Source organism: Trachurus japonicus, chromosome 5 (genome assembly GCF_045865225.1).
Source record: "Trachurus japonicus isolate A0001 chromosome 5, Traja_1.0".
Classification (NCBI taxonomy): domain Eukaryota; kingdom Metazoa; phylum Chordata; class Actinopteri; order Carangiformes; family Carangidae; genus Trachurus; species Trachurus japonicus.
The window spans coordinates 32,959,096-33,103,274 of NC_140911.1; the positions used below are offsets into that span (position 1 = coordinate 32,959,096).

Consider the following 144,179-nt stretch of genomic DNA (forward strand, 5'->3'; position numbering starts at 1 on the left):
GTTCACCTAATGGTCTTTGTATATCTTCAGTGAATAGATAGTGTAATACATGTTCAAGGAAAAGAGAGCCTTATGAGGAGCCTTTTCAATTTGTATCTTTTTGCATTTTTTGTTGGTCTGCCAGTCAGATATATTTTACATCCTTAGTTGATCGCCTGGGTGAACTTGAATAACAAAAAAAAAAAAAACACAGTACAGCCTATCATAGCAATGACTGTAGCACTGTTGTCGCATTGGAAACCAAATGTGTCAGGAGAGTGGAGCAATATTTGGAGTGAGGCCATTGATTTTTCAATGGACGTCCTGGCTGATAAGGAAAGTCATTTCCCCAGGGTACACAACTGTCAAGTCTGAAATCAAACGTCGCTGTCAAAGAAAACCCAACACAATAAATGACTGAATATATATGACACATTGAAATCATGAGGTTTTCAAGAGACACACTTTTTTTTTTTTACTGAGATGTATAAATGTTTCACCAGGAGGCACTATGACATTTGTACGTACATAGCTGTTTTCAAATTGTTTAGCTGAAATATATCCATCTGCTAGTCACCCTGTTCCTGGTAACTCTAGTTTAACAGTCAGGGCTAAGATTGTACTTCATCGTAGTACTGACATTTCTAATTGCATACAAGTGCCTTATGGTGAAAGGGGCAGATTGTGAGCTACTGGCAAGGAACACAAGGCTACTGCAAATTAGATCATGTTGCCCTGAGGCATCTGCTGGGACACCTGTGTGGACAGACAAACATCCCTCCGATACAATATGGAGTGGAGATTTCTGGAAGAGCAGAATTCATTGGAACTAGACAAACTTTCTCTGGATCTAATCTGGGTCATTGAAGCATGAAGAGTCGGCTTGTTTTTAAGGTATTGCTGGACAATCTTGTATTAGCTGCATGGAGCTCTTGTTGCTGTTCTGACGTTCCCCCATTTTTTAATTTTTTCTTTCTTTCTTTTGTCTGTGTCATGACTTGGTGTTTTATTTATTTTTTGTTTGGCTGCACTGTTTTAACGTCATAAATGAGGTAAAAGGAAACAAAATAAACCCATCGGACAACAAAAGCTGTGTGGTTGTCATTGGATTTTCAGCCACATGAACAGTTTGAGAAAGCTGCAGGTCACCCGTTGAACACTAGATGGCGCCAAAACTCTGAAACAATTTTGAAAAAACAGAACTCCTCTTGAGATGCAAAATATGTTGATTTTGCACATTAATTCTTCAATTTTAGGTTTAAACATGATTACAAGATATGCAGCACTTTGATTTTTAAAGGTTTATCTTAAATATTACAAAATAAAAGTTACATGATTTCATTTCAGTGGAATAGCCTACCATTTGTGAATGTGTCTGCTTAGCTAACATGAGAAAATGGTTGTATTGGGGACATCAGCCATTGCTCATCGTTGTAGCAGTAAAAACATCCATTATCCTCATAATGTCACAGTCACAGAGCTCAGCCTGTGCTCTGGCTCATAAAGAGCACTATAAGGTCCACCAGATAAAGCTGTGGGGTCAGGCCGACCTGAGTTTTACATCGTTAGCTCATTTCCTGTTCTGACTGGCTGGCAACACATCGATGATTAAAGTGTTCGCACATCATCTCGTCCTTTAGATCCATTTAAATCCCAGCAGCAGCCATCCACAGATGAGATGTTTCACAAGTGTTGCAGCAGAATTATATAAATAAATTAAAAAAATTGGAATGGAATTGGAAATTGGATATGAGTATATAGTAGGTGACCTCCAGGTATGATGAAGCTCATTACTTGTTTTTTTTTATATGTTTCTGTAATGTAATGTAAGAATATGAAGCTCCACATCACCTGTGTATTAGACTGATATGGTGATATTATCAGATCTAAATCAGTACCTATCAACCATTTTTATTACATGATTCTGTTTAAAAATACACATGTTAAATAGCACAGACTAAACACAAACATTACCTTGTATTATCATGTCAGAGTAAGTGAATTAGATTTTTCCCTAATCCAAAAGCTTATGTTCTTATTATAGTCATGAAAACTAATTCCCCCCAGAATCCTTCAGATGTCATCTTGGTTACCATGGTAGTTAAGCAGGGACAGTTAGACTGTGTGTGTTTGTGTGTGTGTCTGTCTGTCTGTCAAGACGGATTGTCACCCATTAGGCTCTTGGGTGAGCCAAATCTGTTGACGTCTCATCCAGTATTGGACAGGTGACTAATCATGATGCGCGCACACACACACACACGGCAATAATGAAGCCAGTGTCACAAATCAAGCCTAAAGTATTTGTTTAAAATGAACAAAATGAAAGAACCTGACATTTAACAAATGAAGGGTTTATTCTAAGACACATTTTCCATAGGGAGAAGCTTCTTCTTCAACAATACATTACAAAAAACTCATAAAATGCTTCCTTCTACTGTGTAAGCTAAATCCTTTGATGACCTGTCACTCCTGACCTTTACAAGTCATTTTTGAGACAGTGCATGTGCATTGCATATGGTCCTGATGATGTTCAAATAATTACACCATGAAACAAAATAACCCTTTACTTGAAAATTAAATCTACAGCATGGTCTGGCCAATTCAGCTTCTATTTTCAAAATCATGACCTCACATACCCTCTAGTTGAGAAACATTAGCTCTACGGTAAGATAATTAAGAAAAAGAAAAAAAAAAGCTCGTAAATGTTTTATTGCCATTTTTATGTCTTTTACTGCTTCAAGAGCTGTTGTTTTTTAGGTTCATTAGTTTCTTTCCTAAGATCACTGAAGTTGTGTGAGCTTATCTGTTTCATATTGACACCTGATTAAAGGGTAATGACTGTTTATACATATTGTGTGTCTGTACTTGCACTGTGGACCAATGGATAAAAGGGACTGGTGGCTCAGAGTCCATTTGCAGGGATTTATCTGTTTAATAACTGGGAGAGTTGTGTTGCATGACCCTAAGGGCCACATAATAAACGCAATCTGGTGCTCAGTCATCACTAATGCCCTGATCCTGCTAAATGGACCTGTTTAACTCTCATATTAGCGGCTGGTTCTTCCTGCATCCTGTCCCCTGTTCCCCTTTGTACAGTAGCATCTTTCTCCAGCTCTCCTGGGGTTTTCCAGCCAGAGACCGTGTGGTGTATATAAGCCCCGGCCAAGATGCTGCCACCACTGACGTTAGCCAGGACACCACACGAGGAGGACGCTTTAAAACTCTGACCAGGAGCCTTTGAAGTCAACAGGTGAAAACCGAAAATCTTCGTCTTCTTCTTCTTCTGCCTTCATCATCAGCTTTCATCTGACCCCCCCACCCTCCAGACTGAGACCATGGACACAGCTGCGGTGGTGACTCTTCTGGCTCTGCTTGTGGCGATGGCTGGCATCAGCCAGGCTCTTCTCATCCAAAGTGGTCTGGACAAAAACGACGTCCTGCCAGGCAGCTCAGAGGAAAACATGGCTGACCGCCTGCTGGGGCTGGTGAGAGAAAAAAAAAAAACACTCACAAACTTGTATCTCAAAATTTAGTTTTTTTATTGTGGTACCTCTGATCACTGACTTGTCTGTAGTCAGGGGCACAAAATACATATTAGACTGTCACCATTTATGCATGTGTGAGTCAATTTACTAAAATAATATTGGCATCTGAAAATAAAAGTCAAATTCTGGGGCGTATCTCAGACACACGTTTATGTGACAAAAAACACTGTCTGTAGGGAGGATTTAAATATGGACTGTCAGCTGTGCCACTTTAGACAGAGTCAAAAATCTCTGTGCACAACCTGAAGTCATGCCAACGTTTTTTAGGAGAATCTGTCACAGTCACACATTCATTTACATACTGTGTCACACAGTATGTAAATGGGATTTCAGCTGTCTTATAAAGTGAGAGAAGCTGAATCACACAGCCAACCTAGATGTCTGATAGCATTCCTCCTCGTGTGTGAAATACACTGATGTATTCTGTGACCAACAGGCAGTCAGAGCAGGAAAGCTAGTTTGATAAAGCACGAGGAATCACATCATCAGTGACAATGTAAGGTTTTCTGTTTGTGTGACAGATATGTCTGGGGTTTTATTTTGCGCGCTGATAAAGCACAAAAATATTATGAGACACATTCTTGCATCTGTAGACTTCTATTTACATTTCAAGGTTCCTCGTCACAGCAGGACAGAGTTTCTAGAGATGCAACCCCTGGGGTGTGTGTTGCAACACAAAACCGGATCGGTTATTGCGCTTGATGTTCCCAACATGTGTTTGTGGGCTTTCTATTCAAAAGCAAAAGGAAGATTTTTGATACTAAGCTTTGTATTTCTGTGTGTGTGTATGTGTGTGTGTGCTGCAGGAGAGCGAAAACACAGATAACAGCATTGATGATCGCCTGCTGACCTCAGTGCTGAGGGCTCTGCTGCTCGGATCTCAGAGAGAAACCAGGAACTCTGTCCTCCATCAGCCACAGAGGTCAGTGACATGACCGAGCCTGTATCGATCACACACATCAACACACATGTGGAGAAAACATGCAGGATATCAGAACATAAGACGACAGTACCAGCACAATAGAGTACTGTGTCTTGATCATTTCAAAGAAATTTCTGTCCGGCTCTGTCCAAAGAACAGGTGAAAAGGCAAAAATATATATTAAAAAAAAAATCTGTTAGCTGTAATGGAAAAGAAGAAAAAGCTGCATAATGTGGAATTTAAAAGCTGCAGCTAGAGACTTTTTGGTATTTAGCCTTGGTGACTAATAAATGACTAATCAAATATCAAAATAGTTAGTCTGCAGAACATTTTTCTGTTTGACTAATCAACATCTAATTGTTGCTGCTGTGCTTGCAGATGGAATAATAATAAAAAGGACATTCACTAATTTGCATCATATCTAAATTATAAAATGTCACTGCATACCATATGCTCGGTTTTTGAACATTATGTGCTTGACATGTCTATTAGTTTTGAGTTTCTGGAGCCATCTGCCTCTCTTGTGGCAAAGATTAGATCTTATTTTTTAACCTGAAAGTTTGGTCTCAAGGGTTTAAATGTTTTAAACTGTTGCCTGTAATGTTCTTTTACCTTTGACCTACTTCCTATGTCATATTATATCCCTGCTCTGATGAGTTAAATACATTCAATATTTAACAGAACAAGAACATATTAGGTATCTTTTGTATTTGCAGCTTGTGACTGTGCAGTTTTTCCCCCATCAAATGCAGTATTTTCTTTTTATACAGTAGGTCTGTGAAATAAAAATGTCTCTTACATCACTTCGTGCTCCTGTTTCTCCTCCTTTACAGATTCGGACGTGGCTCCAGAGGGCAGGTAGAGTCAGAGGATCAGATGCATTCCCGTAACTGGGAGGGAGCCCCCGGTCAGATCTGGAGTATGGCCGTGCCTCAGAGATTTGGCAAGAAATAGTCTGGCTGGCAGATTCACACACATCACTGTCCTGGTTCAGGGCCAAGCGGCGGGTGAATGTGGAGAGAGTAAATTTGAATGCATAAACATGAATTATATTAAAAACTCTCCTGCTCTTTTCAACATCATCCCAGCCCATATAGGCCTGACTTGAAATTTGGCATTTAGTTAAAAGATGACAGGCACTTCATTATATCGTTTTCTGAAAACCAAAAAGCATGTTAACTGGTGTCTATCTAGTCTTCTGAGCAGGCTGCATCTGCCCTGACTTGAATGTTATTAATAAGAACCAAAACATATTTTTTGCTGTAAATTGATTGCTGCATTTTCTGTTATTATTTTGTTCTCTAGTCAAATAAAAGAGCTTTGAACTTGGAGCTAAATTTACGCATATGTGTGCTCATTGAATAATGCGCAGAGGTCAGAACCATGGGCGTAACCATGCATTCTTTGGGGGGGACATGCCCACTGATATTGGGGGTAATATCCATCTGCCTCCCCCCCAATAATATATAAAAATATGTGACATATTATATTCACCTTTTAAAAACCCCCAGCTGTCACCGCGTCTATCTCCTGTTATTCCGATTTATTTTCCATTTAATTTCCATTTTAATTCCCCCAGTTGTGTGTTAAAATACATAAGTGCTGTGACTAATAATTATTTTCATCATCAGTTTGACAGTTAAGTCTGAGAACGCTCTAACCAGAGAATATTTTAACTAATCAACCTATAGTATAATTTAGTCATTGCTTTCAGAAATTCGAGTAATATCAAAATAATCTTAGATATCAGGAGATTTTTGAGGTGGTAAACATCTAAATATTTTCTGATCTTGACTCAGTGTTTTGTCTTGTCCTTCATTTGCAGTCGGTTGCTGGACAGTTTCACTTGTTGGATACATACAGTATAAACATGAAAACACTCTGATGGGAAATTGTTTTATAATCTTAACACTAATTGCAAACAATTTGTACAGCACCAGCATGCAGTGAGGAACATCTGCTGGACCACACACAAGCACATAATTACCCCGGTCATTTTTCCACTACATTAAATTTGTCTGTGACAGCTCCCTCACGTCAGAGCAGTGCAAATTAAGTAAAGGACACACAAACATGCACATCTGAAATTTGATATCTTGTGTGTTGAAATATAGCACCGGTAAATATGTTACTTTACTTGTGTCTCTACACACAATAGTGTGGAGGATTCAATTACATGGAGCCTGGATGGAAATGGTTTTTATCCTGCTATCATCTATTTAATGTAAAGAGGCCGACTATCTTCTAGCTGTTTGGTGTTCTTGCGTGGTGGTTGCGGTGGCGGTGGATTTACAGGCCACCTGGGGAAGCAGCATGCAATAAGCTTCAGTGCTAATTAAAACACAGAAACATGCAATTACTCTACACTTTCACGGTTTCCGCAGCCAATTACTGGGAAGGGCAGTGCGTCAATCCCTCTTAGGAGCCTTTTATTATCCCGACCTCCAATTTCTCTTTGGGCCAAGAAGACAAAATGAAGAATAACTAGTGTTGATTGGAGCCTGGTGGTGACCTCTTGCTGTTTTTACTGTAGTCACTGCTAACCAACATGTCCGTTTGGTTTAATGTCACCCAATTTCGGCCTTCTTTTCTGGCTCTTTTGCAGGTAAGCCTCACTCAGTGTCTTTACTGGAAACACACTTAAATGTAACACTGAACAGGCCGAATGTTGCTGTGATCCCAAAACTGCAAACCTCATTTCAAAGGAAATCAGAAAATCATACTACAAAAGGTGATGTATATTAAGTTCCAGATATTTTCAATATTAGATAATAATAGAAAACCACAAAGATGTTAAGTGCCACAATAAATTAGGGTCTCAGTTTAAGTAATTTAGATGCTGTATTATTTAAATGTGACAAACATTTAAAGAAAGAGGAATATCTGCCTGTGTGGCTGAAACGCTGACCAAAACAAACATTTCCTCAAAATCAAAGTGTTTCAAAAAAGGGTTTGCGCTAGAAAAACAATTGGAAAAATCAAGATGAGCCAACCCTCCATCACAAAAAAACCTGTCATCACGAAGCTATGTCGTCTTGCAGGACATTTTAGACAAGCCCGGCCAAATCTAACTGCGCAGCAATCATCCAGAAAACTCACTGATGTGAAGCAACACACAAACACACTAAGAACACCACAACATCCTCACAGGTTGTTGTGAAGATTACTGTTAAAAACAATTGAAAAAGGGATGTCCCTCCAAGATTTCAAAGTGTACATTAGGCCTAAAGCAATAATGATGTCTGATCAGAAACTGAGCTAACAAAAAGCATGTTGAGACAAAAAAACACACACAACGAGAATGATCTGGGTGTGGGTGCTGCTGCACGCAGCTGAAGCCTCTGATCTGCACAGCCAAGTTAAAGAAAAGACTGGACTCATCTGAATTTCATGAGTCTGCAGGGGGGCTCGGGCAAAAACGTCTGTGGGTGCAGCCATTATAAAAGAGACAGACGGGAGGAGATAAGACGAAGAAAGAGATATGCTGATACCGTATTGTTGCTGTCACCATACTGTATACATTAACTTTACATACTGCACTTACCCTTCTGGTGAATAACCTGTCCTTCTCTATCTAAGGCTTGCTGTTCGTTCATCAGCCGCCCTTCTCTCCACTTTCCCTCATGGTCATCTTCTTGGAAAGCAGCCATGTCAAAAGTGGAGAGGGAGGTCTCAGACGTTACCGGGCGGCCATGGACATGACGCAGCACAATTTGTCGCACACAACAGGCTTTAATGGCTACAGTGAGTGAATGATATGGTTTAAAAAAAATGCAATAGCAATGTCAAGGGCAGACTGCAGAGGGTTGCTCCTCTGCATGATTGGATGCACAAAGTAAGGGATTGTGTTATCTCATAAAGTGCACGAAAGAAAGCACAGATTCTTCATTGTGCACTCAGCATGTGATTATGTTGAAACTATTGGGTCAATATAGGTTACTCCCCTGTTTTTTAAATTTCACCTCAGTCTAAAAGGAGCTAGGCTATTTGTACATTTTGCAGGCTTTGGCACTGAGCAGAGATGTACAGACAAATCCCAACCCCACCACCCCACAGGAGTTTACTAAACATCAGGACCAGTCTGAAACATACTTTTTCATGACAGTAAGAGTATTTCTTTTTCCATAAATTTGTAGCCTTCCCTTTCTCCTGATTAGGCAACCTGTCTTTCCTGTGCTGTAAGACCCTCACCATGTTATTTTCCCATAAAATTATTGACAGCCTTTAAAATAGAGGGAGCACTAAAATACCATACAGGATAGTGTGTCTAATTCATCTACAGTAGTAAGATTTTGAGTTTAGGGTTGTTATGTCATTAACCAGAGTTATTTTAAAGATTTAACCTTAACCAATACTTTTTACCCCTTGAAAAATAAGTAAGGGCAATGCAAAATTGGTTCCAGCTCCTGGTGTTGCAGTGAAAGGGTTTTTCTGACCCAAAATGACTTTATGTCACTCACCAGAGTTTTATTTAGAAGATTTTCCTTAACCAGTAGGCTACTTTTTACCACTTGAAAAATTAGTAAAGCGCCAATGCAACACATAATTTGGAGTTTTACACCTGCCAAAAATTGATTCCTGCTCCTGATCTTCTAAATATAACTCTGGTGAATGACATAAAGTTGTTTTGAGGCAGAAATCCCCTCTCTGTGCAACATCAGGAGCTGGAATCAATTCTTGGAATTTTGGATAATGTTTGTAAAGCGATAAAAAGGACTGCGGTCCATAAGGCTATGTGACTCTGGTGAGTGAGTCTTTATAAGGCCTAAGCCTCATATCAATCATGTTAAGTCTACAAAGACATAAAAATTACATTTGACAAAAAAAAGATTAGACATCATGGCCGCGAAATCTGTTTGCGCGTTATTATCGTCTCACAGCAATGTAAACTTAGTCTCAAACTTACAGACTTAAAGCAGATATCAGTGGAATGTTTTTGTTAATATAAGTCCTAAATAGTCCTATTTTCCGTCAGCAATCACTTACATGAAGTATTTCAGCCTAAACACAAGTCTCTCCGTCACTCTGCTCTGCTGTAACCCGAGGAGAAAATTTTCCTTGTGGGATACAAGTGTTATCCAATGAGGGGAGAGAACGGCATGAAGGGCTGTGTGTGCAGCCAAGGGATGCGCGTGAATGTGGTGACGTAGCACGAGGACCAATTGATGCCTGACAAGGGCGGGGGCTGCTAACTCATGGTGCGTTCAAGGAAACTCGTACTTTGTGTTTTTCCTTCCTGTGAAGTCATACCAGTTCGATCTGGTACGAGTTCACGGGTCGGAAGTTACGAGTGGCCGTTATAGGGAACTTTCACAGACAACAGGACGGTAAAAACACGAGCTACGGGTTACCTGGAACGCTACCAAGTCGTAGTTGTGACTTGAAGCTGTAACTTACGGTTTCAAAAGCCTGCCTTGAACACAGCATTAGCCGAAACGGCCGTGCCACTGATATCTGCTTTAACATGGATAATAAATCCCATAGATCCATGATACGGTAAATCCTGAGATAAATCAGTGTAGTTGCTTGTCTTGTCTTCTTCCTCTTCTTGTTTTTTCTTCTTAGGTGGTTATTATGTTGCTCATGCTGCATTGTTTCAGGTGGAACAACAGCTGGAAGTGAAACCAAAGTCCTTCTCTGGTTAAACCATAGGTTAAACTAGCAGACACGGTACCCTGCTGCCACGAACAGGCGGTGAGTTATTTAAGCTTTACCACTACGAAGCAGGTTCAACATACTCAGGGTATCTTTCAGTTATACGGCTTCACTTAACTGGACAATCGCGATCGCGCTAAGCGGTCACACGACGGTGGTTATCAACTCGGTAAGTCAACCCAGGGTTTCCCAGAGCGCGTTCACATGAAACGGGCGGAGTTAGCGAGTGTTTCACTAACGAGAAGCAGACAATAATTCTGCAGCAACATGAAGAGATGAAAGAAACACAGTCGCTACAGCAAAGAGCAGAAAGTGCTACAGAGAATTACTGACTGTGACAATGATGGGATTAAAATTAAATAAAATCACTGCTCAATCATTATGGGATGGCTGATGGCTCTATAGGAATCACATTATATTCCTCTAAACTGGCCTGTTGCTCACATTTAATCTTGTGGTGTGTATTTGATGCAGAGAGTTAGGTGTGTGAATATTGCACATACACTAATGTAAAAAAAACAAAAACAAAAAAACTGGGAGCGCTGATCGTGAGAGGATCAGACCCCCGTATTTTTAGTTTTTAGATGAACATTTCTAAGAGAGATGCGTTTTATGCCTATCTATAAGTTTCATAACTAGTGTCATAGTGTCATAAGTTTTATTGTAAGTTTTCATCTGAGGGACTGACAAACCTCTGTCAGCTGATCGAGCTGTGTTGTGCGCTCACTGTCCCACTACGGTGATGTCATTTTCCAAGACAGTGATTGGTCAGGAGGCGGAGCTTTTCTACCTGGTGATCTCAATCTGGAACATTACCTGCTCCCGACCAGGTTAGCCGTTCTGCATAAATTGCCGCGGAGATGTATCCCGGTAAGAAGTGAACAAACTTCATAGTACGGAAAACCCAGGGTTAACCCTGAAGTTGCCTCACTAAGCTCAAATCCTGCTTCGTAGTACAGGCCCGGGCAGGCGCTAGCTACTCACCAAGTTTGCCTTGGCAGCACGTTACTGGTAGGCCTAGCTTTAACAACACAACCTCATTCCTTTAGCTCGTTACACTTCAGACTCTACAACCATCCCAGTCAATGTAATGATGTCTGAATCTCTCACAGCACCAGTACAGTAAGTTTACAGCAGCTGCTCTTAGCAAAACTTACAAGCTCCAAAAGACATGCTAGTTTTTGTATGGTGGCACTAATAGCCTACAAAACACATGAAGAAAATAGAACGACAACAGAAATACAAAAAAAAAGAAAAAAGAATACACATATTGGTTCAATAAGAAAGTCTATTTGCAGGCTCATTAGTATCAATAGATAATCAGATGTGTGCTCTTTTCCATTCAATTGATTTTGCAGGAGGTCAGTGGATTTAAAAAGGAGACCACAGTTTGACACAACTGATGGACCTGCAGTGGGTGAGTTAAACAACAAAACTCTTGCTTTTTTTTTTATTATGGTTTACAGCGATGACTGAAAACACTGGAGAAACTGATCCTGACCCTCATCTTGCCCATGTGTAATGTATATTATTGTATCCATGACAACAAACTCTAATCCAAGAGCTGAATTGTGTCAGGGGGTCAGGGGAAAAAACCTTTATGACCATTTAGGTTGGAGGACATGTATTCAACACACCCATCTATTGTGAGAGCTAATTGGCTGGACAGATGAAGGCAGAAGGGACTGAAGCAGTGTTGGTGGATTGCTTTGATTATTACCAGCAGTAGTTGTGGCTTTTTATTGTTTTCTCTTTATGACTTGCATATAACATAATACAACATAATGATGCAGAAAAAGACAGATCACAGTTTGTGCAATCCTATCCAAAAATCTCACTACGTCATGTGAGATAATAATCAAAACTAATCGCATGGACCTGTCAAAACATAAAATAATAAGACTCTACCATTTAATTAGTCATCAACAGGCCTTTTTTTTTTTTTTTTTACCAGAAGACTATGTGCATAGCTGTGGGTTTTTCTCTTTGAAGCTCCCTCAGTCAGAGACACAGACACTGTGCTGGTCTTTAGAGATAAAATGAATGTACAGTTTGGCAAGTGCTTTCTTTGCATTTACTGTATAGGAGAATATGCAGGCAGCTGATGTCAGCTCTGGCTCCCTCTCAAACACACACACAAGCACACACTCAAACACAATTACACAGAGCGTGTTGCCTCTTATTAAGACACTTCTCTGCTTTGATGACAAAAGACATCATTTAGGAAAAGCTGACAGTGGCTGCTTTCTGTCATCACTCCAGTCTTTCATTCTCTGCTACAAGAAAAAGAAAATGTGTGTTTTGTGTGGAGGATTTGTGTGCAGCTCTAGCAGGGCAACACAATCACGGGGTAAAAAAGGATTCTGATGCTGTTTTCATTTATTTAGAGGAGGGTTTCCTGAGGTTAGATGCTTTACTGTGTCTTGATTCAGCTTCCTCTAAATCTTTCCAACCCATGCGGGGGCTATTAAATGTTGAGGTCGAGGCAAAATAAAGACTGCTTGTCAGTTTACTGTAAAAGCTGCAAATGTAGGTCTGTGGCTCGTCAGGGGGTGTGTGGCTTATGGTCGATTCGTCCCTGGTTCAAGTCTGTGTTGGGGACACTTACTGCATCCACCCTCTACATTACTCTTTCCTATTTCCTGTCCCTTTCTTAAAATCTGGGGGTGTAGAGTTACCAAGAAGTGAGTTAACCAGGCTATGTATCCCAATCCCTCATCTGAGCTGAGCAGAACATACCTCACCTAAATCTTTGAATGAGGAGGGTGTGGTGGTTGAAGTATAGTAGATCTCAGCTTTTGACAATTGACAAAGGATGCGTGGAACAAACAAGACAGGGGCAAAACCCAATATGTCGCTGGACTGTGTACGGTCCCAGTGTGTGAAATTGAAGACACATTGATAAACAGCTTATTTCAACAGAGAATTGCTAAAGCCTGATGGAAAAGTTGATGCTACTTACCATATTCATGAAGTCGGTGCATCATACAGAATTTGCATTTTGCCATCGGCCAGTTTCTGTTCGACTGTCTCCTACTCGAGAACTTCACGTATTTCAGTACAGCCAAATACCTTTTCTTTTTAGTTTTCCGGTCTCTGTTGGCAGACAGTTATATCTTATTTTATCTCAGCTGTCCGTTGTTTGACAAAATCACCATGCACACTTGATAAAAACAACAGATGTGCTTAGGGTATATATATTGGTGAAATTATCTCTCAAGAGTGGAAGTTATTGTCTCATTCATGTCTATGTGATTCGTGTCTGTCGAAAGTAGTTGAAGTCCCAGTATGTAACTTATTTGGATTTTTATTAGCACAAATCAAATATTGCTTTCATTAATACGTATTTCACTGAAGTCGAATCACACCCGCTTACAAATGAAAGTTTTCTCGTACCTTAGAATGAGTTGTTACAAGTCGTTACAAATACATAAGTGGGCGACGCACCGAACCGATGCTGCCATGTTGCATCGCCATTTTTTCCGTTCAGTGGCAGCGTGACCATACGTAACCACGGAAACTCAGCGGAGCTGTCGGCTCGGGGAGAAAGTTTTCCAGGTAGCGCCTGTTAAAACTATCACCACTGTGTAGTGTGAGAAAAGACGGAGGCACTGATGTTGCATTCAGGTGCAGTCAGGCAGACGGCCGCCGGCAAACCAACCGGATGTCATTTTACTGGACGAGAGAAAGATGGTAAAACGTGGGTCAGGTAAACAATACGACATCACCATGACAACATATAGTCACACCTGTATTGTTTTCCCTCGTGCTGGCGGACCACTTGTTTACATAGACGCTTGTTTATCCTGTTACATGCAGTGTCTGTTGTCTGTCTGACGTCTGCCCGATTTCACGTGAATGCATAGAATAGAATACGTTCCGATGTGCAACCGCACAGCTAGATGGGGGGAATGGGCTGTGTGTCTGACCTCACAACAATGGTCAGACACACCTGGATTAATCAGTTTGTCCAATAATGTAAAACAGGAAATAAAGGAGCTGGCTTATTTCAGGAAGTAGTTGAGCTGTGCATAAAGCCCATTCCTACATATTATACCTTTAAGATTAATCCGAAAACACGATTTAGATTTCTCACTAAAGTCATGGGATCTGGTAAATGTATTGATGAAGGCGCTAAGATGACATCACCAACTGCAAATGTCTCCTGATGATGTAAACAAACATTTTGCACCATTACATTTTGAAATAGCAATGGCCAATAGGGAAACACCAACATTACATCACTCAGTCAGCAAAATTTGTTTTTATTGGGCAAATCCTGCTGTTGAAGGACAGACAAAAAAATGATGAATCTTTTTTTTTTCTTTCTTTTTTAATTCACCATCCACATTAAAACTGCTGTCATAATATTATCAGTGAATTGATAAAGTATTTACTGGTAGTGATATGTATGTCCAAGAAACTGTAATATTTATGAGAATGCTATGAAGAACAACCCCCACCCCATCACCACCACTGACCCCCTCAAAAAAGAAAAAAAGTAGGCTATTGCTAATCTGGCACAAAACACCCACTGAATACGTCTTGGCTGGTGTCAGGTATCAGGTCCCAGTAGGTGTGTGTGTGTGTGTGTGTGTGTGTGTGTGTGTGTGTGTGTAGGGGACACTCAAGCTAGAGACGATCAATAAAGATTGTGCTGGCCAGGCGGTAGTAAGCACAAGCTGTGTCAGATACGAACAAAGCCAAGATTAGGATTTCACAACTCTGTCTTAAATTTCAGGCGAAGTTTTTCTCTCTAATTTTTGTTTCATGGAGAGAGAGACATAGTAGAGAGCTGATTGTGGGAGTGTTAATTCATCTAAATATATTCTAACATATGTAGAGAGATTAGTTGTGCCATTGTATTGAATTTTGTCAGAATATTTAGATATAACTTCGGCGTGAGAGAGAGTTACTCTGTATATGACTCATCCATGAGACTCTTTTTATATTGAAGCATGTGTAGGACGGTGATATTAAAAATACTTTCTCTTCAAGCAGAAGCCAGATGATGCATCTTTCCTACCCATCCAAGATAGAGAGAGAGAGAGAGAGAACATGTCTTTGTTATCCTCTCTCTCCCATCTGTGCAGGCAATGCTGCAGAACAGCCCTGATCTCAGACATCCAATACAGACGGAAAGAAATGTGAAGAGTGGGTGGGACTTTGTGTGAAAGGGAGTCAGGCTCAGCGAATGAGAGCAAAGGAGAGGTGTTCCTAGCCCAGAATGCCCTTGCCTCCGCGCTATGAGCCGGGAGAGACAGAGAAGAAGGAGAGTGAAGCCACAATAGAGACCAGCAGGTGCAGGCAGAAAAAAAAACAGGGTTAAATAGAAACAGAGTGCCAAAAAGCAGGGTTATCTGGGAAAAGTGTGTCAAAAGATTTAGGCAGAGAGCAGGAAATAGTCAGAGAGGTATAGCATAAAACAATCTGCTCATTTAGCAGCTGGATCCTACTTATATTTTTGTTTCAGGAACATTAACTCAGCTCTTCACTCTTCTTCTCTTCGGATTCTCCTTCTTCGGATCATCCCCTCCTTCTCCTCCTCCTCCTCTTCATCCTGACCTCCTCTCTGACAGACAGTGCCACCATGGAAACTGGAAGCCCCAGGAAGATACAGTTCACCGTCCCCCTGCTGGACACCCACCTGGACCCGGAGGCAGCTGAGCAGGTAAGGAGAAGAGGGGTGAAAGATGATGATGATGATGATGATGATAATGGCACTTTCAGGCTTGTAGCAATTTCTTCATTCATCCATCGGTGACTTCTTCTGATGTTCAGCTATAAATATATATAGGAAATCACACTTTATACTTGTAACTATGAAGAAGTTGGAAATATTTTTTCCAGTCATTAAATCTGACAAACTCTGGAATGAAAAAGCTTGACAATAGCCCGATAATGATAATAAATTGCTGCTTTAAAAAAAATCGCATCATTACCAGTGTCGTATTACTCCCCTGCACCTGCTTTAGCAAGCTGTGGCTTTTGAATGCAGCTCTTAAGTGAACATGATGAATTTAAGATTGATTTTTCCACCTGCAGCCACAGAGCAGCAGTAGTTGTTAGAGGCACACAGGGCTTCAGCTGTGTTGAACAGGGATGTTGCAGTGTATACAGACGTGTCTCAGGGGGGTCTGAGGTTGTTTTTGTTTAAGTAACTGACTGCATGTACTGCACAGCCGTGACATACTGATAAAACTTAGTGTGGCATAACAAGAAAAGACTTGGATCCTATCAATCTGCTATCATGCAATGTGATGATTTCTTTAATTCAGGCTCAAATATATCAATAGGTTGCTCGACATAGCTAAGGGATAGTTCAACATGTTGGCAAATTGGCCCATTGCCATAATCCCTATAGTTTTAAGAGTAGTTTCGTTACCTTTAATTTTTGGTGCAAGCTATTTTTAGAGCGGCGGAGCAGAGCCGCGAGCTGCTCAGAGCTACGCTACGGAGGCTGATGGGATTTCTTGGTTTCCCTCATCAAACTCATCAAATACACAATCCAACAACTCCAAAAAGCTCTTGTGGACAAATTGTGACCTGCACATTCACCACGCTATGAGATAATAACGGAACGTTACCAGACATAGTTGTTTTCGAGGCAAATGCAGAGACTGCTTGCTGAAAAACTGTCCCTGAAGGCAACGCGCATCAGCGGTTTTGCATGAATTTACCTCGAAAACAACTCAACAATCCAACAATAGCGTAGTGAATGTGCAGGTCACAACTTGTCCACCAGAGCGTTTTGGAGTTATTGGATTGTGTATTTGATGAGTTTGATGAGGGAAACCAAAAAATCCCATGAGCCTCCGTAGTGTAGCTCTGAGCAGCTCACGGCTCTGCTCCGCTGTTCTAAAAATAGCTTGCAACAAGGTAACAAACCTACTGCTAAGACGATAGAGATTATGGCAATGGGCCAGTTTACCAAAATGTTGAACTATCCCTTTAAAGGCAAGGCTGAATTGATTAAAACATGCAAAAGTGAGTAAGTACTGTAGGGTGCAGTAAAGTGCCTGTAGAATATAGTGGAAAACTGTGTCCCAGTTTCTCATTTATATAAATATAATATGAACAGGACTCATCATTCATATTGAATGAGCCTCGAGTAAATTCAGCCAAGATTTATGAGTCTGACTACGACCCATCTCTATGTCTCTCTTTCTGCTGTTCACTCTTGTCTATGTGTGTGAGTCCTTGCCAGGACATTTTTTGGGGGATAATTTGAGAGAGTGGTCAAGGTTAGAGCTACTGGTTAAGAATTATAAAGTGTCTAAAAGGCGAGAAGAACAAACAGCTGAACATTGTTGATGTGTTTGAGTGAGAGCTGGGTTGGGTATGACATGACTTCACAGTGGTGATATACAGCAAACAAGACAAATGACACAAAGCCTGCAGCCGTTTCACGTCCAGAGCTGCCTGCAACTATTTCAGTCACGAGTGTCCACCTCTGCATATAAGGAGAAAATTGCCTGCACTTCTGTGAAATAACTTCCATCGGCACAGGAAGGAGCTGTAGCCTCAGCACACAAACGTTTCTTCTTCTGCATTCTTCATCATGGTTTGTAATGGTAAACTACCCAGAACCTGATGTAATACCAACATTTTTCTTGGGTTTTTTTTTTTATCATAGCCCCATTGCCCCTCAGCCTGTCGTGACTGCAACTCACAGTCCACACTGCAGAATCTGTAAAAAAAAAAAAAAAATACTCACCCCTGGTTTTTGTGCATCATACAGTGTGAAAGCAGATACCTACAACCTTAGATCACCCTGGTGCAGCTACAGCAGCACACGTCTTGACCCATCTTATAAGAGGAAAACCACAGGTGAAACTAATTTCATTAACCGTGGCTCAGTTCCATTTATTGTCCCAGTATGCCAGTGACAGTGAGACAGATAGGGAAACAAAGCCTGGCTCGCTCTCTGAATCATAATGCAGCCATTGTTAATATTGTTTTCTGTGTTTTCTGCTGTGACGTAGAAAGTTGTGTAAGAGAAGGAAACATGGTGAATGTATTCAAGGAGCTTCTTCTCTATTAAACATTCCCTAAATGTCAGCCAACCTCAGCTTGTCTCCTCCATCTGTTGTTGCTACAGTTTGGAGGGATATGCACTGCACTGCAACTACATGTGCATGTTTCTGTTTTACTACATATAAGTTTCTTTTAAGAGGTTTGCTCCACGGAGAGAAGAGGCAACACTATACAGTACAGTACAGCACATTCTAGCTGACAAAAACTTGATATATTTTTTACAGATAAAACAATCAAAACTATGCATAAAATATAAATAGAAACAAGAATCAGAATCAGATTTATTTGCCAAGTATGCACAGACATACAAGGAATTTGACTCCAGTTTATGCACTCACTTGTACACACACAAGTATATAAAAAGACGTAAAGAATGAGGGCAGCAACAACTGAGCAATAACATAACAATAATAATATAGCAATAATATAACAGAGAAGACGCACAAGTACAAACATAGTTAAGTAAAGTGAGATAAATAATACATACTGGATAATTATATACTGTATATATGTATGTTTGTGTTATTTACAGAAGGGTTGTGTTGCAATATATCTACAGTAAAAAATGAAATTATTAATGAATAAATAGAACAAAAGAATAGAAGAAAAAATGAATCATTTAATGATGTAACTGCACTTCAAATTATTGCTCCACATTGTAACCTTTATTGTCGCGCATTTGTCACTATGGTTACCATCAATGGCAACATAATGCATCAAAAATACGTCCACAAAACAAGGTCATTTTAGTTTTAGATGTAGCAGCATGACATGAAAGCAGGGTTGTTGGTGCATGTGTGAGCTTGTTTGGCTGCACTGTAAACAGACAGTAGGAGCACTTCTGCTGTATTTCTGCTACAGGAGCTGCTTAATGAGTGTTTGCTATAGTATCAGACTGCACTTTCTGCTACAGTACCAAACGCGAGTATCACCCAATCAACTAGGACTGAGATCATCGGGGTTATAACTTTGATACATGGCTGCCAGCCAACGAGCATAAAGTGTGGCATGATTTTCAGGCAACTAAACTCATTAGTTTGTGTTTTGTGTGGGGCTAATTCTGTTGGTGTGTCATTTTACATTAGGAGCACAATCTGTAAATTGGTGCCTGTGGTACATTGTACATACAACACACTGTATTTGTCTGGTTGTGCCCGTGTGTGCGTCTTTACCTCCCTGATCAAGTCTCTCTGTCTTGTTTGTGCCTGGGTGTCAGGGACTTGGTATTCACTGTCTGTATTTATTTGGTTCCGTGTCAAGGCAGAGGATCTGTTGATTCAGTACAGGAACACATCCAGCATAGTGGTTACCTGCTCCTCTTGCCCAGCAGACCGATCTCCTTGTAGCTGTATACAAGTCAAGTTCAGTTTAGTTCTTCTGCAAAACTCAAGAGAGTTCTCAGCTCCCAGCCTCAACAAGCATGACCAAAAGCCTGGCTGATTGCCACTGGGACTTGACCCTCTTAGGATACATTTTCAATTTATTCTGAGACCACTATGAGTGGTCACTGAGACTGCTGGGTATTAAAGTGTATGGTTTTATTGATGAAGCTGGATGAGACAGACAGTCCAAAACAAAAAAAAGAAGTAAAAAATAAATGAATAAGAAATAAAGGAATTGTGTGTTTGCGAGCGCACTTATAGATGTCGCACCAGGGGACTTCACCCATGGTTCAGTAATCTCTGCAACCTGACACCACCCAGCATGGTGAATCAGCCTCCGTGGAGAACTGCACGTCAGGCAGGACGGCCTCCCCGAGGTCAGACGCTCACAACAACAGCACACACTCATCCTCTTATCCACACACAGATACTGTGTGTCCCACAGTTGTCGTAACCTTATCGAGCTCACTGTGTCCCCACGAGCACAGACTGACTGTACCAGAGGCAGAGACCCAAGATGGTGTAGATATTCTTCTAACTATTAATACAGTATTTGTCAAGGTGGTTGTTGTGTGTGTGTGTATTGTAGTATGGGTGCATCTCTTTAGCATTGTTCAACTTTACCTTCTTTTCTGGATGTGTTCAATGTTTAATTTTCATTTTATCTTTATTTGAAAGGGACAGTGCAAGTTAATGGACATCACTTGTATACGATAATGTAAACATGCCAGATTGTAGCCATTGGCTAATTTCCATCTGTTGTCCCTATAGCAGATGCTCCCTGGGTGAAGTAGAGACACAAATAAAAACAGGTAATCACATTCTTAAAACAAAGGAACAGTTCATTCAGTAGAGACGTCTGGTAAAGTGCGGACATGCCTCAAGTGCAATTAATAACAAAGTGCAATCAGTCTTAATAAAGTGCATGTAGCAGTACATTACCGTATAAAGTGCAACAGTCTGGATAACAGTAAAGTGCAGTAGTCATGAAATAAACATGTTTCAATCAGTCAAATATAAAACATTAAGATGCATTTGATGTCATTTGTATGTTTTTTTTTTTAATGAAAACTGGTCATATCAGTTTCTAATACGTTATATCATTATAATATAATGGAAAACATAGGCTATAATGTATTTTATTACAAGTTGACTGGGCGTTTCAAGAGATCGTTTGGCACATTAGATGCTTACTCATATCTTTCTGAGTGTTAGATGAGAAGATCAATATCCCCCTCATAAAGCTGTAATATGGCACTTTATCATTTTATTATTTGCCTGGACTCAACAAATGAAATCTCTTGTGTTAATCAGTGAGCTTCAGCAGAGATTCAGACCTGCATCAAGTTCAGTTTGTAGCTATTACACAGTTGAATATGTTGAATTAAAAAAAACAAACAGTTTTCTCCTTTGTTGAGAGATAAACAATACACCATTACACTTTACAATTTAGTATATCTGCAGTGTGTTCTTGCAAGTATTTCCTTGGGTTGTTCCAGACTGGCTCATTAAAACCAAAGAGAGCGCTGTTTTATTTCATGCGTGGGTTTGAATGCAGCCTTATAGGCACCTGTGGCCATATTTCCTTTTATTAGATTGGGTCAGACTACCTGCTTTGAGTCATTATACTAAGTCAAGATACCATCCTGCCTCCAGTTTAATAGCATTTACCATGAGGTTGGGTTAATTTAACCTGATAAAGACTTGACGGTGGCCTCCTGCTGAGAGGATGACGGTGTTCCAAGGGTTTTGAGGGACTGTACATTTTGAGCAGTGGAGCGTATTCTTCCTGTTTACAGTCTTTGTTCTAATCTAAGCTAATGGGCTGCTAGCTACAGTATAGCCTCAAACACAGATGGTGAATATCCCACCATGTGAAACTATTGCTCTAAGTACGCCTCATGTCCTTGTTAATTAGTTTAGTGCACTAGTCGTGAACACTGGGTTATTTTCTCACATTAACGTTTTAATGGCAGCACACATAAAACACCACCAGCATTGCTTTACCTCTAAATTAAACTCACATAACCTCACGTTTATTTTTTTTCCGTTTACAGTACTGAGTGACAGTGTTGCCCACAGAAAAAATAAACACTTCATCCTCTCCCATACCAACGGGCAGCTGATGTTGAACTCATTACATCATGGGGAGCACTTGCTCAGGCGATATCGTCCATGTTGAGATGATGAATCGTGACATTTTGAGGTAATTGTCTTTTATCAGAGACATTTGGTGGTTGAAACAACGTCCTTCCTAATATCCCCTCTGCTGACGTGTCCCAGTGTCTCTCTCCTTCCTTGAGAACTTAACTTAATGACTCCTCATAGCCTCAGGACGGCTATTTCCCAAGAAGTGCAGTAGATTTTTATTATTCTCACAAGATCAGTATTTCTTGCACATGAAGGCAATTGAAACCTGTTAAAATATGTAGTTTTAACCTGGAGATAAACCCAATACTTTGAAAACTGAGAAACAGCACATTTTTATTTGCGATACAGTTATCACTTTCTTTTTCTTTTAGATTTTTAGCCTGTAATGAGCTGCCTCATTAATGGTTAAAATTAAATCAATTTTTTCACAACCTCTTAACTCATAATTTGTTCTTTTTAATGGATTATGATTGAGATTTAAAGAATGATTGTACAGTATGATCTATTAATCAGTATAGCATTAGAAAAAGTGCTGCAGTTCGTTTTGGTTCAGCTGACCCTTCATAAAACTCTGTAACTGGCATGATAAGCCTGTCAAGCCAACTATATGTTATTATCTGCTGTTTGAGGATGTGAGGTGCTTGTGAATAGTTACAAGTGCAGCTACGGAGCACACCGTATTATCCCGCTTTCTGATTCACTCAGCTGACCTATGGCTGCAGTGTAATACAGTGTGTCCGGGCCAATGATTCATCAGATTACGTTCCATTTGCTAAACATGTTGTAGTTGGCAATATAAGCTACCGAATATGCACCACAGTCTGAACTATGTCCTTTCAGCCAAAACTGATGGTTGGAAATCAGGAGCCTCCAGTCTTAAATCTGTCTTAAATCAGGACTTCTTTGTTTCAGAACTCATTCATTTGTTGGTAAATTTGCCTTTGTTATCATTTTTAATGGATCATGTAATGTACAAGAGCCAAAAGCTTGGTACATGTTTCAGTAGTCCTAACTTCAAAACTGTCAATTTGCAATTCCTACACAGTTGGTCCTGTTTTTTTTTAGTTAAAGCACAAGTACATGCAGGCACCTGCACAGTTTCACAGCTGCTGCAATAACAGGCCCAAGCAGACAAGTTGCAAGTTATAATACATCAGTTGTATTTAGTTTTTGCTAAACAGCTGGTATCTACTTTTATTATTCCCAGCAAAACTTTCCTTGGTTCTATTACAGAGACAAAATTACAGCCTCCCCCCTCTGCTTCCCATCTGCAGCAGCAGGTTGAGAGAAATGAGAGAGGAGATGATTTGTATCTCGCATGATTGAAAGTGAGATGGAGGACTGAGGACTGAAGGAACTGAGATAACAGAAAGTATAAGTCAATGGCTGGGTTTTTCAAAGTTCCTTGAATACAGTAATTATTTCTATTCAGGGCCGAATGAGACCACAGTCTGTGAGGATTTGTAATGGCTCAGCATTGATTTCACTCTGAACAAATACCACGATCATATTTCAAATGGCTGCATGACGGATGAAGAAACACATGAACCCTCTCAGCCTGTACTGGCCGGTGGACTGTGCTGAATTCCTACAATTCCTTGACAGCTCAGCAGCGCTGTGGACACTGAATGAAAGGTTTCAGAAAAGTTTTCTTTAACCTTTATTTTCTGCAGCAATTTCCTGGCAATAAATGCTCTTTTTTTCCTGAATCGTGGTGCTGAGTGGCTGAGTGGTTGCAAACACATTGTTCTGCAGAAGGTCAAGGGGGAAGCTCTGATAGCGCAGCGGTTACAAAACTTCTGCTGATTTTCCCAAAGCCGAGTCACAGTTAGAAGGTCAGGTCTTTTAACCTCAGGATTTCCCAAAGTAGATTTTAATTATAAGACCTTTTGCCACGTCTGTCACACTAATTAGTCATTAATGTGATAATTGTATGATAAGAACCGTTTCCAAAGCCAAGTCTCTTTGACCAGTGACCAATAGCTGTAGGTTCTCTAACTCATATCATGCTCTTTTCATGTAAGAACACATTGGTCATATATGATACATGAACTAAAATTCCCCAAAAATGATTTGAATATGAACCTTTGACATGTATCAGCAGTCGCATTTAGACAATGTATGTAAGGTAAATACAATGGATTTTTATATATTCCTTGTCTGTGCTTGGTTATGTCAGTGTTAACATTTCCACTTGCATTCATAAACAGGTTTGCACTTTTGTCTCAGCAAACAAAAGGAATATATTATTTATGCATAACCTTGGTTTGTAATTATTTTCCCTCTTATTGGATACACAGCATGGAGGTCTGCTGGGAGAATGTGTCTCTGACTCGGCGTGACCTGTATTTTCCAGGCCAAGGGTATTTTGTCTGCGAGGCCCCAGCACAACAAGAATATCAGGCATGCACGGCCTTTCCTGCCCACCCATCACTTCGACGGCTGTTTTTGTTCATTGTTGTGAGGCCTGACAGAACTGCATTTCAGACGCACTGTGGGTTGAAAAGCAGGCGTAGCGGTTTGAAGGGCTAAGTCCATCCAGTATAAGCAGTGGCATTTGTGTGAGTGGAGAATCAGGGAGTTGGCTTGGCTGCCAGCTGAGGAGAATAACAATGACTCTGAGTTTAACTAGTCATACGCGGGCATGGCTCATTGTGCTTGGGTGTGAGACAGCAGGGCGCACTATTTCTGATATGGCAACAAAATGAGACACAAGGCTAAAATAATAGTAAACAGATTTGTAGTAGACACAAGAGTGCTGCTGAGTAAAACTATTTCATCCTGGTCTTTAAATCCTTGGCTCTAAAGCTATTTGCAAACACACAGGACAAATGAGTTCATAAAAATAAAATGTAGGGATGAAAAAATGAGTGAAGTAGCTATGAAAAAAAAAACACTTAGCACTTATATTACAGTCTGATGTGATTTAAATAATTGCTGACCTGACCCACAGGGGGAGACTGTTCATTAACCTGGGATCCAGGAGTGCAGACGCATGATCATCTGCAGCTTTGACTGATACAGTTACACAAGAGACCTTGCTGAGGGGACTGTACAGAGCCTGATGAATTATCATTTAAAATGGTTTTGTTTCAAAGTCAAACTTCCCCAGAGACTAACGAAGTGTGACCATTGTAATTTTAAAGCAGGTTGAGACACTTTGTTTAATTGTACTAGGACAGGAGGGCTTAAATAATTCACTTTTTTAAGGAATACTTCACCCAAAATTAATAACGTCATGCCAAGGAAGGGTTCGGAGAACGTTCAGAGTTATCAAAACACTTTTGGAGTTCACCCCCCCCCCCCCCCCCCAACAATGATCAATAATGATCATAACGATAACATAGCAGTGTATCTCTATGTCCCCTCTGACCCTGAGATACACAACTTGCACAACAATCAGTAAAATTTCATTGAGTAAATCCTGGGTGAAGACATTAAAAAAAATTAGTCTCTCTACAGTCATGAGAATAACCTGTTGTGCTGCTTGAAATGGGTATACGAAAGTCTTCCCAGTGGCTCTGTTGATGTTTGTGCACATGCGCGAGATTTGCTGCAAGATGTTCGTTCATCATTGGATGTATGATGTAAGCACAGAACATCTTGCAGCAAATCTTGCGCATCTCTCGCAGCCACTGGGAGCTACTGCTACAACAAGGATAAAAACAGAGATCAAATTAATTTTTTCCGAACAACTTTTTCAAGTCGCGGCTTCGAGACACTTGGGTCAGTACAGACGAGCAGTACGGTACGGAGGTATCTGGATGTTTCATAGTGTGTGTTTTGGACGATTCAAAAGTGAGCTCTATCCGCCGCCATTATGTGAAAATCCGTTGCCAGCCGGACCCTCCCTGGAATTTCAAAAGTGTTTTGATAACTCCGGAAGTTCTCGGTGAGTAGAAAATTGGTGAATTTTTTGATTTTGGGTGAAGTATCCCTTTAAGTTTTCAAAGTCTAAAAACAAGTATGTCCACAACAAACCTACTGTACACATAAACACAGCAAAAGTTGAGTTGGCTGATGTTTCTGGCAGACTGATGTCACGCCTTCTGATCCATTCTCCAGGTGAAATGAACATGAATTACTGTCTGCTCACGCTGGGTAACTCATGTTCATGTACATTTTGAACCTTCCTTTTAAATTCGATTCTGTAACTTGGTTGTTGCCTGCTGCTGCTGGCAGCTTAAAGATGTAGGCGTGAGGTTGCATGAAAGTCCATGGATCCTCCACAATGGAACTGATTCAGGTTGCACTGAAATTTAGCTTTGAGTCAGAACTAATTTGTATTTCACCACCCATGGAGCATGTGGGCCATAGTGTGAGGGTGGGTAATTTCTCAAGTGAGATCCCTGGCAGTGACGAGGTTTTTGAGTGAATTACTCAGTGATTTCAGCAAAGTGTTTATTCGAAAGTAACAAGATTTGCAAGATCACCATCCTTCAAAGACGCTTTAAGCTCTAAGTATCGTCAAGATGAGAACAGACCATAGTCCCAAACCAGTGTGTTGTGTTGTAGCCTATATCGATGCTGTGTCTAAATCAGTTGGCTGCAGTTCACACACCTGGCATCTCACCATAACTCAAAGGCAGCTCCGGTGATTACTTGTTATTGGATTTTGCCTCCCGTGTAAGGTTTTAGTTTCCCTGTGGAAGAAGTGTGACTTCTTCGTTGCAGAGAAAAGGTGCATGTAAGTTCCAGCATGTAGACAGAGAGAGGGATAGTCATCGCTATTTCTGTTTCTGGACTCGAAAAGCTTGTCCAAGATGTAACCGTGAGTGGGAGAATCTGTTTTGTGCCCCATTCGACCCTGTCTCCAAGAAACTATATTTATATTCTACTAATTATCACAAGAACACACGTTTTGAAGGAGGAGTTATTGCAACCAGATTACTTGTTCTTTTTCTTTTTTTTAAGTATATTTTTTGGCTTTCTTTTTGCCTTTATTATTGTTCTTGTAATGTTGGTAAATTACGTAAGTAGGCCTATCTAACAAGCTACAAAAATGGTGACTTACAGACACAACCTGTTTCCTTATGTTTAGGGCCCCTGGTCTTTGCATGTACTCATTCACCCCAACCACATAGACCAGAGTGACATCTTTAGGCAAATGAGAATGACTGAGGCATCCTGGGTAATTTAGGGACAGCGCCCGGCATTTTTGAATTCCCTCAGGTCTACACTCAGTGGCTATTTGTGTTTTGATGGAGCGTAGACTAACTCACTAACAATCAATTATTTTATGTTTTGTTTCTTTTGTAGCACTATGTCTCGTAATTATTTTGACGCCCTCCTTGAAACCGACCGTTCACGCTATCTTGAAAAATTACAATGAATTAATCTACCGGTATGCTCATTTAGCCTCCCACAATCTAACTGGAACAATGACCCCACACAGTGGCCAGAAATGTCTTACCCGGACATCTACACGTATTTGTCCGAATCACCAGGTAGGTTTTGGCTAAGTGTTGTCTGTAAATAGCCTGTCAATAGTCAACTTTTTGTTAGTTAGTTTGTCAAGCCAGTTAGGCTGAACTTTTCAATGGAGGGATGCCGGGCGCTGCCCCTAAATTACCCAGGATGCCTCAGTCACTTAGTCTGACAAGCCAGACTATATCATTAAAATGTCTAGTCTGGCAACGACCGGTAGATCTTGGCTCAATCCAGGGGGCGGGATGAAGGCTGTCTTTCAAACTGCCTCTGCACGCAATATAGTCCAGTAATTTTAGGCCAAAAAAGGGGTCAACGTTAAACAAATTGCAACAGAAGCAAACTCAACTGATTTTGTATCCTCAACATGTCCTGAGTGAGGGAAAAAAAGCCCCGAAGAATCCCATTAGGGGAAAGTTTCGAAAAACACCCTAACATATCCCATTTATACGCATATAAAAAAATTTTTTCACATGAATAGGGTAAAATTTTTAACCTTTAGATATCTCCATGAAAATGACTGAGTTGATTACTTACATTAAGACAAACAAAAAATGTATTACAAGTTTTTTGAAATTCTTTGTTAACATGAGCAAATTTGCATAAATCTGCATAAATTTGCATAAATTGCACCGTTTTGACGGCACATGTATATATGAAGTTGCTGTGGTGGTACCGGCATGAAAATTGGAATGAGTTGACTCCATTGGTCAACCAACACGAAACCACTTTAAATTTCAAGATGACTGCAATTTTTCAAGACAGCCACATCCTTAGTAGAGCAGGTATGACATGCTCCGTCTCTATTAATGCTCATGGGCCTAAATTGGTTCCATTCCTTAAGTTTTTTAACTGTAATATTAACAAGATTGAACAAGACATTTTCATCTGCTCTACCCAATGTTTAGATCAGGTGCTGTATGTATGCAAATTAGCCATACGTAATTGGATTATGCACTGTTGGCTCATGTCATACCTGCTCTACTAAGGATGTGGCTGTCTTGAAAAATCAACCAAAACCCGGCCATAGCAGCGTATTTCAGTTTGTGCGAATCAGGGGATTTTACAGTCATCTTGAAATTTAAATTGGTCAACTTGTCGGTTGACCGATGGAGTCAACTCACTCCAATTTTCATGCCGGTACCACCACAGCAACTTCATATATACATGTGCCGTTAAAACGGTGCGATTTATGAAAATTTATGCAGATTTATGCAAATTTGCTCATGTTAACAAAGAATTTCAAAAAACTTGTAATACATTTTTTGTTTGTCTTAATGTAAGTAATCAACTCAGTAATTTTCATGGAGATATCTAAAGGTTAAAAATTTTACCCTACTCATGTGAAAAAAATTTTTTATATGCGTATAAATAGGATATGTTTGGGTGTTTTTCAAAACTTTCCCCTAATGGGATTCTTCGGGGCTTTTTTTCCCTCAATCAGGACATGCTGAGGATACAAACTCAGTTGAGTTTGCTTCTGTTGCAATTTGTTTAACCTTTTCTCATAAAATGACTGGACTAATAGGGTAGCGCTACGACTAATCAGAGCAAAGAGCAGGATGACGTCGGTAGATTAAACTTTTCCCATATCCTGTCGGCAAAACACCAAATACATCCTTCTTTGAAATGAATGACTTCAGTGCAGTTTCTTGCTCAACTTTTTAAAAAAATGACAAGTTTAATTCTTTCAAAGTTGATGCCAACGGCGATTCAAGCGATTCCTTCGCCAAAGCCATCTTGTCATGTTTTTCACCGTCGCAAGTATGTCGTCATCGCGTTAAGCCCGCCCAACGACTCTCTAAACAGATAGAGCGCTGTGATTGGTGAACACAAACGGTGTTTAAGATTCAAAAAGTTCCTATGGCTCGTTTCTAGACTGACCTGTGGAGCAAATATATTTGCTGCCGCTAGGGTGCGTCTAGATTTTTATCAGTCACTCTCTTTTGCATAAATGCTGCTCTGGTCTATAGGAATATTCACAAATAAAAAATATATATATTTTTTTTTTCTGTAATTCATCCAGCAATTATATTACCACCACAAAATAACTAATGAAACAGTTAAGTTGTATAAATATCTGAATATGACTGAAGATACATTTCCATTCACACAACACCACATACTGTGCTGTATGTGGGCGCAGGCAGGTGCAAAGCTTCAGCATATGTATGTGTGTGTTTTGCCTACTGGCTCGCTCACTGCATCGTGGGTGTACCTGATTTTATTTGTGGTTTTCATGTGACTCGACTGCGGATTCTCTCGGAAACAAAAATCTGTCTCTACCCGTGTGAGGATATTACCACCAGAGACACAAAGGGAAATCAGCAGGAGGCAGGGAACACAATAGCTGACTCTCATCTCAGGATATGAGGTCAGCGCTTTTCTTGGAAGAAAAGGGTAAAAAGCAGTTAAGACACCTGTGCCTGCATGTTGAAGGAAAGAAAGGGCACCTTCTTGTTCACAGCCTTCCTGTTTAGCTTCCTGTTGACTATGATTTTAAAGGTAATGGAGATTTAAAAGGATAGTTCAACATTTTGGCAAATTGGCCCATTGCCACATAATCTCTATAGTCATAGCAGTAGGTTTGTTACCTTTAATTGTCAGTGCAAGCTATTTTTAGAACAGTGGAGCAGAGCCGCAAGCTGCTCAGAGCTATGCTATGGAGGCAAATGGGATTTCTTGGTTTCCCTCAAAGTCATCAAATACACAATCCAACAACTCCAAAACGCTCTGGTGGACAAGTTGTGACCTGCACATTCACCACACTATGAGATAATAACGGAGCGTTACGAGACAGAGTTGTTTTTGAGGTAAATTCATGCAAAACCGCTGATGTGCATTCCCGTTGGGAGCAGTTTTTTGGCAAGCAGTCTCTGAATTTGCCTTGAAAACAATGGACCTACTCCCAAGACTATAGGGATTATGGCAATGGGCCAATTTTCCAAAATGGTGAACTATCACTTTAATGACTAATTAGACCACAGCACCAAGATTCTGCTGACTGCTAATTTTCATTACTGCACATTATTCCTCAAGTTACATCTGTATGTACTGTTGTTATAGCTAATGTAAAGCATGCGTTTAGGTTTCACATCAAGCATCTCAAATGTGTATATGTGTGTATATGTCTATCTCAGGTGACTGTTGTATAGTTACAGAGGCCACATTTTTAAATTAAAAAGCCTTATTCACCCTTCTTACTTACTAAGGAAAGAGCTTTAATGTGAAAAAACTAATTTACTGTAATAACATAACTCCAATCAGTCTAATGGATCTCTGATCTCTATTAAAAGAACAGGACAACAACCGAGTTTGAATAAAGTAATTTACTAATACAGGATAAACACAATGTCAACAACCACTGTGATGAAAATGGAGAAAAATAGCTAGGTTAAAAGCTGATTTAATTAACTGTGTAATAAATTGGGCAATCAATGGAGAGAATATGTTTTAGATGTGTATGGCTGTAAATGATACAGAGATGTCTACAGGTAGTATTTATTTATCTCTTATCTCAACATAAACCCTGCCATAAGTAGAAGAGTTCGATTCACTGTAGTTAGAGATTTTCTCGGTCAAAACTTAGAGCAGTAGATGTTGATGAGGTCTTCTGTGCAACATTTTCTGGAGCAGTTTCCCTGGAGACAACCTGTAGCCATCAGCAACTGGCCCCACCCACTCTCTCAGCTGATTGGTGCTCCACAGTCTGTCAACAGGCTTTTCTCTTGGCATCACAGTGGATTTCTCTACAGGCTTCAGATGGTATCAACTACTGTACCGTCCTCTCGTGAGTTCAGGAGCTCTAATTACAGCTTTTCGCAAATTACTTTAGACGAGATTTGCGTTGTACAGGTTCCACGAAACCTTTCAGGACTCATCTAAATGATGACAGGTTAGAAAAACATCCAGAGCAACCTCTGTCCTGATTCAGTTGTTTCTGAGCTGGCTTGTAACATTACAGTAAAAGGTTGTCTATAAATGAAAAGCTATTTGGATGCTGTGGCAAAAGAAAGGACAAAAAACAGGCAGACAAACAACAGCAGAAAGGTTAAATTGAGTGAAAAATGGCAGAATGGTACAAGCCCAAAAAAACAATGTGGAAGGTGATTTCAGTAGTTGTATTCCCTTGGGGCTGGGGCATGTTTCAGAGGTGGTTCCTGTTTTCTCCTTTGGTTTCAACTGGAGAAGAGAGGATTATTGTACTGAACTGTACTGACATCAAAGCACAAAATGTTATTGTTACAATACTTAAATTATGGTTGTTTATGCCGATCTACTGATCATGGACTAGTTGTACATCTGATGAGAGACATAGATAGATAGATAGATAGATAGATAGATAGATAGATAGATAGATAGATAGATAGATAGATAGATAGATAGATAGATAGATAGATAGATAGATAGATAGATAGATAGATAGATACATACATACATACATACATACATACATACATACATACATACATACATACATACATACATACATACATACATACAGTACACCTTTCACTCTTGCTCAAACCTTTAAACGCCTTCTCTTTTTTTTTAAACCAAGTGGGAACATTTTGTAAAACGGCTGTGATGTTGTATTGTGTCAACCAAAGGAAAACTGCTTTTTATGTGCACCAGCAACATTTAGAAAAGATGTATGGAGGACTGGAGCTCACATGACTTTCAGTCTTCGTCAGCAACCTGTCAACCATGCGCAAGGAGAGAGTGTGTTTGTGTGTTATCATGAATAATGGGCCGTCTATTTAAACTCCTACGTTTTAGGCTCTTAGGTTTAGGCAGCACTATAGCAGAAATGTAATCACTTGATCCTGGAGGCAACTGAAAATTAATCTCTGTTAATCACTTTCCCTCAAAAATACATAGATGCCGTTCTGAATTTAATTTGAAAGCTGCAGACCCAGGCGGCTCTTGTTTGCCTCTGAAAGCGTCCCTCAGCTCATGGGATGAAAATAATATTTTAGACCATTCTATTTGTTTCATGTGTCAGTTTATAATCTTTGTTATCGTCTTTCCCTGTGTATCAAAATGCATGTTGTGTGTGGGCTGAAATATCCTGGCGTAGAGCCCTAGATCTAAATTGCATCATTTTACCAACTAGCAGCCACACATTTGTGGAAAATACATATTAATGGACCACAGACTATAAATATACAGTGATGTTTGGGGAGTTTGGGAAAAAGAGCCTAACCTGTTTTATATTGCAAACATGTATCCCTATTTTAATTATAATACAGTAAAATGAATTGTAAAGTTTTTCTTTTTAGTATTTCTCAAACACCTTATGGCATTTTCAACCTGTTTGTAACACATTCAATACATTTTGTGTCAGACCTTCAGTTTTCATACCCACTGGCTCGGCTTTCTAACAGCTAGGCTATACGTTTGAATAGTGCTGATGCGGCTCAGTGAAATGTGCATATCTTTTCATATACTATCCCAGAATGCCTCATGGCTGCTGCCACACTCTACTAGTCGCGAGCCAAGCAGGGAGTAGTAGGTGATGGCAGGCTGCCCTGCTGATCTCCCTGCGCAGCCAGCACTCAGACTGTAAGACACCCAAACATGGATCACACAGGCTGCAGTACGGCTGCAGGCATCATGAGGGACAGAGAGTGATGCTGGTCTGGGTAATGACTGCCATAATCCAGGTCATGAGGGAACGGTGCCAGACTCACCCAGACTGCTTCAGAAATAAGAGAATGCAAATTTCAGTGCACTGCTTAGCATTTTGATTGGTGGATTGGATATAACCTATATAGTGCATTAGTGGGTAAATTAGAGCCTGAAATGTGCTTGAAATTTATCGCTCAATGTTTAAAAAATGTTTGAACAAAGGGTCTTGATATTCTTGGTTTCAAAAGCATCTTAACTTTACTGTCATGGAGCCTGTGTTTTTTTTTTTTTCCACCTGAGGGATAAACGTCATGAAACTGTTCTACTTTTTCAGATCAGAAGACGCAGACCCACTCCTGCCACTTTAGTGGCATCCAGTGATCAATCATCACCTGGTAAGACACTTCATTACAAACACAAACATACTCACACGCATACACACACACACAAGATATCAGCTGTCCAGGCGTGAAATCCCAGAACAGAATGACATGTGGAGAGATTTTCTAGACTGCTGGTACTCTGCTAATCTTTCAGAGGAGCTCCACGGTGTCAGAAACACACACAAGGTCAGTTAATAGTTAAATCCTGTTTGAAGATATGAATAATGAATGAGGGCATCCAGCTGTGTGTAATACTCTGCACAGTTTTGGAGAGGTGGGATGAATGCCTGTGCCACCGAGCAAGAGAAGAGACAAGAGGAAATAATTTACTGGAACCAGGTGGAGAGCCTCTCTGTGCAGAATCTGCACCTGTCTCTGTGTCTGTATTTATTTATTTCATTTATATGTGAGATGTATGTAGCTTAATGTAGTCTTTGCCCAAGCAGCTCAGCAGCAGTCAGAGCACATTTGACTGTATTGGCCCACAGGTCAGGTCAGGGGTCACTGATTAACCCTCCTGGGTCAAGGAAGAAAGGGAGGAAGGGAGGACGAAGGAAAGAAGGAAGGACAAAGGGAAAGATGGGAGGAAAGAAGGAAGGGAAAAAGAAAGGAAAGATAGAAGGAGGGAGGGAACAGATTGGGTCAAAAAGGAAGGAAGAAGTAAGGACAAAGGGAAGGAAGGAAGGGAGGGAAAACGGATTGTGGAAAGAAGGAAGGGAAAAGGAAAGAAAGATGGAGGGGGGAACAGATTGGGACAATTGGGTCAAAAAGGGAGGAAGTAGTAAGGACGAAGGGAAGGAAGGAAGGAAGGACAAAGGGAAAGATGGGAGAAAAGAAGGAAGGGGAAAAGAAAGGAAAGATAGAAGGAGGGAGGGAACAAATTGGTTCAAAAAGGAAGGAAGAAGTAAGGACGAAGGAAGGAAGGAAGGAAGGAAGGAAGGAAGGAAGGAAGGAATGGAAAAAGGAAGGAAAGAAAGATGGAGGTATAGGGAACAGATCGGGTCAATTGGATCAAAAGAGGAAGGAAGAAGAAGTAAGGACGAAGGGAAGGAAGGAAGGATTGTGAAAAGAAGGAAGAAGGAAGGAAAGAAGGGAGGATGGAGGAAGGGAACAGATTGGGTCAATTTGACCCAGAAGGACAACAGGAGGGTTAAGATGTAACTGCAAGAGTCAAAGGTGCTGTGGAGTATTTCACACACTACTGTATGAGTGACCTCAGTCCCCTCAGTGTTGCACTGTTGTTATTTTGACAGGGTTGTCTGTAGTTTTCTATGCAGATCTTTAGTCAATCTGATCTCAGTCGGACATACAGTACAGTACAGTATTTGGGAAAGAGAGGCAGCTGCAAACAGACTGTATCCCTGATTCATCTGTTCCCAACATCATCACCAACCAAAACCAATTCTGAACATAAAAATAATTGTTTAACCTCGGGGGATTAGGTTTTTGTATCCAGGCGGGAAATGAATCTCTAAAATGTGTCATTGTGAGGTTATTTTTTTCTCCCCGCTGTGTTAATAATGCAGGTGTATGGACCCACACACTGACAGCTGACAATAGTCACAATATGTCTCTCACACATTATTACCATATTTCTTGTTTTGAATCTTGCGGTGTTACATCTTGGTGTTATTATGCAGCAGATGAACCTTCCTGCTGCATTAGAGCCAGAGAAACAGTACTGTGTGTTTCTGTGTGTGTGTGTGTGTGTGTGTGTGTGTGTGTGTGTGTGTGTGTGTGTGTGTGTGTGTGTGTGTGTGTGTGTGTGTGTGTGTGTGTCCTCTCCTGGGATCTTAATGATCAAACACAACAGCGCTCCTCTAGAGTGTTATCCTGTTCTATGAGTCATCCATTGGCTCCCTGCTTCTCTCCCTGCGTCTGTTGTACTGTTGTTTGTAAGTGTGTGACCTGCTGCAGAATTAAGAGATGATCAGATGGGAATTCAGGGCAGGGAGAGTAAATTTTCTCGAGGTGAGAAAACACAGGATGATATTGTGTTTGAATGGATAAATTAAAAAAAGCTGATATGTCACTGTGGATACCAGCAGAGACTGCCATTGTCATATTTATCACAGAGGTTTGACATAATTGGTGTTTTCATCTTGAAAACGACAGTCTTCCTAATTGGATATGATTTTAAAAATGTTCTTCTTTGCCTGTGATCAGTGTGGTTAATCTATGTCTATGTGCGCCTGTGATCACATGTGCTCGTCTCCATGTTTGAATCAGTAATTGGGCACTGAGCACGTGGAGCTTCTCAGAATTAACTTTGATCAGATTTGAGTGAAAGTGTAGAGAAACCCTCCACGATCTTGAAGATTAGAGACAAGAGGAGAAAAAAAAACACAAAGTATAAACTTAAGAGGCTTGAGTGGTGTAGAAAAGGAGTTATTTGTGATGTGAACGAATGAAAATGCAAAAACAAGAACAAAGGGAGAGAAAGCACAAAAGATCACAGGAAAAGAGCAAAGCATGGCATATGAAAGGTTTGGTATTGTTGTGCTGCACTGGTATTTTAAAAGCATACTATGTTGAGATGTTTCAAAAGATGAAGAGGTTGAAGAGGATTTTTAGTAAAATGAACAAATACTTTTGAAAGACAAGTCCCAGGACCCTCCTGCAGTATGTTTTAGGTTTGGGTAAGGTTTCAATTTAAAGCCCCTGTACAGTACAGACTTTTCATTAGTGTTGATTTTGGCGGAATGAAGACTGCATTTCCCACCGTCATGAAGACGTTTGTCTGGCCGGTGCGTGTAGATTTGTTTTGGAAACGTCGGAAAGAAGACAGGACTTGTTTTGTCTTTTTTTTAGCAGCATAATGTATCTATTCGTATCGTTTCGTCAGTGGTCCGACCCGACCATGCCTTCCAGAGGTATACTGTAGAATTAGACTACTTAGAAATAGCGTATCTTCACACTGATGGGCTCATTTGCTGTTGTAGGTAACAGAGACACATCAGCAGAAACCAGAGACTTTTGCGTATCCAGTTCAAAGCTCCATACAGGGGTTTTGAAGGGGACATATCATGGAAATATCACTTTGCCTTTCCGGCCCCCAAAATGTGAGAATTGACAATTTTGTCAATTGTCAATTCAGACATTACAGATTTTTAAATCTGTATGTGCAGGCTCCCTTGGTTGAAATCCAGGTGGTTTTACGAGCTGATCCCTCAGTTGTCTTTCAGTGATGTAACTAGAACCACAGCTGAGCAGAGAACAACTCATCAGTCACAGATCCTGTTGCTGTTTCTGTCAGTGACAGTGATGAAATCATGAAGACAGCGCATCTAAAAAGTCAATTCATTAGCACATTTTCTGAACATGTCTAGCTAAGAGATGGTAAATTAAGATGGACGTAACCTCTGTGATGTCACCTACTGATTTCCAAGGAGTGGTTTTGAAACAGAGTGAGCTGCTCTGCTGTGCTGTCGACATCCTGCCAGTGCCCAACTCTGCCAAACTCCAACGCTAATCCAAAAATGGGCAAAGAATTGTGTGTGTGTGGCGCTGAGACTTCAGTACACGCCGGCTTGTGGCAGGTTTACGCTCACGCACCTGTCACTCAAAGCGGCACACCCTCAATTATGCAGAACTTTAAGCCTTAATACAATTTGAAAGAGTGAGTTACATAAACATTCACCCTCCCTACAGTTGTCCTAAAGGAGGAACCTGACTGTTTTTATAGCAGGCTGTAAAACTGCTTTCAAGTTGGGCATTTTAAAACTCGAGTCCTTGGGGATTGACTGGCTTTTGGAGCCTGCCTTATGCAGCCATCCAGAGAACCTACTGTACTAACACTCAGGGGAGATCTGTACAGATCTCAGCTCTCATCTTGTGATACAGCAGCACAGGAGAAAATAATTTGGGAAATATCATTTTTCTGTTTTGGAATTTGCTTCACAAGCATGAAATTGTCTTAGATATTATTATCTCCTCACCCAGTTTGCTGCTGGATGTATCACTGCTGGTGCAGGAGGCAAACATGGGATTCTATGAATTAGATTTTGGAGCAATTGCTTTTGAAATTAGTTTCTGTCAGATTCACATTGTTGTTAAACTTAAGCCTTCTTCAACAGGTGCTGCTGTGTGTGCAGGCTCCTGACACCTGTCTCTTTTGTTGCATGTTTTACTGCAACTAATTAATGACAAATATAAAATCGTATCTAATCTATTTCTTGAGAATGTTTGCCATCAGCAGGGTGCTAGTTAGTGTAATCAGGCTGATATAGCAAGGAATATTTGGGGAATAAGGCATCACATATTGGAGAAAAGCTGTGTATTTACATTTTTCATGTGCTTGCATTTGATCTCACACTGGTTTTTGTACCTTGCTGTGTGTGTGGCTGTGTGTGTCTGTAAAATGAGAAACTCAGAGACAGACAGACAGCCATGTCATGGAAAGATTCACTCGAGATAAAAAAAAAAGAAAAAAAAAAGACCAAATTAAAGCCAGAGACGAAGGGAACGTCACAGACTAACAGAGGCAAAGACAGACATCAAGTCAGACACAGGGATACAATCAGAGAGTGAGACCGCTCCAGTTGTGTGTATGTGTGTGTGAGAATGAGGATGTGCCAGATCGGAGGGGGATGGGGAGGAATAGATATGATGATGAGGGAGAGGAGCTGTGCTGGTGCAGTAATGGTGTGCCCCACATCAGACAGAGCTCTGCATTATTTAATGCTCTGCAGATTGCTCTGCCCCGTGCACCATGAACCCCAATAGCACATCAGAAGAGCAACCACAGATGTACATACAATAGGGACACAGTTTGAGGGCGAAATAATGAGGAAGTGGGAATTGTGTTAATAGAGTGTCTGATTTGAATCTCCTCTGAAGAAGAAGCCGGCTTATTAGGGGATACATGTCTTTACTGATTCCTGGAGAGAGACAAAGAGACAACTTGACTGGGATAAAACAAAGCAAGTAAAAGACTGAATATCCAACTTTCCGACAGCACATAAAAGTTGCTTTACTCTTTGCCTCTGAATATTTCAGCGACCCTCAGCTACGCTATATATGTGCTTTTAAAAGGGAAGATACAACCACAGGCCCACATCAAACGATCACTTGTCGTGTAGTGCCCTTTACAGTAAGTGAGACACTTCATCTACAAGCACCAGCAGCAGCTCGTCTCTGAGGTTGTAGTGGGGTGTGCACTACTACCATCTGAATGTGGATATACATTAGGCTACATAGAACTCTATAAGAAAATAAAAAATATACAAAATATGAGGTGAATGTTTAAATCAAACCTTCATTGTATATTATTAGAAAAAGGCCATTTAAACCAGAGGTGTTGTAATCACTTGGTTAGCCTCTTTATTCACTGATATCACCATGTATATCAGTTTATTGAGGGAGGAAAAGACAGGGAATTCACATGTTCACCCTCAATCTGGAGCTGAATGAGAAGACTGATATAATCAGTACCAAGCTTAACTGATTACTGACTGACTGGAAAGCAAATAATTATCTGATTATCAAATTATCTAATCATTATCTAATTATGGTGATATATATGATCCAGGAGTGGCTTTTTAATTATTGATAAGTCATGATAATATATATGATAATAAACAATTATTGATTTTTTGGTAACACTTTGTTTTACACCTATTTCTATAACGCATTATAACCATACTTATGAGTAATGCACTTATAGCACTGTATAACTATAGTTATGAACACTCATAAATGATAATAATTCTTTATAACAATAATCATAACACACTATAAAGCATTTTATCATGACTTATAAGGTCAATTATTATTATTATTATTATTAGGTCAAGTATTATAAAACGTTATAATTGTTAGTAACTCACTGACAATGCCCACATCGATAATGCATTATAATATAGTTATAATGTGTTATAATTGGCTTATAAATGTGTATTACTATCATTATAAACACTCATAAATTATCATAAGGCTTCATAACAATAAGCATAACACACATCATAGCGCATTTTATAATGGCTTCAGGGCAAGTGTTATAATAGAGTTATAATGCTCTATAGTGTGTTATGCTTGTTGTTATAAAGCATTATGATCATTTATGAGTGTTTATAACTATAGCTATACAGTGCTATAACTGCATTATAACTCATTATACGTTCCTAAGTAGTTATAATGCGTTATATATATATATATATATTTTTTTTTTTTACATTTCATTATAATGCTTTTACTCAGTAATAGCATGTTATCATGATATCACCATTGCTTTTGGATAAAACAAAAATATCTGGTCTTCTGCAATAATTCTCAGTCCTTATTTCCCTCATGGAAGTAAGAAATCGTAACACAATTTATTTTTTTTTGTGATCAAATGTTTTTTATTTATTTTATATTTTCTTTTTCATTTGCAGTAGTGACATCAACAGTTATGTCAAATAAGCATTACAACACATACTTACATATACCCCCCACCCACCCTTCGGACCTTAACCATTTAATGGACAGAAATCATAACGGAAAGAAGACAATAAGAATAACAGTAGTGATTAGAGATAAACAAATAACTAAATAAACAATCGTAAATAAACAAAAATTCAGGCAGGATTAATAAGAATAAGAACTGGACAGGGAAAGCTGCAATACATGGTGTTCGTTTTAAGTACTTCTTGCAAGTCTGGATTTGATTTGATCTGCTGCCATGTGCCAAGATGAGATATTTTGTTGCTTTGCATTATTGACTCGGGCTGTAGATATTTCCAAATAAATAATATCAAGAAAAGTCAAATACCAATGAGAGATGTTAAGCGTGTGCGGTGGTTTCCATCTCATTGCAATGATCTTTTTTGCTGCTGTTAAGCCAGCAAGTAATATTCTTTTTTGACACTGTGATAAATTAATTGTGGATAAGTTATTTAATAAAAGTGTTTGAGGGTTTGCTGTTATATTTTGAGCTGTCAAAGAAGACAATGCAGCTGCAACCTGCCGCCAAAATTCGATGACAGGTTTGCATTCCCAGACCATATGTATGAAAGTTCCTGGCTTATTCTGTGAGCATAAAGTACATAAAGAGCTGTCCAGGATCTTCATACGGTGGAGCTTGCAGGGTGTAAGATAAGTTCTATGTACAAATTGATAATGAATAGCTTGGTGATCTGGATTCCTGGAAGATGAGAGAACGTTAGTCCATACATCATTCCAGTCAAAGTTTGGATCCCAATCTGATATGTCCCTACCCCATACTGCATCTAAACTTAGAGGCTTATATGATTTCTTTAAAATATATTGATATATAGCAGAGACTACACCCCTTGTTTTTAATTTATCTATTAGCTCAGTCAAGGGATGTTCAAATAACTTGGCATCACTTGGTAATCCTTGTGCCTTAAGTGTAGCTCTAATCTGTAAGTAAAAAAAGAAAGATGTGTTCTGTAAATTAAAACTAGATTTAATATGTTGAAATGTGCACAGGCCATTTCCATCATAGATATCACTAAGGAGATGAATCCCCCGATCTCCCCATTGTGGGAATTGGATGGGTTTACCCCCAATCCGTAGATTAAAATTATTAAAAATTGGGGTGTTTGAATGCCATTGTGTTGTAATGTTACATAGCTTTTCCACACAACGCCAGGTTGAGATCAAGTGAAATATAATCGGGCCGAATTTTGACTTGCACATTTTGGTTGGTAAGTTACATAAAAGGACATCTCTGAGAGACCAAGGATGCACTATATTTTCTTCTAATGGGCGCCACGAGCTAGTAGCTGTGGGATTAAACCAAACAGTAAGTGAACGAAGGGTAAAAGCCCAAGAGTAAAATTTAAAGTTGGGCAAAGATAACCCTCCGTCCCGTCTATTTCGCTGGATGGTTGGAGTTTTCAGACGAGGCCTCTTGCCCCTCCAGATAAATCTATTGACATCTTTGTGTAATTTTTCCCAGCTTCCTGCTGGGGGAGCAAGCGGTATCATAGAACTTACAAAATTAATTCTCGGTAGCACATTCATCTTGATAATAGCTATACGAGCCTGCAATGAATTTGGTAGAGTCTTCCATCTGTCCAAATCATACGTGATTTTCTTAAAGACACCCATGAAGTTGTTCTTTACAATAGATTCGAGAGAAGCATATATTTCTATCCCAAGGTATGTAAAGTGCTGGACTACCGGTAATGGGAAAGGTATATTGGTCAGTACACCAGCATTATTTGGTGATAGTGGTAGCAGCGCTGATTTCTGCCAATTGATCTGAAAACCAGATATACTACCAAAATAATCAAATATAGAAATCAATGGAGGGATGGAATTAGTTATATCCTCCAAAAACAATAATATATCGTCAGCATATAAAGATAAAGAATGTTGGGTATCGTGAATCGAGATTGGACGGATATTATCTGCTTGGCGCACTGCTTGGGCCAGTGGCTCAAGTGACAGAGCAAACAAAAGTGGACTCAGTGGACAGCCCTGTCTTGATGACCTGGAAACATCAAATAAAGACGAGCAATTTTTCCCTGTCAGAACCATTGCAGATGGATTAGTATACAATACTTTGATCATTGATATAAAGCCCTCACCTACTCCCATTTTCTCTAGTGCAGACCATAGGTAGGACCACTCTAAGCGGTCAAATGCTTTCATTGCATCCAGAGACAACACTGCTGAGTTACTATTCTTCACTGAATCCACAATATGTAGTAGTCGTCTAACATTGTCACTAGCCAGGCGGGATTTAATAAAACCTGTTTGATCGCAGTGAACAAGTGTAGTCATATAAGCCTGTAGTCTGCGGGCAAGTACCTTGGCGTATATCTTCACATCACTGTTCAGTAACGAAAGAGGTCTATAGTTGCTGCATTCCGTTGGGTCCTTGTCTTTTTTTAATAATAGGGATATTAAAGCAATATTGATATTCTTTGAAAATGAGCTCTTTTCTATAGAATAATGTATCATATCTAAAAGTAAAGGACCAAGAATATCCCAGAATGTTAAAATAAATTCAGGAGGTATCCCGTCTATTCCCGGTGACTTTCCTACCTGCATCTCTTTCACAGCTTGTTCTAATTCTTCTAATGATATAGGTTCTGCCAGTCTCTTTGCTTCTTTTTCAGACAAGCAGGGTAGTTCTAGATTATTAAGGAAAGCATCACATGTGGATTTATTATACACTACTTCGGATTTATAGAGTTCGGCATAAAATGATTGAAATACCAAGTTTATTTGCTTGGGTTCTGTTACCAACATCCCATCTTTAGATTTAATGGTTGGAATATCAGCAAACTGATCACTAGATCGAATTTTCATAGCTAACAGATGACTAGGTCTTGATCCATGAAAGTAATATTTCTGTCTTACTCTGTGCATAAGAAATTCTGACTGAGCTCTATTTAAGGAATTTATTTCTTTTTTAACTGTCTCTCGTTGTATGGCTATGCTATCTAAATAACTATTTTGTAATATATGATCCAACTCTGCATATTTAGATTCGAGTTGCTGCAATTTCTGAAGACTATCCTTTTTTTGATTGGAAGAAAATAAAATAACATTATTCCGGACAAATCCCTTCGTGGCATCCCAGAGAATCCGAGGGTCACTCACTGATCCCCTGTTGAGCTGTATAAATTCTGTACATTTTTCCTCAAATTGTCTCCTAAAGGACTCGTTCTTCAGTAAGGTTGTGTTAAGCCGCCATCTGGCTGCACGAGCTGGAATGTTGTCAATGGCTACTGTGCAGAAAACCGCCTTATGATCTGTAATAGTCATAGGCAATAGAGAACAATCTATAATGTTAGAAAAGACGTTTTTAGTAGCAAAGATGTAATCAATTCTAGAAAAGGATTTGTGCCTAGCAGAAAGATGGGAAAAATCACATTTGGTTGGGTTGACCATGCGCCAGATGTCTATAACCCCCAAATCTGACGCCCATTGACGCAGGGCTACTGATGCAGACTTTTGTTCTCTGCTTTCATATATGCCGGTCCTATCTTTTTCATGATTCCACACAGCATTAAAATCTGCTCCTATTATGAGAGAGTAACACAATTTATTTTTCTCTTTGTGTTTGAATACAGTTCCTGTGCCACTTGCTTAGCAGCAGCTTCAAAAAAAGAAGAAAGATAAATTACCCTTTTTAGATGCATGACTGACTTCTATTTCTTTTTTGTTTGGTTCAAGAGTTTTCTTTATCTTTCCCATTTTTCTTCAACTGCGGCGCAGCAGCTCTAACCTGACACCAGCTACAGTAGACAGCTAAATTAGACTCGGAGCCTCTCTCTGTTCTCATCCTACTGTGTGTCAGACAGTCAGTCAGCTGGGAGTCACACTGATGGACTCGGCACCGCTGGAATGGCTGTTCTGTTATTGCCCCTCTCTCTCATCATCTGGCTTCAGCACGCAGACGACACAATCTGAATATCAGGCACGTGAAAGCCATATGTTGTGTTTCATCATGACCCAAATGATTCAGCCACGTGTGCTACTGATGTGAAACCAATAGTCATCATTGTGTTCGCTGAAATGAAGCCACAGCTGCTCACTGTTTTTGTCTTCTGCTACAGTGTATTTATCTTGTGCATTATTTCAAAACACATAATAAAAAAAATTAGAACACACACCTGATACATCTGAAGCTGTAGCCATCCCATCTGCATGAAAGCATGTCCAAATATCACATCTGTAACAGCAGAATATTCTTGGCACATTAGGACACACTTTTATGGTCAAGAGGTGTTTGTTCTCTTTTATTACAGAATCTATTTTGACTCTTTGCATCATAGTAGGTGTAAAAATGTTTGAGCTATTTCACTTGAAATGTAAGTAAATGAAAAGTTGTTTATCTTAGTTAGTTAGTTAGTTTATCTTTATCTTCCTTATTGATCTTGAGTTTGATTTTTACAGTACAATAATTCATAATATAAATAACCATGAACAAAACTGCTACACAATGATAAGAAGGTGTCACAAACAGATTGTAGACTGAAGCCATCTTATTCCACCTCAAAACAAAAGGGTCCATGTGTACTACACACTGTGTGTACAGAACACCGGATGTTTTCAAGTCCCTAGAAATGCCTTCATATCTTACTCTGTGTCAGTTTGTGTCAACACATGTGCATGCACCTGTACTGTTACACATGAGACTGTCCTGTCAAGAAAAACAACAGATGTTTCAGCAAATACCCCAGAATAACATGTTCACCTTAAAGTGACAGAGCCTTGTAGTGGCTGTAGTTGTTATGATGGGAGCAAAGGAGGAAGTCAGGAGATGCTACTGGAGGACACTAAAGTCCATGTTGGGAGGACACTGGGGTGGATGACAGGTCTGTTCCTGTTTCAAACTGAAAGTCAACATGTTTATTCTACAGAGGACAGCGCTCATTCTCCCAACCTATGCAATCATGACAGATGTCCTTGAACCTTTACCGAAATTATCACTTTTTGTGAATTTGTCCTCATGATTTGAATGTGTAGACGTGCACTCTGTTACAACATTGATCTTTTTTTCCTTTCTTCTTTGTGTTGTTGCTGCTGTCTGTGCCAAATGCCCCATGCACCGTTGGGATGAAATTCTAATTTCAGACTTCAGTCGTGGTTCAATACCTGTCCGTCAAAAACCTGTTTATACAGTAAAGTGTAAACTCTGTGTGACTTGAAGGACAGGCCTCAGCCTATTTCCTGGGATCGATTTGTAACAAAAATCCATATTGGTTGTATGAACCTTCTCACAATCCTGGGAGTTCCTATAAATAGGTATCAGTTTCAAGCATCACTGTAAACCACGCACAGCAGAAAGATGAACGTTTCCTGAAATGAATTTGAATGATTTTTGTGTCAGGTTTTTTTTTATAACCACTACTGGGTTTGTGTTGGTGCAGAGTAAAAGAGCAAGAGAGTGATGAATAAAGAAGCACATCACTGGCATTTTGAACAGCCTAGTGCATACTTTTAAGTAGGAATAATATATGCACACACACACACAACCATACACACTCATAGTGCCTCCCTAGTTGCCTAGGGATGTGTAGGTTGCCAGGCAACAAGATGGTGTCCTAGAAAAAAGTTCCAAGGCAGTAAAACACAGGAGTTGGATGTGGGTTCAACACAATCACTATTGATCATCCTTAATGGTTGGACTGTGGTCCACTCAGCTGATGTTTGATTTCTATTTCAGTCCTTTCCAGCAGTGACCAGAGAGTCTTGTTTCACATGTTGATGTTAAAGCTTCTCTTTGTCCTGTGGGACTCATATGATCTTCATCTGTGCAGTATCATGTGCTTACTGTAGTAGGCTACTCTACTATAATACATCTGAGGTACTTGTAGGCTACTCCACGTGTAGTGATTTGTTTTCATATCCCTTTTTACTTTTTGGTACTCATATTGTAGCTACTTTTTTATTACCACATTACAATGATCTAACACATTTAATTTCTTGCTGCACAAATGAAGATTTAAAGATTAATTTGCAACTATTGTTTCAGTTATTTTTCATGAGCAAATGTGAATCATTTCATGGGTCCAGCTGCACTCATGCCAGGATTTGCTGATTTTGCTCTTAATCATCTTGATATGTTTAGTTTAGCATTAGAAAAACTAAAGTAGTTCTTAATGGAGAAAACAGCTTGGACACTGGATAATAGGCAGTTTCACCATGTATTTTTTATTTTACAAATAAATTATTACAATAATACTAGAAATACACTTTAGGTTCCAATATGAAAGAGTTGCCTTGCCTGAGTAAATAAACCTGGATAGCACTAAAATAGAATAATAACATGCTTCATCAGTCCTTAAGTGAAAATGTCACTCGGTAAAGTGTGAAGCTTTTATTGGGAAGATCTACTTAAAGTAGAAAAATAAATGACCGTCACTCTCTTTGTTACATTTTACTGTTGGATTGTTTTGATGGAGGTCGTGGAGTATAAGTATAAAGTAGCATAAAATTAACATACTCAAGCTTTTATAAATAATCTCAGCTGCAGAGAACACTTCATTTTGCTCCTCACTCACTTCTCTCCTGGGGGTTTGTATAAACAGGGCCTCACTGTTTATCCATCATCAGCGCTTGGCTGTACGTGGGGGTTTATTAGGAAGTTGATGAGAGTGGATTAGCATCCACTTTGTTAGCGAAAATTATCCAGAGAGTCTGTTTTTATTCATACGTGATGGTGTTGAATAGAAGATAAAGTAATTCCGCCCACAATGGTGAGTTAAAAACACTCACTGTGATGCTTGTAGTGTGTCCGATAACCATCTAGCTGGAGGTCAGTCCATATCCACTGTCTGAACAACACAGCAGCACTCCAGCTACACTGTGCTATTAAAAACATTATTGGGACTGTGCATGGAATAAGCTGGACCAATGAGTTTAGTGCACCACATGTTTGCCTCCTTTAAATCTTATATTATGAATTACAACTGATTATTTTCTCTATCACAGAAATAGATGAAGATCGTTTGCCGAACCAGCTGTACAAGGTAATTTCATTCTGTATTTCAGAAATACAATTATGTGAATTCAGTTTTTCCTTTTTCCTTTTTATAATTAGCTCTGTCTCTAAAGTCAAACAATTGTCTCTGTCTTGCTGCGTCCAGGCAGCCTTGTTGAACTCCCCTCGACAACGACGAAAAGGACAAAAGGGAACTCCTACAATGAAAGGTAGAGTTGGTCATCAGTCTTATATGTGACATTGACATTTCTTACACAAGTTCACACTGTTGGTTTATCTGAATTTAAGATGTCAATGTTTTTTTGTTTTTTTTTTGCTGCTGCTCCCACAAAGGCCTGTCTAAAATAACTGCTTAGTCTAGCAAAATTACAAAAGTTGTTGGTGTCCATGACGAAGCTGAAAACAAAGATTGTTCACATTTCAAGTCTTACTTGTAACATCAGCTACGCACGATTACACTGAAACTGTTTGTGGTCTGGTCACTTTAATCAGGCTTTTATACTTTTCATGTTTCAATCCCTCCATCACTCCTCAAGCAAAAGCTGTCCCGGCAATGTTGTCTTCCATCACTCATACTGGATTCATGTAAGAGAGGGATCTTCTCACAGATATGAACAGGAGTCATCACAGAAACCTTCAGTTGTATCGATATGAACAAAGGATTTTTGAAAATGTCCACCAATCCTTAAATATGAAGCTTCATATCCAATTTCCAGTCTTGGATGTCAAGTGTCACCTTACTTGAATTTACTTTAGCTAAGCTAATGATGGAGGTTTACTCTACCCGCATTGACACGTGTCAACCGCAGAGCCAATCGGGGCTGCGCTTGTCACAGCGACGACTCATTATCTCATATTTTCTGACCAGAATTCCTCCAAGTTTCAATTTTTTTTAGCTAAAAGAAGGATCCATGTGAGGTCTGTTAATGCACCGCCTAAAGAAAAGCCTGCAGAACAAAATGCACACAGGACCTGTGAAGTGTTCCACCTGATCTGTGGGTTGTTTTTGTCACAGCAATTCAACCTCCACTTTTTTTGTGTGTTAATGTGAACAATTCTCTGTAGAGTCTGGTCAGAGCAGAACAAACAGAGAAACTGAAGCAAGATAACAAGTGAGAAGAAAGGAGAGTGAAATGCGGAGCTCGAGGATGTTTATTCTTCAATTTGTTTTACAGAGTGATGAGTCACTACTTAGAGGAAACCCAGGCAATAATCAGTGTGCTTTAGTTTCCCACTACAGGGGGATTCAAAGTAATAAAGTCATGGATGAAGGAAGGCGAAAAAGGCGATTAAACTAATCATCTTCGAGCTCTGATGCATCTTTACCTGCCCCCTCAGTCCAAACAGTGCAGGCCGTTAATTCAATCTTGCCAATTTATTTTTAAAAAATGTTTAACTTACACTAAAGTGATGGATTTCAAGTTGAATCTCCACCTACACACTCACCTTCCCTCCATCTCTTTCCTCTGTACTGTTTATAACCCTTCCTCTCTCCCATTGGTTCCCTTCATCTCACACCACTTTCCTTTTCTTTTCTTTTTTTTTGCTTGTCCTCCTTCTCCCTCCATCTCCCCAATGAGTTCACGCTTTTTACTCTCCACTTCAACTCCACCGTTCCATTCCTACCCATCCACTCCCCTCCCTCTCGTCTTTTCTCTCTCCCTCTCTGTTACAGTAACTAATTTCTCTGCTTCTCCCTTTGTATCTGCCTCTTCCCTGTTTCTCTTACACCCTTCCCACCTCCACCTTCCTCCTCTCAGAGCTGCAGTTCATGGTAGAGCACCATCTGTACAGGCAGCAGCAGGGAGCTGGGGACGAGTGTTCCTCAGAGAGCTGCCTGTCGGACCGGCCCAGCCCCGACTCTGTTCCCACCGGGGAGGAGCTCCCACACGACGACGAGGCCACAGCGGAGGCCTTTGAGAAACTGCGCTGCCAAATGGAGGGTATGTTTGGAGCGTGAGACCGTGAAAAAGTGGATTTCATTTGCAGATGGATTATGTTGTTTTGTTTTGACAGTTCAGTACAAAAGGTCTCACAACACACCATTTCAGTTAAAAGCCTACCTTATTATATGAAAGGGAGAAAATAAAAATTGAGGAAAAGTTATCTCTGGAGGAGACTCTGTGACTTCAGGTGAATAGTCAAAATTTCAAAAGCTCCACTGTGGTTTGGTTGGTTCTCTTCGTGATAGTTATACTCAGTCTCTCAGTGGACAGACTTGTCATACACCCTTAAGCCTGAGAGGTACAGTATGAGGCCCAGTCCTGAACATCAGGCAGCAGCTCATTAAGGCTACTTTGGACCTGTATACAGAGGAGACCGAGAGTGGACGAAAGACTCAAGTACAAAAAGAAAACAACAGGACACAGGGCCGTTTATGTAATAATCCATTAACTGTCAGTCACACACACAGAAGAGCACAAGTAAGCTATTTTTTAGGCCTACTGTAGATGTGTGTGAATGAGAAACTGCAGTGTTTGCTGGGAGGTGGGAGGCACACTCACACAATTCTGTATTCAATCAGCGCATCTGACTGCAAAAAAAAAGAAACCACTTCAACATACACATACCAACACCACTCCAAATCAGTGCCCATAAATAAATGAGTAAGTGAAGGTGGCAATAAAGCTTTATGCTTACAGTGTTTTAGCTGCCCGCTCAGCTGCACTAAGCTCCTTTAACTTCTACTTGGGACTTTGGCACTTAAGAAATCGGGTCACGATTTTCCTCCAGACGAGTCTTAACTGATCGTAGATGTGGGAGTGAGGAGCTGTCAGTCTGAACTTCGGTCTGTCAAATAACATCTCAGCCGTGGTGGGATAGGAACTTGTGTCCGTAACTGAAGAAAAAGCGCCAACACAACAGTGTGAAAGTGCATTGCAAATAAAAGTTATACATTCAGATTCCTCCTGAAGTAAATGCATCTAAGGGCCTCTTCCTAACCAAGGGTAAGGATACTGTTCTACAAGTTTCAGTCATATAAAGAAATGAAGAGTCAACCAAAAAGTTGAAGGCAGGTAGTTATACTGTAAAAAAAAACAAAAAAAAAAAAAAATGCTGCACTTCACCGACTGGTGATAAAAAAGCATTTATGTTTAATCTTAATCTAAAATGTAACCATGAGAATAGAGAGCAGATCAGAGTATTAGGTAGAGTATTTAAGTAACAAAGGAAACTCTGTGTTGGGCTAGTTCTGTAGTTCTGTGTAGTGGAGTAAAACATAATCAATATTTCCCAACCCCAGCATTAAAAGGAAATCCGCAGCAGTACCTCAGCACCGTGCAAAGGCATATTAACAGTCATTGTAAGCTGGTAATAGGTACAGTACAAAGTACAGACATTAATGTGTGAAGAGGACCAGGATGGAGTGAATGGAAACATGTCTGATGACGAAAATGTGCAAAAGAAGATTGAATGGATGAACATTAGAGGGTATGACAGTGGTGAAGTGAAGGAAGGACAAATGGAGGTCTCTAAAAAATGGATGATGCAGTACCACAAGAAGCAGAGCGCAGATGGAACGCTGAGGAGAGAGGAGAAAGAAGATAGCTATGTGTATTAAGAGGAGAGAAGCCAAAAAAAAAACAGCCCACTGACATGAAGGGTGTAGTAGAATTAAGAGAAAGGGGGATGAAAGTAGAATGAGGGAGGAAGCATGAAAATGGCTGGAAGGGATGTATGCGAACACTCAATAGGACAAAGAGGGGGAAGAGGATAAGTGACACAAAAGGAGTGGAGGAGGGCACAGGAAGGAATGCTGAAAGACATTTGTTAAATATTTTAGGAAATACATTGTTGTTTCTTGAAGACTGGAAACAGCTAGCTTAGCCACCATAAACTGTTAGCCTACATGAATATTTTACCTCAGTTTTTGCACCGATATGTTGCTTATTGGAAAGAGCACCCCTCAGTCTCCAGTCTTCATGGTAAGCTAAGCTAACCTGCTGCTGAAAGGTATTGATCTAAAAAGTAGGCATATTTCCCAAAATGTAGCCTAGAACATAACTTTAATGAAAACACTATAAAAGTGCATTAGCAGATACTCTCTCTTCTCTTTGCCAAATACTTTACATCTAATAACAAAAAACAGTGGTCAGCGCTTCAGCCCATAATTCACTTTAATAGCAGGAATAGAGACAGGCCCAGAGTTCAGCACATAATGTTCACATTGCCCAGGACTAATGCATCATGAGTGGACAGTGCTGTTTTTCTGAAGCAGTAGCACCAGAGTGTCAAAATTATATTTCTTGTGAATGTTATACATTTTCACTTTACCATTTTATCCTGTGGTGTTGGCAGGCGAGAAGCAAATTAAGTCCTCAGTTCAGATGAAAGAGCAAAGATGAAGCTGTGGGAAACAAATCAATGACCATTAACACCAGTCCAGCCGAGTGTGGCTTCACTGAAAGATCAGCTCTTTGAATTCACTCAGCATGAGTAAATAACGTAGCTGTAAATGTCAGGTGGCACTGATTGATGATTTGTGGTGGACAACGCCCGTCGTCTAATATAACTCAACAATAATTGAACCAGAGCATTCCACGTTCAGCAATGGAGGATGAGGAGCTTTGCTTCATCTCTCTGGTTTGTTACTGTATATCGGTCACTGTTCACCTCCACTTCATCCTTGGTTTGTCTCCCTGCCCTCTGCAGAGTTCTCCAGGGAGAGTCTATTAGAGGCTGCGGGTGGACTCGAGCACCCCCTCTCCAAGGAGAAAGAGGATTGTTCCAACGCATCACAACAAAACAACGCACAAGCAGGTAGCTACATGATATCCAAAAGCTACACAGGAACGCTTTCCCTCTCACATCTCCCTCGGGGGTCCCTCAGGGGACTCCTCATTACCCGCACATCAGGCAGAGTTTATTTAGATATGTTAAAGAGTTCATCTGGCTCAGCTTGGTGTCATGTAATCATGCCTCATAAACAAACATCTGCGAAGTGGCTTTGATCCACACTTCACAGAGCTGGCTGGAAAAACCACTAGAAGGCAGCTACATGTGAAAGTGGGAAAATTTGTGTGTGGATGGAGGTTGGAGGCGTTTACTGTCGATTTTTCTTCCTTCATTACTTTCTTTCTTTCCTTATATCCCAACAAAAACAGTAAGAAACTACTGTTCAAGTGTATGATATATGTATGCAGTGTGTCCTGAAAGTGTTCAGATCCATTCAGTATAGTTTCACTTTTTTTTGCAGTCTTATGCTAAAATTAATACAACAGATGACAACACAATTCTTCTGCAAATGTGACGTCATATTTTTAAAAATTTTTTTAGCCTTTATTTAACCAGGTCGGTCCCTTTGAGATACAATGACCTGTTTTTCCAAGGAAAGCCTGGCCAAGACAGCAGCATATGAAAGTTGCAACAATTAAGAACACACAGAAATCACACAACAACACAGATAAAATACATGCAAGATAGAAGCAACAGGACTAATGCTCCGGATTTACATTAAAACAAGAACAAGTGCGATATGAAGCCGCTCCAATTTCTCTCACACAGGGTTTCAAAGTTGCAAGGTTGATGAGCTCCTTTAACTTTAAAGTTTTCTGCAGTGCATTCCAAGCAGCAGGTGCAACGTACTTAAAGTTTCGAAATGAACTTTAGGCAGTATTCAGACCCTTTGCTCCAGTACGCCTCATTCCTCCTGATCACCTGTGAGATGTTTCTACACCTTGATTGGAGCCCATCTGTGTTCAATTGGACTGATCAGATGTGATTTAGAAAAGCATACGCCTGTTTATATAAAGTCTCAAAGCTGACAAAACATGTTAGAGCAGAAAGGAGGAAGAGGAAGGAAATAGGACCGCGTGGAGACAGATCAGGAGAATGCTACAAAACAAAGTGCTGTGTTCAAGGTTGGCAGGAGCACAGTGTCCTCTGTAATTCTTAGAAGGAAGGAACAACCAGACAGGGCCGTAGATCCTGTGTGGAGACGACAACTGTCGCAGCAGCACTCAACCACTCAACCAATCTGGTCTTTATGGCAGAGTGGGCAGACAGAAACATGAAAGCCGCCTGGTGTTTGCAAAAAAAAGCACCAAGAAGACTTCCAGACTGTGATTATGATGAAAGCAAAATTGAACTGTTCAGCCTCAGTTCTAAGCATCATGTCTGGAGGAAACCAGACACCACTCAACACCTGCCCAAAACGGCTCCTAATGCTGAAACATTGTGATGACAGGGGTGTGTCTCAGTGGGACAGGGTTCAGGGATGAGACAAAACTGTATCCAGAGTTCAGGAGTAGACATGGACTGGGCCATTGGTTCAACATCCAGCAGCAGGACGACGACCTTAGGGACAACTCCTAATCTCCCTGTGGCCCAGCCTTGATTTAAACCCAGTCCAACATTAATAGAGAGATCTGAAGATCACCGTCCACTCTAACTGAGCTTGACACGATCTGCAGGAATGGAAAATTCTGTTTTCACTTTCATGTGAAGACGAAATGTAGATCAATGTGCTCCCTCCAAAATTCAAATCAGATATCGAACATCAGATTGTGCTTAGGTTGAATTTCCAGCTTTCCGATGTAAATGAAACGCAACGTGAGATCAGTCAGAGGCTGAGTGAAAGGTTTTGTGGCGAATAAACAAACCAGTCTTCAAATTTGGACCCATAAAGCACTCACATAAACTTTCATCTTTTATTGATCTGGCAGAAGATCTTTGCCTTCAGAGACTTTAAGCCTTTCCTTCTGTATGGGATTGCTGAGTCTTGCAGGCTGTATCTTGTGCTAAAGTAAACACTTTACCATATGCCAGTATGATTATGACCTAAATGATCAGCTATTCAGATATGACATGAGATTTATGGAAACCACAAGAGGCACCTGAAACACTAGGTTGAATCAGTGCCCATATCACTTCAATTAATGTCAACAACAACACAACATAAAACCAACATATTTAAACAACAAAAGCTTTGTCAAAAATGTTCCCCTACCAGAGAAGACAGTGTGAACAACAGAAGTTATACATAGCTTCCTGTCTCTCAGCTTCTGACAATATGGAGCCAAATGACCTTTCTCTTGTCTATTTCTATTTATCTAAACAAAAAAAAAACACAGCAATTTTCTCCCTCATTTGCAGAAACAGCCATTCTTTTGTTGGTTACTAAATATTTTTGGCTGTGAAAGACTATTTAAAAAAAAAAAAAAAACCTCATCTGATGCCAGCCTCTTCTCTCTCGATGTCTCTCACTCTTTTATGCCTCTTGTTTATATTTTGCAGACACAAAAGCTGCAGCATCCAGTGCCAGTCAGCCAGCAGAGGAAAAGACAAAGAAATGCAGCCTGGAGAAAGAGAAATAAGAGTTTTCGTCTGTACAACACAATGCTGCTCAGTCTGCTCAGCCAGCCCAACACAATGACAGAAGATTGTGTCTGCAGATCCACTTTTTAGAAACATCAGGGCATATAGTATATTCCTCTACGGTCAGGCCTTAGTTACCACCTTGAGAACATGAACAAAGGTTTATACACTTATTTTGTGTCAAAGATCCTGTGTAAAGGGACAATTATTTAATTATACTTGTTTTCTATTGCTTCCCCTGCACTCGCCTAAAAACTAAAATTAGCCTATTGTACATATGAACCAGACGGGGAGTTAATATCTAGTTAATGGGACAGTCTTCTCCTGTCTCGCTCACACAATCATTATCATAAACCACCACCACTCACATGCTTAATGTCTCGTTTAATGTTCAAAGGCAACAGATATTTGTATTTCCAACCCTTTGAGGCAATTCCCACCATTAAATATGTGCCATTACTTCTGCAATGATTGTTCCGTCTCCGAGCAATAAAAATGAGTTTGTACCTCATAAATAACTTGGACTGAAACCAAATAATTCAAATGACTGACAGTTTAAATCCACAAATATATTTTTACAGTACAAGATTGGACACCTACAAATGTATTCTTGAAGTCCAACTGAAATTAACTACAATGCAACAATAATTGATGTATTAGTTGATCAGTTGATCAGTTGAATATTAATTGTATTTAAATTTTAAAGAAAATCCATAATTCTTTGGTTTCATTTGCTACAACATGAGCATCTATTGGTTTTAGTTTTCCTCCATTACATACTTAATATTTCTGTGTCTTGGAAAAAACAACAATAGACATGGGAAGATGCCATGTTGAATTCTGGGAAATCTTTGGATCCACCACTCCACACACGTCTGCTCTGAGAAACCTATAACCATTTTCTTCTTTGAGAAAACAACAGACACCAAAAGGGAGACATTCATCTTCTATAGATCTTCATGGTTAAATGATGGTGCCTGTGATTGTAGTGTTATTACATCTGGGCAAGTGTCATAGTCTCTGTAGATGGAAAGCTTGTTTCCATAGAGCCAATGAAAAGACTATTGAAACCATATAAACATAAAGCAGTAACCTTACTGTAGTATCATGGGACAGCAACACAACACAGACTTTGAACAACAACACAGCTACAGTACATCAAATTAAAGAGCGAATAAACTTACCTGCAGATGTCACTTCAGTCCCGTTAGATGCTGGCGTGACCTTTACTGATGAGAACTACACAACAACACACTGTCTGCCCGTGACGTGTGAAATAAAGTGTAGGTTCTCTTGTCTGTCCTTGTCCTGCCAGAGCTAAATCGACAGTACCAGCTGCTGTTGGACAATCACAGACAGAGACACAACACCAGCTGCAAAGTAGAAAATGAGTATTTCTGGTATTTTCACAAGACCTTTAAAAAAAAAAAAATCTTCATTTTGATAAAACACACACATTAACTGCATTTGAAAAACAGCATTAAAATCCACAACACTGACATTTTTGACCACTCAATGTAATTTCGGTTGGACTTTATTATATAACTTTATTACAGATCAAAGATAATTTTACTGCCAAAACAGTGAGGATTTCTACTGGTAATGTCTCAATTAACAGAAATGATATCACATCTAGTTTCTGGAACGCAGAAAACCAGACCCTGACCAGCCAGACCTCGCTGTAAATCTGTAGTTACATTACAGAGAGGAATGTGTCTGCAGAACCATTTACATATTTTGGATTAACAAAGACAAATCCACACCCAGCAAGTAAATTGCACCGTTATTTCTAACACTTGAATGCCTCTGGAAATTTAAATCCTGGTCATAACATACCTTCTTGCATGGCACTGAATGTACAGTGACGTTTTCTAAACCCAAGGTCTTTACTGTGATTCAATGTGAATGGGAATGCTCCATTAAACAGTGAAACAAACAGACATTCCCTTTTTATTCTAGTTTTGTATGTAACAGGAACATCATCATCATCAAAGTCATCGCCACATTGTAACAGTAAACACCGGTCATACCATTTCATTTGTATCACAACCTAATAGTAGATTTTGTGACAATCCTCCCATGACCTTCACCTTTACTCCTGACATGTGTGAACGAAACCAGACAAAAGAACAAAACTGCAACAGAAAAATAGAGCCACCCTAGTATTGATGTCACTTGAGCTGATTGTTCAGCCTCAGTTTGAGCAGTTCATCTAGCAGCTGCCAACAGCGACCACTCTGTCCACAGTGAAGAAGAATAACAGTAAAACATTCCTGTGCAAGCTTCAGTTTTTCTCTTCTGCAGTGTATTTATGGACCACGTAATGTCTGTTTTGTTTTTGAATGGTAATAGTGTATTTACATGAGTTCAACCTGAGGAGTTTTTTTTTTTTTTGGTTCAAATTTTACTTGAATTGATTGATGATTACATCTGTAATCTAAATTTGTTTGATACAATAAAATGTTTAAATTGGTGATTGGGTGTTTTTTATTTTTATCAATGTCGTGATAATGTCTGCTCGCCTTTATGTTCAGAGAATTTTCATCTTCAGTGCCCAGAGCAAAGAAGGTCGGTCTCTGCCTTTCCATTTAAAAGTAAAAAAAAAAAAAAAAAATTAAACTAACAGTGTGAGACCTTGCACCACTGGTCATGTGTTTAGCTGAGGTTCACTTTGACGATACCCTAAAAATAGGCAAGCTGCCATAAATAATTCAACGTACTCAGAGCAGGCAGCATAAAGACACATACATTTTTCATAAACAGAAGTCTTTTTCACAAATATCTTTTATGACACTGCAGGAATTTAAGCTCCATGTCATTTATTCTCTACTGTATACAGACATACTACTGTTGCCTGTGTGAGCTCCATCACTTCTAGTACTATTTCTTTTGCTGTGAAAGCAAGTTGCAGTCATCACCTGGAGGGGGGAGATGCTGGGGGATCCTTTGAGAGTAAGAGTTGCTGTTTTGATCAATTTTCTACATCTCACTGATCTTGTATTTTTAACGTGGCTCAGGGAGACATGTTGAGTGTCCTAAAATATGCAGGATGTCCTGAGCTTCCCCTGCTTTTGTGCTGAGATGCTGCACACAGAAAGACATGTGATATGTCGTGCTAGTGTGTATAATGTACCCCCCCCCCCTCCCCTCCTCATCACTACGTATGTAGGCTGTCAGTGTGGGTTGGGCACTGCATGCTTACCTCAGAGCAGCCACTTTGTTCCTATGGTAAATCTGCTCAGTTCACCTAAATATGGAGCAGCTTCGTTCCTCTTGTCAGGCCCAAAATGAAGAAGGCTGAGGAAGCACTGGCAGCTGTGAGAATCAGAAACTGTGTTTGAAGCTGAGGCCTTGAGCTACCCTGGAGCAAATAGTCTCCACTTTGCTCTACAGCCCCTCCTGCTGGGAGAGCAGAGAAGTGACATGTAATGATGTAACAGGCACCAGACGGCGCTTTAAACAACACTTGACTGAACCTGTTTTTACTGTGCATGTTAAAATCAAATGATCTAATAAAACATGTTTAAAAGCTGCCGGTTGGAAGCGTAGGTCACGGTTTGAGGTAGATGGGAAAACTCAGCTAAATGTCAGGATATTACAGTATATTCTCTGTAACTTTTATGTGTTGTGTTGGAGCTATATTAAAATCTATTTTTTTCCTATTAGCAATGTGAAGAAGCAGACATGACGCAGAGTGAAGGTCAAATCAACTTTAACAGGAAATTGGCTTTTGGTGGATACACACTGCCTCTTTAGCAATCAACCTCCTAAAGCAGAAGTAAGCTGAATGTTTGTGTTAATATAAGTCTTAAATAGTTATATCTTCCGACAGCAATCACTTATATAGAGTGTTTGGTCCGAAACACGGGTCTGTCAGTCACTCTGCTCTGCTGTAAGCCGAGGAGAAAACTTTCCTTGTATCCTACAACCTTTATGAGGAGAGAGAACGGCATAAAGGGGCGGTCCTCTCTGTGTGTGCAGCCAAGGGATGCGCGTGAATGTGGTGACGTAGGGACGAGGGCGGGGACTGCTAACTCCATTGGCTGACAAGAAGTTAGCCAAAACGACCGGATCACTTACTTCTGCTTTAACAATCTAATAGTATTAACGATCAATTCTGTGTAATCACTACTGTTTGTATTTTGATGAGAATGATTAGATATGACTATATGGATCCAAACAGGGATCATTTTCATGCATCATCACTTCTTCCTTGACAACCTCTGGAGATACCAACATCATGCTTTATGGTGTCTCCATGACTTTGACCTTTTGACCTTAACCTGCCAAAATCTAATCAATTTGTCTTTAAATCCAGGTAAATCTTTTTAGCAAACTTGAAGAAGTTCCTTCATGACCCAAACTGTGTTTTGTAAGGTCTTTCCTGATTATGTATACAGTTTCCTCCCTCTTTGCTTGTTTTGTTCACTGTAAAGGTCTGTTTTTTTGAAAGGTGCTATATAAATTTAACTTATTATTATGATTATTATTATTATTATATTATTATAATTATTAACTCAAGTTACCAGCTCGCAATAAGGAATGTGAATCCTGAATGCGTGTTTCAGTGAAAAACTATATAACATGATCTTCCACCATAATCAAGCCAGCCTTATAATAAAATATAATTAATCCATGCAAAGCAACATAATGGGACAAACATTTTCCAAGGTTTATTGCAGGGTTAAATGATTTGTGTACAGTTCAAACTATAAAAGTGTTGGTGGCAAATTAAATTAATTACATGGACTATACTGTATAACATGGCCAGCATGTACACTTTGCATTTAAATTAGCATAGTATACTACACTTGAAATAAGACATGAGGACACTTATGTGATTACGTGGCATCTTACCTTGGGAAGATGATCTGAACATTAACCCCCTCCCCCTCCCCCTCCCCGCCCTGCCCTGCCCCGCCCCCACTCCACTTCTGTATCTCTATCATAATATAAGAAGGCATTGTGGTTTTATCTCAGTGACTTAATGTTAAAAAGCACATATCACAAATGCAGCCCTGTCTACTGGTTTGTATCCGTGTCGGGGTCTTGCAGAGATTTTTCTGACAGCTCCTCTTGTCTGGCCCTCTGTTCTTTTGTCAGTCTGGGGTCTGAAAATCCTGGGGGATAAAGAATATTGGAAAAGGCATTGGAAAATTTTATTAAGCTGAGAGGGAAACAATATCTGTATCTGTTAATCTGCTCATGAGATCACTTTGAAATGAATGTAAAATAACAAATCAAATCAAGGAAACTGAGCACATTTATGGAGTTAAGTGGTTTTGTTCCTGCCAAACCAGTTACTTATCTCAAAATAAAAAAGGTACTTTTATTCTGTTTGAGCAGAGGTTGTCAAACATTTCATAGGTGATCAGAAAATAATAAAGCTGTACGAAAAATGACAAGGTTGTTATGCTATAGGAATTTCTTCAATTAGTGACGGCCAGCACAACATCAAGAAAATGAGTTTTGGTCGGTGGTAAGGGACTGTATGTGAAGACACCACTGTGTCACGTACCATTGGAGCCACTTTCCTTCCATTTCAGCTTGTTGTCTTCAGTGTGTCGTGTCCATGTGGAGCGGAAACTCACCAGCTCAGCTGTGATGTGAGCGAGGCTCCACTGCAGCCCTCTGGAGCTCTCCTTCCAAAGATTACTATTGAGAAATTACAAATTGCCGTCAAACCAAAACATTTTCTTTCTTTTTTTTATTTCCCCTTTTCACCCTTTTTTTCTTAATCTTTCTTTGTTTTCTTACTCATTTGTTCTCAGTAACGTTTAGATAAGGCCCTCTATAACATTCTTGTCTTTATTGGAAGATTTAAATGTCTCTTAAAGGAATACTTTGACATTTGGGAAATTCAATTATCCGCTTTCTTGCCAAGAGTTGGATTAAAAGATTGATATCACTTCTCATATCTGTTTGATGAATATGAAGCTGCAGCCAGGAGTTAGTTAGCTCAGCACTGAAGACAGGAAACAGGGGAAACAACTCTTCTGACTGTCTTATAGCAAAATTCATACCAGCACCTACTACTACCACACCGTAACAGGTATAAAGAAAAATGATACAAGTTAATTAAAGATCTTTGCATAGACTTGAGGGCAGATTTATTTGTCTTTTGACAAAGCATGGTATTGTATTGGTCCTTATACTTGCACTATACTGTATCTGACCCATCAAAAGAATATGTACCATTCTTGAATCTTTACCTTGATGTCCATTTTCTTTCTTTGTAACCCTTCTTCTAACTGTATGTCTATTTATATGTAAGTAATATAAAAAAATCATTATATGTGTCCACGTAAGTGTCCAGTAAAGCTGACTGATTTTCTTTTAATTAGGGGGAGCATAGTCCGACCGCCCAAAAGTCCAACTGCTCATTTCTCCAACTGCCCATTAATCCAAATTATTCTACAGTGTTGCGGCTAGGTTTAGGGTTAGGGTTAGGGTCGGAGAAATGGGAGGTCGGATTAATGGACGCAAAAATAAAGAAATGTATGGTCGGAGAAATAGGTAGCCGCTATGCTAAGCTAAGCTAACTGGCTGCTTGCTTTAGTGACTCCTGCAGGTGTGCCTGTGGTACATGTCCTCTCTGTGTGCATACCTGTGTCTGTTACAGGGGTCTGGTGGACCTGGATTCTCCTCCACCAGGGGAATAACAATCTTTTCAGCCATGTCCGTCAGCAGAGAGAATGTGGGATACACAATGAAGTCTATAAAACCTGCAAGATTAATTGTAGGAACACCAGCATGTGACAGTCTGCCTTCACAGAGCCATGAAAATGTCTTTTTCTCATTCAATTTCAAATGTGGTCCTGTAATATTAGCAGTGGTGCGAAAAGCCATATCATGCAGCACTGAACATAAATCAGCATTAAGCTTGACACTGAGAGGCTTATTTCATTCAGAGAGAAAGTGCAATTATGAAAGGTGAGTTTAAGCTTCAGTACAATATATTTAGCTGCAGTTCATATCTTCACAGGAAGAAATTGTTTTTTGAAAGGTGTGTGTGTTTTTTTAAGACGTACCAATCTGGGACTCGGCTACCAGGGTGCTTTTTCGATCACACAGGGGAGAGAAGGGCAGGCCGAGCTCCGCCTCTCTATCACCCTCACAAAGATAGAAAGAGAGAGAGAAGATATCTTAAAGGGCATCCCACACACAGCCTGAAAATAACTCTTTAAAGGTTGTTTGATTCCAGTACCAGTAACCTGACACCTCATGATCATTCAAAGAAAACAATGCAAACCCTTTTGTTTTTAAAAAAAAAAAGAAACACAGTAAACATTTAAGAGGCTTTTCAGAAGGAGGTTTCTCACATCTTATTTTCAAAGCAAGTCGGGCTCCTCAGCACATCATCTTTTATAAGTTATTTTTCAAATCCAGAAAATAGAGGACACAGAGAGCGAGAGAGATGACAGTATACAAGTTATTTCCGCATTTACAGGAAACCCACTCAGTTAAAAGTACCAATCTCACAACGCCTGCCAATTCTTTCACTGCTTTTTGCCAAAGCTTTTACTTGAAAATGGCCTTTGAGGCAGGTTGTAAGAATGATGACTGACAGTTTGCACAATGAGTCCTCCAGCCTGGAACAACCATTATGGTCTTTTGTCCCTATTGTCACCAACAACCTACATGAGTGTAACTAGCAGTAGGCCTTTCATCACCTCAGTTTAACTTCGATCACTGGCTCTATTTTTCACCTTATTGATTAGATAACATTGTTACATAACCCCACAAGGATGAAGAGCAAACTTCCAGTTTTTCATGAGGTTTGTGAGGCAACGTCATAATTTCGAATGTATCATATCTGCACGATTCTCTGCATAGATAGTTTCTGGACTTAAATCTTGAATCACATCAAATCAATCAAAGTGATCAGTTCACTTTTCAAAGAGGCCTTCCTGACTCTGACTGTCTCTCCTTCATACCTAAGGTGGTATTTATGTTGTTTTCTTTAGCTACGACGTAAGAAGCCTCTTTGAACGTTTCCCTCTCCTGCTTTCAGACTGTCGGTGAGAGACGGTGAGTCATTTACAAAGCTGCTATTAGGCGTCCAACCTTTTGACTCATCAATCATTTCCGAGATAATAAGAGATCAAACAAGTCAGAGGAGATCAGGAGTAGGTGGTTCCTGAGAAATGATGTGAACACTGTATCTGAATAGAAGAGAGAACGCTCTCTTTACAACACTTAAACTACACTACTGCACTTAAAATCTCATGTCGATGCTTAACACGAGACCGGACAGCACTGACACAAGCACAAGCAAAAACAATACAGTAGCTAGAAGCCTAATAGCCTTTTATCTTTTGTCTTCTGTATTTATTTATATTCTCTTTTCAATTCATGCACCTAAATCATGCTTGTCTTTCTTTTATGTACATTTGGCTGAGGGCTTTCACAGCACTTGAGATCCAATCCAAGGAGCCTTTCAGAATAAATATCTCAATTTTAATTAGTTACAATGTATACAAATTAAAGAGTCACAATGTATTAGTTAATGATTTTTTGAGATGCTGGCAGGTGGATTCTAGTGTTGCTTCCCCTTACTCCCAGTGTTTATGCTAACCAGATCCCAATTACAGGTGCTTATTATAGTGACATCAGTCTTATTATGTAACTCACTGCAAGAAAGTGACTAAGTAGGTATTTTCTAAAATGTTGAATTATTCCTTCAACCCTGATAAATGATTGTGCAAGTAAAGAAAAGATGATGAAGTGATGAACCCTTCACATTGACAGTTCAGGTCTATTAGAGTTCCTACCTGCCTGAAAAACTCCTCCATCAGGGCTTTGGTCCAGCGAGAGTGCAGAGCCCAGGGCTTGGACGGATGGCTTATGTCAGCCGTGTGAAGTAACAGAGACAGTGCTTTGGGCTTGTCAATCCTGATGGAGAAAGCATAATGCAACTCTTGTTTTTGTTACTGTGCCGTCGTGCCCCACAGATACAGTATGTCTGAAAAGCAGACGTGACACCAGCCAGTGACAGTAATTTGCCTGTAGAATATTTTTCAAATAAGAATCTACAGTGAACATTGACTTTGTGACCTTGTGATTACACAACACAGTGGAAACTACAGCCCAGTCCATTAATGTTACCGCTCTTGTTGTTGTAGACAGGATTTCATGGCTTTGACTTGCAGTAGGTGGGAGGACATGTCTGTGGACAACACCATCTCTATAACCAGTGATCGCAGCTCCCTAAACAAACACACACACAAACAAACACACACACTTTATTAGTTGACCTTGTGTGATGGTTAGGAGTTGTATAGAGTAAAAAAAAAAAAAAAAAGGCAGGCAAGGCGACTCGTCGGGTTGTAACCTTTTAAGTTTCCCTGATGGATTTTCTTGTTCCCATGGTTACACTGGCGGCTAGAAAAGCCCATCAGGGTATAGTGCTGGTGTTTATCTTAGCTGATATCTGCAGAGCTCTTCCATGAATAACACAGTCCCATACTAAATCTATGATACATGAGGCTTCAGACTCCATGAATATATAAACTGTTTAGCCTACACCAACAGTGTCTGTGCAGGGGATTGTTTACACTCTTGGCTTACTTAGTTTAATGTCATAATCAATGACCATTGGTTTAAATTATACATCACAAACTATCATATAGAATTGACAAGTTTATCCCCCAATCTCTGATTGTTGGTGGAAACTCCTCCACTGTCGATTAGTGAATGAGTCGCTATAGTGATAGTAATGCGATGCTTTATTGATTCATAATAGAGAAATTTTATCTTAGGAGGTCAAAGTTGAGGGGAGGCTAGAGCAGGAGCTATGGAAAGACTTATTGAAGGACAAATCCCCTCATGGGATTTTGCCCCCATCACTGCCAATATGTCACCCCAGCTGTTGTCATGAAGAATTCATCTGAGTGTTTCAATCAGTTCTGGCTTCACTACCTTGTCTGACACCCTCCTTAAACTCCACCTTTCTTCTTGAAGCATAATTTAACAGGGTTATTATTACACTTTTTAAGGCTAAATGTTGGGCTCTGTAGGCTTTAGCAAACGTTACTCAAACAGAAATACATAGTTAATCGGTCGGGGACTATTTTTAGCTGCAGGCTAATGCGTATCAAGTTTTACACTATGGTGTGTGTGTGTGTGTGTGTGTGTGTGTGTGTGTGTGTGTGTGTGTGTGTGTGTGTGTGTGTGTGTGTGTGTGTGTGTGTGTGTGTGTGTGTGTGTTACTAAAACTAAAGTGCCCACAGAGAGGATGTTACTGACACATCAAACTGTCCAAATGGCAAACAATCCTATTGTATACAACACAGTATGGCACAACAGAGCAATTAGCTAGCTTTGAAAACTTTGATTAAAAAAATATTGGTTGTTTGTGTTGTGTGTGGTGTGGTGTGTGTGGTGTGGTGTGTGCACACACCCTTTGAAATGTTCTCATCTCTTTCTATTTGGTGAAAACTCAGTTAAAAAAAAAACTCTGCCTCTATCTCACTGTGATTATTTGATCACTGGTGAAAATGCAATGCAGAAGTCTACTGTATTCTCTTTGCCTGGTAATATCAACAGTAATCAGATAAATTATCATTCCAGCATTTTGATCTTTTCTTAGCTACTGTATTCTCTGTAAATATGGAAACAAACATCTTTTTTAAGTGAATAACTAAGACACTCTCAGGTATAAGAAAGTTGTCATCTTACATCCATTCCTCCCTTGTCAAATTAGTGAAGATGTTCATTTGGTCGTCCTGCAGCAGCCGAAACGCTGCACTCAAGTGATGGCTTTCTTGTACCGACCGATCGTTGTAGATCAATGCAAACTCAGACCTGTAAAAGAATGAGGAGGCATGAGAGGTAGAGAGGAGGACAAAGTAGAACAAGACACAAATTGATCGCTAAGTTGAAGAATATAAGTGTGTAAAACTGTAGAAGTATGGGGCGGAGAAGAGTGGGATAAAAGCAGAGTCCTGAGGGAGTCATTAAAGCACAATGACTGCAGGTCTGTAATGGTGGATTCAGAAGTGCCTGGAGAGTGGGATGCGATAAAAATTGGCACATGTAGGTATTAATGACTGAGTCTGGCAAGTTAATTAACTAATTTCTCAATCAGGTATTTCTTGTCCACTGACCCATTTGCATAATCTTCTTTATTAGACTGTTTAAAAGTACACCATGAAAAGTCTTCCAGTTTTGAAGCCTCTGCCAATGCAGTTAAACCACACAATGAATACAACTCTTGTAAAAATGCTTCTAAGTCAGAGCTGAAATCGTTTGTAGTCTGAGTGGCACAGGCGGTCACAGCTGGACTCTATGTTGTTTTCATTGATTTCTAATGGTGACAGTGGAAAAAACATGTACTCTGGAGTTATTTATTCGGACACAGTTTAGAGGGTTTAGAGGGACTTATGAGAAAAAGATTAGTTTTTTTTTTTTTTTTGCTTTGACTAGAATTTGTTTTGTTCTTTGTATGGTTTAAACATAACAGCAGATGTTGAAGAGCTTCTATAAACTCTGCCTGTTCTGACTGAGTCTACCTTGTTTTAGCCTCGGTCTGCAGGATTGGAGGACTTGATCCAACAGCTGGAGGCTGAAATGGAGCGGCGAGCTATGCCAATCTTACTGCACCTCTCTGTGAGGGCGTTGCTGATCTAACACCATGCAGGCTAGGAGGTTACCCAGAAGGGATGTCTGCTCTGGACCCCCTCCCCCAGTGTGGGCACAGCTTTCCCACAGAATCTTAAGGCAAGGTTAGTGTTTACGCCTGCATTAGCTAATTTCACACTGTCTTTCATTTGAGAGGTGGATGCTAGCCATGATTGTCTGGGGGCAGTGGTGTCCCAGAAGCAAGATGATACCAAGGTCAGGCCTAGTAAAGTGCAGATGCTTCGTCCAGGCAGGATCCATCTCAGGGCAAAGTAGTAGTTGGTTTGATTCTCCTCTTAACTCCTGTGCCAAGACTCTGTACAGGGAGCAGCTGCAGATGTAGGGTCGACTGTCCAGCATGCTATCTCTGCTTCTCCAGAGTGATCCACTGATGACTTAATAGCACTTCAGGGAGCTGACCCTGTCGTTAGTGCTGTCCTTCCCTTGTGCCAGCACTGTTGAGTGCCAGCCAGCCATGTACAGAGACAGAGATTCAGTCCTGCGGCACTGGGCCTGTAATGCCAGTGGGACCTTCTCACTTTGAGGAAAGGACTTCTGAAAAACAAAACCTACCAACGGCCCGATGGCGGAGAGTGTGTGTACCAGTTTGTGCCTCTAAAGAGCCTGAGGGGAGAAGTGTTCCAGCAGCTAGCCTGTACACTCATCATGGCCATCAAGGTAGTAACCTAACAGAGATGTAGTGCTGCAAAGAATATACAACGACAAGGCTTGAAACTCTGTGGGCCAAGAAGTCTAGGATCACCCTATCAGCCTTAAAGGGATAGTTCAACATTTTTGTAAATTGGCCCATTGCCATAATCCCTATAGTTTTAGGAGTAGGTTCGTTACCTTTATTAGTCAGTGCAAGCTGTTTTTAGAGCAGCAGAGCAGAGCCGTGAGCTGCTCAGAGCTACGCTATATGGAGGCTAATGGGATTTCTTGGTTTCCCTAATCAAACTCATCAAATACACAATCCAACAACTCCAAAATGCTCTCGAGGACAAGTTGTGACCTGCACATTCACCACACTATGAGATAATGACAGAACATTACTAGACCAAGTTGTTTTCGAGGTAAATTTAGAGACTGCTTGCGAAAAACTGCCCCCGAAATGAATGCACATCAGCTGTTTTGCATGAATTTACCTTGAAAACAACTCTGTCTTGTAACGTTTCGTTATTATCTCATAGCGTGTGTGCAGGTCACAACTTGTCCACGAGAGTGTTTTGGAGTTGTTGGATTGTGTATTTGATGAGTTTGATTAGGGAAACCAAGAAATCCCATTAGCCTCCGTATAGCGTAGCTCTGAGCAGCTCGCGGCTCGGCTCAGCTGTTCTAAAAATAGCTTGCACCGACAATTAAAGGTAACAAACTTACTGCTATTACTATAGGGATTATGGCAATGGGTCGATTTGCCAAAATGTTGAACTATCCCTTTAAGGAAAATGCAAGCTTTTCACCAGGACCCGACATGACCTCTTTTGCACTGATGACCAGAGTTTTGTTCAGCTACATCACAACTACAACCCCAGGCCAGGCCCCACATTGGTTGACTGGTTTGGTTGATTTTGGTTGTTTGTCTATGAACCACAGATGCCTGCAGACTTTCTGCTGGGCTGCGGGGAAGAACAAAACCTTAATATAATAGGAACTGTGGGTTCCAGATCTCATCTCTAGCAAATCCAGCTCCATTGTAAATGTCTTGCAGAGTTGTTGATTTCCTCAGCGGGATGTCCTTGAAAGTACCACTGCATTTAATTTAAAATGAATACATCATTAGTCATTTAGTTTTGTATTTTCATCTTTTTTTCCTTTTTCTTATTTTCTTTTCCTTTTGCCTTCTTGTCTTGAAAATTGTCGAGCTCAGCTGCTGTGCACTGATTGCAGCTGTGATGTATGTCATACTATGATGTCAGGAAGCAATTCATTGTAATTACCGAGTAAATCAAAAATGGACAGATCAAACACTGTCTTTTCAGTTTTTTCCAATAATTACAATTAAATTACATGGTCAAAAAAAACATCTGTCTGCATTTATAGTCAACCATCGGTCCCCTTTTTTTGTGTCATATTGTTTACTCAACAAAGTTGTATCCATCAGTAAAGGAGATGAGCATTTGATAGTATTTGAAGCTGTCATTAGGAAGAAGTCTGACTTTCTGACAGAGGCTGTTTAGATACTGTAACTAAGACATTTTCTCTTATTGTGGACACGCATCTTTGTCCTTTTTTCCCAAGATAAAGCATGATGATGATGATGGGTGCCAGGAGACTGCGTTCTTCAGCCCTCCTATGTGGAAAATCAACATCTAAAAATACTGTGTTCCCTCCACAAAGATGTGTTTGTGTTTTAGAGTGCCCTCCTAAAACTGCACAAAGTCGTTCTACCCTACTGTTTCTACATTCCCTGACATCCCCCTCTATTCTACAGTTTCACAACAGGATGTGGCGTAAATATAGTTGCCGCTTTATAGGACAGGGTTAATAAAACGTGTTCCAGATAAAGGAGCTTACTTTGTGTGGATATGAAAGTTGTTTGTGGTTCCCGTGTGTTCGTAGTCGTGGATGGCTGCAGCAAACAACGACGCCATCACCTCCAGCTCCGTCAGCCAGTGCTTCATAGACATAGAGATGAAACAAAAAAAACAAAAACAGGGTTACACTTGACTTGACGCCTATCTCTATAACACATTATAACCATATTCATAATGAGTTATAATGCAGTTACAACACTGAATAACTATAGTTATAAACACTCATAAATGATCATAATGCTTCATAACACACTATAAAACATTTTATCATGACTTATAAGGTCAGGTATTATAATAAGTTATAATTGTTAGTAACGCTCTGACAACGCCCACATTTATAATGCATTATAAATATAGTTATAATGTGTTATAATTGGCTTATAAACGTGTATAACTATCATTATAAACACTCATAAATTATCATAAGGCTTTATAACAATAAGCATAACACATTATAGAGCATTATAACTCTATTATAATACTAATGTCTTATGCTTATTGTTATAAAGCCTTATGATAATTAATGAGTGTTTATAATGATAGTTATAGATGTTTATAAGACAATTATAACACATTATAACTATATTAATACCGTAATGCATTATCGATGTGGTCATTGTCAGTGAGTTACTAACAATTATAACCTATTATAATACCTGACCTTATAAGTCATGATAAGATGCTTTATAGTGTGCTTATTGTTATAAAGCATTATGATAATTTATGAGTGTTTATAACTATAGTTATACAGTGCTATAACTGCATTATAACTCATTATAAGTAGGGTTATAATGTGTTATAGAGATAGGCGTCAAGTAAAGTGTTACCAAAAACAGCAACATAAAAATCTGCTTCTTTTTGACAGGAAGATGTTAGTTGTCATGGTAATGTATCAATATAATGTTAGCATAATGTCATAAATAAGTATTGAGGAAACTATTGGGAAACAGTATATTGTTGGTTTTGACTTTTTCATAGAATTTGCTGATATTGAGGAGAAAAAGAAAAGCACAATGAAAAGAACATTAAAAATCATTACAACAAAGAATTCTAAAAAGTATGAATTAACACTAAATGTTAATGAGTCCAGCGTACCACAAGTCCTGAGCGCAGCAGCAGGCAGTGTAGTGTCTGAGTCACATCAGCAGCGTGAACGTGGCTGTGATAGGGGTTGTTGTGTTTGCAGTATCCTCTCTCCAGTGCAGACAGGAATTCTGTCAGGCACGAGATGGGGATCTGCAAAATACATTACATAATCATTACAAGTGTGTTTAAAAATCCAAGGTTCAAGGGTTTGTGTCAATTTGTGCACATAATCTGGCAGCCCACTGCTTCTTCAAACACTACAAACTGTTAATAAAACCCATATGCCTGATTATATCTGCAAATTACAACACAAGTTTTCCACAGAAGTGGAGGCTACATGGGCCGTGGTTGACGATATTAACTGTTTTTCATCCAGAGCACTGATACTCATGCATATCTATAATTTTAAAACATGCATGGAAAGTTTCAATCTCAAACTCAAAGACCTTGAAACGGCTGTTGAGCTCATATCTGGTGATCAGCTCAAAGAAAAGAGTTTGCAGTGCGTGATCAGAGCTGGCCGAATTCAGAGCAAACACGTCGAAGCTCCAGCGGTCGACATCCTGAGGGGAACGAGAGGAGAGTGACTGCATTATTGATGCATACTTGTGTGCTGTGTATAGCCTACTATCTTTTTTGTAATGCCCGATTTATTACAAAAACACACAACCCACTTTGAGATTTATGAATAGTGGGGGCTTACCCTGAGGCAGTTTATAACCACAGCAGGTTGGTCTGGCATGGCTGCAGTGTAGGCCCTCTTGAACATCCTGGAATAATGCAATGTTTATGTTGAGTTCAGTTAAAGTTCAGATGTTGACACTGTGCAGTGAACTAGACTCAGGAGCTGTTTATATAAATCCTCTAAAGTCCCTGTCCTCTTTGGAAGGATGTTTTAAAGAGAAAAGGAGGTTAATGTTTCACAGTGCAGTGCAGCTGTCTGTATTTTCTGTAGCTGTACCAACACTGTATAAGCTTATATTAGAGTTATAGTACAGATATGGAAATCAGTCATTTACTATGTGAGTTTTATGGTATAAGAAGATCATGTCCTTATATTATTGTATTTATGTGTCATACAACTATAGCTGTATGCCTGCTTCTGTGTCTTTCCTGCAAAGTGATATACAGTGTATACACACGCACAACTTGGATTAACCTAAAATCACAACTATTATAACATTAACCTTTTAATGATGCTGAAAAATTATAAATTGAGCAAATATATTGTCATACCTCTCCACAAATATCCCAGCCTGCACTGCATGGACGATGCTGCGGAACTTGGGCTTCTCATCCGAGCGTCGCACAGGCCGTCGAACCCTCTGGGTGAAGGTGGATGCCAGCCAGTCGGTGACCTCCGAAGGAACCCCGTCTGACTGCAGCTGCTGGAGATCGTCTTCAGAATCCAAACACTGCCTAAGAGAGACAACAGACACACACACACACACACAAACTGTTGATACAAAGTCATAGAGTCAATAGCAAATGACAGGACAAAATGATACATTTATTCTTCAGTGGAAGGATACCACGATGGCAATTTTGGCAATATAAAACTTCTCCACATAGCAGTGATATTCCTGGTAACCTTTAAAAGTTACATGTTGCTAAAAAATAAATACAAATAATAAATATATATATATATGTATACAATTTCAGCTTATCTCTGTTATTGTTTTCCAGTAATTAGTACTTTGACCCAAGGAAAGTAAAAATGCAGTTATGCTATTGCTAACTAGTCTAAAAAAATATTGCAAGTTCAGCATAACCTCTCATCTTGTAAATGTAACAATGGCTCAAGCATCTCTAAATTCAGTAACATTAAAATTTAACAAGCTTATAAACGCTGACAGTTTGATAAGTCCAGTAAAGGTCACATAAAGCCACATTAAGCTTGGTTTAGCTTAGTTTATTGTCTCATCTTAGTTTAGCTTAGCACAAAGTTAGCTTGGGTTTTTGCATACATAGTGATGAGAAAGTTGCTGCTGTCAAGCAGTAGGTAGCCTAGGTAAGCTCACAGCACTTTGTTAAACAACAAATGTATTGTGCATCCATATGTAAAATATCGAAAGTAATGTTCCAGTCTTTTGTTCTTTTGAGCTTGGAACTAATCTGTCATTGCTTTGTGGAAGATAATAAATGGCTGCTTTAAATAGGGAATATTATAAGCATGAGGTGCAGACCAAGATACATGATCGATAATGAAAATGTCAATTAATTAGCTTTGGTTTTCAGAAGGATTTTGTCTTATTGTAGTCTACCTTGATCCATCAAGGTAGACTGCCTCTAGTAACGACGCTGTGAAATCCAGATTCTTTTTGATCTCTTCAAAGTCGACATCTTTCTCCTCCAGCTGTTTCAGCATGCTCCTCAGCCTGAAAGGAAATATAATCATGTGTTTGGACGTGTTCAAAAAAATAAAATAAAATGAAAGATACCCTTTTTGTCAGTAAGATGCTGTTTCACCTCTCAAAACAGCAATCACTGCCAGGCACTGTGTGAAAATGGTTGGATCTTACAGCAGGTTGGCATCAAAGTCTTCACATTAAATCACATTGGGTTCAGCAATAAAAGTTTTAGCTACAGGAGAAAGGTCTGAACAAAATGGCTTTGTGTGATAGAAGCTTCCTAATCACGGCTCTGTGAATTGCTCTGCGAATTGACAGCACTTGCCGTTGTCCTGAGCGACAGAAACAAGGTCCGAGGAGTCCCTTAACAACAGGTTGAGATATTTCCTAGTGAGCGGAAAGAGTTTATTTGGAAGCGATTTAAATGCCAAGCTGTCCAAAGAAAGCCAGTGGCAAAAGGGCATCGTTAGTGCCAAATTTTCCATGAGAGGAAAACTTCCCATGGTCAGGGTCTTATGTAACCCACATTTTGTCAAAGTGGGCTCCGAGAAGAATCATGTTTTTGAGTTTTTAAGTGTTGGCCACATTCTGATCCCATCTGAGAACATGCTGCTCACATGGTTTTAAAAACTTTTAATCAAATTAGAAAAGAGAACTGATGGAAACGCATTAATCTACTGCAGGATAATAAAAAGCAAATGCTTGGAGTAGATGTCACCTCGAGTGTGACCGGTGACCCGCCTGCAGTATATTAATGTAATCTTATCTCAGTTATACATCCAAAAGCTTGAGTAGATAATACAGCATCTGATGAGGAATCTCACTCTCAGTTTACACAACTGGAACCTTTAGACTTTAATAGGATTTCATATTCTCCATGGCCGTTTGAAAGAGAGGTTTATTTGATATGATAACACATTTGTGCCACGGATAATTCCTCTTAAGCATTTTGGTGGACTGCCCGTATGGTGCCGTGACCAGAACGATTGTATTCAAACTGCGCCAGGCCACGCTGTGGAGCCAGCTCCTGGGGATGAGACGCTCACAGCTTTTCAAGTGTTTATCACGCTGGCACGGGCTTTCAAAAGCTGTTGAGTCATAAAAATAGCATGCATCTGAATACCACCGCTCACTTTCAATCTAAAGTAATCTTTTGTGATAACACAGTCTTTTTTGTTCCAACTCTTCGCCGTAGAAGAGCCCCTGACAGGACGTTTACAGGAAATTACTCGTCAAGTGCACTTGGGAAACTTTGTTTATAGAGACAAATCTCCCTTTGGCTCAGACTTTGTGTTTGAATCTACACACTGCATAGTGTCATTCTTTCTGAGTGTGCATCAGCACAGTATAGAGGTGTCTGAGTGGTATCAGCTCGGTCAGCACAAATCTTCAAATGAATTTCTTAAAAAATACAAAGACATAAAAACCCACATTATATCCCCAATTGCCCTTAACACGTTCATTAGATTTCACACGTTAATACTGACAAACATGGTGAAAATAAATGTGTGAATTTCTGTCAAAATAACCCTATAAATGACCCGATAACAATCAGCAGCTTTTGAAGCTGTAAAACCTGTAGACACCAATACATCAGTGTGTTAACCAAAACAAAACCACATGACCCATCACCTCTGCAGCACATTTCCCTCCCACGCAAGCGCATGAGTATGATGTGTGTTCACACAACTATAGGAGCAACAAGTGGTATGTTCAGATGCTGCAAAAGAATAGCTATATTTGGAGACAATCTTGATGAACTCAGCATGAAATCTTTGAAAAGAAGGGTAGCCATCTTTGTAAAACGTTACTTTTTAAGGTAAGAATAGCCTTCTCATTTTTTGCTCTACATTTCCTGAAGGTGTGTCTATCAATATATATATATATATATATATATATATATATATATATATATGAATTGGGTCAACAAAACAGGCTATGTGGTGGGATGCATATCAATCATCACTGTTCACTGCTGGTGGTTTTTTTGAGTCACATCTTTCCATTGCTGCAAAATAAGAAAACTAGACTATCAGAGACAGATACAGACACTGCCTATCTGAACCAAACACTTTATAATTGTGTTAAGTATAAAGATGTAGCATGTTTGATAAAGATCCCCAGCCTTATTTATGCACTAACAGAGAGGCTGAACATGTAGATAGCTGAATATGGTATTATCTGTACTAATCTTAGCCCCCTCTGTCTTACCTAGAGATGGGGATCTGCAGCCGTTTCTTACGGATTCGCACCAGTTCAGTCATTCCACACTCAAGCTGTGCCCTAATGGACCCCAGAGTTCAATAAAAAAAAAATTAAAAAACAAAACAAAAAAACAACAACAGGAGGATGAAAAATGAAAATAATTGCAAAGTAGTAAGCATAAAAGTTCTCCAAACCACCAACGCAAACTTTGTGTGTCCTGAGACAGACTTCTGTTTCAACAGCTCTCCCACCCACTTCTGGGGGACCTACTCCACTTCACTCTGATTGGTTGGGCAGGTCCAGACTGTGTCAGTATGTGTGTGAGTGAGTGAGAGAGAGAGAGAGAGAGGGGGACGGAGAGAGAGAGTGCTTGGTGTGTGTGCGTGTCTTTGTCAGTGAGTGAGTGTTTGTGTATATGTGTACATCCGTTGTGTGAAGTGAGTTAGTTGACCTGGCTCACTGATGAAGTGTTGACTGCGAGGCTTTCAAGCCGTGTGTACTCAAATCCCAAATGAGAATTTTCCACCGCAGCCGCAAATCAGGGAACTACACAGAGACTGTCTTTCACTGAAACCCACCAGTCACCCGAACCAAGAAACATAAACAAAGCTTGTCCTCGAAAACCACCCACAACAGCCAGATAGGTTAACTACTGTTCTCAGTACTGCTGTGCAGGGAGGGAATGGACACTTTAATTTTTTTTTTTTTTTTTTTTTTTTTGTTAGCCCTGACTTTCTACAAAAGTTGTAATGCATAAAGAAAATGATTTAACATGTCAAGAAGATGAAATTACTACATACTAAAACAGCCATGGCACAGAGGCTGGAATCATAATTAAAATTATTTCAGTAATTTATTTGAACTGTAGAGCCAAAACTTCTTCACTGACATGCCTCATCAATAAATGTCAACCGAGTGTTTTTTTAATGTCTGACCAAAAAAGAAGGAAAGAATGAAAAAAAAACCATCTATAAGTCCAAAAAAGGACAGCACACAAATCTTCAATATGCAGAGACAAGACAATGAGAGTCGTCCCTACACACTTTTACAGATGCAGGTCTTAAATCCACTACTGGTCTTTATTTCTGGAGCATTGTGAGAGCTGTGCTACGACATGGCTTGGGAAAACCCCCTGCCTGCTGTCGTTCTCCCTCCTTGCTTGTCCTGCCTTGACTGCTGGGTCAGGCTGACTCTCATGCTCCCATGCTCTTTGACATGGCGCGACGTATTGCAGAGATGAGGAGAAGCAACATCACAACATATGATTCTCCATCTCATGTGTCACCATGGTTGCTTTTCTCGCGCCAAAAGAAAATAAATAACTAATGTTTAAAGACAGAGAATCCACAGACTCATTCACACCGTAATGTCCATTAAAAACTGTCAATTAGCAGCAGCTAAGCCCACTCCTTCAGCGTCAGTGTCAGCCACTTACTGTAAAAACATCTAAACTCAGTCATTTCCCATTGTGTGGTTGCCAAACTTTTTTTTCCTTACACTATTGCTTTTTATCCCCCCCCGCCCCGCCCCCACCACCATTTGTCCATCATCTTCTCGGCCTCCCTGTGATGATGACGAACATACACCCTCTGATCTCCCTCCGTCCACCCTGTGACTTGGCTCAATTATTACTCACAGCCTCTACACTTCAGAGAGAGAAATCTGACTTAGTGGCACTATCAATCACATCGAAATGTTTCGTGTGGCTCCATGGGAATAAAATGTACTGAGGCTGCTGAGGGGCAGCCATTTTTTTATTTTTTTTACAACAGTAAATCATGCATATTTCACCCAAATCAAAAGGTATTTCACTGAGCACAGTGGTCAAAAGTTTAACATCTCCCACTAAAGCTTCCCTGTTCTCTGGGATGAATTTCACACCCAATCAGCCATCTGGGTTTGATTAAAGGCTGGTGCATCCAAATCACAAAAATCATGTTTCCCCACTTAGCTGTAGGCTACCTCCTGTGGTATGAAAGCATGCAGAGAGTTTGGGTGTATTTTCAGTTTTCTGTCTCCACCCTAAAACACTGAGGGGGATGGTAGACTATGTTGTTTGAGGCTCTCACAGCTTAGATAATGTTAATTCTTTTAGTGAAATGTCTTGACTCACTTATACGCAAATGTATATGGCTCCCTCTGGATGATTTGTGATCACACTCCAATCATTTAAATTTACACCTTTTTTTTTTGGCTCTGTCAGCTTCTGCTACGGTATGCTTTGTGTAATTAGCAAATGTTAAAAATAAATAAATAAATTGGCAAATGTTAGCATGATGCTAAAGTATGATGATGCTGGTGATAATCAATCAGACTTTATTTACAGAGCACTTTTCATACAAATAAAATGTAGCACAGAGTGCTTTACACCATAATGACAAAACTTTTATTAAGCTTTTTTTTTTGGCCTTTTTGCCTTTAATTGATCGGACAGATAGGAAATGTAGAGGCAGAGATGGGAATCAAACCAGGGCCAGCTGCAGCTGACTACACCCTCAGCCTATGGGGCACCTGCGCAGTAAGCTATACGACACCCCGATAATGGCAAAACTTGTACCTGCTAAACATTTTCTGCTTGCTAGTCTCATTGTGAACATGAGCATTAAGCACCATTTATCACCATTTATCACAGCTATGACAACTCAAAGACTCTTGTTTCAGTCATAGACCCGTGCTTTCAGTCATTTTTAGCAATTTTTCAAAGCTGTCAGCAACACAATCTATATATTTCCATTTTAGTGGCATGGATGCAGTGTTACAGTAACACCTCAAGGAGATAAACCGCAAAAATGCATTGCTGAGGCTAAATGAGTGGGCTGAATTGGGTGAACTCATATGCACTCGGATTACTGTAGATGTGATAAGAAGCATACAAACTATGCCTGTGTGTTAGAGAAAATTCAGTGCCATCTCACTGCTGCACAACACTGTGTACTTAATGAGCAAATCTAACCCCTCTGTGACTCTACAGCTTCTAACACCAGGGAATGTGACTGTAAATAAAGTTGTATGCAAAAGGTGTAAAGTAAAAGCAAGAAAAAACATTGGAAGCATTGTCCTACCGTTCCAGTGTGGTCCCCCATGTCACCAGGCTGAGATGTCTATCATCTGCTCTGTGTATTTTACAAGTCGGTGTCATGACCTCTGGCTCTGAATGCTGCTGCAGATGATGTGTGTGTTTGTCAGTGTTTGTATCGTATGCCTCTGTGTGCTGCTGTAAATCCAGCATGTGTGATTGTCTTCTGTTTGAATGTGTGTGTCTGTGTGTATAGCTTCTCTGATTACACTCCGATACATGTAGTCCTTCCCTCTCTTAATGTACTGTATACTGTATTTGCAGAGTGTGTACGGTATTATCATGCTTTTGTGTGTGTGTGTTTGTGTGTGTGTGTGTGTGTGTGTGTGTGTGTGTGTGTGTGTGTGTGTGTGTGTGTGTGTGTGTAATCAGTGTTGCACAAGTCAGCAGGGGTGGCTCTGCGTCATAAACACAATCAGTAGAGTCTTTATATCAGGACCAGAGTTTCCACCATTAACTGTCCTCAGAGTCTTGGAACAGGATAAACTGTGGGGCTGCAAGGGAATAGCTCATTTGCATGCAAAACTTGAATCAGCAGGAACACACATGACCATCGCATTATTTCTGACACATTGAGCAATAATAAATAAATAAATAACTTCCATGTGCTTGCAATTACATTATAATCTTTTAACCGCTGATAAATTATTTACACACTGCTTAAAAAAGCTGAAGAGGCGGAGTGAAATGTGTAATATATCATATATTGGACAGTCTATTTATTTATTTAGTTTTATTGTGTCTATAACCTTTAGTATTTTGCCCTTTTAGTATGTTTTATGATTTTTATTTCATTGTACAGCACTTTGGAAACTTTGTGTTTATTTAAAATTGTGCTTTATAAATAAAAAGAATTGGATTGGATTGGATATATCATATCAAGCCCTAGTGATGAGAAAACAGACTCCTCTACATCAGAGAGAGTAGAAAAAAGGAAATGTGAAATGTTAAAATCACAAAAAGGGAACATCATATGAAGCTGGAAGGTGCCTGGTGTGAAATATGATTAAATAAGAATGAGCAACTCCACAATATCTGGCTGTTCCCTCAGCACTTAAAAGGAAATGACAGAAAAATGAAGCTTTCATACAAACTTGGTCTTATTTTTATATCTTTGATTACTGACTGTAATTCTATTAATTTTCCCTTCAATGTCACTTTTTCAATTTTTTTCCTCATCTGTTTTTTTTTTCTTTAACCCTTCATGTACACAATCACACTCATACTGTTTAATTCTACTGTATACAGACTTGATAATGTGCTGCTTTCAGGATCTGCCATGTTTATTCATTATGTTCATCTGTGGATTCACGTCAGTGTTGCCTGTAGTGGGAATTGAACCTTTTGTGCTCTTGTGACAAGGCTGGGTCCCTCAGCTTTGGTTGCTGAGACCCTACATGCAACTTACACACACACACAAACGGATGTGAGCATTCATATCTCCAGTGAGGCAACCATACAGATATAGCTGCAGCATGAGGTGAGAAGGGAAGAGACAGAAGAGAGGAAAAAAGAGAAGAAAGGAGGAACAGTGCTGGTTGCAAAATAAAAATCACTCAAGGCCAATCTAAAATTAGCAACAAGCAATTTTGATTCTGTAAAACTGGAGTGCATCATTTAAATTGTACATGAGATATGAGGAGGACAAGACTCTCACCCTGGGAGGAAAGATGGGAGGAGAGCGAGGGTGGAGAACAGGCTAGAAATAGACGAGGAGCACATGTTGAATATAGACCAAAAAGAAAATAAACAGCTTGTAAATGTAATCTTTATTCCTGGAAAATTTGTCAGAAATAAAGTTGTGCATCAACTATTAAAATAATAATCTATTAAAAATCTGAATAAATGTGAATACAATCTAAATACATTTAAAAACGCATTTCCTTTAAGACATGGAACTCATTGTGTCTGGAGCTGATAAGTAAAATATAAAACAGAGGTTAGAGAATGTCCTGATTTACATTTGAAGGATTCAAGCTGATATTAGTAATACTGCAGCAGTCCTAAATCTACACCATAATTCTGGTGGATAAGAGCTGTAAAAGCAAATCTAGAGCTCGTAAAATGAGGAGGGATCTTTTTAATGTGAGTACAGTACATGAAGAGTGCTGACTCACGGGACATTATCAGCACTAATGTGATCAAAATGTCAAAGGCAGTGGCAGAGCTGCTGTGATTGTGCAGACTTGTATGAGTCAGAATGACGGAAACACAGTATGGATGCACATTAAATTACTCTCGTGGATAAATAAAGGTTAAATAAAAATATTTCACATAGTCTTCAGCCCAGGGTGACGATGAAGGACCTGTACACCTCTCTGTATGCATTTCGGAGCAGAACATACGGGAAGCAGCTCTCCAGCATGTCCTGGCTCAAGTACGGAGACTCCTCCACGATCTAAAAGAATCAGTATTAAAAATGTTACAACTCAAGTCATTTCATATATTTCTAATTTTTTCTATTACTAGCCCACTAAAAGACCAACATTTTTCAGGCCCCTGAGCCCATTTGCTCAAATTTAAGACATAAATAGCTACATTTTTAAAAATGTCCTACAGCAGGTAGAACCGGGGACTGGGGAAAAGTGCATTTGCAGTTTGTGTTGACTGTAATAAAGGAACAGTTGTGTGATTCATTCACGTGTTTTCATTAATTCTTGGACAGTGCAGCTCTATGGCACAGATGTAGGCACTACAGTATATCAGATTGGATCAGGAGATACTTGTTAATGGGATTTTTAAAATTTTATTTTGCGAGGTATGGTATCTTTATAGACTTTGTTTCCAATGAAAAAATATAAAATAAAGCAGTGTTATTGCTTAAATAAAAAACTGATTTTCCACAGCATAAAATGACTAATTATGTTGTGGATTTCGTAGTTATGAAAACTCACTTTTTCATATGTATTCATAATATAAAAAAGACCCTCTCCATCCATCTTAAATGTCAGCACCACTTTAAAATATGCAAACTTACTACAAATGTTTTATAACGACTTCACTAATGACTTTAATGTTAATCATTCATTTATTAGTGCTTTAGAGATAAGAAATAAGCCTTTCTGGAAGGCCCTGCAGGCTTGATGGGCTATTGTAAAGGGGGAAAAAAACTCAATTACTGAGTCACAGAATTTTCCATTAGTCATATTGTAAACTCATTTATGGTTAATTGTAAATTTTAAAATACATGACTAGTATTGAACTGGAAAGCCTACCATGTACAGGAGCAGGTAGATGGATTCTCGGTTTTTGACCTCCACTCTCTCCACATTTTGTCCCAGCTGAAGCAGAGTGGAGGAGGCCATCTGTGGAGCGACACAAAGTTAGACAGAGTTACATCAAACAACTGTTTTTTGTTTTTTTTTACTGCTAGATGTGACTTCAATTGCGGAAAAAGACCGGCAGTGTCTTGAGAACGCAATGTGCCCAAGAAACCATTTATCCCCATTATATCTAATGGCTGTACTTTTTGTTGTAATTTTTTGCAACCTGCTGTGAAACTATTAGATCAGTGCTTTTGACCTTTCACTATGAAGCATGAATAATAATAATCACATCTTCCTTCATTTGAATAATTCATAGAGGTCTAGAGACCCCCCAAATATACAGCATTTCACATATTTTTAGATTCTGAATTATAAAACACATCACTTTAAATGAGAAGAAACTGTATATCATCTTTGCCACTCACCAGGAGAAACTCTTTGAGGTGCTGCTCAATGTTCTTGTTCTGAACAGTGAACATGGCAGCAGCCAGGTGGTTGATAGCCTTGGCTAAACAGTGGATGTTGTTGTTGTGGCCTGAGAAGATTAAAAAACAAACAAACTGAAAATTTGCAGATAACTAGAGAGAATGGCATAGCACGTCCTGCCACTTCAGCCCAGCGAGAGGATGTTTTTCTAGCAATAATTAGAGAAATGTACTTAATGATCTGTAACACTTAAGAGGAAGCATGCTGAGCATATCTCCCCAGGGCCACATGGTAAATCTATTTCAAACATGCCAATGGAAAATAGAGACAAAGAAAACAATCAGAGACAAACGCCACCCTGTGCTTTGATAGAAATCTGGGCTATTTGCTGCTCTTAATGCTGCAGTCCAGGCTGGGAGCCAAGGAGTTAGGGTCAGCAGCGGGGCCACGTGCCAAGAGTAACTGTATCGATGCACGTCAGCCAGAGTTATCTGTAAACAAAAGTCTCTCAACAGAAACGTGTTTCTCATTAACCGACATACTTTGCCTCAGACCACATCAGTCAGGCTGGAAAGTATGATACACAGAGATGCTAATAAGCTTAGCGTTTCAGGGTGGAGTGGCTTTTGTTATCCACTGTCAGCAGCTGGTAGAGTTGCCACCAGTCCCATTTATAAAGGATCAGTCCATATTTGAATATAAAATGCATTCATGTATCATGTATTGAATGATGATGGATGATGAGGGATGATGTGTCCTGTGTTTCCATACACGTCATGTCCTCAATGTCCTGCAAATGATGTCATGTTTAACTGCATAACATTCTGTCCTCTCTGAAATACTAATTGTAAGTCAGAGAGTTGGTTTTTGTTATTTTTGTTACCCCTGATAATAAGACATGAAAATTGTATTTTGGATTCTCAGAAAAAAAATCTTTGCATCACCATGTGGCACCCGTAGCAGCTGGTGAGTAATGGCTGGAGGAAGGAGTCATAGTTGTTGAGGGCTGTCTGGAGACTAATTACTGTCAAGCAGTTTGCATCAGATGAAAATGAGTGAATGAATATGCACCTCCATGCTCCCGGCTGTAGGAAGAGTTGGGGTCCAGGGCCAAGGTGGGCAGGGACACGGCGATGTAGACGAGCAGCAAGCAGGACAGCTTGTACTCTTCATCAATGGACGTGTTATCTGCAGGGTTTTTTTTATTTTATAGATGACACAAAAAGATGAAAGAAAGTGAGAGGACACTCTTTTCCTCCCTGTGGTGTCCACAGGAACCGCACTAATGATTTCCATGTTACCTGTCTGCATGTTGCCAATAGCTGTGACGAGGGCGGGGTCGACGTCGCACGGCAGTCCTGCAGCAGACGCCAGCTCGAAAACACTCAGAGTTACCTGGAAGGCCATAAATATTAAAGGGGGTTCCGCTAAAACATCCACCTACAGTTTCTGTGGTAAAGAACTGCTGTCATGCAAGTGCAGTTTAACCCTTTGTTAGCATGTGTAGCATGACTGTGTTTTTCTCTGTGTCACATATTTACATTCTGTATTCTTGTTTTGTTCCAAGTCTTCACTGAAACTTTTTACAGTGAAACATTTGCAAACCCACTTTTCAGCTAATATTCTATGTGTCTTGTTCATCATATTATGAATTGTGTGATAATATGAAAGACAGATTTTATTTAATTTTATTCAGTTGCTAAAATACCACACCTTAAAAATGTATTATCCACTGTAGGTAAATGTGCATCCAAAACGTTTCTTATTAATTCAAGTTAAAGTACAATTTCCCTCAAGTCCCACAAGTATAATTCTACAAAGACAATATGCATAAACATAGTTAAATATCACCTCTGCATATTATGCACCTTTTCAGTTTGAAATATTTGGCATCTTTTAGAAACTTTGACTAGAATTCAAATTGAAGTTGTGTGTGTTTAGCTGCATGAGTGTGCAAGGACTGGCCAACTGAGGTTTGGATTGAATTTAATGGACCATTTAAATGTTAATCATTTTATTGCATTTTACTGCCCAATTGCCACACCACAAAAACACGGCCAACGCGAAGCTAATCCGTGATTTGTATTTTTGCACGGCAGCCATAAAAAGTGACATGCGGTATATAGTGATACTAAATCACTAGTGGGTGTCTTTGTCTTGACACAGGTTTTGATCTCGCCCTATTTCTGGTTGCATGGATGACTGGCCTGTCTGGGCAGAATGTTTCCACTGATGTGGTTTAGAGTGCAGAGTTGCAGCAGCGATCAGAGTCTCTCTCACGGAGGCATGAGGGGGCTGCTGACGTCTTTGGGGTTATCCTGGCCCGGGCTGTGGCACGGCTGTTATGCCTCACTCAGAGCCCAGACGTAAGTAAAGGGAGTGGGAGTTCATGAGGCACAGTCACACAGATTGCTCCAGGGGGAGATAAGGAATTTAATTTGGTTGGTACTAAAGAGTACAAAAAAGAAATGGCTCTCTGCAACTCTCCGACTCAGCTCAACTGTTGCTCGCTGTCTATTATTTAAATAAATTATATTCAGCTTGACACTGTGCCACAGTATAGCTTGCATTCTTAACCTCTGATGGTGATCCGTCACCTCCCTGCAGTCTCAAATGTAAATATACATTTGGACAAATGTTAATACAATAATACGCCTTAAACATAAATTCTCCCACAATAAGTCGACCCTGTAAAAATAAACTGTTAATATACTGTTGATAAACTGTGATGGGATGATTCATGCACAGTGAAAACCTGATTATTGCACTTCATTCCTCTGTGGGAACTCAACAAGTAGTGTTATAAAAGCAGTGTTCTACCTTGATGTCAGCTTCAGGGTTGATGAAGTCCCTCAGGCACTTGATGGGCGCCATCAGATACGGGCAATGCTTGTGCAGGACCTAGATTACAGAATTATATGAAACAAAAGCACTGATCAAACTTTTATAGTTTGAAGCAACAGTCAGTTTTTATAATTAAATAAAAATGGGTTATAGACATACTCCACCTCCTTTTTACTTTCTAAAAAAAAAAAAAAGGGTAACACTTTATTTGACGCTTATCTCTATAACGCATTATAACCATACTTATGAGTTATAATGCAGTTATAGCACTGTATAACTGTAGTTATAAACACTCATAAGAGATCATAATGCTTAATAACAATAATTATAACACACTATAAAGCATATGATAGCATATAATACGTTATAATTGTTAGTAACTCCCTGACAATGCCCACATCAATAATGCATTATAAAAATAGTTATAATGTGTTATAATTGGCTTATACATGTGTATATATATCATATATCATTATAAACACTCATAAATTATCATAAGGCTTTATAACAATAAGCACAACACATTATAGAGCATTATAACTCTAAGCCATTATAAAATGCTCTATGATGTGTTATGCTTATTGTTATAAAGCATTATGATCTTTTATGAGTGTTTATAACTATAGTTATACAGTGCTATAACTGCATTATAACTCAATATAAGTATGGTTATAATGCGTTGTAGAGATAGGTGTCAAATAAAGTGTTACCAAAAAAGGTTTTGAAGAGTTGCAGTGAATTTGCCCTGCTTTATGACACATTGGCTTTTCTTTCTATAGTAGAAATGTGGTAATGATCAGGGGCTGGAGAATCATCCACACTGCTTAAAGAATAATACATCAGAGCAACTCATTTAAACAAAGGAGAGCAATGTGAATTTGTTCATTTCAATCTGTGTGAACTGAATTTTGAGCTTTTGTGAAGTTGCACAACACTGCAAATGACAGCAGGAAAAAAACCCACAGTGACCTTATACCTGGCTTGTCATAGCAAGAGTTTTACATCATAATATTGTTGGACATTACATCTTGCAGAGAGTCCTGTGCCATTGACTTGAAGGACAGGATCACCCCGATGATGGTCATCCTCTTCAGCACGTTGTCTCCACCTACAAGTGCACATGAAACTGATCAGGGCCTGTGCTCGTCAAGTAGTATGATCGTACTTTATCATTTATATTTTGTTGACTTTTTAAGAGAATGGGGATAAAAATTGTATAATTGCTGCCGAACTGGGGATTACAGTCACATAAGGAAGATAATACTTCCATTCAAGTAGGCTGCTCTCAGATTTTCCTCTTATATCTTTCTTTTTGTTGAATCATTAGCAACAGACATTCCTTGGTGTCCAAGGAATGATTTAATAAAAAGAAAAAAAATCTAAGAGGAAAATTAATGAGTGCCTGCCCTACATTCAACTCAAGCCATGCTTGGTAGCTCTATAAAGAATCTGAAGAGAGCAGCTCAGCTCATTATTACCACTTTTTAAATTATGTTCTCGACTTGTTTGTCTTGCACCTGGCCACACTCCCTGCAAGTGCTGGTGTTAGCTCCCTGCTCTGCATCAGATGGCTGGCAGATGTGTTAACTCAATTAAATGCTTGTCTCCATTCAAAGCTTTCCCTGCCTGTTATTCCAGGCTTAGTTATATAATATCAGGTTGGCCTGACTTGAATGGGAGATGTATTGAGAGAGTGCAGACATGATGACAGCTCCTGCTCAGTGATTCATCTGTAGTACTCATCCTTCAACTCTTGTTATAGTTTCTCCTCTTCTTCCTGACATCACATACAGTGCCTTGTCCTCCACTTTGTACTTTGCGCGCTACCAGCCCTCCTCCCACTCTTTCTCTTCATTTCTTTCGACCCACTATCTCTTTCTTCACATCTCTGCCCCCGCGTTCCTCTCTTTACTTCTCACCTGTCAGCCTTTTTTTAAGAACGACCATTTCCTCTGGCTTATCAAAGTTGTTCCTCATCTGCACCAGGATGTCCATGTTCTCAATCACCAGTTTCTGACAGAGGGGAAAAAGAGGTGAAAGTGGGGGAGGGATTAATCCACCTTCTAGCGGGAGTTAAAGTAGAGAGAGGTCACAGCGGTGTCAGAGCTGCGGCACTGCAGCTCCTCGCTTCAATCATAGGTGTCAAGGTGGGGAGCCTGACACAGCACAGCAGCTCCGAGTGATTACTTGTATGTGGGGAGCTGCTCTTTTAAAAGAGATACATGAGTCTGACAAAATATAGAGCGACATTAAAGCACGGGCTGTTCATTTCCCCAAATTCATCTTCATTTCTTGTCTTCTCCAGAATATATCTTGAAGGAAATTGTCAAATACTTCCATACATCTATAAATCTAAATCTATATCTATAACTGAGACCTTTGAAATGCAGTAATAACATGTTTTGACAAAAGTTACTTCAGATCTCTCTTTAAAAAGATTATTCCATGGGAATTTACAAAATAGCCTTTTAAATTTGTGTTTGCAACAAAACAGGACAAACAAGAACACAAAACAAGAGAAAGACACAGCTTGAAGCGAAACAAGACTTTTGTCTAACTGTCATGTCAAATGAGAAATGTTGATCATCACAAACATGAATGACCAGCACAAGTTCCATGTAATGAATTCAGAATGAAAGAAATCTGGTTTGATTAAACTAGCTTTAGCATTCTTCCAAATGTCTTGATCTGAAATTATTTCGCATATATGATGAAGTGTAAACATCATAAAATATTATTATATAATACTATATATATATTTATATATAGTCTTTTCCTATGGGAGATTTAGTTGTTTTCCTCAGGGTAATTCATCTTATAACTCAGCAGGTCAGAGATGTATGTTCTTGAAATCAGCATTGTACTGTACCTTCAGCTCAGAGACTTGGGAGGTGATGTGCCACATCAGGTTCTCACCAAGAAACTTCAAGCCATATGGACCAATTAGGTTTGCCAGGGCCCGTAGCTCTGTTCAGAGGGTTAGATGAATCATTTAACAGATTGTAAAGATTGGATTGCAGTGAAAGATCAACAAAGGCTTAAATTAATGTTGATACCAAGCCACAAACCAGCTGAGAACCAGGCTGCCTGGAGGTGTATTATTTCTTTCCTTGAGGCGTTTTTACAGGGATCTGATACAAAGTCTAAACCTCTAACAGAGACATTACGGACACGGATTCCACGTGATTCGTGCGTGAAGCCGAATCAATGAGAGAGGAAGCAAACCTTTCCCTCAGCCCGACATCTCTGCCTGATTATGGACGGATGACGACGTGTGTGGTTGAAATTGGAGGTGGTTAATGGACGGGGGAGTGAGTCACTGTGAGGCGGGCAGATACCTCACCGAGGAGTGGATTTAGATCACGATGATGATGAAGTGCAGTGGTCTCCAAGGAACCGTGTCTGTGTGCGTGCTTCATGAATGCATCTCCGAGTGTAGGTGTGTGTTTAAAGCCCACTGTTTGTTTGCTTGTGTGTGTGTGTGCATGAGCCAAGGTCTGTAGTGGATTGAAAACAGCCATAACGAAGCCATAAGGAGGGGTCCACCGCTCCCTACGACGTAGAGTGGAGGCACGGCGGGAGGCTGTGTGGAGGAGAAAACGAGCGACGCAGGAATAGTTATGTGGCAGGGACGGAAGAGCGGGGGAGATGATAAGCAATACCGAAGTTCACATTAGCCAGGCGGTGTCAGAATAAACTGCATGACAGGCGGTGTGAAAGAGAACACCACACACACCACCACGGCAACAAGCTCCACATCCTCTTGAGCAATATCGCTCCCCCTGCATGTGGCGTCGCAGGAGTGAAAGAGATCTGCACTTTGTGTCTTGTCAAACCAGTGAGTCATCTCTTGACAACCTTGTTTTAGTTGTGGCTGCGGCTCGTGTACTCGCTTCTAGTCAGTCATGCTGTCAGCGAGAAATCATATTTCTAAAACACATCATCATTGCTGCTAAATGAGTGCTGCTTGGTAGGTACTGTTGCTGTGAAAAGACATGTAAAATTTTGATGCATCCGGATTTTTCAAATTAACTTACAGTCAGTGGGTAAAGGAAAGTATTTTTCTTTTTCTCTCAGTGTATGGTTCTTTGTGTTTAGTGTCAACTTTTTTAGGTTATGTTTGTTTCCCAGAAACTGGAGGGTGAGATGTTGGGGAGGGATGTTTTTTTTTTTCTTTCTGCCTTTTTCAAACAATTTGAAAATATGAGCACTGTTTTATGTCTTTTTTATGGTGTTAAAAAAAATCAAATGAACACATCATCTCACAATATATGCTGAATGAAATGAAATGACTGAGACAAGTTCAGGGGCTGACCTGTAATATCTGAGAACTCCTCTGCTCTGAAAACCGGCTCGTTGTCAGTGGTTTGGTTGACAAAGCAGAACATGGTGGGGCAGTGGACAATGAGGGAGTTGCTGGCCTGACGCAAGAGACTCTCCAGGAACCTGGGCACGACAAGCAACACCTCTTGTGAAGAGCAAAGAACAAAAAAAAGCAGAGAGAAAACCAACAGGATGTATTCTGCACTGCTTGCTGAGCTGCATGTGTGATCATGCTTCCTGTGCATCTCTTTGTATGACGGTAATACTGTGTGCGTGTCAGTTGAGTTGATATATATTTGGATACATTTGCACAGTGAAGATAAACCTATATATCACACACCAGTTTGTGTAGATGGTGGTAATGGTCTTCCCTCCGTGGGAGTCCAGCGGTTGTGTTTGCTGCAGCAGGACGCTCTTCACCAGCCGGGTGACGTCCACGCTGATGTAGCTGGAGAGGGTGTGCAGGGTGGCTGTGTAGACTCTTATCATTGCCAGGAGGTCTGAGGGACGGGCTATCTCCTGGGTGGTCTGGTTGTAATTAGCCATTCTCACGATGATCCTGGAGAAACAGTGTTTAACCAACGTCACTTATCACCGCGCTGGAGCGGACTCAGATGGGACCTTGAAGCAGGTTAAACGAGCCATGTTGACATGGCACCACTCTCATTAGCTCAGCACATTCGGCGCTCCAGGGCTTCACTGCAACATTATTTATTTTTTTCTTTAGGGTCCGTCTCTCCCCTGACTGGACCGTATTTACGATTTTGAGCTATGGAAAGGCCAATCACTGTGAGCACGCCGCTATACTCGAGGGTGCTAATTTTAGGGTGACAGGGGAGATAATCATCAGCTAAGACAGAGAGACTAAGCAGAACATATACACAGAAACATCAGGTTGCCCTGGTACCAAGCCCTAATCTAAATAACAGTTAGCACTGAAATGACACAGAGCAGGAGAGTGACATGATGGATGCCTTCTCTGATTTTAAAGTGGGCGCGCCTCCACCTGACAGGGATCAGATAGTAAAGCAGGGTCCATTGCTGTGATGGAGACACAGGTGGACAGGGAGACTGTATGCTGAAGATGAGCTGTATCTAGTTATGCTGGTGGGCTGTTACCCTGATGTTCTGTTTCAGTGGTTTCAGCCTCTGTTCTGAATAGAGGTCGGCCCTAGTGGACAGTATGTACAGGGGCATGCAAAAGTGTGGGCACCCCTGGTCAAAATTTTTGTTAATGTTGACAGGCATAAAGGCATAACATGAAACACTCTTTTACAATATTTTAAAGGAGAATTCTGGTCATTTTCTAAGTAACGCTCTACAGCTCTAGGTCCCCGAGTGCGACCAGAGAAAAATATGTGCAGACCGGACCTAGCTCTCCTCCTGCTAGCTGCGCTACACTGCAGTTAAACAGCGAAGCAATGGGGGCAGTTCTTCTAACCACGACTTTGGCTTCTATATAATGCTCAAAATATCACTACACGTGCTTTACAACATCCACCAGTTCCTTACCATACAACACAAGTGTGCATAACTCGCACGTACCTCTGTTTAACTCCAGCTTCCAGGGTAGACCTTACTAGCTGACTGTCAAGCTCAGGACTGTTTCCATCAACAAAGACAAAAATGCGTGGAAAACATGGATTTAGGAGGAAAAAATATATATTTTGCATGGGGGAAAAAAGCAGTTATATTCATATTGATGCTTTTTCCCCTATCCAAAATCATTCTTATGCACACTCAGTGTTGTGTGGTAAGGGGCTGGTGGATGTTGCAAAACATTGTGTAGTGATATTTTGAGCATTATATAAAGGCCACAGTCGCGGTTAGAAGAACTGCCCCCATTACTTTGCTGTTTAACTGCAGTGTAGCGCAGCTAGCAGGAGGAGAGCTAGGTCCGGTCTGCACATATTTTTCTCAGATTTTTTCCTATGGTCGCACTCGGGGACCTAGAGCTGTAGAGAGTTACCTAGAAAATGACTGGAATTCTCCTTTAAGCAGTGTCAGTGTATTACTTTTGTTTCCTACAATTTTAGAGTGAAAAGGGGAAACAAAGCAGCACTCTGCAAAAGAATGAGAAACCCAGGAGACTTGATAACTTTGGCCAAGGTATCAGACAAGCTCTTTACTATTAACACGCTGTGATAGTTTCCAAAGGTTGGGAGGGGGTTGGGTACTAGGTACTAACTATGCAGGGTGCCTAAAACTGTTCAGATAAACAGAAATTTTGACCAGGGGTGCCCAAACTTCTGCATGCCACTGTATGTGGGTATTCAACACATGAGTTTGGACATAGAGCTAACAGCTGCTCATTAATGCACTGACAGGGGAAACAACATTACACAGACATCATGTTTCTTTCGCAATAAAAGCAGGTGCTAATGTTCGTAATTAGCATATTTCTGACAGAAATTGTTTATAGAGACGTTGCAGTGTGAAAATATTTTTAAAAAAGCCAAAGCCTCTGGACTTGATAGCTTTCAGTGAGAGCGGAGACATTTAGAAGAAGGAAAAATATGCTAAAATGTCACCCCAGGGAGGTTTTATGCACCATCATGACTCATTATACCATCAGCATTTGTTTAGACAAATATAATAATCCCCCCCGTCCCCACTCAGCGTACTCAGAGAGGCGTAACTCCAGATGAGAGAGGAGGAACTCTGTAGGGACGACGATGTGGTCGAAGACAATAAAGTCACTGCAGAGACCGTAGGTGGAGCAGAGCTCTGTCAGCATCAGATGCATCTTGTCAACACTGGAGGACAGAGAAAGAGAGAAGGGAGGACGCAAGTCTTTAGGTCAAATATTTTGACAATGACGGTGGTATGGATGTGCTCCCCTCAGACAAATAAGGTAATAAACACGTTAGAAAACTGTAAAACCCTCCAAACTGAGGCAGAGGAGGGGAAAGCTGAGAGGAGGGAGAGAGACAGAATTACAACTCCTCAGATTTAATTAAGGAGTTTTGGAGCTGTAGCTATATACAGAATGTTACCAAACAACGAATAGGCCAACATAAAGTGAGCTGCCAGTAAATGTGTTTCTCTAATAGGCTGAAGTGTTTTTTTAACAGCTTGATTCAGTACCTGTCAACGGTGACTGACTAACCTAGAAGGGTAATACAGTTCAATACCACATACAGCCTTTAGCCCATCCTGTTGGTCAAAGGCCAGAAATGTGTCAAAGGGTGAGGGGAAATGAATCTGCAGACACCAAGATGAACTGTAGTAGCCTAACCCTAACTTTTGCAGAACTAGGATCAAACACATTTATTATGCAGCTGCTCTTCGACTGGTGATAATGTTGAACGTTCACAGAAAGCAGGGAAATTATGAAGGGACATGGTGGAGTGAGATAAGAAGAGGAGTAGATGGAGACAATCAGGGAAACAAAGAGAAAAGACTGACTTGGTGACAACGGTCCGGTCTTTCCTCAGGCTTTCAGCGCCTGGTTTCTCTTTCTGGACCTCTCCTTTCTTTGGCATGGACTTCTTTTGCTTTCTGTGGCGAGCGGCGCTGATGCTCTCGGCACAGTGCTTGGCCAGCAGCTAAGGGGTTATCGAGTGGAAAGAGATGGAGGCAGAGAAGGAGAGAGGAAAAAATGGAGAGGGGGAAGAAGAATTCAGTTAAGAAAATATTGGGTAACATGCTCAAAGATAAACATGGGAGTTTTGTGTTCACATGGCAGCAGCTCTGTCAAAATGTAAACACTTTTGTCATATTTTGCTCATGGGATTAGAGAGACAGCACTGCATTAATCAACTCCAGAGTTAGAGACCTGTCTTATCTCTTTATTCAAATTCTCAAGTCTGTCCTCCGCCTCCAGCTACATCCACTGGTGCCAAGCTGTGACGATAATAATTGAATTCTGATATGGAGTTTGGCAGAATCAATCTGTGCAAGATAATACGTTTTCCAGAAGAGTCAGATTTCACCTGATCATTTAGGTTGCACTGCTCGGCACATATCTCTAACACAACACCACTGGTCTGTTTGGCTATATGCTCCAGGAAGGTCACACACAGGCGCAGAGTCCTCTTCTCCATTGCCTCTATCTGGACACGAGGAAAAATAACAGCATATGTAAGTGTGCAGTTCAGCTCATGTGATGATTAACAGGTTAGAAATGACTGAACACTGACCTCTTCTGGGCAGAGAGAGTGTCCACACTGGCTGAAGTGGGAACACGCAGTCGGGAAGGACATGAGGTAACGCTTCATGGTCACCTCCTCGGCGCTCTGATTGAACATCTTCTCAAAGACACGTGGGTAAAAACTGGGGAGAAAAAAAAAAGAATCAAACAGTGAGTGGGAGGGGAGGAAAGGTAAAGAGAGGAGAGGAGGGGAGACTGACCAGAGTATGGACACATCCGACGTCTCCCACAGCAGCTCATCCAAACTGTCCACCATCCTGGTGTGAAACTGGATCATGTTCATCATCTTTGGTACATCAGGGTAATCCTTTAGTGGAAGAGGTGCCTTGTTCACACTTGTGTAGGCCTAAAATAAAGGGAGATTAATACTATAAATTATTATTTAATTATTATTTCTCTTTTGACTAGTCAAACAAAGGTTTAACATGCATTACTGAAATCCAGGTGAAATCTGAGGCAATAAACCTTCATACCTGTAATCTCAGCCAATCCAGTCTGAGCGCTCTCAAATCTATTTCCTCTTTGTTTTCAACTGTGAAACAAAACGCCATTTGTCATTATTGTAATTCAATGTATGTTTTTGTTTAGGTCATGCTCAATGTTTAAAGGAGACACTTTATTCCATTTTTCCATAAATTAAAATAGTTCCCAGGTGTCTAATGGCGCATTTCCACTAGCACGGTTCGGCTCGGTACGGCACGGCTCGGCGCGCTATTGCGTGTTTCCACTAGCACGCAGTACCTGCAACCGGGTACAGTTTTGGTATCACCTCAGCCCTGGTTCCAAGCGAGCCGAAGCGTTACTAAAACGTGACGTCAGCCGACTGCCTTCCACTGATTGGCCGATGAGTGTCGTCACTGGAAGCGACGACCGACAACAGAAATGTTCCTGCTGAAGCTGTTATTACCAGAGAATTTCTAATATTTAGACTGGCTCTGTTATTACGTGACTTTATTAAATTTTAATATTTTTTCATGCGAGAAAGTAACTGTTTAGATCCCCATGTGCGGTTAGTTTATCCAAACGACGGCTGTTTAGAAGTTTGCCCCGATGTTTTTCGGAGAAGTGAAGCTCCAGGTCCGAGCAGCGACCGCGACATCACAGAGGCAGCAGCCCGGCTCCTGACGTGCTCCGCCGGCCAGCCTACCACCGTCACCCCGAGGAGAACAGACCGCTAATTAACTTCCCCGATGGCTTTTTAGAGGTTTACCACCGGCTGGTTAAACTCTTAAATGTTGGTCTCATTGATTAAATCTAACAATTGTGGCTGTAGCAGCAGTTTGTTTGTGGTTAGAAAGAAGAGCAGCACTGCCTTGGGGTCTGTACGCACAGAAAACACCACATTTACATCAATAAATAAATGTTTTACAATGAACCAGGCCGATCTCGGAGCTGGCAAGACTCTCCGGTAAGGCATATTGAAAATTAAATGCCGTTATGGGGACGAGAGCAGTCAAAACGGCGGTTTAAAGCTAGCTACAGCGAGGGTAGGTTCACTTCCTGTTTACAAAGTAAAAGCACCAGTTCTATCGTAATGGCTTTCCTTATGATAAAAGGCAACAGGTGTTTTATTTTGTGAAAATAACCGGAAGTGCGTTGCTCACTACGGCTAGCTTTAGTAACGCCGACTTCGTTGAAACAAAATTGTAAACAGCTGGTATTTTGTCAGTTTTTCAACACGTTGGGGATCTAAACGACTACTTTCTCGCCTGAAAATGTTTCAAATGTTGCTAAAGTTATATATTTACAGAGTTTAGAGCGTTGCTCGGCGCCGTGTAAATGACGTCACGGCGGCACTAGTGATACTCAGTTGTAATGGAAACACAACCAAACCGAGCCGAGCCGTGCCGTGCCGAGCCGTATCGAGCCGAGCCGTGCTAGTGGAAATGCGCCATTAAAGACATGTCTGTGACATGCTTCAGTCAAAATACCCCAAGGATCAAACATCACAGCTCTTTTCATCCTCTCAAAACAGCCCTGTTCAGAACGGCTGGTTTCAGTGCCTGTCCCTTTAAATGAAAATGAACCACTGCTCATCCCGCCCGCCCCCTCTACCGGTACCGGGACTCACAGGTAGGGGTGGTATTATGCAAATTCCAAAACTAATGACATCATTGAATGACAACTGAGGGAACAGCTCGTAAAACCACATGGATTTCCACCTAGGAAGCCTGAACATTACAGATTTTTTAGTCAATTCTCACATTTTGGAGGCCGGAAGGCAAGCCAATCACTAAGCCTCAGAGCCTTCAAAAAGTGATATTTATATTATATGTGCCCTTTAAGACATAAGACTTTTTATTGATCCCCCTTGTGGCAAAGTCACTTGCAACAGTAGTGTATTAGTACAGGACAAGTAAAGAAAGTAAAGAATAAAAATATAAAGACATTCACTATGTACAAATGTGGAATAAAAATATGTACTGTTATGTACAAAAAAATGTAAATAGAGAAAAAACTATAAATACAACTTGCTTTTGCGTGTGATTACCTTGTTTGATTGAGAGAGCGGATAGACTTGAGACAAATGAACTCAACAGGACCGATTCCTCCTCTGGACACACATACATGGTCTGCAGAAGCAAAATGTTTAATGGTTCAATATTGTTTGTGCATAATGTTTGGTGTTGGTGTAAAACAGCCAGAGACTTACAGATTCATTCATTAAATGATTTTCCACCTTGTCATGTGGCATCCCTTAATAACGACAGAATTGAAACACTCAGCCATATGCTGCCAGTACCTGTATGGTGTCATTGAGAGCCAAAGCATCAAACTGTGCCAGGTACTGGACGTGGTAGCGCTGTACTACTTGGTTGTGCTTTCTCATGAGATCTTTTAGCTTCTCCATGTAGAACAGCAACTCTGCCATCTGACTGGAAAAAAAACAGCAAAGCTAATTAATACCAAGTAAGTCTCTTCTGAACAGTTTAGGATAAGTACACGATAAAAAGCCAATGTACACACAGCTGCTGTACTGTTGCACTTCCCCTTAAAGCCATGTTAAGAGTGAAGCTGCAGTGAAGGAGAACTTCTAAAGCAACACTGTCACTGCTGTTACTTTTTTTGGGCGTCGGGATTAAGAATGCATGAATGAATAGCGAGTGAATACAAAAGAGTTTCTTTGGGATTACAGGTCATGCTCTCCACTGTTGATGGCGTCTGAACAACTGTACACAAACATGATCTTTCAGCTGCAGCAGTCCATGGTTCTCTTCCACTGTACCTAAGACCTACTTGTCAATGTAGTCCTCGGGCGTCTTGATCTTTGGCATGTTCTCAGAGTGTCTGACGAGCCACAGGACCTCGTCACGGGAAAACGACAGAGCCATGACGACAAATAGGGCCTTGGGGATTCGATTGGCACATGCATCAGAGACGAAAGAGGAGCGTTAGGAAAAACGTTATCTGCTAAGATTAGTAAAAGCCATAAATGATAATAACTATGAAATGCAGGGTCATTTAAAGACTGCACCCGTCCCACCACCCCAACCCCAACCCCAACCCCCCTGTCTTCCCCAGAGTCCAGTATGTGTGCAGGAAACTGGATCAAAGACACCAGAGTTATAACTTGCAGTAATGAATGATTTAAATTCCTCAAGTGCCACTGTTACACTCATTACTGGGCTTCTACCTTTGGTCCCAGGAGTCCAGGTTCATCCTCCAGAACATTAAATAATTCCTTCAGCGCTCCTCTCAGAAAGTGCCTCCTCTCTCTGTGCATAGCCCCGCTGTTATTAACACAGGAAATGAACACGAAAGTTTGGTTCTCATGGCTCATTTCAAAGTAAATACACACGACTGAATATTTATGACACACACGAGTGGTAAAAACAAAGCTCAGTTTCCTGCCAGGCTCACCAGTTGACTATGACGTGCTCACGGCATTCCTTGATGTCTGCGACCCGTTTTCCGTATCTGATAAAGATGAGGAAAAACAACAGAAGTAATGCAATAGGAAGCTGAATAATAAACCTTTAATGACTAATTTATACTGCACTGTATATTGTCACATTTTCTTCTTTAACTTTTAATTGCAGGCCTTCTTCTCCAAACACACTACAGTCCCAAACCTTTTGTCTGTTTTGTTGTTTTGAGATAGTTTGCGAGATGATGTAAGATTGGTCTAGTTTCAGCTGCATTTTCAATATTTTAGGGGAAGACACATTATACTTTCCTAAATCCTTAATGAGCAATCAAAGAGACCAGAGAGAAGAGCCTCAACAATTCAAACCCTCAGATTCAGTGATCTGGAGAGACACTTAGAGCACATTATTAAACCTCCTCTCCTTTGTTAAGTATCTGAGACATGAGTTGTAGAAAAGACTTGCCTATTATCTCCTTCTTTAAAATTTAATTAATGAGATTAGACTAGAATACACTGCCGCAGTGCAGCTTCCGTACCCTTTGATGCTGTCGAAGAGGTCCTCAGAGACTTTGTGTATGTTGAGGACTTCGTCCCTGGTGAGGGTTAGGTAGAGGCCGCTCCGCAGAGCCATCTTCCACAGCTCCTGGGAGCCCTGGTTGTTATTCAGGCTGCTGTGGCACAACAGGAAGCCGACTACAAGAAGGACATTTAGCAAAACTCATGATCTAACACGCTGATTCTGATGCTGTTCATTAAAAGTTTTGTTTTCCACGCTTCATTTAATGTGGAAATTTTGAGAAGTTCCAAAAGCATAACATACAGAGAATTTTTTAAGTGGTTGTTTATGAATCTGTGTGAATCAGCACTTGAAAAAATCTAAATAATTCTATAATAAAGAATAACGATCAGAGAAGTTATCAGTCAGGATATGAGATACTTACTAATGATCCATCGCTCCATCATCTCCATAGGCAAGTATTCACATGCCATCTGTAGGAGACAGAAAGTTAATTTACAACAGTCTTTCATGTACTGACCTTATGATAAAGTAACATTAGTAAACAACATGCATATGTTAGCTTTTAAGTCTTTCTCCATTCAATCACACATTTCAACTACCCAGAAATTGCCACTATTCCTCCAAAATGTGTTGACAAAAAAAGAGTAAAATGTGGCTGAATATCAAACCTACAGTATCAGTTTCCTCAACACACTTTGAACAAGTAGATGTAATTTTTTTTCAGATATTGTATCCTTTCCACAAGAACAATGGCTGCCTGGAGGTCAGTTTCTTGGCCAGTGGTTATTATATGAGGCAACCACAGGCAGCAGGGATCATAACATTACATCACGGACCATAATGGCTGTCTTTGAGGGAGGCAGAGAGGATGACAGAGATGTGGAAGGTGTGGAAAATGGGGGGATGGGTAGAAATATAAGTTCAGGGACTAGAGAGAGGTTAAGAGACCCATAAGACAAATCATTTTCTAAATGGTAGCCTCGTAATGGGACAAAAGGGAGAATGGGACACAGAGCTAATGTCAAGTAGACCGCATCTGACCTTAACACTATACATACACTGCTGGTGCATCTATTGGCTGTGACACCTTCTCTCATTTCTACGCCTGACATCACCAGGAAAACTACATTTTAACCACTAATCTCCCTTCCTCGCTCTTTGTCCTTCTGTCGGAGATACAATAAGTACAGGACAAGAGGTGAGAGGAGGGAGGACTCACTGTGCCGCTGCAGGCCGGCTCCAGCATGCTTGCAGGATTGCTGAGCAGGCTGAGGAGCTGGGCGCCACGCCACTGCTCTGCTGGAAGGTTCCTGCGTGGGTAGAGCATCTTCAGGGACAGCAACGCCGTCGTCACCGACTAAAAGACAAAAAAGGGAAACAATGAGAGTGGATGCCGGGGACAGGCAGAGACCAAGGATGGGGCAAAATGGCAGGCAGAGATGGCAACACTTCCAACCTGGAAGCCAACCAAAGGGAGAAAGTCAGAGCAAAACAAGCTGAAGGCTCAAAAGCTTTGATACATAAAAAAAATGTTATAACCCCCTACTCAGACCAATGCAATTGCTTGAGTTAAAGGAGTCAATTGAATGGTAAATCATTTTTCATTGGGAGGTTCCTTAGTTTCAGTTAAGGGAAGTCTTCATTTTAAAGGAGACATATTATGCCTCCTTTCCACAAATTATGTATGTGACATTTTTGGTCAAAATCCCCCAAGGATCAAACATCACAGCTCTTTTCATCCTCTCAAAACAGCCCTGTTCAGAACAGGTGGTTTCAGTGCCTGTCCCTTTAAATGCAAATGAGCCACTGATTGCCCCGCTCCACCCCTTCTACCAGTCCCAGGTAGGGGTGAGGTTATGCAAATTCGAAACTTAGTTACATCACTGGAAGACAACTGAGGGGACAGCTCATAAAACGACATGGATTTCAACCTAGGGAGCCTGAAAATTACAGATTTTTTTTGTCAATTCTCATATTTTGGGGGCCAGAAGGCAAGACAAATAAAGACTCTTCAAAAAGTGCTGTTCCATAATATATCCCCTTTAAAGTACATGGTGCATCTAACTTTGTGGCAATAACTGTTTAGAGATTACAAATGCCCCATGAACAAATCCACATCTATAAATAAATCACTTGAAAACGCCTGCAAACAACTCTGATCTGAATCTCATCCAACACCTCTGGGGTGAGTTGGAACATCAGCTGCGAGGCCTAATCTTATCACCCAACATCAGTCCCCACCTCACTAATGGTCATGTGGATGAATGGGGGCAAATCTCCGTAGCCAGGCTACAAAAACTGGTAGACAAACTGATAACAGTAGTGTAGCCACGAGTGTTTAAAGTTTGAGTGTCCATATACTTTTGGCCATATAAAAACATGCACCCTCGGGTATGGTGGTGTACCAAGATAAACAGTGTATCATCGTAACATTTATGTTCTGTGTTCAAATGTATGTGAAGATAAACAAGAACACTGACATGTGCAGTGGAGCAGATGAGCCCTTCACTGTGCCTCTGTCCTCTTTCCAGCTAAAGTAAATCACCAGCTGTTTCAGTCAATATGCACTTAGTGAGAGACAGGGCTTACCTTTGTGTGAGGACCAAACTCCTCAGTCAGCTTCTTCCAAGGATGCTCATACTCCACAAACATCTGTCCAAGCCGTGGGTAAGAGGGGTCACTGCAGGATTCATTTCAGTGTTCAATTATTCAATGCAAGAAAGAGAAGAAGCGAAAGGAGGAGGAAGAGGAGGACATTATAATAACATTGGCAAACCTGCATCAGTCCAGAACATAACCTTCAGGAAATTTACTGCTTTGGATTTCATAAATATTATCATTTTATTCAGCTCCATTTTTAAGGTGACTATAAAGCTGCAAGACTACTGTGGCTGTGTGTCATTCAATGCAAATGTACATTTAAATGTGTCTGTTTGTGTTTGCTGCTCACGTCTCACACTAAGATAAGCATCTTGCATTTTTGTATGAATAAATATATTAACAGAATGAGTGTGTGAATAAATATCATGCAAAATGGGCTCTCGGAAAAGGTTAATAATGGACTGTTGATGTCCATGGCAATTCATATTCTAATCAATCATAAGGATTAGAACAATATTGGTATTTAATGCTGTCTGCAGTTGCTAGGGTGTTTAAATGTGAAAACACATCCATCCATCATCTTTTTTCTTTTTATTTCTTATGTGACATCTCCTTAGTATTAAATAAACAATTTCATGTTTTCTCACCTGCTCCCATTGGTCATTTCATGGGCACAGTTGAACATGCCCACCAGAGCCTTCTTATCATCAATTCGAGACAGTGTTATGATCACTGAGGTGTAGATGGTGATCAGATCCAAGTAGCTCTTGGTGAAGTCAAAGTTGACTGCCTGAAATCAAAATTCCAGTGTGGTCAGTGGCAGAATACCCTACCTCACTCTCACCAGAACATACAACAGAGAGCAACCAATGTGAAAGACAGACTTTGTTAGAGCCACAGCTGGAGAGAACAGAGAGTGGACATAGGAATATAGTACTTTCTCTAGCCACATTGGCCTAACTCGTCATGTGTGGAACAAATGTGTTATACCAGCATTGAGGATGTTGTATTAAAAAAAATCTTAACAATTACTGAAAGGATAAGACACTCTTAATGTACATTTTCCTTATAATTAATGTAACAAGATTAAAACCAGATCAAAGCTGTAGTGCGTAACTTTTACATGTCAGTTACATAAGCCATTACTAGAAACGATAACACAACACTGATTAACCGATCATCAGTGTCAAACGGCAACATTCCCGCGCTGCACACAGGAAATGACGTCGCAGTGAGTCTCCGAGCAACAGGTAGAAACATGGCTGCCCAGGGTGCAAAAAGTGGACTGTACTACAATGAAAAAAACCCAGGAATGTAATAAACGTGCTAACAGTGCATACACTCACGCCAGCAAAGGTTCGCTTTCTTCTCAACAAAATGAAATTACTCCGGGGCCGGGCTGTGTAGAGCTTCTCGACGGGCCATGAACGGCTGTGTCGCATCCATGGATGTAGCCTACCACTGAAGCTGCGGCGGTCCAGCTGGAGTAACTTCGCTAGTCGGTAAGCTAAGCTAACTCACTACTCACCACATCTAGGACTATGGCTGTGAGGTGGTGCCGACCCTTCAGTTGACTCCATACAAAGTCAAAATGCGGTTTTTGTTTGTTCACCCCTCACCCCTTATACTGGCATGGCAGGAAATGAACAGTGACCGCGGTCACTGGCGGGATCCTTTGCACCAGTGACCAGTAGAGTATGTGACTGCAGTCTGTAGGCTACTGCCAGACACAACGTGGAAGCGCCGACAGTGTTTTTGTAATTACGTAGAATTGCTCTCTAGGGGTCGACAGAAATTATACGCACTATATATCATTACCAACATATCCCAATAATATCTCATTAATTCTTAGCCACGAAAATCATATTGTGAAAACATGGTGTCATCATGACACAGCCCTAGTTTGGAACTTAACTAAACTAACTACTACTAAACTAACTAAATCTGACAGCCTACCTATTAGAGTCCAAATAGAAGCCAATTTCTAGAAACTGGCACTCACGTATACAGTAGCCTATTTTTTCCATTTCTGTAAAAGCCGATTTCTCCCTGAAAGGGGAAACTAGGCTATATCCTTTTTATTGTCACATCTCCTGCCATGAAAAAGACTGTGATTGATAATTCTGGAGTAGCCTAAATATTGCTTCAATATTTATCTGCTTCAAATACAATTTAATTAGGTATGTTTTTCATAAAGTGTGAGGGGTTAATGTATAATGTCTTACGACTGAAGACTCGTGTCCTACAGTGAGAAGCGTGTTGGATCAAAATGGATCTACAGTTGTATTTGGCACAAAATGTCTTGCCCCGGAGAGATTATACCCAAATAAATCCATGCACATAAGATGAATGTTTAAAATTCCCTTTTCTCTATGAAGATCAGATCACAGGGGACAGAGATCAGTGACATAAATGGTAGGATATACTATGTAATGCAAAGAGAGGATGTGCCACTTTAATTATGATAATAAAAAAAAACCTGACAGACTGAACAGGGGGAGGCTGGGGCTGTGAGGAGGGAAAAACATCCTGCAGTGCCTAGCTGCAGGAGTAAACACCATGAAGCAGCAGAGTGAATTGAAAAAGATAGGATATGAGCTTGTCAAATTAGCCACAGATGGTGTGTGCGACTTCAGCGCTTTCATTTACTATACCAATACAATAAACACTTACGATATCAAAGAAGCACTGGCAGGCGTCTATGGTGTTGAGCAACTCATAAACATGATCCTGAATGAAGAAGAGAGTAAAATGAGATTAGAAGACACACAACACATGCACAGCAACAAAGCAACATTTCAATCATGTTAAGCCTCTGATATGGTTTTCTAAACACATTATCATCATCATATTCCTCTATCCCTATAATCATTTTTACATTTGCATATTCCTATAACATAATGGAGAGGTTAGTCTCAGTCCTGCAAACACAGACGATGCCTTGGCCTGGCTGCGACCTCCATCATAGAAATATGCAAATGTACAGGGCAGTGTAACAAACTGATATTTTGAATAAAATATATTTGAACAAACCACTCTATATGTAAATGCACTCTGGAAACCAAAATGTCTGATAAAATAACATAATGAGGAGGAAATTGAGAAAAAGAGAGCTTTCCATTCACTGTCAATCAGCACTATGATCTATTTTCAGGTTTGTGTTAATGTGTGATGCATCACTGTTTTTCATTATTGTCATTAATGTGTTAATGAAGGTTGTTGTTGTGTTGGGCTTGAGGAGAGATGTGTAATCACCCTGAATTCTATGACGTCCAGGAAAGAGTCATAGTAGCTTGCCGTGGCTGACAACACTTCAGATTTCTGTCGCTGGATGCCGGTCAGATTTTGCTGTAATAATAGAGAGAGGAAATGGGTGGCTCATTACTGTTCAGGTGCGGGGTGACATATTTTATCAAATGGGAATTATCAGTTGAAAGATTTGTTGGTATTGGCTTTATGCACAGCTCCACTACTTCCTGATCTTAAGCCAGCTCCTTTATTTCCTGTCTTACATTATTGGACAAACTGATTAATCCAGGTGTGTCTGGCCATTGTTGTGAGGTCAGACACACCTGGATTAATCAGTTTGTCCAATAATGTAAAACAGGAAATAAAGAAGCTGGCTAAAGTTCAGGATAGCTTTCAGTGACGTCACTTCCCAGGGCCCTGGCGGTCAAAAGCAACATTCCAAAATGGCCCCGCAATGGACTTTCTATGGACAAACAACCGAGTAATGACTTAAATCATCTGCCAGCAGCCGAGAAAGAAAGATATAAAAACAGCTTTGAAGTTTTGGGCACTTGTGGCCCATATTCAACACCAGCTGCTGTATACCAGCTGTTTAAAATGACCAGTTCCCTGCCGAAGCTCGAGTTGGGCGATGTTTACATTTACCGGTGGAGAATCCATCATCCTCCACCGCTTGCAACCAATATTTCCGGTGTTATGGCTCAACTGGTGTCTGATTAAAAGCCCCATTTTGTAGTTTTTTTATCTTAAAATAATGTTTCTGAACTCATTGAAGTGGTAGAAATGTACCTGTAACTTCCCTGTGTGGGAACACCGTCCTGGTACCGCAGCTCCGCTGAGCTCCACAGTCTGAGTTCCAGCCCACTGAGCCCAGGCTCCCTGCTCCTCTCACCCACAAACCAGAGCCCTTAGCTGGGCTGCACGGTGACCAGCTGCCCCCCCTCCCCCCCCGGAGCTTTGCTACGCACCGCTACCGACGGCAACGATGACGGCGGTCCGATAGCAGCGGGACCGGCGGCGGCGGCGGCGGCGATGGTAACCCGGCGGGACCGCCCGCCACCGGACACGGCAACAGCACCGCCCGCGGCGGCAGCGACACGGTAACGGGGGTCGGGACCGACCGCGGCGCGGCGAGGACGATGTTGTTATTGTATTTTCAGAGTGTTTTCCATTACTTCGTAACTTTAACATGACAGGCTTTGTCATACTGTGCAGTGTTGTGCAGAGTGAGAGTAGTGTGGCGCTGACTGACTGTAGATTGCCTGAACAGGTTCACTCACAGAAGCATATTGGCTGCAGTAACATGTGAACTGCGGCTTGATTTGTGAATTTGTGACAAATCTGCGGACGGAAGTGCAGCACAGCTGTTGTTCGGTACGGTAACCAGTTAAATCAGACACCAGTTGGACCATAACACCGGTATTTTTGAAGCAGCAGGGAGCAGTGTGTGTTTTTCTGCCTTGTCCTAAGCCGCAGACAGCGGGGAAGTGGATTGTTTTGACCGCCAGGGGGGCGTTCCATACGGGCCGTGACGTCACATGAAAGCTATCAATTGACAGTAGACTCTAAATAAATGAGCACAGCACTGGCAGAATAACAACAGATACTTCACCATAACGCAATCTGGTAGTTGAATATGTATTATCATGGCATAGATGTGCGTGGATAATGATCTTTTTTCGTTTGGCTTTGTTTTTTTGCTTTTGGTGTTTTATGGGCTCAAGATACCATAACAAAAATGTGTTGAAATATAAAAGACAATCATTTTGTGAACGGAACAGAAAGACTATTTTTAGCATAACTGTAACTAGTTTACAATAATAATCTCTACAGTATGCAAAGAAGCAAAGATTGTTAGATTGTTATGCAAATACTGTATGTCAAATGATATTTCTATGGTTAAAATAAACAATAAGTGAACACTCAAGGTAAGGAAAATAGCTTGCATAAAGGCTGCTCCAGTGCTTCATACTTACAATGCTTCCTCTGAAGTCGATGTTGGGGAATTTCTTGTTGATGTACTTGACAGCGGACTCCAAGGCTTTTTCTGTCAGGACGGAGGGTCTCTGCTTAGGGTCTGCACAGGTCTGTAACGAGTCAGGGAGAGATGATGACAACATGTCTGATATGTTTTCAGCAGTCACAGTGTGTGTGTTTACATTGTGAGCTGCATCCAGCCAATGATGGGCTAATCAGGCAGCAGAGAGTCACTGACTAAAATTTGTGTATGAAGGCTTATAAAGTGAAGGAGAATATACATGTAGAATGTGTAGGCCCTCCATGTGTATTTCATTTATGATATAATTTATGTTTAGCTCTTACTGTAATATCATTCTAACATTTGACTGCCCTTTGTTTGAACTCCTGTTACTCTTAACCATATCACCCAGATTTAGATGCGAGTGCATGGCCCCTCTGTGAACTTCAGGCCTGTACTAGTCGTGTCCTACTAGTCGTGCTGCGGTAGGGCCCTTGTGTACGACTCGGGTGCAATGTGAATGAAACTCTGCTGCATCGAACTTTAACTCTTTTCAGTGCTTGGTTTGAAACTCAAGTTTATCTTATATAGGTGTATTAAAATACTGTTAAAGAGGCGAAAGATTGAACTTAATCTCCAGCCCAATCCGGGTTTGAAGACACATCAGAAGCACACAGGGGGGGTTAGTAGGCCTAATACTGTTCTCCTTACCACCCTCGATAACCAGCCTGAAGTTGTGCCTTGAGGAGCAAGGTATAGTTAACACCAAACTGCTCTGGTGGGGCTGTTTAGGGACAGACAGAAGACGGTCTAGCCACTTCTAAATCTACAAAACTGAAAATCAGAACATCTATGTCCAGCACATCTTCACTGCATGGTTAAGGTTTTTAGAAGGTTAAAAAAACCTAAACCCTTAAACCTTCAATAAATGCAAACATACGGCACGGAAAAGTGGATGTCTGGTTCCGTATGCATACAGTAGATACTGTATTTTCTATTGTCTCGTGAGGAAAGTGTCACTTCCTGCTTATCACATCCAGACGTCTGTCATATCAAAATAAATCATCTTAACCAATCGAGAACTCTGTTTCTGCTACTGATAATGGGTGTAAATGTGACATTATTAGACGGTCTTAGTCCTCCATATCCTTCAGTTGTTGTGTGAGTTAAACAGCGTTCAGTTCAGAACAAAACTGAGGTGACGTGACTGACAGCTAAAACTGACTTCCTGTTTGCACTTCCTCTTTGGAGAAAAAATATTCGCTTGCAGTTGGAGGACACTGCTCCCTAAGCTGCTGTTCTGTGTACAGACAAAGCACTTTTATAAACACTAAACAGCTGTGATAAACACATTATCTGATTATTCATGTTTGAGTTCCAGCTCCCAGAGATTTGCATGCCTTTGAAAAATACTTCTCTGTTTTTATTTGTGGTTAGCATCCTTATAGGACTCTGTAGTCCTCTCAGGCAGCACAGATAATGAGACACAAGAGATATGTTTGGTTTATATAATCATTATCATTGTATTGAAGTTACACAAGTAGATTGTAATCTGTACAGTCAAGCTCTCCTTCACAGCTGTTTTGAAAGTGAAAATAGAAATGAATGCATGCAGTTAGAAATACTGCTCAATTTCAATCTATTTTAAGGAGTCAGTAACAATCTACTGTTATGTTAAGTCTTAGATGTGTCTTTTGTAGTAACTGTAAGCAGAAACAAAATTTGAAAACATAACCAAGTAAAAGCGTAGGAGACAAAAGTCAAGTTCCTTATTTCTTTCTCGTCTCCGTTACACGCATCTCTAAATCGTCTGCTTCTGCCTTACCTTTTTAATGTAGTTCATACGTATTAGCACTCCATTCCCTCTCTCAGTGAGGATAGAGAGTTTTTCACCAAGTTTCTGTTGGTAGTCCATGGCTGCGGATGGCACCTCGCTCTCCGTTTGAGCCTTGGCCTCCTGGACCTGTGTAGCAGTTGAACCCTGGAGACAAGTGCACCCAGAGCCTCACCCTGTTACCAGGTCACATGGGGCTCATGGGTAGGGGGGTGGAGTCAAGAGTAAAGCTAAATGTCAGAGTCGTCCAAAAAATATCTGTATGGCAAAAAAATGAAATAAAAGTGAGTGTAAAATTTTCGCGAAATAATAGAAGACACCAAAGAGTGGTAAAATTACAAAAAATAAAATAAAAATTGAACTAAAATAATGCACAGTTGACATAGGAGTACAAAAATTACAACCTTTCAAGTTGTCTTATCACTCAACACTGTGATATGCTGGAGATAAAATGTGAATTATTTATATGCCGTTATTTAAATGATGGTGAAGCCATATTTCCTCTTTTTTAAGTGCCTCTTCTGTTTTTTGCAGTTTGAGCCACTTCCCATACAGCGAGAGCAGAAAGGGGCAAATTACATTAATGCCATTTAAAATGAGTGTTTTGAATGTAATATGGTTTTGGACTGTAAAATAATAATAATGTTTTAGATAATGAATCATACATACAGTATGTATACTTTACTTCACCACAAGATGGCAGCATTTATCCACTGATGCCCTCTGAAGGACTGAAAGATGAATTATACCACAGACTCACTGACACATGTCAGGTGGCATACAGTGGCTTCATACACACAGCAAACCTGAAGGACACAAAACAGTACAACATGAAACAAGATATTTGTGTAATAATAATGTTTTGCGGCTCCGACAGATGGTTCCTGGAGAGGGTTTCGGCAGTTTGGTTTCCTTCCAGTTTCTGCAGTCGCATCATAAAATACAGAAGCAATTCCATTTCCATTCTATTTGTCCTCTGGTAAACATGTAAAGAAAAATTAATTAATTAATTAATTAATTAATTTGCACAGTGAGTTTTAGCAGCAAAACCCAAGAACGCATGTGCACCTTTGCAATAAAACAAAGCTTTACTGGTGATAGGTCAAGCTTTTCATCGGTAGGATGGAGATTGTTATATTTTGGGGATTGTGATAATTGTAGTCTTTAGACTTAATATCAAATCAAATCAAAAGATGGTAAGTTCTTTGCTATTAGTGTTTGTTTTTCATTCCTTGCTTTTGTCTTGACTGCTTCTTGGGCAAATAGCAGTATTCAAAGGACTGTAATTCTCTAGACTCTCTACCAATTTTGTCCAAAAGAAACAGCATGAAGCTTCTGCCACCTGAAAGGCAGCAATACATACGTCACATTTCACATCTAACTTCTCTCAGGTTGGGCATAATTAAGCAGACTAAAGACTTTGTCACGTAAACTAAACTGGACCTCAGTTATTCCGCAACCAAGTGTCATTTTCAGTTTTTCCCGCAGGACCCCCAGTAACTCCTGGAATTTTGTAACAGGTTCAGTTAAGTGTGAATTGAAGAGTGCAGAGTGACGTATACTGTAGAGCTTGGAGAGAGTAATTTTCTTAATGAGTCACTAAAGTCAACCACAGCAAGTGCAGTGCTAGGCAAAGCGCTGATTGATCTTAAGTGGACCAGAAGAAATAATCTGTTTATTATTTCCCCACTGGCAGAGGCTCAGAGAGCAGTAGACATGTTAACAAAGCTGTCTGGGAAAGCAGACAGGAGGATGTGGATGTGGGAGGAGGAGGAAGAGGGGATGGGGTGGGATGGACAGGGGGTACAAAGTTCATAAACCTCTTATGCTCTATGAACCAAACATCTGTATTTTACCTAGCTTATTATGAAAGAGAGCTGTGTGTTTCCTAACTTTTAATTTGAGAGACCAGGGAGCTGTTACACAAGCAGAAGTTGTAGCTGGAGCCAAGGCGGCAGCAGTTATATCTGAGACAGCAGCCAATCGTCTCCTAACACAAAGGACTACAAGTAAAAAATACTGAGCAAAATTAAAAGCATGTTGAATATTTTTGTTTCTGCGACTGTTGGTCTGGCTCCAAAGTACTGCAGGGTACATGTCAACAGACTCTAGATAATGACTAACTGAATAACAAGATAGTATCAGTATTCCTTAAGAAAATTAAAAGAAAAAGTTCAACACGGCTGATAGTAACATCGATTAGCTTTTACTGCCAGTTTCAGGGGTTTCGGTCCTGTGAAACTGCACAAAGAAGTGAAACTGAGGAAATAAAGAGACTATATTGGGACACTTAAGACTTCCCTGCAGTCAGCGAGCAGGGCTGCAGGAGGAGGTAATGGTAACGATAGTGGAGAAGGTTTGAGGAAGTGCTCCCAGCTGCAGCCCAGATGTTAGAAGACAGTCGGCACAACACATGGGCCTGTCTAATAAATACAAGATAGGCAAGTGTGTGTATGTGTGTTGTGTGCTGAGTGTTACCCATATATTAAATCTGCAGTCTCTTTTAAAGGGATAGTTCACCCAAAATTGAAATTGCACTCATTATCTACTCACCCTCATGTCGACTAAGGGCTGGGAGAAGTTTCAGAGTTATCCGTGGCTTCTCTGAGTTACAGGGGGTCTCGGCGTAGCAGTGCATGTCCATATAACGGTTGCAAATGGATACCAACTGTCTTCGTAACAAAAAGACACACCAAAAAACATTGAAATACCTCCATGCTGCTCGTATGTAATGTCCGTCTTGTATTGAAGCCCCGAAATGCGAAATTGTCCCGAAAAAAATTAAATAAGTCTATATTTCAAGCTTGTTTTGTAGCGGAAGCTTCTCGAAGCTCCTCTTAATTGGACGAACCGGGAAGAGGACAGACCCTGGTTCGTCCAAATTTGACGAACCGGGAAGAGGAGCTTCCGCTACAAAACAAGCTTGAAAAATAGACTTATATAATTTTTTTCGGGACAATTTCACATTTCAGGGCTTCAATACAAGACGGACATTACATACGAGCAGTATGGAGGTATTTGGATGGAGACCCCCTGTAACTCAGAGAAGCCACGGATAACTCTGAAACTTCTCCCAGCCCTTAGTCGACATGAGGGTGAGTAGATAATGAGTGAAATTTCAATTTTGGGTGAACTATCCCTTTAATATATTTTCAAATATACTTTCACCCATATTTCAATGTTTTTATCCTTGCATGGTTAGCTTTAGGGTGTGCATGCATATAGCTTAGTCTATATGATTAGCAAGTTGAGGTATGGTATGACAAAACAATCACAGACGTAACAGTGAGAGAGCGCATGTTATTTGCAAGATCAAGCTTGAGAGTATACAACAGTTGCTGTTCCATTTTCTGTCCCACCTGCAATATTTCACCCGTAGAGAGTGCAATTAGCCACCAGAAGCTCAATCACAATCACAGCAAACAGTTAGCATGAAGTTTAGCAACATTATAGCCTGCTGCAATAATGTAATCTGTAGACCTTATTATCATTTCATGGTTATCCTGCCACACAAAATAGCCAAACTCCTTGTGTTATGTAGGCCTACTTGTAATGTGTGTACATTTGTAAACTCTCTCTGACCTGGAATATGTCACAATATGTCAATATGTCACAATAATGTCACTTGACCTCTTGCAATTACAGTTAAAGCAACACTATGTAGTTTCTTGGCCTTAAAATAATGTTTCAAATTCATTGAAGTCGTAGAAAAATCATGCTGCGTTGCCACTGCAGGCTGAGCAGGTTCACGCCAAATTGTTGATGGAGCTGGTGGTGCCGGTACTGATCCCGCTGCCATTGCTGGTACCAGTGCTGTTGCTGGTACTGGCTGGTACTGCTGCCGGTGCTGGTGCAGAGCAAAGAGAGTTTTTCATGTGTCATCGGAGCTCTGGAGGGGAGGCTGGTCGGCTGTGCAGCCCAGCACAGGGCGCACGTGTGTGGGTGAGAGGAGCAGGGAGACTGGGCTTGAGCTCGGTCTCTGCAGAACTGCGGTGTACCAGGACCACGCTGGCACTGTGTTCCTTCCTGAACAGGGAAGTTACAGAGTGCAGTTTCAGCTGGCATGACTCAAGCTGCAGCGGCGGCACAATTCATCCTATTAACCATTTTTCTAGCACTTCAATGAATTTAGAAACATTATTTTAAAGCCCCTACAAGGAACTTTAAGTTTTTGTTGGTTTTGGCGGTCCCTGTGGACAAAAGCGGTAGCGTTTTGTCGGAATGAAGACTGCATTTCCCATGAGTTCTAGCACATATTGTCGTAAAGACGCTTATCTGGCTTGCGTCACATAAGTGTTTTCTCCTGCTGCAAGAAGTTGTGCACCGTTGTGTAGCGACACTGATGTGCATTTTCAGTGAAAAGGAAAAAAAAAACTTTGTCCCGACTGTGCCCCGGGGGTTATTAATTATCATCCTATACATATTTTACCTCCGCGGGAGGACTTGTGGTCTTGAGCCCTGTCACACGTGCCGTCTCGGGTCTGAGTGCCGTAAACCGCTTTGTCTGTGGTCCGACCTGACCACTGCTTCCCAGTTTCACTATTAAATAGTATTATTAGTAGTATTACAGTAAATAGCTTATTTTCACACCGATGGGCTCATTTGCTGTTGCAGGTCACACAGAGATAGCCTCGTAAACCAGCCTCTCGCGGAAGTGCATTTCATTTCATTCCGAGGGAGAGTCTGGCCTCATCCCCATTCTAAGCGTTTGGACTGAAACCCTCAGAAGGCCGAGCCAATCAGCGTCGCCCGCTGTGATTGACACAGCACGTTGGCCAATCAGGGACCGACTGGTGCAAAGCCCCGTCACTACACCAACTTGCTGATTGGCTGAATGGGGTTGTCTGTCAACGCTACTACCAAAGATATTAAACCGTCTTTGCTACTACTCCCGCCCAGCTCCCGCCCACCCCAAACACTTAAAGGGGGGATGAGGCCAGACTCTCCCGAGAAATGAAATGAAATGCATTTCCGCGAGAGGCTGGTTTACGAGGCTAACACAGAGACATCAGCAGAAATGAGAGACTTCTGAATATCCAGTTAAAAGTTCCTTGCAGGGGCTTTAAAGTAAAACAAAAAACAAAAAACAACTAAATAGTGTTGCTTTAAGAATGACATGGGCATAGACCGCCTAGTTGGTGAGAGTTAGGAGTAACCGTCGGCAGCTGAAACAAAATTCTATTTACGCAATTTACAAATTAATAGTTTCATAATTTCTGTGACAAAAAGAATACTCACACATTATGTTCATATAAATGCATTTCATCAAATAAATCAGATGTTTGTCATTTTCTTGGTATTGACAAAATAATAGGTTAACCTGTAACTGCTGTTCACCTGAACCAGTGGTGGTTCCTATAGTATAACACAATGTTCACCAGAGCAGGTAGGTCTCCCGCAGCTTTCGCCCCCAACTCTCTCAGCCTCTGAGCTTTTAACATATCAAAGGATGTGGCATTGCTCTTTCAAGAAAATTGGGGTAAATTTGGCCCCCAGCTAAGACAACCCGCGCAGTGTGTAATTACACATCTAAATGGTTAAACATAGTGAGAAGTCAAAAGAGACAGCATTCTTCCTTGGCACGTTGGGACATGGTACAGAGACAGAAAGGGAAAAACGAGCCACTCAGCGTAATGTACAGCTCTGATGAAAAGAGCTAAATGTAACTGACGGGCAGCAACGACATAGATTAAACCTTCACACTTTTACTGCTCAGAGGCGGCGTGGAATGTGCGTGATGAGTGAGGAAACAAGCGTTCAAGTTCAAATAAATATGAGTGATGATTATCACTTCAAAATCAGACTCACTTATAAATTACAAGGAAACAGCTGTTTTGCATGTATGCTAGATCTCTGCTGCCCTTATGCGTCCTCCCCAGGAGGACTGAAGTGTGTTGTCAGCTGGTAAAAGTTATATGGTTTAGTCTAGTGCCTTCTTTGTTGAAACACAGTGGTGTTTTGTGTTAGTGCACTAATTTGACTCTACTGTGAAGGATGGATGGCTGGATGGATGGATGGATGGATGGATGGATGGGTGGGTGGATGGATGAATGGATGGATGGCTTGGTGGGTGGGTAGGTAGGTAGGTAGGTAGATAGATAGATAGATAGATAGATAGATAGATAGATAGATAGATAGATAGATAGATAGATAGATAGATAGATAGATAGATAGATCGATCCTTAATTGTCATTCACACCATGAAACAAGGAATGAGATGCAGTACTCAGGTCTCAGTACTATAGTAATAAAAATAAATAAACAATAAAATAATAACTAACAAATACCAAAAGAGAAAATGTCTAAGTAAACATGAATAAAAATATATTAGATTTATCAGCAGTCTTTTTGTCTATAATAATAAAGGACATCAAGAGACCTCTACATTAGCAACTAAAGCTCATTTTGGGCCTTGCTTTAGAAATACAGCCGGTGACCGGCACTGTTTCACTCATTTCAGCATCTGCCATTGTCAGGAAGTTTTCACCCCATTTACGCTGAAAAAAACCCACAGCTCTAATTGTTTTGTACCATGAAACGACTGGCCAACTTTCCCGAAATAACCAACCCTGTGGCAAACCAAGTGAAAAGCAGTGTGGAGGCTGACACAGACCTCCGAGTCCTCTCAGCAGTGGTGTGATTTTGTTTACAGTCATCGTGATAACGGTAATGATGTAATGATTTATTGATGTTAAGCAAGAGGTTTCAGTTCACAGGCACAGATGTAACGGTAACATGAAACACAGTCATTAGTCACGTGTTAATTCATGGCCATGAACATACAGTAAGCAGTGTAGTCTGAATCGGTCCGATGTAAATGAGGAGATAAGATAAGTATTAGTGGATATCAGCCTTCTGAACAACTCAGATCATCCACTTCATCACACCTTGATGGACCAAAGAAACAGCAGAGATATAGAAGATCCTTCATACCTACAGCCATCAGGCTTTTTAAAGATACCCTGAGAAGTTTGCTTTCAGTTATAAAAGAGTCTCATATTAATGTGGATGAATCTACATTACACACACTTGTAAATGGGTCCATTTTCAATAAATATTTTGATATTAATATTTAGTGGTTTGACTTGTCCAGCGTTTCGGTTTCCTGGACGCTGCCACACACATCTGATCGTCTTCAACCTCTGACTTTCATTCTTGATTAATCAAAACATTCTTGGCAAATGTTTTCGCTTTTGTCTGTCTTGTGTCAGTCCAAGAATTTCACCGTGCGCACAGAGGCTCATGGGAAATGTAGTGTAAAAACACTTCACTTTCGGAAAGTCCTCATAGTCCCTTTAATTCTTCTGAAAATGGTAGATGAGCTGCCAAATTAATAAGTTATTCATATCGTATTGTATGTGGATATAAATGGTTGTTTTTTAAAGATTAGAGTTATTGTGGAGAAAGTTGAAGTATTGAGAGACAGATAAAGCCAGACTTGTCCATATATCACACCAGTATCAGTAAAATCATCTCTGACTGCATGTGTCATGATTTTGCACCATCTCAGAGAGGTAACCAGTTTATAACCAGCATTTAAGTGTGTACATAAACTGACTGTAATCTGCACCAAATGTCAACTGATCTCCTGTATGTTATGACTCTTAATCAGGGGGCATGTCCACACTGAGTCAGTAGTTTTCTCCCCTTAGGTTTGCATTTCAAACTGACACAGGAATGCAGCGGTTTACAAACACCATGGTTGGATGACAGCAGGGTGAGAGAGAGAGGATTCAAACACGGATGGAAGAGGCAAGGTGAGACAGCTGAAAAACTAGAGCTGAAAAAGGGAAGAAAGAAAAAAAAGGAGATAGAGTGACCGAATGACCTGAATGACCCGAGGCGTGTTATCTCAGATTAAAGGGGTGTGTGACTGCAAGACACCATAACAGCCGGCCGCCTTTCCTCTTCAGATGAAAACACAGTGAGCTGAGATGATGTGGAGGGTACTGTACAGTAAGTAAGGGGCAAGAAACGTGGCATATTGTGCACGCACAAGCACACACGCACAGTTGACACTAACAGGGTGTGCCAATGGGCAGCCCCAGTAAAACCATGCAAGAGCGGCATTCACAGACTTGTAAATCCAATAACCTGGCAAACCTTCACAGGGCCAGAGAGGAGGAGAGGCAGAGAGAGACAGAACCAGGCACAGTGACAAAAGGACATCAGACACAGGGGATTGAACTGCAGGTCAGGGGACTGAAATGAAGGGAGGGGGTGGTGGTACAGCGCCTTTTGAAGGATGCAGTTAGACAGTAATCCTCTAACCTGGCCGGGGGTTCAGCTACCAACTGGTTGTTTGAGAGTCTGTCTGGGAAAGTGACCTGTAAAGTCTGATTTCCAACTCGGAGATGAAAGACAGCCATTAGGGATGCCAATGGAAAAGTCGTTTATTTAAACAGCAAAAAAAAAAAAAATCAAAATTGATAGTTGGAGTATATTTATAACAGAAGCTGTGAAATGTGTGGAGTTGCCTAATGGCTGCTTCTGCTGCTGCTGCTGCCGCTGCTGCTGCTGCTATACAGATGGTAAAGCTATCCACTCTGGTGAGATTTTCCAAAATAAAGCAGAGCTGTCATCTGATACAGCTGCAGACTATGCAAGCCTTCTGTATGATAAAGTATTCAAAACACGCATGATCAAGAACAACAAAAAAGGACCACACATGCAGCATTTTCCCTTGATAAAAAATGAAAAATGCTTAACCTACTTTCTTTTCGACCCAAACTATTTCACCTGACTTTGAAAACCAAAGCACAAGATGTGCAAAATTCTCTGCAATGCTCTGGGTGATGTTTTTTTTCTTTTTCTCATGGTTTGTTTTCCATTTCCCCTCATGACTTTTTTTCCCTCTCTGTACCCTGCTCTGCTCTGGCGTCTCTGAGAGCCTGTCAGGGCTCATTTAGCCGGGGTGTGTCCCTTCACTGCACATTGCACTTTTCAAAGACAAATTGGAGCTATATTAATGGCCCAGTTTCTCCCACTCAGAACAATCCCCACCTTTTATTTTTCCGCCGCAGTCCCAGTTTAGAGAGCGAGATTATCTCTCGACTACACAAACACCAAAGTACAACAGGGCCAACTCAAACTCAAGGGGGAAACAACAGCAGTGGAATGCCTAAAGAAACAGATTCAAACGTTTCATAGACAGTAAAGAAAGTTAACTTTTGTAACCAGCAGTCAAAGTGCAAAAGCCCCTGACCTCGCTGTTAGTGGTCAGCTGCTTTTGGAGCTGATGTATTTTCTCTTATTATATTAACAAGGTGGCTGAAATTTGTCAAACACTCAGTGAAAAGAATGCAAATTGCTCACAGACGGTCTGGCATCCGCACCGAAAGCTGGTCAGCTGTCTGCCAGTCGCTCAGCTGGTAGCGCAGATTAAATAACAGGTGGTTTCATTTTCCTTTTTCTTTTCACCACTGCAGTGACCACTGCTCTGACTCAGGGATGGTTTGAGGCAGATACTTGGACCCGCGGGGCATCATTTATTATTTGTGTATGTGTCTATGCGTATAACAGAGTTGAATAGTGTTTGTGGGTTGTGGTTTCTCTCATTCCAAGAGTGTTATTATCAGTAAATTATTATCACCAGTGACTGCACTGACCACAGACTTGACCATGGGGACCTATGAAGATGTCATAAAACCTTTTTTTTTTTGCTAATTAAGTACTTTTTGGTGAGCCATTTTTTGCACATTTTTGCTAAATCCTTTCTTCCTGACAGACGCTCCTTTTAAAATGATTTAAAGAGTCTCTCAGAAACAGCTGATATCCAACATCTGGCACGACAGACAATGATTGGCGTGGGAGCAGTTCAAAAGATTAGGGGAAAAAAATACAAAGAGAAATGATTGGGCAAAGAATAGAGAAGAGAAAAGTGGAATGCAAAGAGTGAAAGAGAAAAAATCTAGGTGAGAGGGAGGAGGCAAAAGTGGAAAAAAGAGAAGGTGAAGAGAGTGGGCAAGAAATTCCTCCACTGATGTGGGGTTTCCCTCCTGACAAAATGCTCTAAACATGGAATGTAGCAAGTGACTGAGGAAGGACTTACAATGTATTGTGTGTGTCTCTGCCTTCTTATATCTTTTGTGACACCTGGCATTTGTTCATTTAGAAAAAAGCAACGAAAAAAAAAAAGTTCCATTCTGCTCCCGCCTCTCTTCTCATCTTCCCTCCTGCCTGCCAGAATGTCTCGTCATGAGAAGAGAGCTGAAGGTATATGCCAAAAGGAAATAGCTCCACAGTCCTGCATCCAAACCTGCTAAGAGCTGCCACAGTGAGGCTCCCTTCTTTCAAATAAAAAAATGATGAAACTGGGCTAAATGGCAGTAAAGCTGTCTATAAAAGGATGGCAGTGTGAAGTTCTCTTTGTTCTCTGAGGTCTCCTTCCACCTTGATCTACAGTATGTTGGACCTTTTGTTTGTGTTGATGCTTTTTATCATCATTTATACCCTGCTGTATATCCTTCTCTGTCAAGTATTCTAGTGGTGGGTCCAAAATTTGTTTTTGACTTGTGACCATATTTTCCTAAGTTTGTAGTTAAAGAGAGAACTGAATATGAATATATATATATGAATATATATATATATATATATATATATATATATATATATATATATATATATATATATATATATATATATATTTGTGTACAGTGGGAGGGAACAGTTGGTACTGTAGTCACAAAGCACTGAAAAATAAACAGTCATTTAGATTTGTGATATTTTCTTTGTCAGTAACATAATGTAAAAAAAACTTTAAATCTAAGTGATATCAGAGACGTACGTTTGATATGCCTATTAGCACAACAAATGAACAATAGTAATGGAGAGTCCCCCCCCCCCAACAAAAAAAAAAAAGAAAAACACTTGTCTTTGCCTCCATGGTCTCACTCTCTGTCAGCACCTGTAGGTGGCGCACTCTTCCTGGCAGTGTTCTGGAGCAGTATGGGGATCTTTGGCTTGGGCCTGCTGTCTGGTGTCTATGAGGCCATTGTATCAGCGAGGTAAAGATAGCATCTCTCAGTAGACATCACCTCCACAGACACAGAGTAGCCAGTGTTCACGTTTAACTGCCCATGAATGAGAGATCAGCGGCTGGCTGAAAACTCAGCTCGGCTCCCCCTTGACCACTCTCTCTCTTCTCTTTTTTCGTTTTTCCATCTCCCTCTGGTCACCCCTCTCTCTCTGTACCTACTCACAGCAAACCACTGACCCCAACACCTTTATAGACCCATCATCAAACTCCTGCAGTGATTTACTGCCACTCACCCACATAACCAACTGTTCAAAGCAGCTACAGACCATAAAACTGGAAAATATGAAGTCCTTAAATGAGTAACAAGACAAATAAATTTATTAATAACGATTTCACATATGACTTGAGGTTTTTCTGGTTCATTATGTGGAAACTCCTATATTGTCAAATAATTACATCAGGTATTTGGCAGTTTTCCAATGTATTACGAACAGCTGAGATGGGTACTCCTCTCTGTTTCCACGGTAACATACTCATGACAGTCAACGGTGCAGCAAGTGAGCTGAAGGTCACGCCAGGTGTGTTTTAAGCTGTCATCACAGGGGGATGTCATCACAGCTGATGAGGCTGCTGCAGGAGGGAGGTGACGACCGACAAGGTAATTGTGTCTGTCAGACGGAGAGATATCTATACTTGTGTCTTCTCTGGCCTCTTTGGTAGCACACGGCGAAGCACACATCAAGCAGGCAGTTGTCAAAACTACATGACGTGAAATTGCCTTTTACTGTAATGTTCAGATGTCACATTTTAGTGACGAGCAGAAGAAAGAAACATGAAATCAGAGCTCTCAGTCTTCATCACGAGATGAGGAACCACTCTTACCCCGTTGCAAGTCTCTTAAAATGTATCTAAATGTAATCGAATGGAAAAGCTGTACACAAACATCACAGTGTCCATTTCAAAATGATTTTTACCACTGGCTCTCAGAACAACTGTTAAATAATATAATCTTTAATCTCCTACATTTTCCAGCTCTGGCTCCTAAAATGTATAATCTACCTTTGATTTACAACAGCAAATCTGATTTGACAGAGGCATTACAGTCCCAGAATTATGTTGTTTTTTTATCCACATAATTAGAAAATATTTTACATGGACAAAGCTGCAAAAGGATCATAAATGCTGATGTTGTTTTATGCTAAGGATCCACTGAACATTGACTGATTCATTTGTTTATGGAGGAACATTCACTTTTATGCCATTGTAAGTCTTTGTTAATTTAACACCAACACTGGCTAGAAGCAGGAGAAGGTGTCTTTATTTTTTCAAATCATAGTCTTTGCTAAAGTTGCCGAGCCTATACAGGACTCAAGATGAAAGCTCCCTCAGCCTTGTGTTAAATACACCTTTATGCCTCAAGCTTTGGTGCGAAAACACTGTACCTATTTGCAGAAAGAAATTAAGTTTCCCTGAAAACACCCTTGGAAAGACAAATGTGCCTTCATACAATTTCAGTTAATAAACAATAAAAGCCTAACTGTTGCTTTTATACACAGTGAAAATATCTAGATTAACCTCTCTCAGCATGAGAGTGTACAACTACGTTCTGTCATTCCACAGGTAATTCCTGAGACCCAACCCAGGAGCACTTCGCCCCCTCCATCCCCACCACCATTAACTCAAATTACCACATTCCTCTTGCCCTAACCTGCTCTTTACAGTCTAAAAGTGAAGGAAAGGGAAGCCTGAGGAGACATCTTTTAGAGTGAGGCACAGACATTACCTGCACAGAGGCAGGACACACAGCACCCACTGTTTCAGAGGAGGTTCAGCAGTGCAGTCCAGAGCTGTAATAGACTACAGTACACAGCACTGGGGCTGCAGCTGGTCACATCTTCTTTTTTTTTTTGCTGCAGACGGAGCAGAGGAATGAGTTCGTCGTTTAGTTTTTGGAATCTGGATCAAATCAAAATTCTGTTTTCTTTTATTGACTCTTTCTGCCATATGTTGTCCTGCTCTGGTTCAGTTGTCTTTTTCTCAACCCTTGTTTTGATATCTTTACACTCACCAGGCAGGTTATCACTAAAAAGGAGTCCACAAGAAGGAAAAGGCAGAGAGGACCCAAAGGGCACACATTTTTTTCCCACTAACATTTCAGGACCAAAACTTAAGAGTTTTGAATAATATGGATAAATCTGGTTAACTGGTCTGTGTTTCTTTTCTTAGTTGTAGTTTTCACAAATCTCAGCAAGATGTTTTGGCAGCCAGAGGAACACTTTCTAAACTTTTAGATTAAGACCAATTTGGTAAATAGTGGAATTATTGCTTCTTTACAAAAGAAAAAAGAAGAAAAACTACAGGACATTAAAAAAGGCAAACATTCACTGTGTATAATGTAAAGTGACACTCATCTGTATCTGTACATTTTTGGGTCATTTGCTTTCAGATGGACATCTTTTAACTGTTTGAATTGTGAGGGTCAGTATCACATGGGGGGGAAAAGTTTAAATCAATTATCTCATCAACTAACCCCTGGATTTCACACGCTGAGGGCAACTCTGAGATACATTGACCTAATTAGCCGCTCCGTCTCGGGCACTTTGATCTCACATCCAACAATAACACACGCACTTTTTCATAGAAACATCAACAGTCACGGCCTTCAAGTTTCTTCAGCGCGGTAGGCAGCGCCCCAGGACAGAAAAGGAAAGAGAGAAACATCTTCGCCTCAGGAAACAGGATGTCCCGACTCAGACTAGTGCTCTCTGAAGACTGAGATCCCCAAACAAAATAAAGTTTTTCCAAAACACTATACGGGGCAATCAGAAGCTCAGGGGCCACCCAAAGCTGTTTCGCCCTTTTGATCATCGCTTCATTTACATCTTTAGATTTTTTTCAGATGCAAAGCTGGCTCCAAGTTGAACTGGCTTTCTGTAAACTTGCATATAATATATTGAGGGCCTATGCTATGTTAAAATACATAGAAGTGTGCAGGGCATAGCACTGACCAAAATCTTTCCATTAGTCTTTGTGTTTTAGAAAGCTATTTGTCAGTTTTACTATTGCTACATAACCAACACTAGCATTAGGCCTGTCAGCCCTTACTCACCAGTATTGCCAAGGCCTTTAGCCACAGTTTTACGATGGAAGAGATTATTATTATACACACTCTGAGCTATGACACTTTTCAGGGCAGACTAGATGGCCCAGTGACTCGGTATCGGAAAATGACAAGAAAGTCAAACCAGGCTAGAGCAAACTGAAGTTGAAGAATAGTGGGGTTAGGTTTAGGATAGTAGAAACCAAATTAAGACATTGTTCACTCGGTGAATAGAGAAAAGAAGGCAACACTCAAACAACAGATTTGAGATACAATCAATTTAGGGAAAGGTGAAGCAAATCTGATGCTCAGTTATATACAGCAGCGTCATGAGGACTAGTCTGAGAAAGCCGAGGATCCACAACAGGTCCCCCTGGCCTCCAAGGCTTCATCCCTCTGCCCACTGTGGAATAAGATAGGGTCTTTCATTTTGTCCGGGTCCTGCACTCTGTGGGGCAGAAGCTCGGTTCCTTTCACCCATGTGGAGATCTGAATGTGGCTCACAGCAAGCAGATCCTGATCATCGCGGCAGGGACCTCTCCCAGGCTGTTGTCTTTGCATATTTGCCCCTTGCTCTGTTTTTCAGCGTCAGAGAGGAAACGTTTCGATTACTGGGAGAGGAAGATGAATGGTAGCTTTGTTGGTTGGTCTTGGTGTTAATTTGGTCAGATCTTCGAGTCCACCCACAACACCCCCAGATCGCACTGAAGCTGTAATTATCCCTCTCTTACTGTTGTTCTCTTCATTTGTCCTTTATTTAATAAATAGATTTATATCTATGGCCTTCCTTTCACCAGTATTTCTCAGCCTACTTTTTTTGATCACAGGAAGTGAGAAGTGCAGGGCAGGGCTGGTGGAGCTTTGATCCAGATGGGGCCGTCTGAGAGCATGAGTAAGACCCAAGAGCCAGGGCTCAACAAAGGATGCTCAGTCCTCCAGGCCTGACCAACTTCATTTGATGAAGAAAAGGAAAAGAGTTTCTGATTCCATCTTCCATATGTCAACTTCAGCACATTCTTTATAAAGAACTCCCATATGATTTTTGCACAACCTTTGCCCCTCTGTAGTCACAATGATGGGATTTAACGTAAATACAAATCCATCCAAAACACCTTCAGACAGCTTCTTCATTTGTAGTTCTGTATGTCTATTAGGCTTTCACAAGGTAGAAAATACAACAGAAAGGTGGATGGTGACTGACCATCACATCATTTTGTAGTTTGGTTATACATTTCTCTAAAGAGGTGTAGAAGACATTCATCTTTAAAAAGAAAAAAATATATATATTCTTTTAGGCTAATTTATAAAGACTGTGCCAATGTTCAACATAATGAAAAACATGGTGTGGTTTCCAATAAAAAGGGAGAAATTAAAAAGAAATCAGATAAATTCCAGACTAGTAGAGATTAGTTCAGTGTTTTTTTTTTTTGTATATTCATGGGATTCATGATCATAAAAATATATGAGAAATTGTGAAGTTAAATTGTCCAAGGCAGGAATCTGAACTATTGGAACTATTGTTTTCATGCCAAAAACAAACACATAAAAAAACAAAAGTCTAACAACTCATTCAACACCACATACACCTTAGTGGCTTTGTAACCACATCGGTGGTCAGAGGGGTCACCAAGCCTGACCCCTGTTTGTGGGGGGGCCAGCGGTATCCAGGGATATTGCTTGGAGAAGCACGACGGATGTGGAGAGAGGTTAGAGGGAGACAAACAGAGCCGAGGGTCAGTTTGTTTGGGATTCTTGAGAGGAGATAGCAATTCACAAAGCCTTTCTAATGGGAACCAGCTGACCGCTAATAAAGCCATAGCCAGGCTGGGGCTATTTGCTTTTGTTGTGGACCTTTCGAGGGGGGGCTTCTGTTTATTGTGCTTTATTCTCCCAAGCCCCTCAAAAGAAGGCCAGAGAAATTTATACTCGACTGAGTTTACTTTGAGTCCACTGGATTTTATCGAGCTGCTCTATGAGTTTTCCCAGAGTGAGAGATTTGCTGATACACCCTGAAGTGAAAGCAGAAAGAGCTTCTTGATTTGCTGACTTTGTTCTACACTCTCAGTTTCTTGTTTTCTTGGTGAGATCTGTGAAGGGACACTTTTAGACTATCCTGAATATGTTGGTGCAGTACCTTGTGTTGGTCAGTTGGTTATGAAGCCTCTATATTTTCTCACATCATTGACGATACGGTTAACCCAACATGGCACCATAAATATCCAAGTTTCTACAGATTCCCACATTAGCATTGATAACAAGATGATTCTCAATGTGCTGACTTGAACAGACAACCCTGTCCTTCAGAAATTATCTTATTTGAAATACATTTTGTGCTTATGTTGATGTTGATGCTGATACTGAATGTATCAGTTAAATGTTAACAACATATTTTTTTTCCAACCTTAACCCACCCTATTTTTCCCCGCAAATGTCCCTAAAATAACCATAACTATAGGTGACTGCTGAAAATAATTTCAGGCTTTATTCATTCAAAAACTAGATTGCCTCTGAACATCTACATTCCCTATAGAACTACTAAATTTAGACACTTCACAAAAAAAATCCCAAATGAGTTTTGAGTGAGGATCAGTGGACCACCACAGTCAGCAGATGTCGTCCTCTGGGGACCATGAATGTCTTTACAGAAGTGGTGGACCAACATCCGCAGAGCCATTGCTGCCAGCGTGGCAACTGCACCAAAAATAAACACAGCACAGTGGACAGACAGACGACATTCTGCTATTTGCATTACAAGAAATATGAACCGGGGACTTGTGGACTGACTGATATTGTAATATTGGGTAGAAGAGAATCATGATTAGATTTTCTCCCTGTAGGACGTGCCCCCCTTTCTGGATTATGGGAAATGTCTGGCTTCCTGGGTAAGAACTTTTTTCTGCTGTTCATCCAAAGTCAACACGGAGACCATGCTCAGTTTATGCAGAGAGGCAACAGATAAAGGAGAATTTGTTTCCTCTCTCAAGCTCCATGTCTTTTATTTATGGTCCAAAGAGAAACAAGGGTGTTTTGTTTTGTCTGAGCGTCTGCTGCAGCATGGGCCATGTGGGTTATAGCTCTCTGAAGATGCTTGATTAAATTCTGGACATGATCCAAGCTGCTGTAGGTGTTGAACTGGGATGGGTGAAAGTTTTCTCTAAATAAAACATATAGGACTTTGTGAAAGCTTCTAATCACTGACCACGCAACAACAAACACAGATACAAACAGACATGATTACAGCCGATTTCATTTGTCACTCTCACTACAAAAGGCACAACACGTGACATGACAGTGATTTTTGATCTTGGCATATTTATCTGTTGGTTAAATCTAATTTCTGTCCAAGACAGGAAGGGAGAAGTCTTGAATAACATGCCACTTCATCCAATATTCAAGTAAGTAAAAGCTTTCATTCTTTACTTGCCTCATCGCTCAGAGATGTTGTACATGCCGTGAGAGTGTGTCAGAGGAGTTGTTTTTTCCTCCCCTTTAATAGTTTGTGTGCTTCATCTTCATGTCCGCCTGCTGATTACAACCACTGTCAGTAATGTTCATTTTAATTGCACACTTGTCTTCATGTGGTATCTCCACACACTGACTTTTTTTCTTTTACTATTACAACAGCTCAGGTAGACGTCACCAGATTTTATCATTCCTTGTGGTAGCTGCCCTGTGCTGAACACTGGCTTTAGCCATTTTTACCATTTAAATAAAGGCGATATTATATATAAATATACAGTATATAACCCTAACCCTAATCCTGTATTTGATTCTCCCCCATTCCCCTTTATCATATTTAGGCAGTCATGCCATTAAGTATCTCAGTCATTCTTTTGCATCACGTTACAGTAACTTGCAGACTCCACCTCTCAAAGTAATATTACGCAATAATGCAATGACTGATGAAACAGTGCAGTTTACAAAGAGTGGAATCATAAAAGGATGAAGGGGGAGACCCAAGAAAACGAAGCTCTGTTAATCATGGTTTCATCCACAAAGTTCTTAGTCCCATGTGAACGGGGGGAACATGGGAAGGACAACAAACAAATAGGATGAAAGAGAACAAAGAGCACAAAGAGGCCAGATCATCAGAAAGCATTACTGTATCATAAATAACTTACTCTACAATGTTGCAAAAAGGACCAGTTGCTACTGTGCTGGTTGCAGACTGTGAGAGTTGATGAATGCATGCCGGCTGCCAGGAAACTTGATCGTGTCCATGCCACTCTCAAACAATCTACAGATGGGCCACGAAAACACTGCTCCCAAATCAAGACAATAGTTTGAGGGGTAAACTGAATGATTTACCAATGAATGGAATTTTCAGAAATGGTCCTGTGCTTTAAACTACAGCCAACCTGGAGTTATTCTTTGGTAGGCTGGTATTTAAACTGACAAGAAAAGACTCTTGGATTGAAACAAGTAAATAAGAGAAAACAAAGGCTGGAATTACAAGGGGATTTTATCATTTCTCTAAATATATTTCTCTACAGATATTGGTGGATGACTGTAACATTGTGCATGCACCTCGATGACAGCACATAGAGTAACTCATTACAGTATACTGCTCAGGCAAGGATCTCTGCTTCCCCATTTGGTTTGGAAGACTTTTAACGCTACTACTCTCTGCTGCACTGTCTGGAAAAGTAAAAAAAAAAAAACATTACTTCACATACTCTGGACTGATTAATGCCGCAGGTATCATAAAGGGAGCCCCGTGAGAAACATAGACCCTTACTATTTATTACACCTGAGCTCTGAGTTGGAACCTTCCTCTTCACACATCACACGCAGGGAAATTTTGTGCAGTAACCACCTCCTCTTTGGTTTCACTGTAAGTCATTCTTGGAAAAGTGGGCATTTCAGATATAGGCCTGGAAACTGGTAATTCTGCTAATTCTAGTGCGTCAGACCCCCGGATAAATCAGGACCTTGTCTTGCCCAGTATTGACACAGGCCTGTTCTCTGCTGCTTGAAAAGCTCTCACTGTCTGTATGAGGTGAACACTTCACAATCCAGACTTTTACCAACCTGGGCACTGCATAGTTCCACCCCGATGACCAAAGGATACCACAAGCCAGACGTATAGAGGTCTCTCTGTGGAGGGCAGCAGGAAAATGTGCACTATGTTGAAAATTTGTTTTCATAACAAGGGATGTATATGAAACACTGGATAAGCCAAATCCATTTGGCTAAAGCATCGGAGGTTAGAAGCTGAGTACCAGGATTAAACTTTCAAAAATACATTTATTGTCTAAACTCTGTACTTAGACTGTTCTCTAATTGAAATATTTTTCTACAAAACATATTTGTTGCAGATAAATGCATAGGAACACAACTTGACTGTCTATTCCTAGACATTCTTTTCCCATATAAAAGTGAAAAAAAGAAGAAAAAGAAGTGTTGCAATAAAACCCCACAACCAAGACAGCAGACAGTTATTATCCAGACATGCAGAGGTCAGTGGGACAGTAGAGTCCAAGTCTACATATTATGACAACACTCTGCCAGTCTGGGATTCGATCAGAGAAATAATGCCGTTTTCATGCTGTGCAGACATCAGAACTAATTGATGTACTTTGGTGATTTCTTGGCAGTCATAAGGCTCGCATAATTAATATGTTTGACTGCAGCCTGTGAGAGGAAAGTGGAGCAGAAACAACAAGAGGACAAGACAAATAAATGAAGAAACATTGGGTACAAAGGGCCTGTGATTGAATTGATTGAGTTTGCTAAACTCTCAGTGATTGCCCACTCATACTGTAGCTTAGTCTGTCAAGTTTTGGATATTTCCATATATTGCAGTCAAAGCTGCATGCTTGTAATTGTGGTTTCTAACCATAAACACGTAACAGTAATTTGTAAAGAATACCTTTAACATTGTTTATCTGTTCTTATCAAAGCTGCAAACATTAACATCAACATCTATACCCTACCTGCTGTCCTAGTTTATCATATATTGCAGGAATAGATAGAGGTAATGCCTAAAAAATGCCCTGCTGGAACATACTATTGAAAAATAGAAGCAGTGAAGTGTAAATCTAAGTTCTGTGTTGCTTGTTGATGTAGTATCCAAACTATCAAGTGACACAGTTTCAAAGAGGAGAGGAGATCAGAGAAAACTTCATAGCTAAATATTCCAACATCATAGTAAAATAAATTGAGTTCTTATGGGAAACAATATAGCCTATTAGGCACACAGTCCTGGCATTATAATTATTTTAGCAGCTGTACACATTACTATTCAGAAAATGCAGTTTTCTTAATGGTAATTCTATCTGTAGGTCTTTGCTATGTCTAAAATGTCTAGTAAAATAAATAGGGTAGTCTTGCTAATGGACCAAATCTCATAAATAAATAAAAATCACACATTTATGTGAGAGAAAGAAGTATTATGACTGCAGCAAAGGATGGTTTATTTCCCTGGCTGGAAGTGCGGCTCTCCTCAAACATTTGCTGTGCTGAACTCATCTGTTTGGTGGAGCAAACAGAGCATCAATGGCATCCCAGCCATCAGAGTTTGTGCAGTGTCAGAAAATACTTCTGCTCCAGGACCGAGTTTACCTGTGGAAACATCATAAACACAGGGAGTTTTTCTTTTTTTTTAAAACCCTGGCTCGCTCAAACACAAATCCTGCAGCCAGAGAGGGAATTTGACTTTCTACACCCACAATAAACCAGCCATTGGATAAAGTTTCCAGAGTGGGGGGTAGAATCATCACCACTGGCACCCGGACAGACTTCATCAGCTCCTTTGCTTTCTCCTACTGTTTGGAACCAAAACATGGGGAGGGTATGTATGTCAGCCTTCAACTCAAACATTCCCACCCCCACCTCCTCCTGCCTTTGAGCACGCATGAAAATGACCCAAATTAAACCAAATATAGACTCAGGCTCTGGCTTTACATCTCTGAGATGAGGGTTGGTCATATTTATAAGAAAAACCTTTGAGAAGCTCAAATGACCATATAACCACACCAAATATCATGATCCATTAGTCTGTTAATAGTCATTCTCTCTCGCACACACATACACACACACAACAGGGGAGCTACCAAAAGAGTAAACCATTTACTTGTTCTGCAATTACTGGAAAAGTCAACCTCTCTGTAGACACTGAGCTGAGTCAGCCTGAGGAGCTGCTGGGACCGTCAACCACACTGAAAGACAATCAACCAAGGACAAAGTGATTGAATCAGTCATCTGTTTAATAATTATAATAACAATTTAGTCCACCAGGAGGTAGAAGACAAGTCCATCCAGTATATTGGAGTGAAGTTCCCGGTACAATGATGAACAGCTGCGCATATTTCTAATATTCAACCATTTACTGAATCAGTCATCACCAACCTTAATAACATACTGCTCTGGAGTGTCTGTGTGAGAGTGCAGCTCAGGCCGCATATTTTTGTCTGAACCCGACCTGGGTCCAGTAACCGAGATTGACTAGAAGCTAAGAGGAATTATCGTTTTTATTAAAGGGATAGTTCAACATTTTGTCAAAATGGCCCATTATAATTGCTATAGCAGTAGGTTCGTTACCTTTATTTGTCGGTGTAAGCTATTTTTAGAACGGTGGAGCACAGCCGCGAGCTGCTCAGACAGAGGCTCATGGGATTTCTTGGTTTCCCTCATCAAACTCATCAAATACACAATCCAACAACTCCAAAACACTCTGGTGGACAAGTTGTGACCTGCACATTCACCATGCTACAGTATGAGATAATAGTGGAACATTACGAGACAGAGTTGTTTTAGAGGTAAATTTGATGAGGGAAACCAAGGAATCCCACTAGCCTCCGTAGCGTAGCTCTGAGCAGCTTGCAGCTCTGCTCTGCCTTTCTAAAAATAGCTTACACCGATAAATAAAGGTAATGAACCTACTGCTATGACTATAGCGATTATGTCAATGGGCCAATTTGCCAAAATGTTGAACTATCCCTTTAATCTGCAACAATTCATCAAAAGTCCACACTGAAACCACAAGCTAATGCAAAGCCTAATTACTTACAACCACCAACACTGAATTAGGCTATTGGTTGTTTTTGTGTTTTTGATCTCATTCATAATAAAGGTATCAAATTCTGCTTCTGTTGCATCTGCCCCTACAGACTTACTATATTTACTGTATGCAGTCTTTCATTCTTAGGTTATGATATAGTATACCTTTTTGCTTATTACATTGGCCTGATTAGGAGAAAAGACAAAGTCAAAATAACAGCAGTGATTAGACATATCCAGAGTAGTTCAGGTTTTCTCTTTGTGTTGTTGTCTAAAGACTTTCTAGTCTTTTTGTCCTCAGCATTTCTTAACCCCCTGATGACTAGCTGCTCTTCTCTGATGTCTTTCTTCTACCTGTTTTCTTGTAAGCTCCTGGAAAAGGCCCCATCTGCCTCGCCACAGGTGAACAGTGCAGCCATTCATCTAATTTCCAAAGTTATTTGCTGGACTTCTGCCAGTCGCCGATTAAAGCAGCTGATCCACCACCCTGGTCCACTGAGGGGGGTCCACGCTGGAGCTTGGAAACATGCTGTTCCTGCGCAGTGAGGTGCTAAAAACAGATGCAGATGCGTTGATAGGTGCAATAATGAGAAGTAGCACAGAGTGACAGTTTTATTAACAGTGCTGTTTGACCTCAGCGGTACTTTCAGGCGAGAGGAACATCTCAAACAGATCCAACTGCCTTTGTTTAGCACTTACAAATGGCACAGTGCTGTGCCTCAGTTTATCAAATGAAAAAAGAAGGAGCTAAAAAGCAGCAGATCTCTCCATCAAGGCTCAAATCCCTCTTTGTGTGAGTAAGTCCATTATTCTGGAATAAGCCCATTATAAACAGAAGATAATGCCAGCGCTACCATTCCAGATACCTCTGAGTTGTTTGGCAAGAATGTTTAATTCATTTTGTTTAATGGTGCACTCTAATCAGCTTAGAGGATTGGTGGTCTTTTGCTGACAAGGTTGATGTGCATTTCTTCCACAAGGGGGCCCTTTAATCTGAGATTTTAAACTGTTGCTCTGTACTGTACATTCAATATTGGTCCTTTTTTTTAAATGCATGTTCTCTGGTCTAACACACACACACACACACACACACACACACACACACACACACACACACACACACACACACACAGCCTCTCCTATGCTATGAATTGCACTCTATCACACACATACACACACACACACACACACACACACACAACCACACTCACACACAGCATACTCATTCCCTACTGTATACCAAAATACAACACTATGTTTCACTATTTCTAGCCCTCACACACGCCTCTCTGTGTAAAGATTCATATTCATGGACACACATTGCGAATAACTCCAGCCACAAGTCAAATATGCCACGGTCTGTTTGGTTTTCTTTTTATCTATTTAAGAGTTATCACCACCATATGTAGAGCATATTAGCTGTGGTTCATCCAGAACACTGTTCTTTTGTCCGTCCATGCAGGTAGCCCTCTCTCTGCTGGCCCAGTGACCTGCTTCCTGCCTCTTTGAGCTGCTCTGATCATGGCCTGAAGTATTCTCCCCTCAGCTGGAGCTGCGCTGGATTACAGATACCTGCAGAGATCCTTTAAGGTGGGTTTTTCTGATGGCAGCAAACCTCGATGGCAACATTGACTGATTGTGTATGTAAGAAAGAGTAGAGTGTGTACACCATGTAGGCTAACAGCGGCAGCTGTTGGTTTGAATCCGACCTGCGGCCCTTTGATGCCTGTCATTCCCTCTTTCTCGCTCTCCTTCTTTCCCATCCCCCAGATAACTTAAGAAAAATAAATAAGAGAAAGATAATGAAACATATTATAAATACTGTATCAATGCAAGTTACCACCAATCAGAGATGGACAGAGTACTCAACCCCACTTGAGTAAGAGTACAAATACTACTGGTCAAAATTTACTCCGTTACAAGTAAAAGTAGCTCAGTCGACATGTTACTCGAGTAAGAGTAAAAAAGTACTTGCTTTTAAATTTACTTTAAGTAAAAGTAAGAGTAAATTTCTTATTTTTCACATCATGAATTACTATATTTTTTTCTAAATGAATTTAAGGACCCTTGTTTCTGAAAATTGACTCTTTGAAACCACCTGCACTGATGTGCTTGCTTTTAGGGGTTACTCAATACTCAAGTAAAGTACACATCCTCTGGATATGTACTTAAGTACAGTACTCAAGTAAATTTACTCCATTACTGTCCACCACTGCCACCAATCAGAATACAAGGTGGGGTATGAACACTGGCAGGGAAATTTAAAATCTAATACTGTCAAATGAGTCAAATGGGAAATCTACATCTTGATGTATGATGTTCGTTGTCTGTCTGTCAGTCTGTGCAGAAATTTACATGGCAACATGTGTGATGTGAACACCCACTGATTGTATCTGTTCTGTTGCACTTGCCCTCCTGCAAAATTACAGTGCACTTAATCATTCAAATCAAAACCATCAGTCCCTCTGTTAGTGCAGGGGCGCAGCATTGCAGTATGGAGAACATGTGGTGAGGTCTCTAATCTAAACTGTTGTCAAATGTCATGGACTATAAATTTAATCCTATGGTCAAGATAAGGCAGATAATTTATGAACTAAAACAGTATAGGCCCTAATGACAATCATTTTTGGGGATTGACATATTGATGACAGTTAGATCAGTGGTTTAGAGGAGCCCATCATCTTTCATGACCTCTGCAAAACAAAAACATGTAATGTATTCTTTACATTCTTCACCAGGTCATGAAAATACTTTATGAAAATACAATTTTTGTTGAGGTAAACGATAGTTAACATTTGTTTCAACCAGCCCCTGCTTTTTGCTCTGATGAGACCACCCCCCTACATTTTTTGTCAGCAGTTATTTTCACTGCTCAGTGAAAATGTTCTCCTATCTGAGGCATCAGAAAACACCTTTAAACTGCCCTCGGCAGGTCGGCCAACTGCAGAGTCCCAGTCTCCTTTTAGACCCCTGGAGCCTGCTCAGTGTGGGGGAGTCTGTAAACAAATCTGCCATCACCTCTCTCCTCACTCCTTTTCAGTGTCTCTCTGCCTCTCTCTCCACCATCATTTACCTGACCTTCTTTCTCCTTCTTTTATCCATTCCTACCATTCCCGTGTTTTTCTTGTCTAATCACCAAGCGTAATCCAGCTCCTCCTACTTTAATTTCACCCCAGCTATCACATGCTACATCTTGTAGCTGTGTCTCCTGCTTCACCCACCTTGTTCCTTCTTGATCTTCTGTGCCATGGTCTCATTCATCTCATTTTGTCTTTTTTCCCAACCAAGTCTGTCTTCTGAGATGTCTAATGGTGTATTATCCCCTCATTTCCCCCAATGACTTTCTACCTCCCTTCACCACCTCCTACTTGACAAGCTGCATCACAAGTAGCCTAAGCTTTTTCACTTTTCTTCTCTTCCCCCTCCTGTCCTCCAGTCTTCCCCTTCTTATCCTTGAAAGATCTCATCCCATGCTCTCCACCGCTTTCACTTTTCCCTATCTATCCTGTATCTTTTGACCTCAGGCCTCATGCCTAAATGTCCTTCCTGTGATTAACCTTACAGTAGGTAGTCCTGTGGTATATTGATGTGTTCACCGCCGACACATTTAAAAAAGGAGTTTATAACACTGCAGTCCCCATCTCATCCTGATATTCATTGTACTTTTAAGTCGTAACAGCACACAGCTATATGCTTTGTTTTTTGCCTAGCCAACTTTAGCATGAACAACTGTCATCAAACTTAATTTGTTTACTCACTAAGAGCTGTCTCCACAGGTGGAAGCAATGCTATGCCTATTTGCATTTATCACCATCATTTTTTCTTTTTTTCTTCTACCAAAATTTGCCTTTTCCAATACCGAGACCCTGTAGCATCCTTAGGAGGTAGTACGGCTCAGCTGCCATTTTATTGCAGATGTATTGTATGTAGCTCTTGGAAAACTGATAAGTGAAAATCTGTTAATGCTAACGTTGGCTATATATAGCAATAGCAAGACTTAGAAATTGCTAATTCGAGAGGTTCAATGGACACAATTTACACTTCAAATAATCCTAAAAGTCAGAAACAATAGGCAGAGAAGCTTTGCCGTTTGCAAATCAATTAACGTTTATACTTTATGAGTAGGCTATGTGATGTGTATTTTAGCTATACTACTCCCTTACACCATTAAATTAACAGTGAATTCCTGACTCACTTATTTAAGACCTCAGTGTTTTCTTGGTCAGTTTTGGCAACAATAGGCACATAGACAAGCACAATATTTAAAGAACATGGGCACTGAATGGGAAAATGAAAACTACCTTTGGCTAAAACTAGCCGACTCTTGCGTTGCACTTTGCGCTGGGTGTCAGCTAGAGCCCAAAATGTTCTTCTTCATTGTCATGTTTCTTCCTATCCATTACCCATACACAATCCTTCCCTCTTCTCTCCCTCTCCTCCTCCCACTCTCCCCCAAACCCCCTCTTCCCTTCTCTTCTCCACAGTCCTGCCATCTCTCAGCATTCCTCAGGTCCGCCACACAGAGCCCCATTGTGTCAGTGGGTTAGGGAGGGAGCGCACAGTCCAACCTCTCACCATGTGCTGCCACTGGACTCACCTTAGGAGACCACAAAAACTGTACAGCCTTCACACACAGACGCATACACACACCTTGCCTTTTTCTGTCTCCATTTCCTCCCTCGTTCCATCACTCTCCTCCATCTCCCGTGCTGCTTTCATTCCACCCTTCATTCACTTTTCTTCCGCTCACACTTCCACGGCTTTTGGAAGCCGGCCACCATCAACAGGCTTTGCCCTCTTTCTCTAGAACCAATGTTTATAACCAAACAGGCCTGCTCAAAAAGTCCATTGATGAGAGGTCTCAAAGCAAGAGAGCAAGCAGTACCTCGACAGGAGGAGGAATGTGTAATTTGAGGTGCCAGGTTCTCCTGTATAAAATACCTAAGGTGCCAAAGATCTCCACTCTGTCCTAGCTCAATCCGGTTGGTCATTCTTTAAAAAGCTTAGATGCAAACTATGTTGAAACAAAACACAACGGTCTCATCTGCTGCTAATCAGCAAGGTTTGCATTGAGTGACATTGATGTTGTTGCTTGTAGTATATCAGCAAAATAAGACATCTGATCCAAACCTCTAATACTTGAACTTGGACTAAAAACGTGGGAAAAAAAAAAAATTCCATTCAGACCTGTTTTTGAAAAAATGTCAGTAAAATGGATCTTACCAACATTTTTTGACTATTGGTGGCACATTTTTATATAGATACATACAGTATACTCCTGCTTTAAGTGATCCTATGGCCACTTGGGGGCAGAAGAAACAAGTTGTAAAAACAGCAATGACACATGATTATCTTATAAAGTTAAGAATTTAAGAATCTAATAGCAGCCGGCTGCACATTAACACATCCAGAAGACTATAGAGTGGCAATATTATCATTTATTTGGTGTCACACTTTTGGCCACCCATGAATAAATATTCAATTTGCCTTTGACTCCGTTTTGGTCCCAACCAACTGGTAATCATAAGGAAAATAACTTGTACTTTATCTAGTAAGTGTTCACCAGCTGCTCATTCGCTTTGCCTGTCTGCCGTTGAGCGCTGCTCAGGTAGAGTACAGTAGAATTGGTTCAGCTGGAAACAATGTCATCAGAGCAGTGAGAGTGAACCAAACAGTAAAGTCGTGTTCCAGAAAACCAACACAGAGTGTAGCTGAAATGACCCGTGGAGCTGAAGGGGACTCCAGATACAGGTGGTGATAATCTGTGAGTTTGTCACAGATAAGAGTCAGCTTTAGATATGATGAAGACTATGATGCTGTTTGGTGATGAGATGATGAAGGTGTTTATAAAGATGACCGTGGTTAAAATACAAAGGAGAAAACAACAACAACAGTATAAAGAGCTATGTTGTTCATTAGTGTCCTCTTTTTATAGCCTTATTTGTAGAAGATAAAGCATTATTCAAATCACTTTTGGCTGACTACAAGGGAAAGTCTCCAAACTTTTTGTGGTGCAAGAATTGACCCATTTCAACAGCCTCAGGGTTAATGAGTTCAATTGGACTCATTTGAGAGATTATCACGTGTGACTCAGAATCATAATTCTGTAAGACTCTGAGGGTCCAGAAAGGGCTGGCCCTCACAACAACAATGTTGTTTTCTTGTTGAGAAAGAGCTTTAAATTTAACTGTTTATGTTCAATGCCAACAGCCACTTGTTTCTGTTTGAATTAAAAGGAGAGTGTAGAGCCACACTTATAGTAATGTGGTATCTCATTCTCCAATACACTGAAAAAGGGCTACAAGTAACAATATACAAACGCCACACACATGTACACTTTGCACACTCAGTCCGCGTCCGAGAGTTCAGCATTCCTTAGAGGCTTAGATGCCGGCTGAAAAGAATGAGCAGCCACACAGAGGGATCTCCTCACGAGATAGAGAGCCATGTGGCGTGCTTTCAGCCAGATTACCGAGTCGGCCAGAGCGCTCAGCGTGACCTGAGGACTGGAAGGATAGAGCAGAGTGAAATACACCAGTATCACTTTTCAAAACAGGCAGATTAGTGTGTGCTGTTAACACTGTTTTGTTCTAATTATTCACCTCAGCTGTTTAATACTCACTGTATTTTGTGCTGAGCATTTGAGACTAAGGGGGCAATGTACTGACTGGGTAAGCCACCAAAGTCGGAAGTGGTACATGGTCATATCAGATTCATATTACTGATATTACGCATTATTACTAATGCATGACAGCATACCAACACCTAATGGAAAGAAAAAAAATCTACATGTATGTTACTTTAAACTTCAATCATGTTGCATCTTTCTATCTCTTTTTGGCCTGTTTACTTGTAAATAAAGCAAAAAGGGGAAGGTGAAAAGGTGTCACTTTTTAAGGCCAACTATAAAACTCTGAATGACAACAATCATGCTTGTGATCCCAGGCTTTAAGGTCTTTTAGATTAATTTTCCTTTAGTTGCAATATATTAAAATCTATAAACATCAGGATGTTTGCAGTGTTAACATGTAAGATGTTTTCTGTTTGTTTCTATGTATAAATTTACAGCTTAGTCACTGTCAGTGCCAGAAGTTTAACATTTGACCTTGTAGTGACTTTACTTTTACAGCCTTCTCATCTAGGGACTGACGACTGTTGGTTGCCTGTCACCGAAAGCAATTAGTAACCATGGACGACGTGATAGAACGAGTGAAACAACACCTTAAATCAACTGATGTACCAGTGGAGAGTTCTCAGCATTATTGGTTCAAGGAGATTAAACAAATATTTCATTATAGACAGAATTATACAAAATGAGATGGGAAACCTCTTTGGAAAACAGTTGTTAACAGGTTAAAGACCAGCGTAGAATAATGCTGAAACCACAGCTGGAAAGTTAAAGTTCAGTCTCCAGATGTTAATAGAAATCTTATTTCAACCTCATTTTTGGCTCATAAATCCATTTGAGACAAAATCAGAAGCTTAATTAAATTTTGATCAAGGCTGAAGTCAGAAATCAGGCATTTGTCCCATGCACCAGAAACCTTGTAAGGTTGTGTCAGGAGCTCGACATCCATCAGGAGGGTTGACAACATGATGTCAGCACTTCTCTGCAGAAACATACAGTGTATAAGGGGAGCGCACGGCTGGACTCACGTAACAAGACTCCTTGTCCGAAAAGGGCACGGAGCCGAGGAAAAAGCCCAGGATCTCATTTGGGTGTGAGGAATGCGTATTTGGGAAGGGTCTGGGTGTCTTGTATGTGTGAGTGTGCGTGTGTGTGCCAATGCCTTCCTGTATGACTCAGCGTATGTTTGTGTGTTTGTGTGTCTGTGTGTGCGTGCGTGGGTGTGTGAGTGGGTGGGGGTCAGGAGCGCACCATTGTGACAGTGCTGGCTTTTATTGATTCAGCTGGGGTGAGACCATTGCAGATGTCAGAACGGCAACAGGCCGGTGTCCAAAGGACTTCCACCACAAAATTTACTGCATGACTCCCATCTTTCGCAAACAGGCTCTGTGGTAGAACTGGCCCTCGGTGTGAAGTTCTCCTAAATATCAACAATGCTCAGATAGATGAGGACAATATTTCCATTTCCTAGAAGTTATGAATCCCTGCTACAGAATCCAGGACAGATAGATTATATAGATTTATTTTAGTTGTATATCCATATGTCAGATATGAGGAGGATGATATAGCGGAGGACAATGAATGAAAATCATCAGCACCAGTATTTTAGAGACAGAGACAACTTCGGTCAACATCTACAAAATAAAAGGAACATTCACATTCCTCAGTTTTGATTTTGATCTGAAGTTGATGACAGTTGTTGACAGTCTTGTTGCAATATCTTTTGAACAGCTGAGGCTGCCTGTGCAGTGATGATGATCAGTGCTGCGCCGTCAGAGGGCAGTGGCTACAGAGGCAAAAGCCAAAGTGTGCTTCTTTTAATGTTAATACAGTATCGCCTGCATTTCTCAGCCAAACAATGTCAAATTTCGTACTACACTCATTTTAGTGCATGGCTCCATCCTTCTTTTAGTAAGACACCTGCCAAGTTTGAAATCAGTCTGGCAAACTGTTTGAGAGCTAAAGTTGATATGATAATAACGTGCTTAAAGCAGAAGTAAGCGGAATGTTTGTGTTAATATACTGTAAGTCTTAAATAGTTTTATCTTCCGACAGCAATCACTTATATAGAGTGTTTGGTCTGAAACACGGGTCTGTCACTCTGCTCTGCTGTAAGCCGAGGAGAAAACTTTTTGTAAACTTCCTTGTATCCTACAACCTTCATCCAATGAGGAGAGAGAACGGCATGAAGGGCTGTGTGTGCAGCCAAGGGATGCGCAACGCATGAATGTGGTGACGTAGGGACGAGCACCAATAGATCCATGACGAGGGCAGGGGCTGCTAACTCCATCGACTGACAAGAAGTTAGCCAAAACGACCGGATTGCTTACGGTACTTCTGCTTTAACATGGTTTATTCAAATTCCTTCTTTTGTTGTTGTTGTTGGACGTTCTGTCTTAGCAAATCAATTCAATTTCAATTTATTTAAAGTGGGACAATGCAAGTTCATGAACGAAACAAAATCGTAAACAAGCCGGATTGTAGCCACAGGTTATACTGGCCGTTGACCCAACCTACAGTGTTTATTAACCAGAGATGAATTAACCCACAGCTGCAAGCTAAACAGTTACCACTTGGATGGTGTCATCATTATATTAGTAGAGCATAATTTACATTAAATGCAATTTTTTTGAATACTGAAAATGTATAATACTGTTTACATACAATTTGCATAGAGTAAGCATATTTGTGTCCATTATAAAATACTTTAAAACTATCCCTTAAAAGCAATTAATTTGTGATTGTGATTTCTAATTGGATAATAGCCATAGTAAATACATAAAAGATATACAGTACTCCTTGCACATTACACAGTTAGTGACTCTAAATTGCTCATTGTGGTCAGAATAAGTTGCATAGCTTATGGATGGATGGGCCAGCATGTAGCCTGGTAATATTTTGTACATTGCCCTCTATTGGTATGGAAAGGTGTTTAATTAGAGCTATATGGCTCAGCACTGAGAATAACATCTTATTTTAGACCTTGTTACTTTTACTCACTTTTCCATGCTTTAACGGGTTGTGCAATGTTGTTATTGTTATTGTGTATTCTGTGTGTGTGGTCTTGTGTGGTCCTCTGTCTGGTGCTGCTGTGGTAACAATGTAATTTCCTGCAAAGGATAAAGTATCTTTAACTTTAACTCAACTTAACATCTATAATACACACAGGTATAAAACGGCATTCAGTACATTACAGGAAACACAATATATCAACACTTTGTCAATCCAGAATAGCACTTGCTACTTTGTTGGGAGATTGTTTGAGGTCAAGGCTGAACCGATCTGTTTCGGCTCTGAGGGACTCACTGCCATGCAACTGTAGAGTACTCTGGTTCGAGTGATTCCAGATGGAGGCCAAGATGAGCTGAGGTGCAAAGATCCTTTACAGGTTTTCAGAGAGCTTGACAGCTCCGACCTGCAGAGCTGTGGATCTCTGCTACCCACTCAGTTTGTGTGGGTGTGGGTGTCTATAAAGTGTGCACGGTGGAAAGTGGAACAGAGAAACAAATATAAAGAGATTCAAAGACAAAGACTAAAAGAGAAAAACCTCAGGGGAATAAAGTAGAGTTTGTTTACCGATCACAAAACCCTTTCAGCCAACCCAGCACAGCGACACTGATGCAGTCCCACAAAAGGACAGAGAGAACCCACAACTCCTCTGTTTTTCATTAACACTCGAGGTTACCTTTTTTCTGTCTCTCTAACACAGTCCAGCTTGAGGCACCGGGAATCAGTTCATCTTTCCAGCACACAGGCACAGTGCTCAATGTGTCTTTGTTTTCCAGAGGAGAAACTGTCCTCCTTTTTTTTTTTTTTTTGAATTGGGGTCTATTTCTTTTGGACCAACTCCCTATCAAGCCCTTCTTAGAATCAAAGCTGTCGTAGTTGTAACCATCCCAAGAGTTTATCCTTTTTCCACAACACCTAAGGCAGGGAGAAGTAGCCATTTATTCTATTTACTCTCCTCTCACTTTCTCTCTCTCTCTTCCCCATGCTGCCTCCCCCACTCCCCCCTCACCTTTTACTCTCCCTCCCTTTCCTCCTGGATGTATGTCGATCCCATGATTCATAGTTTTTGGCCAGGAGCTGCATGTGGAACATTCCATTTACAGCAGTAGACACTATTTGCTCTGTGATTATGCAACTCCACAATATCCCACAACACAGCTGGCGGTTCAAATAATCAATATTATCATTATTTGTCAGTATTTTCTGGTGGAATTGTAATGTTGGATAAAAATGTAATGATGCAATCTTGAATACAAATATGACAAACACAATCCTTTGTTAATACAGTAAATACACACACACAGTTGTAACCAGAAAAAAAAAACATGATATTGTGGTCACACAAGAAATTGTACCCACCTCTTAATACAACTTGTGTTTTTTGAACCATTTTTCTATGAATTAGAGGTAACACCATTGGTAGAGATATGTAAAATAGTTGTGTTAAAAATTTTGTGGAGCCATGAAAAGTCAGACAAATGACCTCAAGGTGTATCACTTCAGGCCTGCTTATTGGCCTTCTAGATCCAGCTATATGTGAGCTTGTTTAAAAAAAAAAATCAGCTGTTACTTAAACCACAATTCTTCCATGCTGTATTTATAAAGATATTCATAGAAACATTTTGGAGATCTCAGAGGGTTTTAATAGAGATCTGTTGCCCAATTAGAGCCAATTTTGTTACCATTGGGCAGAGCCAGGCTAGCAGTTTCCACCTGTTTCCAGTCTTTGTGCTAAATTAAGCTAACAGGCTGCCCGCTTTACTTTGATAGTGATTGATATAAGTTGTTGGAATATTCTCTTCTCATAAATTCACAAATATGCTCATAAAGTGAAGTGTCAGTAACTTGACTTATAGGATTTCTTTTCTCACCAAAACTTAGTTCTTTGTGTAAAATTGCATGTACTTGACTTTATAGAAACAACATTGCCCCCCCCCCCCAACACAGAACTTCAAGGAGATTAAAAAAAACAGGCTCCCTTTGACTTAATGGCATGTTTTCAGTCAAACGTCTGTCATCTGAAGCTCTGGCGTGCTTTAACCCTTTGATGCACAACATGGGTCTAAATAGACCCGAGTGAGTTTTTTTGTGCTATATCTTTGTGAAAAATTTATTTCATCATATAGAATTCCAGGTATTCCTCAATTAACTTGTTTTTGATCATAATACATCCTTATTTTATTTTTTACTTTTCCACTTTTTTAATAAAAACACATTTTGTATCACTACCCCTCTAATGCGCAACATGGGTCTAAAATGACCCACATTCATTTCCAATGTGATTTCATGCTGAGTGATAGTTTCTTTGCTGTAACTTTTGGAATCTATCTATTTTATGATTGAATGTTACAAGTATTATTTAATATGTTGTTTTTTATTAGTGGGGTCATTATTTCCATTTTTCATTTCTTACTTGTGAACAAAAATGAACAAAAATGTCTCAGTGAGTGGACCAGTTGAAAAAACAAGTATAGCAAGAATACTTTAATTTTAGCATTCCCTCACTATCTATACCAACAACAGACCATTGTTTCCTTGATTACAATAATGACTAGTCATTACTTGTCCTTTTCCCCCCATTAATAGCTCTGTTGACATATTCTACTGTGGTCAACAGCTAGCCATAGTTTATTCTATCTGAGTAGGCTATTTCAATGTTATATCTTTGAAATCACTGCACAGTATTTATCATTTTCTTCAGTAAATATTCTTTTTTAAGCACATATAATCATATTTACTTGTTTTACAATTATTCCAATTTACCTAAAGAAACATTTGATGACTCATTAAAGATAACTGTGCATAATTGATAAGGTTGTAGTTACCTTGAATAAGTAGCTACATTACTTGTCATAAAGGGAAATACCTTAATATTAGCAAGTTAGCTAACTGTTAACATGATGACATGTTCTTGCTGGTGACAACAATAGAATAATATTCTATTGTAGACACCAGCTAGAACATGTCAACAGCTGCCTAGCTAGCTAGCTGGTGACATGTTCTACTGTAGTTAACTAATACAGTAGAATGTAGAAATGTCAACTGCTAGCTAGCTAACTGGTCCACTCTCTGAGACTTTTTGTCTATTTGTTCATAAAATAATAAAGTAAAAATGGAAATAACACCCTGTACTAATTAAAAACAAGATATTCAAATGATACTTGGAGGATTCAATCATAAAATATATTGATTTTAAAAGATACCACAAAGAAACACTCACCCAGCATGAATTCACATGGAAAATGAATGCGGGTCATTTTAGACCCATGTTGCGCATTAGAGGGGGTGTGCATATGTTGTGCATCAAAGGGTTAACCCCACTATTACCCCACTAAAAAGGAGCCTGTGTGATTGGTGGATTACTCGACCCACTGTAGGCTGCGCTGCACGACCCTATTATCAAAATATACAAGAATACTTGCAGCATTCAAAGGCTGCTGTACGGGTGGATGTGGAGCTTTATTTTTATAGGTCTGTCTGTATTCAAATAAAGTTTGGGTCACTTGCTTGGACAACAGTGAAAAGAAAGTAGCCATTTATATGTGTGCAGTTGTACAGTCTGTGTGTGCATGTGTGTATGAGCTGGCTGGTACGTGAAGGAGAGAGAGAGAGAGAGAGATGAAGGGAGAGGGTGGAGGTGTGTCTGAATCTGTGTGTGCATGCTTGTATACTGTCTGTTCCCTGCAACTTGACACCAATTAATCTGACTGACGGCCTTATAATCATTACCAAATGTAGGTGTGGTGAGTTAAATCTTGGGTCGCTGTGACTTCCTGTCATATGACGGGTAATTTTCTGGTTTGAGAGGTGGTGGCCACACTTTGAAGCACTAAATTGATAGCTTCAGAGGAATAAACAACACTGAGATTAATCTGGAGTCTGGGGTTACAAAATGACGAAGAGGAAGGATGAGGAAAGAAGTGACACGGACGGATGCGTTTTTCTCCAGCTGTCATACTCTACTGTCCTCAGCTTCTTCTGAGTGACCCTGGGCAAAGTGGATCACTGCATCCTGTCAAGATGTGCGCAGGTCCACCATCAGTCAGGGGGAATCCAGTTTACTCCAGGTCTGATCGTGCAGCTGCTGCAGTGCGAAATAGGGGAGGGGTGATACTTCTCCCGGGGTTCCTGAGGGCAAGAATGTGGCTGGAAGAAAGGGAGCACTGCGATGCTGCTGAGTTCAGCACAAGACTGCAGCTGCTATCCTCGCTGTCTCTACCTGGACTCTCAACTCCAGACAACGGCACCGAAACATGGGACCATCATCCAGTTTTCTTTTCCATTTGGCAGCAAAAATCAAATGTTTCCTGCAGTTTCTGCCTCAGAAATATGAGTCAGCAAAATTTGAGTCTTTGGGTGTTGGACCGTTTAAGATATCTGAAGATGCCAAACTCCTATCTGCGACTGCTATGAAATTCACAAAATGTTAGTTAATTACCTTACAAAATAATCATCTGATCTGATCAATAGGCAGTTTGGCTGTGTGATATGTGGGGCACGTTGCTGCAAGCCTGACTTTTTTTACCCTGCCACTGGAGGTCTCTTTACATTTTCAAATCCTAAAGCAGAGGTTTGTGATGTATGAAACTGTACAGTAGCGTTGGCCTCCCTCAGCTGCAGCGTTAAATTTTCATATTTAACTGTAAAATGTAACCTCTCAGCTTTGTATTAAGCATGCATTGCCAAAGTCAGAAAAAATCAAATAATACAGGGCTTTTAAATTCATCATTTCCACTCGGGTATTGGTCATAATCAACATCCAGAATGCAACACTATCCACCGTTATCAAGCTACGTGCCCACAGACTGAGCATTAAACTACAAAAACTGCCTCTACTCAAGTTAAATCTCTCTTTTCGCCACCTTCAACTTTTCACCATCTGGTTCCATCCACACAGGACAGCTCCCATAAATAGGTCTATTCATGTGCCAAACCTACACTGATCTGCTGCAGGAAATGAGCTCCATACGTGCGGGCCACCGAGACTCCACAATACAGTACCCCCTCAGAAACATGGCCCGCAGTGTTTTGACTGTGTCACAACCATCAATTATGAGATGTGTATCAACCAGGACATGTGCTTGATGTGTTTCTTGTTAGACTGCCATGGTGACATATCATCGGAACAATGCATAATGGGAGCAGAAGCCTGGAGTCACTTGTGACGTGTTTCTTTATTTATTTATTTTGCTTTAATATAATTTCATAGCTTGGACTTCATTTGTGGGTTTGATTCTCAGTGCGGTAAAACTGACTGTACACTTTGCCTTGTCTGGACAGGACTTGAGGAAAGTTTACATGTGACTCAAAGAGATCTGATGATGACACAATAACAGTATTAAAAAGCACTGGCTGAGGATTTCAGAATGAAGGGTGAAAAGTATTTGTTCCCCTCAGGAAAAAACATTCACAAGGACAATAAATTCACCGCCAGCATCTCTTTAAATCAGAGCAGGGGAATCACTCCCAGATGGATCTGCATGGACTGAATGGAGGCAAGTTTGTCACTCGCTCATCCTCGCTGCCTCTGCTCTGACTGTTTGTTTGGCCCTTTTTTAAAGGGATAGTTCAACATTTTGGCTAATTGGCCCAATGCCATACAGTAATCCCTACAGTTTTAGGAGAAGGTTTGTTACCTTTTTGTTGTCCATGCAAGCTGTTTTTAGAACAAGCTGCTCAAAGCTACGCTACAGAGGCTAATGGAATTTCTTGGTTTCCTTCATCAAATTCACCAAATACACAATCCAACAACTCCAAAACGCTCTCGTGGATAATTGTGACCTGCACATTCACCAAGCTATGAGATAATAACAAATGCAGAGACTGCTTGCCGAAAAACTGCCCCCAACAGGAACGTGCATCAGCCGTCACTAAATTACCTCTCATATACGATGTAGACTACCCATTGTGATGACAGTGACGATGCCCTGAGAACATCAGTGACAGTTGGACCATTTGCCCTGCACGGTAAAATCTGCACCACAATCTCTTAATTTCTTTCCTTTTGTAAATGCAGTGCACATCCATTACTTTATAGGGGAAATCAAAGAGACACATGAAATAAAAGAACAGTTGCTGCACATGGATCCCATATTGGTTTATTTATCTGATATAATATTCTCTACCTAAAATTGGGACATTAATCAGACTAATTTTCCCCTACAAGTTTTCTGTTATTATGACGATTGCTAAGAATTCTGCATTTTAGAACTGAATATTAGATAGAAAAGAAATAGAATAGAAAATTCACAGTTCTGTCCAAATAAATGTTTAGAAATTGTCATTGCAAAAATTAGGGTTAAACCTATCCTTTCTGTGAAGTTTCCATCCCAATACACCACAAAGTTTGACTGAATGCCCAGAAAAGAAATTTCAAATACACAAGAGTTTCCATCCACCGCTGCTCTGTGAATGTTAGGAGTTGGGCACATGAACATAAACAAGTTGGTGGCTCTGATTCTTCAGTCAGGACAGGTGCCATCAAACCACAGCAGAAGAAGACGAGGCAACAACCAGTTAAAGCAGCTGATGAACGAGCAGCAGTCAAACCTCGAATTGAAACAATGTGGACAATGGTGATGGAGATGTGACATGTTTGTGAATATCGTGAATTAATTTGAGTCCCCTCAGCCATTAACACAAGACTGATGTTTTTGTCTGTCATGAAATGTGTGACATTTAAGATTCATT

General features: G+C 40.4%; 4 protein-coding genes across 6 annotated transcripts; 2 read left to right on the forward strand and 2 right to left on the reverse strand.

Annotated features, from left to right (window-relative positions):
• Positions 1–3,157: 3,157 nt before the first annotated feature.
• Positions 3,158–5,777, forward strand: npffl (neuropeptide FF-amide peptide precursor like). The gene is made up of 3 exons (XM_085778097.1): positions 3,158–3,464; positions 4,331–4,446; positions 5,280–5,777. The coding sequence occupies exons 1-3, from the start codon at positions 3,315–3,317 to the stop codon at positions 5,398–5,400; spliced, it is 387 nt and encodes a 128-aa protein (XP_085634223.1). The 5' UTR covers positions 3,158–3,314; the 3' UTR covers positions 5,401–5,777.
• A 5,701-nt stretch (positions 5,778–11,478) lies between these two features.
• On the forward strand, positions 11,479–54,467 carry LOC146988001 (protein phosphatase 1 regulatory subunit 1A-like). 3 transcript variants are annotated; one of them, XM_085777568.1, is made up of 8 exons: positions 11,479–11,518; positions 15,681–15,772; positions 33,064–33,124; positions 46,511–46,548; positions 46,666–46,729; positions 48,281–48,463; positions 51,174–51,281; positions 53,757–54,467. In XM_085777568.1, the coding sequence occupies exons 2-8, from the start codon at positions 15,692–15,694 to the stop codon at positions 53,834–53,836; spliced, it is 615 nt and encodes a 204-aa protein (XP_085633694.1). In that variant the 5' UTR covers positions 11,479–11,518; positions 15,681–15,691; the 3' UTR covers positions 53,837–54,467. The 3 variants fall into 3 exon arrangements, with proteins under 3 accessions (XP_085633694.1, XP_085633695.1, XP_085633696.1); XM_085777569.1 differs by lacking the exon at positions 11,479–11,518 and adding an exon at positions 15,062–15,514; XM_085777570.1 differs by lacking the exon at positions 11,479–11,518 and adding an exon at positions 15,384–15,402.
• A 3,929-nt stretch (positions 54,468–58,396) lies between these two features.
• LOC146988002 (dual specificity calcium/calmodulin-dependent 3',5'-cyclic nucleotide phosphodiesterase 1B-like) lies at positions 58,397–73,915 on the reverse strand. Its single transcript, XM_085777571.1, has 14 exons — positions 73,642–73,915; positions 71,344–71,457; positions 70,316–70,498; positions 69,783–69,849; positions 69,526–69,642; positions 69,089–69,229; positions 67,974–68,074; positions 64,518–64,643; positions 62,946–63,047; positions 62,612–62,732; positions 60,869–60,950; positions 60,445–60,562; positions 59,356–59,492; positions 58,397–58,957 (listed from the first exon to the last, which is right to left on the reverse strand). Exons 1-14 carry the CDS (start codon positions 73,692–73,694, stop codon positions 58,860–58,862), a joined length of 1,560 nt encoding a protein of 519 aa, XP_085633697.1. The 5' UTR covers positions 73,695–73,915; the 3' UTR covers positions 58,397–58,859.
• Positions 73,916–78,465: 4,550 nt separating this feature from the next.
• nckap1l (NCK associated protein 1 like) lies at positions 78,466–105,933 on the reverse strand. The gene is made up of 31 exons (XM_085777572.1): positions 105,765–105,933; positions 103,938–104,048; positions 101,968–102,060; positions 101,386–101,442; positions 99,360–99,502; positions 98,701–98,791; positions 97,331–97,468; positions 96,533–96,581; positions 96,128–96,284; positions 95,585–95,641; positions 95,358–95,454; positions 94,961–95,070; positions 94,467–94,599; positions 94,215–94,296; positions 92,197–92,255; positions 91,924–92,069; positions 91,713–91,845; positions 91,506–91,625; positions 90,979–91,118; positions 90,195–90,326; positions 87,911–88,129; positions 87,563–87,693; positions 86,117–86,214; positions 85,167–85,260; positions 84,273–84,355; positions 83,224–83,304; positions 81,705–81,798; positions 81,475–81,591; positions 80,403–80,512; positions 79,927–80,016; positions 78,466–79,109 (listed from the first exon to the last, which is right to left on the reverse strand). The coding sequence occupies exons 1-31, from the start codon at positions 105,852–105,854 to the stop codon at positions 78,993–78,995; spliced, it is 3,372 nt and encodes a 1,123-aa protein (XP_085633698.1). The 5' UTR covers positions 105,855–105,933; the 3' UTR covers positions 78,466–78,992.
• Between the last annotated feature and the right edge of the window lie 38,246 nt (positions 105,934–144,179).

Excerpts from the sequence above, each read along its gene's own strand:
- nckap1l (XM_085777572.1), bottom strand. The coding sequence starts at position 105,854 with ATGGACTACCAACAGAAACTTGGTGAAAAACTCTCTATCCTCACTGAG. Across the intron at positions 96,285-96,532 it reads GATGGAGCGATGGATCATTA|TCGGCTTCCTGTTGTGCCAC; the intron begins GTAAGTATCTCA and ends TCCTTCTTGTAG. Across the intron at positions 85,261-86,116 it reads CCCAAGTCTCTGAGCTGAAG|AAACTGGTGATTGAGAACAT; the intron begins GTACAGTACAAT and ends CCCCTCTGTCAG.
- LOC146988001 (XM_085777568.1), top strand. The coding sequence starts at position 15,692 with ATGGAAACTGGAAGCCCCAGGAAGATACAGTTCACCGTCCCCCTGCTG. Across the intron at positions 46,730-48,280 it reads GGGAACTCCTACAATGAAAG|AGCTGCAGTTCATGGTAGAG; the intron begins GTAGAGTTGGTC and ends TCCTCCTCTCAG. Across the intron at positions 51,282-53,756 it reads ACAAAACAACGCACAAGCAG|ACACAAAAGCTGCAGCATCC; the intron begins GTAGCTACATGA and ends TATATTTTGCAG.
- LOC146988002 (XM_085777571.1), bottom strand. The coding sequence starts at position 73,694 with ATGACTGAACTGGTGCGAATCCGTAAGAAACGGCTGCAGATCCCCATC. Across the intron at positions 71,458-73,641 it reads CTGCAGATCCCCATCTCTAG|GCTGAGGAGCATGCTGAAAC; the intron begins GTAAGACAGAGG and ends ATTTCCTTTCAG. Across the intron at positions 62,733-62,945 it reads TGTCTACAACAACAAGAGCG|GATTGACAAGCCCAAAGCAC; the intron begins GTAACATTAATG and ends TTTCTCCATCAG.
- npffl (XM_085778097.1), top strand. The coding sequence starts at position 3,315 with ATGGACACAGCTGCGGTGGTGACTCTTCTGGCTCTGCTTGTGGCGATG. Across the intron at positions 3,465-4,330 it reads CTGACCGCCTGCTGGGGCTG|GAGAGCGAAAACACAGATAA; the intron begins GTGAGAGAAAAA and ends TGTGTGCTGCAG. Across the intron at positions 4,447-5,279 it reads GTCCTCCATCAGCCACAGAG|ATTCGGACGTGGCTCCAGAG; the intron begins GTCAGTGACATG and ends CCTCCTTTACAG.